The sequence below is a fragment of the Cydia strobilella genome, chromosome Z, assembly GCF_947568885.1.
Source record: "Cydia strobilella chromosome Z, ilCydStro3.1, whole genome shotgun sequence".
In the NCBI taxonomy this organism is placed as follows: domain Eukaryota; kingdom Metazoa; phylum Arthropoda; class Insecta; order Lepidoptera; family Tortricidae; genus Cydia; species Cydia strobilella.
The window spans coordinates 51,600,661-51,738,068 of record NC_086068.1 but is presented as its reverse complement, the minus strand read 5'-3'; the positions used below and the strand labels follow the sequence as shown (position 1 = coordinate 51,738,068).

Sequence of the window (137,408 nt, the reverse complement as noted above, 5' to 3'; positions counted from 1 at the left end):
AAGTATGCGATCGTGCCGAACGTGCCGAACCAGTGACATGGCCAGTGAGATAGCCGATCGATTGGAAACCGAGGAAACACGAGATCAGTCAGTCGATCCCGTTGAATAATGAACATTGCTTTTCGAGTCGACTGGACAAATATGCAAACAGGGGATGTTACTTTTTACTACGGGTAAGGTTTCCAGTAGACAACCCTTCGTTATCAACTTAGAATTCGAAAAGATAGATAGGTAGAATGCCTTTTGGCATTAAGTCCGCCATGTGCACAAATGTACAAACATTTTTCCTTGTTTGTGCAATAAAGTTTAAATAAATAAATAAATAGGTCTTTCGAAAGTAGGGATCTCAAAATTATTTTTGCGACTCGTTTTTGGGAGATTTTTTAGAGTTAACTGTCTCTCTCTGCCATTTAAATGGTTGCCGCGAAAAAAAAATCTAGTCCTTACCTAATTTAGGGTAATAAATTAATAAAATATTGCCTGTTATTTGAAATTTGGCACAGTGTGGCTACATTAGGAAAGAAGAAAAAAAAAACCGTTGCCATTATAAGTTAGTCATAAAAGGTGCTATTAATTCTGTTTAATGTCAAAGTCCTCTGTGGACTGTGCCTATGGTAATATACAAGCAGCACTAGTTGATGTGCACCCGTTTCTAGAACATAATTACGTACTTACATGTTTCCGCAGTTTGAGCACTTGTCGCCTAAGCTTGCACAAGATCCGGAGCTGGCTTCCTTTCTAGCGCTGCCCAAGGCCCTCGATCCCTCTCGACGACCTTAATCGTCTAGGCCTAGGCTAGAGGACAAGTGCAATTAATTCATCTGATGGCTATCTGTAATATCTGTATCCCAGGGGCCCGTTTCTCAAAAGCTTGTAGCTTGTATTACAAGTGGAAGTCCCTTTCTAACAAAAGCTGTCAAAAAGTCATATCCGCTTGTATTACAAGTTACATGCTTTTGAGAAACGGGCCCCAGGCAGGATTTTATGGAGACTGCTGTTGGTTGTTCATGTACACAATGGTTTAGCGACAGATTTAATATATTTTCAAACTAGAAGATGAAATGTTTGTTTTTAGGGTTCCGTACCAAAAGGTACAAAAGGAACCCCTAATGGTGCGACTCTGTCCATCTGTCTGTCTGTCTGCCTGTCACATTGCTAAATATCTCGAGAACTACTGAAGCTATCGATTTGAAATTTGGAACAGTTATGAACAACGCTAACCCAAACACATTGGAAGTGTAATTTTTTTTTATTAATTATGAAAAAAGCCCAATATAAAGAGGGGGCAAAATTTCAGTCTAGTTACTAGGTCGAGTGGTCATTTGAAAGAGCTCGAACTGAACATAACAAAACAATTTTTTATTTGTTTTTCATAGAAATAAAAAATGACTTACGAAGGAAAATGTGAAAAAAATACCCCCGACCCTTAGGTCCAAAGTTTACAAACGAAAAATTATATTTTTTTTACATAATAATAAAATTATCATAAATATTACCGGGAAAATATAATATCACCATCACCTCTATTTTGAAAACTTTTTTTCATTATCATAAAACATTTTCTAATTTAATTTGTAATTTATGTATGTTATACTTGAAATGTCTATGAGATTACACTAAAACACCTTTCAAATAAAACAAAAATTGTTGAAATCTGTTCACATGATAAGGAATTATCCCTGAAAACCAACATACATACAGGCCACGCAAATTAGTTAGCCAATTTGCCGATAGATGGCGCTGTACACAATTACGCTTAGTATACTTCTGGTCAAAAGTCTTTCGTGATTCTATTTACATGAGAAAATTGAAAGTTTGTACGGAACCCACGGTGCGCGAGTTAAACGAACTCGCACTTGACCGGTTTTTTTTTAAATGTGTTAGATGTAAAGAAAACAATATCTTCTTATTTTAACCTAAAGGAACCCAGGATCTTTATTTATTATTATTAGGCAATCTAAACAAATAAAGAGAGCTATTAAGAAAGCGTCTGCTATGGGGAAACTACGTCTTATTGGGATTAGTCCGATGCCTTCACTATGTTTAATCACCTAAGGGCACCTGGTAATGTCACATAATATTCATCATTTCATTCAGGATATTTGTCAATTATAAGATAACTTTGTCAATCATAACCTAGCAATTGTCTAATGTTGCTTTTACATGTTTGATGGATGACGACATTTACCTATTCCCAAAGGTAATTTTCCTGGACGGTTTCACGCTATTAACAAAATATGATATAATCAATCGTTTCAGAAGATCCTTCAATAAGAAATAAGTTTTTGACGAAAAAATAATTTTTGGTACAAGCTTTTATCGCTGACTGTATTTTTCTTTCCACAGGCAACAGGCAACTAATACTCATCCATCCATCCTCTAACTTAGTGCGCGTTGTTTTATCACGGAGTTCCCATGGCCACCTCCTGTCTCCATCATCAGATCAGCTTCATGTCATCAGAATATTGCATTGTCATCCGATTTACATATGTATGTCACCTCTATCGGAAATGGGGAAATCTAACTAACAAACATACCTACATATGTAGGTATACTAACGAAGCAAGTTAAATAAAAGCTTGTAAAAACCTTAAATTGCTTAATAAAATCAATTTATGCGTAAGCCGTACATGGAAATAGCAAGGAAATTATTCATTAAGACTATAGTGGACGACTGCTTCTCTATACAAACGTAGTCCCTATTTTCCTCCTTGGTTATTGACAATATGGAAAATGTTTTTACATGGTTTTTACACAATTTATTGTACATTCTTAATTGCTTCCGTTAATTTTTTTTTATTATTATACATTAGAAGCCAAAAACAAATTCATACATTTTTTATAAAGCACCTAATAATACATACCTACTCGTAGTTATAAAATCGAAAAAATCAAACTTTCATTTTCTCATACATAATACTTGTTTGTACACCACAGAGAATAAGTTCATAGTCAATAAACAAAATTTCTGTTATTTAAACCTACATTCTAAAATTGCTTCTAGTTCTCTGCCATTGTTACAAATTCCGTTTGTGACATATGCCTACTTATGCGTAGGCAATTAGGCATCTACTTGCCTGCTCTCTTGACGAAGTTTGGATATGGTGCAACATTAATTAAAATGACGCGTCAAATTAAACATTGTACGCTCAGAATTTAATAAAGATTTACGAAGCTGTAATTGGTTTATTAAGGCTGGGTTTAGTGTATACCTACCTATTAACAGTTAGGTACCTAATACTTAAGCTGGGAGCCAAAGTTGCAAAATGGTTACATTAATGATTAAAGGAGCGACTGTGGATACTTCTACCACCTATTCTTATTGCTCAGTCGTCACGGCACCGGTGAATTCTTATGCCCACTAGGATGTTTAGGGCCAATGTTCAATAAAAGAAATTAAATTTACCAGATTGCTCATATTGACCTTTTGAGGTTGTACTGCTGAAGACTAATTAAAAAAATTGAAGGCCTGAATGAATTTTTAATGCCAGTCTTATCGGTGAAGGAAAACATCGTGAGGAAACCAGACTAATCCCAATACGGCCTAATTTATCCTCTGGGTTGGAAGGTCAGATGGCAGTCGCTTTCGTAAAAACTAGTGCCTACGCCAATTCTTAGGATTAGTTGCCAAGCGGACTCAGGCTCCCACGAGCCGTGTCAAGAAGCCGGGATAACGCGAAGAAGAAGAGTCGTGCGTGAAAGAGGATCCTCTTGAGCCGGCCTCCTGTTTGATCTCTCCTGAAGGAAAGGTCGCAAGATACCACGGAAATTACTTCATTTATAAGGGATGATTAAAATAAATAATTTAGGCTCCCGTTGATTAAAAGAAGTAATGTATTTTACCATTTCTATTTTTAACAAGCTTGAAATGGGGGAGAGAAGTACCTAATGGGACTGTATTTTTAATGTTGTTTACGAGTAGGAAATTAGATTTCGAAAATTACTAAAGCTTTAATTTTTGAATTAACCTAGTTATATTTAAACCTATGAGCAATAGAGAGAGAGCGCTAAATAAATATCAAGTCGCCATATGTTTGTTAGGCCTAACCGTACTCTGGCGAGTGAATATGTAGGTCATACGGGTCAACTGATTATGGGGCCATCTCCGAAATCGCGAAAAATGCTGCTAAGCATAGATTTTTTAACGAAGTAAATAAACGTTTTATCACACTCGCTCAGTAAATGTGGAATTGCACGCAGGCTTAGCGGGAACTTAGAAAAAGCATTTTCCCTAGGGAATTATGAAGTTTCTAGTATTATAATTAACAGTTTTTTTGTCTTAAAATAGAAAAAGCATTTTCCCTAGGAAGTTATGAAGTTTCTAGTATAAAGGATGACTCACGTTAGACCGGACCGTGTCCGGACCGGAGATTCCGGCGCTTACTTTTCTATGACATGACAGGTGATCACGTGATGCTTTCCATAGAAAACGAAGCGCCGGAAGCTCCGGCCCGGACGCGGCCCGGTCTAACGTGAGTCATCCTTTATAATTAACAGTTTTTTGTCTTTATACTTCATTTTTGTATCGCAAGTGTAATGAAAAACATTGTGTGTAACTCGGGGCGTAATAATATTGCAAAGTCGAGTCTATAACTCTCGTTTGGAATATTTAACTTCCGCCCCATGTTGCACAATGTACTATCAACTTCTTCAAAATACAAAATAGAAACCACTAGAGGTACTTAATAAATAAGTAAACAAACAGTTACACAATAATATTTATTGGCCTTTAAAATCAATAATATGATGAAGGGAAATCAATAAAAAGAAAAACATTTAATACAAAATAGTAACCATGTAATGTGATTATTCAAAAATATGGAAGTCACATAATAATTTAAGCTTTATAAATTCTAATACTTTATACCACCCTAATAGTGGGATTTCTACTGTGGGAACAAGTGTTTGGTATTATTACTATGCTGTTTGTTTCTCTATTAAAATAACTAGTACTTACAAAACATACCTAACAGTACCTATGTAGTTTAATACCTACTTTAGACGAAGACGTATTTTTTAATGTTTTACTTTGAAATGTTGAAATGTTGTCAATAACACCATGTCTAATTAGAAATCATAGGTACCCATAATTATTATCTAAGTATGTATATATCTATATATAGGTAGGCATTTACATCGTCGCCTAGTACCCGTAGTACAAGTTTTGATAATTTGGGGCTCACTTTAGGGCCTAGGTCTAACTGTGTAAGATAATTTATGAATATTTGTTATTATCTACCTTCCGGGTCATGTGAGAATACTCGAGACCCCAGTACTCCGAAACGTAAGTACCTACCCTTTGAAATACTTATTTTGTGTCCCTATTTCCTAGGACAACAATACCTGTCATAGGTCATTAAGGTGGCGTGAATAGAATAACCGAAACCTGACACACACCTATCTATTGCTGTGTGATAGCTGACTAGCTGTAGATAAAATATATGCGCGTCCTCGTATTGTATGAAAAAAAAAACTGGACTATATGTCGTTAATTTTAGGGTTGAAACAATATAGTTATTTGTTGTACAAGGGGTCTAAGTTGTTGTTTAATCCCTCGTGTTAATATTGATATGCGAGCAAGCGAAAAATTCCAAAATTGTGTGGAATGGAACCTTAAGCGTTGCGAGGGCTTCAAGGCACGAGGGATAAACAAATTTTGCTCCCGAGTGAAACATACAAATTTGCACCTCACCAACGCGAGGAAAATACGAATTCAAATGAACGTTATGTTATTTACCATTCAAAATCATCACTTAAAAGTCAATTCTATCATAATAAGCCAACATGAGCAAATAATAGTACATTTCGATGCTAGTGCGGAAAGTTATCGAACGACGTTTTTCAATACGGTTGCGAAAAAATAAGAAAAGCAACAAGTAAGGAATGGAGTTCGAAACTTTTATATTATTAATTCTGTGACATCATTGACATTGACATTATGAAGAGGTGTTTTTCTAGCTTTTATTCGACTAGAATCTAGAATAGATTTTGTTATTATTATTGAACCCCCTTTACTGAACGTTTTTTTTCAAATGCATGTTCTATACAGAAACAATTGTAAATATTAAAACATTTTACTATTATTACCTAAATATCGTTATTTACGATTATTTGTGTATCGTATATTTATAAAAACAATATCGAATGTTGCCTTTGGAAACTTAAAACATTCTTACAGTAAGAAAATACGCCTCTTCTTTGACAGGCGTTCCGTTCCATTCAGACAACTTATTAAGAACGGTTTTTCAACATTAAAAAATAAACGTGTTATAATACTTATAATGATGAAGTGGTAAGTAATAAAATATGAAATATGCATATTTTTCGTATTCTTACATTAACAGTAGGTTTTTATGTTGATTACGACGTTTAAAGGAAACTAATATTAACACTCATCAATTAGTAGTCATGAATTAAACAAAATAAAATTAAAAAAAAATTGGAAAAGTAAAAAGCACTAGTTCGCGAAAACCAACTTTCCGCACGCTAAACAGCCACGAAAAGTAGCACTTTTTGAGCAACTGTATTAAAAAGATATTTGCATCTAATTAGTTAATTACTTTACCACTCTTGTGAATAAAATGCAACTTTTTCATCAGTTTCTGAAATAAGTATCAAGAGAGCCTTTATCAGTTGGTGTGGTGAAATAGTTATTTGTTTTACAAAGCGGCAAAGTCGTTGTTTAACCTCTCGTGCTAATTTTGATACCCGAGCGAACGAAAGATTCCAAAATTGAACCACGACCATAGTGTGGTTCGAAAAGTAGAATATTGAGCGTTGCGAGGGTTTCAAGGAACGAGGGTTAAACAAACTTTGCTCCCGAGTGAAACACAAAAAATTTCACCTTACCAACGCGAGGAAAATACTAACTGTGAAACGTTACATTGCATTCTATATTCTATAATCAGCATCAAAACTAGCGAATCAGACTATAGACAAAAATAGATGTCTCTTTATGTAGAACTTACACTGTAACGTAACGAATACTTTTGAACGCGAACTGTAGAGGTTTATCTCGAGTCGTAAAGGTATTCCAGGATGGAAGATACTTTTGGCGCGTTGTTTCATCCGCTGACTGCACAAAACGAAAAACGTTCTCGAAATGACCACTACTCTAGCTAGGTAATGCAGAAGACTGTTGGCAACGTTAGTTTAAACATCATCGTTAGGTAATAACAAAAATTCACTTTAATGCGTAATAGAGCTTGCATGCATACTCGTAGATATATGTTGCTACATTATGCACTGCTGCTGCTTCAATGGCCCACTGCACCGCCTTCCGTGTAGCCACGAGTTGCGTAACGCGTTGCACTAATAACGCCGCACCCGCTGCTGGCCGCCGCGCCGCCGCGTCGGCTCGCCACCCGCCGCCGCCGCCGCTGGATAGTTGGACACTGCCTATTTTTGCACAACTCAAATATCTGTCTTTTCCGTATAATAAAGTATAATTTGTGTATTACAACTTCATATGCAACACCTTACTCTTTTCAACGTTGGATAGTCTATGGCACTTCCAACTCAAGCATAAGAATTTTATCGATACGGTTTAGTCAATTATAAAAATTTTGAAAATAGAACTTCATACATTTCGATAAAATATTTCTTGTTTAAGGAGACTCGATTCAATGCAAATTAGCCTACTTAAACACGCTGCTGCGTCGCATCTGCTTTGTGATTGGTTGGCCAACGAAAACATTTTAGTTTATATTGTAGTAGAAACAATTGCTTCAAAAGTCAGAAACGCGCATGTGACACCCTTCATATAGCAACATCCATACCCTACGAAAACCGCTTAGCGTTGCTTGTTAGTCTCCAAAGGCTACGGTGGCCAAAATCGAGAAAAAAACTGTTTTAAAATTGAATTTAGCAAGGAGGAGGTACCAGGGTCTCATGAGTTACATGAGGTGTCGTTGACCAACCCGCCGGGGGCGCCGGGCCCGGCGGCCGGGACGCGTACGAGTATGAAGGTATCGCGGGCTGTGGTGGCAGCTCGCGTATCTTAGCTGTATACTCTTGGTTTGTTTACGTATACAATTCTACTAGTTGAAAGTATTATTTTTTTGTCTCGTAGAGAAAGTATTAATATTGGCCAGGAAATGAATGCCCAAAAAAAGGTATAGAGGGAAATGCTTGGAATACAATTTTTGACTTCGTAGCTTTGTTTGGACTAGTTAGGAGGTGAACATATTAAAAGTCCCCGGCCGTAACCCTGGTGCTGGGGAAGAGAGGGGGGTTAGAAGGTTCCATTTTTCGGTTTTTCGATTATATCTCGGAAACTATGCGTCTGAGCGACTTGGCCACTTATACAAAATGAAAAGAGATTTAATTTGTTACAAGTTTTATTCAGTCAAGTTTTTCGATATCTTATATAGTTTTCGAGATATCCGCTCTTGAACGTTTATTTAGGGCTCTCATTTTTATCTTAATTATCTATAGGTACATCAATGAAGCTGCTAGGCCGGGTTTGGTATCGTTTTCGTATAAATCGGGGGTGCTGAATTCATTTTTGGTATGAACATTGACACCATTCCTAAGTAAAAAATAAATAAAAAAATAATGTTTTTTTTAAACTCCTCTTTACGCTTAAACCTTGAAATTTGGTGCAGAGATGGTTTGAGTCCCGGGACAGTACATAGGATAGTTCTTTTAACCAAAACCGGCCCAGCAGCTTCACTGATGTAGATAATCAAGATAAAAATGAGAGCCCAAAATAAACCTTCAAGAACGGATATCTCAAAAACTATACAAGATATCGAAAAACTTGACTTAATAAAACTTGTAACAAATTAAATCTCTTTTCATTTTGTATAAGTGGCCAAGTCGCTCAGACGCGTAGTTTCCGATATAATCAAAAAACCGAAAAATGTAACCTTCAAACCCCCCTCTCCCCCCCAGCACCAAGGTTACGGTCGGGGACTTTTGATATGTTCATCTCCTAACTAGTCAAAACAAGGCTATGAGGTCAAAAATTGTGTTCCTAGCATTTCCCTCTATACCTTCTTATTGCTTGGCCTAATCTAATAGTGATATAATCAAGCTTTTCAATCTCGTACATTAACTTAAGCAAGTCAGCAAGCTTCGTTGCTTAAACACGGTACTCGACTGAAAAGCTCTATTATATCACTGTTGTATAAAATACTATTTCAACACACTTGCTTAAAACGAAGTTTTTATTCCACTGATTTTTGGCTCTAAATCCTAGATATTAAACACGCGTGCTTTTTCAGTATATTATAATAACACTCGTGCTTTTTCATTATATTATCCGACTGAGTTAAGAAGGTAACCGATTGCTAATAATATGCATGGAAACGGAGCCTTCTTAATTTGGTCGTATTTTTTTAAACCAACTAAGTAAGCGGTTTTAGAAGTTCAGAAGTTTTATCTCGCAAAACGTAATTTATAGATTACATTCTCTCGTAAATTACAATAATGAATAAACAAAACATTTGTTCGATTTAGTCTAAATCCATCGCTTATAAATACGAAGATATTAGTTTTTACCATTTTTGATATTGGCTGTTTGTCGATTCCGTTCGCGCCTTTGAGAGATTGCGCTCAGAAAAAATAACGCGCCATTTTCCGTCCTATGTCGTACGACATTGGGATAGTTGGCAGGTGTGAATTCGATGCACTCATGTAGACAGCTCTTTAAAAAAATTAATATATTGACCTATTTACTCGCTTTACTTGTATGAAATTATAATGTTTACGCGCAAAAATATTGATAAATTCCAGCGGTCGATTATGCTTAACGGAATAACCCGTCAAACGGGGCGATTACTGGCTGTGCCGCGGGCGGCTAGCGCTGCCCGACAAAAACCCGCGAGTAATAGGTCCGTCGCTGTATGAACGTCTACCCGCCACTATCGAATGAAAGCTCTGACGACATGTTTGATTGCCGACTTAAAGAGCTGCTATTATCGACATCGCTGTACTCTGCTAAAGAGTACAGTGAAAAATACAAATATTAATATCTTATTTTTGTTTGATATTAAATTGTAAATTTTTGATTTTATATTATCGTATTGTATTGTTTTTTTGACATTTTTTATGACTTTCTGACATTAGATTAACTAGGAAGCCCTAGTATTATATACAACATTGACATTTCATATTTAAATTACTTCAATTCAGAATTTGACTATTTTATTTATAAATTTTATTTCTTTTTGTTCACATTATTGGTTTGTATGATTATCTTATTTTTTGTTTTGTTGCTTATTATTATTATTGGTTTACATTTGACGATCTTTTTGTGAATTTGTGATATTTTTAAGTGAAAATAACATGTAATTTCCAATTAGAAATAAATATATCTATCTATCTAGTTTCGCAAGTTTTTAGTTTAAATATTGACGAAAATTTCCATTTCAAGTTTTGAAAATTAAGAATATGTCGGATCTGGGCCTGGGGTGTCGTCGTCAGTAGGTTCGTGCATGGTGGTAATCACGAAATAAGATCCTATACGTGAAGTTCAAATGTGTATTTTCAAATCACAATCACAATAAAACAACGTGGTGTGTTCGTCGCAGAACTAGCTTAACGTCCGTCACGATTGAAGGCACGATCCAGAATGGCCATCCTTCCTTTCCGCACCGGCTTTTATAGTCCGATCACCACCTGACACCTGACCTGTCACTTTGTTTACCTTGAAGTTAGCCAACCAACTGTTACTAGTTCTGCGTCGACCGCACCCAAGCAAAATGCTTGACGTTTCCGAGAACTGCCAATAGATGGCGTTACAAATCAGTAAACGATGGCGCCGACGTAACCCGTCGTCACCCTGCGACAAATACATAAATTTGACGCAGCGAGAAGTATACTATACAAGATACAAGCAAGAACCGCGAATGTTAGCCTTTTACCATCACAATCGCGTGAAAAGTTCTTAGCGGCATATGAAACCTTTGTACAATGGAAAACCTGTAAAAACGCCCAATTCATATTCATATTCATATATTTATTGATAAAGTAAATTTTATCTCGGAAAACGTGTAGTTACCTGTCCATCAAAATAGGCTGCCTTGAACAAGGGCGATTACTGGGTATCCTGTGCACACCTTCGTAGCACTTTTACTAAGAAGGGAAGACTTTTAGCAAAAACTCAAAAACGGCTAAACCGATCATGTTCGCTATAGTTTTGATTGAAAGTCGTAACTAAGCTTTACTTGCACTTTTTTCATATTTTTTTGGACCCACGGGGGCGGGGGGATGTTAAATTTTTTTCCTTCCATGCGATTACCTATTTTCGAAAATGTTATGTTTATCAAAAATGGATAATGAAGACTTCTATTCGTTTTGTAAGACCTATCCAACGACACTCCACACCACCACACTTTAGGGTTGATGTCAAACAAAATTACCCCCACTAGGGGCTACCCTAAAACAAATTTTTCTTCTTTTTATTGCACGACTTTGTCAGCATGACTGATTTCAGCTTTTTAGCACTAACGACCATGGAGCAAAGCCGCGAACGGACAGACGGACAGACAGACATGATTAAATTGATCAATATACAATAAATTGTGTTAACATATTATCCATAATGTCAATATCCAGGGAGGAAAATGGGGACTACGTTTGTATGGAGAACACTGCGGTCGTCCAATATCCTCTGAAGATGCACAAATGATCTAACCCTTGAGTTAAGTAACTATGTACTTAATTTTCATGATTTTTTGAGAATTGAAATGAACAATGTACTGTTTTGAAATTTCACTTAAATTTGTGGGTTATAAAAGTCTAGCTCTTAGACGTTAAACTTTAGACTTGTTATTTTCCAAGTTCTGGTTGAATTTCTTTCATTATTTTAAACGTCTAGATATTGATTTTAAACAAAACAATATTTTGTCATTTTCGCATATTTATATAGTTTGCAATTGCAAATCGCGAATCACATTGTCAAATACAATTAGTATAAGAATTCTGACCTCTCCGACAAACCTTCAGAACGAGGCGGTTACTTTACATTTATTAGTCGTTCAAAGTTTGGTAGACTACCTAAGGTAGATTCGTAACAAACGAAATTTTCTTAGAAATCCACTACGATTTTAGGTCACAAATCAAATTGGAATAGTCTGTACATGTAAGCACGACACAAGTTAGCGTAGTTCTGGATTTACCTAATTCTCAGAGCATAGATACCTAGTTCTGCGGGAGTATACGTACGACATCCCGAGGTCGAGGCTTGCGCAAATATTTAGATGGTTTTCCTGCTTCGGCTGGATACTGGGCATTGCATAATGCGTGTAATCTGCGGTACCAACGCCGAAGTAATTTTGCCGGTTCACGGGATCGAAATAAATATAACTATCGACCGAGTAGTATCGTAAGTAATCCTAACACCAGCCAGATGATAGCTACTTGACTTAATAACCTTACCAGTTAATAGTGCCTAGATATAAAATCCTTACTGCATTTATTTATTTATTTTTATTATTTTATTTTTACAAGTGTTTGATGGATAATTTGAAATAAATATTCAACTTGAGTTGTAATACGCGACAGGCGTAATGATGTAAGCGGAAAGCTGATAAAAAATACGAAATGCAATGTGAATTCATTCGAGAACGCATAGTTCATAAAACGCAAATAATAATATATTTAGAAGCCTATTGACAAAACCATGCTATGTGCTAAAGTGCTGAGAACGCAGTACGTAGGGGAATACGGGATAATCACGAACAACTAAGGAAGTTTTGGAATAAATCAAAAGATAGTAATTTCTCGGTTAACTGTAATAGCTTCTTCTGAAAGGTAAATTATCGTACTTTTAACTACTACAAACCAATATTAATTTCTCTTTATTTAATCAACTTATATAACAAAAACAAAACCTCTTAGTGTTCGTGTTTACCCGACACTGGTCGGACAATCACGAACACCTAATGGGACAGTTAAGATCGTTCACAATTGACCCAGACCAGCCTAGAAATGGGATCATAAACGACAGATTAGTCAGGATTAAATTTAAATTTTAAAAACGTTCATACCCTGCCCGGCAAAAATATCAACGTCAGTCAAGTGAAGACGATTGCCCGCCTGTACACTTTTTATGGGTTCATTTTAAACAAACGTCAAATGGAGAATTGCTTTTTTAAAATGGAAAATTAAAATCAAATAGAGAATTAATTTTAATGAACAACTTAAAATAGCCGATTTTTGTTTTATATGAGACAATGCCGAACGTTCGTAATTGATCCACTCAATTCGTTCGCGTATACCGTATACCCATACCCACCATGAAGGTAATAAAACAAAAAAATATATAATTTTAGTTTATGTTTGGTCCCGCCGTATGTAATTCTCGTAACTGAATCCTCCACTACTAATAATTTATGCAAATAAATATCGTGTTAGAACTATTGTTACCTACTTTATAAGTTCAAATGTGTTTAATTTATGGGAAAATTGCAACGAAAGTAAGCCAATATTTGAATTCGTTTTTAACTTGAATCCTGTGTGAACTCCGCTAGTCGCTTGGCAGTAGTGATGGCGTGTCATCTCACTAACATAGTAAAACAGCTGCGTTCGCAATTACCCAGCGTTCGTGATTACCCGGCCTAACCCTAGCTACTTACCGACACTAGGTACAAGTAGTTCTACAATAAATATTAAACTCGGTGTAGGGAATTGGGTAACTTTTATTTTATTTAATTAATATTTGTTGTAAATTAAGTACGATGTTATTATCTAACGTTTGTTTATAAAGTATGTGGACAGATTGGTGATTTAATTGCATATTTAGCCTATCGTACAGTACACTGAGAGCGTTATGCAAGGCAATTGCCACATTTCGTTGTACTGAGCCGCAGAAACGAGTTAGTGTAGTTACCTATCCTAGTTGTAGCAAGCGAATTACTGACATACTGGTATTACTACAAGCTGTGAACACAAGCAGTATAGACTGCTTAGACCACTTCGAATGTCCACACCGGCGCCATTAGGTTTTAGATACAACGTTTAACGAGTAGGTACTGATAAGTAGTTTATCCTCTAAATATACCCAGTTGCGCAAAAACCATAGTAACAAACTAATCCGCTTAAAAATATTCGATATGGTGTGCTACTGAATTACTCTTTTACGAAATTATAACTATCCTTACAGTTTTAAAATAATGTGGAAATAAAAACTCAACGGCTTGTTCGCTACCGTCGAGGTATAAAAACTAAATTTGCTTACTCTTCATATATTTTTAGCACAATCGGATTAAGTGTCACCTCGAAATCCTTCCAAAGATATGGAATTTGGTATGTATGTTAATTAAAGGTCTCTTTTTCATGTCCACATGTGTATTTGACATTTGGGGACCTCAAGAATCGCAGCCATCTTGGAAAATGTGTACCATCCTGGAGAAATTTGCGTTTTACTCTTAATAAACTTTCTCTATGAAAATATGGTGTAAGGCAACATTAAAGCTTATTAAATTCTACACAAAAAAGTCCTAGATAACTTTGCGGAAAAAATACATCTTGTTATAGAAAATAATAGCTGAATCCAGATTTACCGCTTATACCCTTTCAGGGGATATTCTCTTAATATGAAACTAGAAGGAATTTGAAATACGTTTTTAGGACTTATAATGTTCGCATACTAAGACCTTTGGTGTAAAAATGCGTCTAGTATGAGAACAGTGAGTACTATAAGAACTGATTGGGAGTGTAAGGAAGTGTAAGAAGAATCTTAAATATTGTTAATTAAGCCCCAATTAATAAGTTCGTTAAAAAGCTCTAATGCTGATGCCAAGCAAAATTTGACCCATAAAACCAAAAAATATTCTAAATGTTACGGACTGGAGCCTCCTACAAGTCTTTAAGTTGTCAAAACTTTCAGAAAATACGTGTTATTATTACTGTTTTTTCTTGCAACAATTGGTATAAAAAATATATTTAAAAAATGTGGGTCTCCCATACAAGGAACTCATTAGGGTCGCTATGTAGGGTATCAATGGCCGCCATCTTGAGCATCTCACTGCCAAGGTCAAGATTTCGATCGGGCAACTGAGAAATTCGGAATCAGCGGGGTCAAATTAGGTTATAAAAACCCAATTGACAAAAAGTTATATGATTTGCCAGTCGACATCGACTTTTTCAAAAATATGATCAGACGTTTATCAGCAAGGATCTGCTTCATACACTACGCTATTTATTCAATTTATAAAATATCATATTTTCTTACAAATCAAATTATGTTTATCTGTTATGATACTTATGAAGTCTATCTACATAATGTGCCTACTATGACCAATTTTATGAGAACTGCGAACGAAATTCGCATCGTACTTGCTTCAATGCTCAGATTAGGTATCCGAGAGTAAAATCAATTCAATACTATAGGTATTATCAATGTTCTTAATTAATTTAATCAGCATATCTTATCTCATAACATAACCCGAACTTACAACTGAATTAAGTACTGAATTTTCACAAAACAAATTGTATGAAATGCACTGCACGTTCCACTGTAAAACCGACCGTTTTTATAAGGGCCTGAAAAACGGCGCACCTGAGCCTTCGTTGGGTACTCACCGCAAATAGACTTGGAACTGTTAAAATAAGGGATTGTGTGTTGCTACGAGATTTACGAAATCCTCAAAATTAAAAATATCTATTCGGAAGCGTAACTAAGGAAAGAGGGTTACTTGAAACGGTGTTTTTCCGTCTTCTTAAGTTTTACATGTGAAACTTTACTGAATACTCATTTAAAGTGACAATCGACATATATAAAGTATACAATCTAAAACCTTGCTAAATCCCCGGGAAGGTACTTACCTAAGTTCAATATTCTGAGTTCCAGCAAGTTGGTTTTTAGGGTTCCGTAGTTAACTAATAACCCTTATAGTTTTTCCATGTCCTATCCGTGCGTCTAGTAACCTATCTATGCATCTCCGCGGCTTAGCTCAGTGATTGTTATAATATTTTTCACATGGCTTGGGTACGGTGACAGATGTGACCTTAAAACGTAAAATTGTGTTGAGGTGACAGCTGTTTCCGTACCCAAGCTATGTGAAAAAGATTATAGTCTGAAATTTGCCGATTTGTCATGCCGACAACAAGTGTTAGGACACTTATAAACAAACTAGAAAATATTTTTTAATGTGCATCCATTGTGCATCCCGTCCACGTAAAGTGGGTTGTTTTTTTTTCACGGTGACCCTGCTCATTAATAGTTATTTTCACCACACCAGCTCGTAAAGGCTCTCTTTATATCTACTTCAAATACTAATGAGAAAGTTACACTTTATATACAAGAGTGGCAAAGTAGTCTGATGCAAATTTTGAATTGGTTTCTCATGTTGGCTGGTATAATTCACTTTTAAGTGATGATTTTTAATGATAAATATTTAATAACGTTCATTTCAATTCGATTTTTAATTTTTGACTGGTAAGTATTTTCCTCGTTTGGTGTGTTATTTTATTTTGTATTTCATTCAGTAGCAAACTTTTGAACCATGAGTACAAAAAATCATGAAAGCAAAACTTAAACCTCACTAAATGAAAATAAAAACAACATGATCGACTGAATGCTGCCACGTTACACCCTTCTGCTTATTATGTCCATAACACAAAAAACCTACGGATGGATAACTAGGGAACCCTTTACTAAGCATGGCCCGACGTCCGACACAGGTCCTTAGTCGGTTTTTAAATTTTACTACCTGATCTAGGCAAATATGGCAGGTATTTAGTGTTCCAAATCAGGTTCATAAAAATAAGTTACAATATTCGGATCTCATGATAAATCATGCTTTTCGTTATCAACATTTTTAGAAATGGCTCTATCTATAACTCATTATATAAAACAAGAATTGAGGGGGTTTTCTATAATAAAATACGGGGAGTCCTGTAGATGGTGTATGAGTGATGCCCTGTCTAATATACAAGCTGTAATGCGGCTACGGGCCGCCGGGAATACTAAGGGCCTGTAATTTGTCTGGTTTCGCCCAATAATGGAGTCACCATCACGCTTCTTTGTTATTCCAGAAGGGTAACACTCCCCGCTAATGAAACTTTTGCGGCGTTCAATTAATTTAATTGCAAATAAAAGGTGACGTGTCTTTCGGGCGCGTATTGTGTAGTGTTTTGGTGACACTAGCACAAATAAAGTTGTTCAAGGAAATAGAGATGAGATGAACTTGCTTAGATTGGGTAATAGTGAAGTAGGTAAATTGTGATGTAGCATAGCTACTTTCATAATTTGCCGTCGGGGGGTCGAGCAGCGGTGGTGGTGGTGGTGGTGGCAGTATCCGCAGGGCTTGCCGCAGCACGCGCACGCTCCGGTCTTAGCACTCGACTCGGCCGCTTTTCGAGAATTCCTTCATCGGCTTTATCTGACATCATACATTGTGTTATCAGCAGACTTTTTCAATATAACGGTTGTCAAAGCCAGTGAAAAACGCAAGTGGTGTTACTTTGAATATACCTCCTGATATTCGAAATATTAGGTCTTCAAAGGTTTGTATACTATGAAAAGTTTTAGTTGTCCATCATAATAGCAGGTACCTATGTAGTGTTATAATAACAACATAGTATTTATATTTGCAGCTTTCTGTAATGATTTTAAACGAATGTTATAACAAAAACGACGATATTGTTTGTGTGTAGATACTGAAGCTCAATGTTTGGACTTTAGAAAGCGTAAAAATGAGTGTGCCTAAATATCATAGAGCCTTATTAGTGTTTAGATGATATTTGTTAATTATTATTTTATTTGGTACAAATTGATGATGCGTTGCTGAAACAATGTAGGTATTATTTACTAATTCTAGTTATTTTGTTATGTAGTAAGAAACTTTTTTATAATTGTGGTAATTTCACGAATCAAAATAATAAAAAGTTACTGCTCACACATTTTACTTAAGACTAATTAATGTTATTAGTATGGTAACCACGTAACCGGTGTTCCAAAACTGGTGATATTTGTACATATATGTAGGTAGGTCAAATTATAATTTAAACTCTTTATCAGCATGATACCTTATATGAAGACTGCATATAAAAATAGGTAATAGGTTCGAAATGAATACCTAACATAGTTAAGTAGGTCAGTTACAAACACCGCGTTTTACAATAGCCCGCGTTCGACAATAACGATATCACAGGTGACAACTGTTTGTTCGGTTACATAACATGTTTCAATTAGGTATATTAACCTAAGCACAGGTTACATAGGGAGCGCTGTTCAAAAATACCGCATTGAATTAGTTAAGTAAGGTGCCTTCAGTTTACCTGTCACAGCGAATCCTAAAGGTACTTAGTTCTTGCAATCATAGCTGAAGTAATAATCGCATCGGAATTCAGGCAACGATATTGCATGCGTCGATTAGTTGCGTAAAATAGTATAAAAGACCGGTTCTGCAGTAACCGCTCCATTTCGATCGACTGACGGAGCAACGCCAGCGCGAGGAAAGTGGAAAAACGTTGAAAACACTTTCCGCTGGTCGCGCATTTAGCTGCGATACTTTCAGCTTTGCTTTAAACAGTGCCATGCCGTCACTTTACTGTTGCAGAGTACATTGTTTCGCTGCCCAGTTGAGTGCGGGTCAGATCGACAATCACTAAATGTTTTGTAGGTCACCTAAAAAGGTATATTAGCGCTAGCGGTACACCCCGAAATTCCTTAAAATGCTGCAAACGGTGTTAAAACTATGAAAATCGGTACGATTGATCTTTAGGCCATTTGAATCAATTTGACCCGTAGCACCAAAAAAATGGAGTTATGACATCTTTTTTTTTGTTTGGCAAAAACCTTTTTTTTTCTTTAGAAACCTACGTGCGTACAAAACTCCATAACATTTCAGTCAGTTTGTTTAAAATTAGAATAAAAATAATTTTCAAAACATACCAAGTTTGGGCTCTTCCAAATGCAATACCGTTCAAAATTTTTTTGAAAATATACTTCAAATAATACCTAATATCCTCATATCTAAAGCAATTTAAAAATATTTAAATTTCGTATTTTTTTTTATATTTTTCATTATTACAAAGTGTGATAATACCCTGTCGAATTACTCAATACGAGTATAATGTCATTCGGGTAAAATAAGAGTATTGAAACTTGGTTTACATGTTCCTTTGGTAATAGACAATTTTTACTACGACATAGATTCCGAGTTATGTGACTTTCTGAAAAAAACGTTATTTATTAATTTTATGCTTTCTTTTTAAACATTTAATTCATAGATTGATGGATCACACTTTGTACTAACCTAAAGGTGCAACTGTCAATAAAACTAAAATGAAATTTGGCTTTACCGAATAATTAGCGTAACTACGACTATACTGCACCTTCATTAATGCTAAATTAACTATGTCGTGGACCATAACCGTCGTTTATCGTGTATCGATAAACGACGGTTATGGTCCAATTTTATGCTTTCTTTTTAAACATTTAATTCATAGATTGATGGATCACACTTTGTACTAACCTAAAGGTGCAACTGTCAATAAAACTAAAATGAAATTTGGCTTTACCGAATAATTAGTGTAACTACGACTATACTGCACCTTCATTAATGCTAAATTAACTGTCGTGGACCATAACCGTCGTTTATCGATACAATATTCGAATAAAGTATTAAGTACAGTATGGGTCCGGTTTGCAAACCCTACCTACTTACTTACAATACTTGACACATTCAGATGTGAACATAAAAAAATTGGCGGAGGGCCGTGGATTTTAAGATTAGTTTAACTCTATAATTGTTAAACATATTGTTAGTTACTTATTGGTAGGTAAACGTCTTGGTCTCAATACTCAATACTTATATCAAGTTAGTAAGTTCCTCAAAAGAGCCATTCAGAAAATTTAAACTCGCTGCGAAATCAATTGTGTTGTTTAGATTTGAAGTGAGGCGTTGTGGCAATGTCCGCAGCTACATTTACGGGACGGTCACTGGTTTCATCATACCTAAGTTACGGGTTAGAGTAGGTGTTGACATTTAAACGACCTATAGAGAATCGAGACGGAGTCATCTTTAACGGAGGCCCGGGGACGACCCGCTTTGTCAACTTTCACCGTTTGTAAATTTTTCCTCCGTGAGAATGCCGAATTGCGTCATTTTATTTTTAGGGTTCCGTAGTAAACAATGAACTTTTATATTTTAATTATATCCGTCTGTTTGTCAGTAGGTACGTCCGTCCGTGTCTTATTATAATTAGAATGGTTTGATTTGTCATGGATTTTAATAAAGTCTAGTTCCCTTACATGTAAAGTGGAAAGGATTTTTTTGCTTAGTGGCGTGGGGTTTTACACTTTTTTTCGTATATAAAGAAGGTACGGAACCCTTCATTATGTATGGTTCGACACGCAGTTTCCCCGTTTTGTTAAAACTAAGTCTAAGGAGATAAAAGATTACGTTTTTTTCTGGCATACACTCGTACTTTTATAGCTTTTACTTTTCAATAGCTGCACAGTTTTTAATTAACAAGAATAAAGTGTCGAATGGTGTGACTGTACAAGGTAGTAGGTAGGTAATGAACGTGCTCGGGCATAGCGTCAGCGGGCCATACTCTACCTCCGGCCCTCGCCAAGTCCGCGCCCTGTTTTACGACTTCCATCCCCACGTTCCACCTAGCTAGCAGCGCAACTAGCGACTAGCGCGAGGCATCATGCAATATCCAACAAATGATTACAACTATCACTTTGAGACATTACAATTTCACGACTGACTTGAGTTTTGCTTTTAATACGTATGTACCTGCCTATGATGCCTATCTGACATTGTTACGGCCCTTTGATAAAATTATACATGCCCGGGGAAATATAGAAAGTTTTAAAGGCGTATGAAATATTTACTTAACAATTTATACCTATTTGCCTACTTTGGTACCTGTTGACGGTCTTTACAAAGTTTGTATTCACGGTCGACAAATGTGAGAGAATATTTATATGCTGTACAAAATTCATGTTATAGTGTAAATTGAGCCCAACGTGTTAGAGGCGTTAGAACCTTAGCTCGTATGACATACATAATTTTATTTCCCTACGGCCTGGGACTGCGAGTTGTCTTTGTGCTCCATTTTCACAATACTAATGATGGATGTGCCGGTCCAAACGCACCGATTTCACGTTTATTTATTCAAGCGGTAATAATGAAGCGCTGTGTTTCTGGCTGTGCCTATTGCGTTGGTTTTATTTCTTAACAGTAGATTAACGCGACTGACGGGTCCGGTATGGGGTAGATTTTGCTTGGTAATGGTTTTATCCGGACGATTGCTGCTCGGACGCTATATGCTGTGCGATGGAGATAACTTTACTAAAGCGCTTGCCAGATTTATGGTCGCGACTTAATTTAGTTAGTAAAATATCCCAAGAATTTAATCATCTCTTCCACCGCCTTTATACTGTCTTGTGTTTAAGTATTAACTATATCTTTATTTAAATTAAATACTTAATCTTTTAACTACGCTTTAAGCCCATTTGTTTATTAACTGTAATTTAAAAAAGGGTTTTTTAAGGTAAAACACTACAACTTTTTGCATAAGCCAGCGCCAGCCCTGTAAAAGTTGAGGTACAGACCTACATACCTGCGCCAAAGAATCATATTTTTATTTCCTTAGGTTTAATATGAACTTACAGTTTTGTCTATGGTACTAGCGAACATGGACTCATAATTTGAACCCATTTACACTTATAAAACTAACTCCAATTTGCGGTTGAATCATTTAGTAGAGACAAAAATATGTATAAGCAAGGTATTAATAAAATTTATATAATTATCTAGTTTATTGACTTCACTCGTGTTTGGAGGAATGATAAGCTCACCGTAGCCACCAAACACTTCTTATACGAGTCGTGCGTAATACTAAGTTCCCTTTTATATGCTTCGGAAACCTGGACCACTTACTCTAAACAAGAGCGCCAGTTGAACGCTTTTCACATGCATTGCCTGAGACATATATTGGGAGTGACCAGCGGTGTCAGCATGGTTGCATTTTTAACACCTGTCACTATGCCTGTCACTTTCGCACTTACATACTTGTTAGAACGTGACAGGCATGGTGACAGGCGATAAAGATGCGACCGTGCCAAGCCCACTGGAAGGATAAGATGACAAATGAAGCTGTTCTTGCAAAGTCAGGCATCACCAGCACTACGGCGATTCTCAAACAAAGGAGACTGCGCTGGCTAGGCCACGTACACTGTATGGATCCAGAAAGGTTAAAAAAAAACCTGTGGGACGCCCGATGTTAAGATTTAGGGACTCTTGCAAGCGCGACATGGAATGCTTTGGCATCGGTACCTGCGGCTAAGAGGAACGTGCTGCATTAAGACCTGAGTGGCGGAGAGACCACTTTTTTATATCAAAATACAAATACACACTGCCACTTACAAATTTCGTTACTACGAGTAAGTACGATTTGATGGTCAGAGATAATGTTAATTTAAATTTAACTCACACTTGCAATCAAAAACATTATTATGAGCTCTCTATAGCAAAATAAAAGAAAAGAAACATTAGATACCTACATTAGTCTGTTTCAGTTTTGTACTACTTAGGTGAAGGCGAAAACTTTCCAAACTGTCTGTAAAGTTAAAAACAGGATAGGGGAAGGAGTCACAAACGTAACAAAGTGAAAAATGCGGAGCTACCCGGTCAATTATTTTGATACTGATAGACCGAACCACGATCCGAGTGCGCCCGACCACAACTGGTTTCGCAGCCAAATTGCACAATCAGAATCGCCATGACGGTGCAAATATGTAGTCATATTTATTTAACTAATTGTCCATGTTAATGTTTAATCTACTCATCATTGTCATGTAGAGTAATTTCATAAAATATATGGACAGGGAATATACTACTAATTCATATAAACCTATATGCCAGAAAATCGGTACCTACCTACTTATTCATCAGCAATGTAGTTACAGCAAGATTTAGTTTACTTAAATTTATTTTCGCATGCCTTCGAACATTTTTTCTCTAAAGTTGCTTTCGTCTGAAGTATTCATTGTGTTAGTACTTATACACATATGTATTGTATAAGCACTAACACAGAGTGGGAGAGCAGTAGTTCAGCCTAAGCAGCTAGTCGGACTAATGTTTTATTCATCCCAATTTTAAGTGCAAAATATCCCTTATAATCTGGCGCCTTCTCTTGGCACCGAATTACCCTAAGGCATATTTACCTACAATTGTAATAATGTGTGTTCTAATGTGTAAAAATAAATTATATATATCATTAGGTAATGAAGTTATTGCTCATACACTTGTATGAATGTAAATGCCAAGTACCCCTTCAATGACAGCCCCACACCCCACACCCCACACTCCACACCCTTGCAGCTTTTCCTAGAACGTTACCTCCTTACCTCACACATTTTCGACACCAGTGCGCGGGTGTAACGTAGGTACCCTGTTTCTGACCCCCTTGCGATAATGAAAATGTGGTTGCGTTATAAGTACAATGGAAACAATTTTTTTTAAGTCATGACATAAAACAATGCAATAATTTAAATGAATTCACAAAAAGGCTAGTGTTATTTACTAAATATACCTTATTACTCTTTGCAGGAATATTACAAGAAATTGTATGACTAATATTGTAATTTTATTTAAATTTGTATAATAATAAATTTCTTAGCTTCCGAATTATCGAATTATTAGTTATACAAATAAAATGTAATCGGTCTACATATAGTCATCACATTCACCGCATATATACAGTCTCTTTTTAATAAGCTGATAGATAATGGTAGATATAGTATAAATCTTCTCAAATGATTTTTACGATTAAGACTCGTAACATCATTTATTTATCAAATACACACATGTCCAAATCAATACATAAAAATACATGTTATAGGTACAAATTGAATATTATCGTAAGCTTACGCTAAATGTATTACTTAGTTTTTCATACCATAAGTGTGGCAGAACATCCATCCATGTAACTCTTTTACTGACTTTTGACAAATTGTACCATCTGTGTAATGTTCTAGCTAAATACATTTATTTTGCTAGAACATTTGCGTTAATCATTATTCTGATTCTAATTAATAGCGAAACGCACAAAACACAACACAATTTTTTTATTATACATTAGTACATTCTTTAATAAAATGTTAAACTTCAAATCATGTTGTTCGTGTAGGCATAGAGATACGTTACCTACAATAGTTAGGTAGACCTACAAATGTAAGGTACGTAGAGTGTAGCTATATATATACATACATAATACTTGCCTGCTAGTACATGGTCTGCGTCTGTTTCGTTTTACTCTGCGCCATTTTTTTCCTAGGCACAGACAAACAGTATCACAAAAGAGTGAAATTCCGTAAGCGAAGCGTATTCTTGTTTAGTACCACGGGACGGGATAATAGTAGGGGAATCGAGTACCCACAACGGCTACCCAGCCGAGTTGTTTTCGCATCGACCACGAATCACAGATTTATCGATCGTTAACGGGACCATTAGATACGCTACCCTTAGATAGAAGCAAAGACCCATGTAACTCCGTATACTTAAGATGAATAAAGTGTAAGGAAAAAACGTGCCTCGGAAATCAGGAAAAAAATATTCTCGCATAGATGGCGCTACCACCTTTGGCCTATTCTCGGCTAGATGGCGTTGACGGTTTTGCTTGTTATTTAACAATTTTAACACATCAGTGAAAGAACATGGTCAAAATCATAAAAAATAAAATAAAACATTTATCCATAGATTGATATTTTTATATAGGTTCATTTTTAGTTAATCTTGTGTCGATTGATGGCAGTAAATTTACTGTGACTACAAAATTAACTATGACAGTAACCCTCTATCCTATAATTATATTCTCTTTGGTAGAAGGTAAGGTACTATATTAGTATGACTATTTATGAGTTAGGATTCAAGTTGGAAAGTAATGTGACAGTGTATACAAATAGGATATCTATTGTTTTGTGGACACACTATATGTATACACACACACACAATAAAACACACACATATTTTATAAATTAATTAAAATAAATTAAATTAAATTCAGAGTAATAAACACGTAATAATACCGACATAATTTCCTGGCGTTGACACATCGCATAAAATGAAATCTGTGCCCGTATTCAGGGCGGAGCGGTGTTTATATTTTAAAAACCGGTCTTCAGTGGCGCTTAATTGTTTGGGCGGCTGCCATAACATTCACTTCAGGTAAAACCTCCCAACTGTAGTATAGTCCGATAATGCAACTATGGGCCACACCACAAGTTCAAAAGGAAATTAAGTATCAATACCGATGTTCCGTTTGGTTTACTCCGAGTTTTTTCTTCCATTTATAAACATACCTTGCCTTAGATTTACAAATACTTAATACAGTAAAAGAAACACCTAAACGAAAAAAAAATTCAGTTAATTTTGGACCATAGTTGGGAGCTTTGGACTATAGTTGGGAGGTTTTAAGTATTTTAGATAGTTTTATTTTACTTGTTTCTTATCCTACGTGTTTAATTAAGGACCTATTTTGAAAAGTTCCGGCCAAAGGATATAATGGAGTACAGACATTTAATATTTTAAATTTGATTATTTTATTAACTTCGGTTTCATAAAACCATGTGTAAAAATTAAATTAACCTATTACGTTAACATTGAAATTTCCTATTTCCTAAATATATTGTACATTCAATAAACGATTTCTTGAATTATTATTAGTATTATTACGTACCTATACAGGGTGACCTTAGCCATTGGACAAACCCTGAAATTCCACGTAGGGTTACTTCTCAGGAATGCTCTAACGTAAATATTTTTTCAATTAGAACAAAAGATAAAAAAGTAATTTTTCAAATAAGTTATTTCCAATAAGAAACAAAAAGAAACAGTTGACAATTTGTTCGAAAATATGGGGCAATGATCACATTTGTCAAAAGTCAGGATAAGATTCTATCCTAGTGTCATCTGTGTCATAAATAAAAAAGATAATCAAAAGGTCGAAGACGGTTTCATACTATTTATGACCTCAGGAGCTACTAACACATACAGACTGCTCCAAAGTAAAAAAAACGCAATTTGTTAATTTCCTTGTAACCGCTACACCGGTTGTTATGATGCTTTGTATACTGGTTCTAAATACCCTAATGCATAATTATGTACACTTCGGCTTTGACCAATGGCTAGGTACACCCTGTATATAATATAATATTATAAGGATCGTATTAGGATTGCACAAGTATTTTTATTTCAATTCTCACAATGGTTAACCAACGAAAAGTAGAAGGCTTCTTTGAATAACAATCAGCGCAACAAAGGATCATTTAAATTTATGATTATGACTTACCCAAAATTTGGCTGATTAGAAAATTGTAGAGCAAGATAATATTATTGCATATCATCTAACAGTCAAACCTAAGTACATCAATCTCATGATGTACCGCTCTTGCTCTCCCTCGTACATAATTCTGAAATTTATAATATTTTTCCTCAAAAATGAACGGCAAAGTCGACGTTGCCGGTTAAAAAGTAGGTCGCGAATTGCGTAGTTTATGGTCAGTCAAAAAATTAAAAAGTTAAAAACATTGCAGTCTCGATTTCGGGACTGCAATGTTGCATACAAATTCCATTATTTGTCGAGTTCCAAACTTTTTAAAAGTTGAAGTGGCCATAAAAAAGTTGCAAATAAACTTTTTTATTTAAAATTTATTAAGGATTATGTCTTACCTTGACATTTCTTTCCTACCTAATACTTTTCTCAAAAATTAAAAAAAATCCGTAAACCGGGACATATTTCATGCTACAAGGGGGGGTTACGTCAGGGGTAGAGGAGGGGACGCTAGTGTGCGTAAAGCACTATTACATAGCCAAAGGTACTACGTTCATTTAATGCTGGCTATAATTTGTTTGTTTTCCCCATAACTTGACCGAATCAATTGTCCATGCAGCGCGTTGTGCGTCGCGCCTCACTCGGCGACTTGTCCTGCTATTGCCTTCACTCCAGTATCTATCTATTGAAATCGTGATATATTTCAATTTACAAGGTTTTGTGTAACTTTGATGTTATTTTGCTAAGAACTAAATTTCGACGCACACACAAACTATAACTAGGATATAGGATATGAAACGGTCACCGCCTCTTATTTATCTATATTTACATTAGAACTACCTACTGCCCGCGACTCAGTCTGAGTGGAATGATGAACATGATTGATAAGTACTACCCTATGTTCTTCCCCGGTCTTCAAACTATGTCCATACAAAACTTCATCTACCAAACTTAAACCGCTTAACCGAATGGTTTAGCGGTTTAAGCTTGAAAAGGTATCAAACCGACAGTTACTTTCGCATTACAATATTAGTAGGGATGTGCATTGTTTTTATCTGTGTATCCATTCAATCCATTTAATCACCATTCGTATTCCATTCGCTTAGCTTGAAATTTAGAAACCCCAACGCATGAAACGCATTCTCTTACCCCTTCTATGTCAATCGTTCAAAGTAAAATAAGTAGGTGCGTTAACATCACCCGTGACTGCGTCACCGTTAATCAAGGCTCCTGGCACAAAGGTGAAGTCAGGGTCCATTATGTACCTATTGGCCATTGTCTTGTGTATTGTGAATATCTTCACAGCGTAGGTAATTTCCATCGCCAACGGTGTCGCACGGTCATTAATTTCAACTAAATAATTGCTTGCTATAAAACATAATTCTCTGTTGAAAGTCTGCTGATCACTAGACGGAGTTGGTAATTATTATTAGGTGAAAGTATGATAGTTGATAAAAACCCTACATAGTAAGTAGGTAGACATGCGAGTAAGCGCCTGTTAAATATTTTTAATCAGTACATACATATCACTTGAACGTTTGCAAAATGTGTGCATCATATACATTTTTGGACTACGTAAATTTGATCACATTTCATCTTTCCGCTCCCAACTCAGATGGCTGCCCATTCGTCATCGTCGAGACTTACATGTACTTTCCCTTCTCTTTAACGCCCTGTTCTCTCCTTCTTCTCCCCCTTATCTCTCGGAGAGATAACATTTTTTAACAGATGGCAGCGGGCACCGGCTCCGTTCCAGTGCAGATCTCTCTCTGTCTATCCCGCCCCACAAGCACCGGTCCTATGACAAGGATGGATGTCAAATTATGGAATTCCTTGCCGTCTTCTCTTCGAAAGTGTCAATCGGTCACATGGCTAAAGGCGAATTTAAAAAGTTATGGCTTTCGGAGGGGAAAGATGATGATGATGATGATCTTTTTAAATGATCTTTTTAAATCAAGAGTGAATAGACATCTTTTAGGTAAGCATGATCCATCCTAGACTGCATCGGCACTTACCATCAGGTGAGATTGCGGTCAAGTGCTTGCCTTTTTGTAATAAAAAAAAAAAAAAAAAAAGAGAGAAGTTCGCATTTGTATAAATGATGCATGTTTTATCCTGTTTTGTTTCTTTTTGTACAATAAAGAGCTTTACTACTACTACTACTACATATCAACTGTAACTGTACATATTAATTGTAACTGCCAAATTTAATGAAATGTTAACAATTAGATGATTCAACTTATCTCCCTAGTTAAATTTTATTATTATAAACGGACGGTAGGAAGATTACAAACTACTTAACCTAACCTATGTTAGATTAACTAACGAGTGTACAATCTAACGGTGCCGTATCATATAACCTTCCCGTAAACGGGTAAATAGGAAACTTGAGTATAATAGATATGTCTTTTCTTCTTCTTGTTTGTCGTTGTGTTGTACTCTTTGCTGCTGACATCAGGCACAGCACAGATGTTGCTTGCCGTACAAATACGAATCGATATGTACATACATACTACTTAAATAGACTAACATAAGTATTAAGTACTGATATTACAGTCAGTAAAACCAAAAAATCCCATTCCCACACGCACCTGATAATATTCCAGTAGAAATCACTCGTATTTCGTAGAAACACGATTATTTCGGGTAATATTAAAAATTCTGTTTCAATGTAAAACCAAAAAATCCCATTCCCACACGCACCTGATAATATTCCAGTAGAAATCACTCGTATTTCGTAGAAACACGATTATTTCGGGTAATATTAAAAATTCTGTTTCAATGTACAAATTTGTATGTCAATTTTATTATCATGCCAAAAGTTATCGCAAGACTTGAAAATCCTCAATTCTACCTACTCAATATGCAGAACCACATGTGTCCATTTTTGAATAGATTTTGAATGTGTTTTTTTTTCTTTTTTCAGTTCATTATCCTCCAAGTACCTGTCCAAGGTCGCAATTGACCGTGAAGTGGATGATGCTCAAATACTGATTCACCAGGATGTGCCTTAAACTTTATCGTGCAACCAGGACAATGATAATCGTGCCGATCCTAGTGCTTGTGAGTGTGGTGGGTGCGAACGTGAACATCACGGAGGTGACCAGCGGACAATCCCGGATGGCGTGGCTCCGGACTCTGATGGACCACCACGACTGGCCGGCGTATGTGGACAAAGAAGGCATCGCCCTGCCTCCACAGTGCAAGGACGACCTCAAGTCCTATTTTGCGGCTTTAAATGATGGCAAAGTGTGGGCTTCTAAAAGTGAGTAATTTACACTTACAAGTAAACTATAAATCGGCTATTCTTGGAAAACTTGCAATGTAATGTGCAGAATATGAGTCCAATATCAGCGCGGCCCATTTGCATAAAATGACGACATTCGTCGCAATATGTATTGCATGAATATTGGCATTATATTTTCCATCTCTGAATATACCCCCATTTTTTCCAAGAAGGTCTGTTTTGTAATAATATACGGAAGCTCGAAGCGAAGGCATTCAGGTGTAATTTTACTGCCTGCCATGCGAAAAATGCGGAACTAAATGTATTCTTCAATTATTTGTAATATTTTCACGGACACTAAATCAAATCGTTTTGAAAATCGCGTTTATAGATTTGTGCTGCCGTAGTGCCGAAATTCGACACTACGGCAGCACAAATCTATAAACGCGACTCAGCGCGATCTTCAACTTCAGTTCTGGGTATGTTGTATCCAAAATGTCCATAAACTGATTAATAATGTTTACTTTTCTGTACACCATCGTTCACACTATTAAATGGCAGAAGGTCTTTCAACAGTCAATTAATAGTGTTAAAGATAGTGCCATATTACAAGCACTTGTTTCAACTAATGTAAAAAAAACCCGGTCAAGTGCGAGTTTGTTTAACTCGTGCACCGAGGGTTCTGTACAAACTTTCAATTTTCTCATGTAAATAGAATCACGAATGACTTGGCCAGAAGTATACTAAGCATAATTGTGTACAGCGCCATCTATCGGCAAATTGGATAACTAATTTGCGCGACCTGCATGTATGTTGGTTTTGCAAGGATACTTAATTCTTTATCATGTGAACCGATTTCAACATTTTTTTATTTATTTGAAAGAAGGTATTTGTAATCCATTTTATCCAGTGTTATCCATTTTCCAACACAAAATGCAAAAAACAAATGCAGATAATATTATGTGTCAAATGTTATCAATCTTGACATGTCATCGTCAATGCATTATAAATAGGTTTATTAGAAGAGATTGTATACCTACATACTAACTTATCTTCACACTGCACTGGTACTTTATTTGTATATGCTAGTAGTATTAGTGGCTACTCAAGCATATTTTATTGTAGGTGTTTATGTGTTTTTACCCTTCATGAAAAGTTAAAAAAAAATTAGAAGAAAAACATTTTTTTTTATAATGACTTGAAGCAGGTTAAAAATATAGTTTTTAGTCTATTTTATTATTGTCAAATATAATTTTATTTGGTTAATCTAACTTAAACAATTTACAAAATATGACATTTTCAATGATACGCTGATTATTTTACATTGTCCTGAATAACTCGAAAACAAAAGAAGATCGAGGACTGACGCATAGAGTGTTCTTAGGACCTGCTAGTGCACCACCTGAAAGAATGAACAAATCCGTCGTTGGGGGCACTTCTTGTTCGCTTAGCCTGCTAGACCCTTTCAAATGCTTATCGTAAAAAAAATAAAAAATCGTACTTGAAAAGTAAGATGCTATAGTGCAAAAACATATCACTTTCTGGACACTTTTTAGAATAACAATGACCCTGTTTCAGAGCATGAGAAATGAAAAAATACTGAATTACTTATCATTTTGATGAATTGGTTTTTTTTGAATGCACGCCTTTTATTACGCTGTGCTTTTACTTTTTCTGAATAATACATAACAAACCTTAGATTCTAAAGAGCATAAGCCAATGTTTATCTACGCGTACACTAAATAGTAATAGAGTCGGCGTAGATTAATTGACTTGTTTTATAATCGCGATATGCGTGTAGCGTTTCTTTGTGGAAGGTTACATAATTGTAATGAAACAAAAACCATGGAAGTCCGCAGCCGGCGAATGAAACGCCGAGCAACTGGGTCAGCTGAAGGATCGGTGCCATCGAACATGCTGACACACGAGTCATTTGTCATATCAAATCTTGTCATAAGCATATCGAGGGAACTGGGTTTCAGATCCGTAGTCTGTGCCCGACTCATCGACTTTACTGTAGATATGCTAGATGAAGACTGCTAGCTGTACAATCGTAACTTACGTATACGGATACATACAAGTTTAAAAGAAGAGAACTGGCGACGCAGCGGCCGTGTTATATTACACGAACCATTTGGAGCCACTTTTGACCCCTACGTAACTCAAAATCTACTCAACATAAACATAAAATTTCGTTCATTTCACAAGACGTGGCTTGACAGGGTCTTGACCCTTAACGTTAACTAGAACACCTTTCATGAATACCGGTTCCTTTAACCGGTTATTAGTAAAGACACAAACATCTAGAAAATCGTGATTTTTCTCTCTAACTTACAGACCTAATATCAAAAACCTAACCCATTTCCAGAAGACCTAGAAAGTTGAAATTGGGTATCCAGCTGGGTAATTGTGTGGTTACGAACCTAAGAAAAAGAAACAGTGTTTTTTACGATTTGTAATATTTTCCCAAAAAAATACTGTTTTTATTTACACACTACACGCTGGTCTATCGAATTTGTAATAGCAATAAAAAAAATAGTTTAGTTAATCACCAAAGACCGATCAATCGGTCATAGACCACAGAGCAACATAGACCTACGTGCATGTGCATAAAGTTCAATTTCAGTTTTGACACTTCGGTGACGTGGCGTCTGGATGACTGCTTTTGTGTTTGACACGGCGTCGAAAAGGTTAATCGCGATACTCGACTAAGAGCTCTAATTATGTAACGATACACAGTGTGGGATTTCACCTAAAAATCGGACATCGCTCAAAGTAATATATAGCATCATGGATATTTAATACAAATATGAAACCCTCACTAGTCAAATCCTTAGTTTTCGAGAAATATTTTTTTTTAAAGTTTGTTTTCAGAAACTTAAAAAAAAAAATAACAGCAAAAATATCCTTTAAGGCAATGTCATAATCCTTCAGAATTAAAAAGTATTTTCATAGAGACATTTAACTAGTTAATTCGCCACTTAGAGACGATCGGTAGGGCAGAAAGAGGAAAACATTGCCCTACCGACCATGTTCAAGTATTATAGGCACCTCGTACGTAGAAACATAAACACAAGAGTTCTCTGTAGACGGTCGTGTTTTGTAAGGTCTTCTTCTTATTTACCTTACTTAAAATCATTTAGTTATTCTATAACTTATATGAGAGTATTTTTGCCCGACTTTGTTTACTGCCTCGAAGAGTGGTTTAGGCAATGGAATCATGCTTTACCAAGTGGCAGTCCTAACATATTTATAATTCTTTAAAATCTAAGTCCATTCTTAAACGTTGTTCACGATAATTATATCGACTAAGAGTCATAAAAAAAATGAGAAAATAAACGTAATAAATAAGACATTATTAACAAAATTCAATATTTCTAAATTACAAATTTAACTACACGAATAAACATTCAAAATATTTTAATGTTAGCGGTAAAAATGTCTACTCAAACACGCGTAGATATTTTTTTTTAATTGTTATGGAGGCAAAGTTGTAAATGTTTCATTCTGTAATTGAGTTTCATTGGATTTATTGTGCGTTGTTGATTTTGTTATTTAATGTGCCAACGAAAATACCGAAGAAAAAATTAAATTCATATTAATTGTAATCGTAGGAGTTGGAATTATCAGTATAAATAACTTGCTACCGCCAAGTCAAAAGTATGGCTTATAGCAATTTTATATTTTATATAAAAATGCCTACAGTTTATCAAAAACAGTTTTTGTGGCATATTTTAAAGAACTGAAAGTAACTATAAAATCGTCAACACTGTGGGAATTATGCTCCATGCTTATGTACCCATGTGAAACATAAAATCAACATGAAAGATAAACTTACTCGTAGTTATGTGGCGAAAACGACAGTTAGACGGATTCAAGGCGAAAAAATCAGATAGGTAAATATAAATATACGGGTAATAACAATACACGACACGTGCAAAATATACGTGTAATAAAGATATACGTGTTAGTTATATTTTGTGTGTAGTTTACTTTTAATTTGTCTATAAATAACACTGATTTCGTGGAGTTTTATTTATTTATTTCATTGCATGTTTGAGAAAAGCACTATACATACCTCGGCGTGAAAAGGGGTTGCCGGCCTTAGGATTACGTTCGTTCCTCTATTCTATTCGGCCAGCAACCCCTTTACTTCACGGCCTCTGTACGAGTAATAATGTACTATTAGTCTATTAATGTAAATAGCCATGAGCCAAGGTTTAGCTTACCGTTTGTCAAATATTAGGAAAGCAAATACTCGAGCGTAGACGTAATACAATATGTAGAAAAGATTCTTATTTTAGAAAAGTGTGAGTGAAAGTAAGAATATTTAGCAAGCATTATGGGTATCATCGATCGTTACAGAGCCACTTATGATTGATTTAAATTGTTGAGTGTAGGTGTAGGGTAATAAAAAGGTATCGTTAAAAACTTCAAATTTTGAAATAAAACTATGAAAACGGATTATATCGCGTATATTGTATTTATAATACATCCCGACGTTCCGAACCCTTTACAGCGTTCGTGGTCAACGGGTGACATCAGTCAGTTGAATTTTATTTCATGAGTAGCTATCGCGGTAACCGAAGACAATAATATCTTCAAATTTTATTTACTGTTAAATATGTGTAAATTTGGTCGTAATATTTTGTAGAAACCTGCTGATGCTTATTAGGACCGCATTCCTTCCTTTAAAATAATATACCAATCAAATATAAAATCATTATTCTATTCGTATCAAATCATTATTAAATATCATAAAGTTAAAAATGAAAATGTATGTCCTATATTATATATACATATTTAGCTTAATGGTCAAGCGCTCGACCTAAAACGTCACGTTATACTTATGATTCGGTCAAATTGTGTTTTTAACCGACTTCCAAATCTCAAAAGAAGAAGGTTATCAATTCGGTTGTATGTTTTTGAAGTAAAACTTCTTTAGGCGCGACTAGAGGGTAAGATTTTTTTTCTGACGGAAGTAACGTTCAGTAGCACTACACTGTTACTTGTCACACGCACAATAGGACACACGTCAAAGTGCCAACATAGCGCTGAACGTCATCGTCAAGTGTTGTCGTCAAAGAAGTTTTACTTCAATCGCGCATAATAAACTTTTTCTTAACCGACTTTTAAATCTCAAAAGGAGGAGGTTATCAATTCGGTTCAAGGGCCTGACGCTCTTTGATAGAGAAAGATAGTCTTATTGCGATTCCTAAAGAGGAAAGAGAAAATAGTGCCATGCTTTGTCCTTATCACCGACCGGGTGGCATCATAGGTAGGAGGCGATGGCGAAATACCGAAATTTATAAGAGTGAAAGAGAAAAAATGCTATGCTGCTCAAATTTTATATGAATATTCTTTATCTTACCCCCGGTAGCTCGGTGGCGCATCTATAACTACTTGTATATACTGTAAATAGAAATGTCTATGATTCGGTTGTACGACCAGTAGATCGCAGTAGCGCAAGCTTTTCGATTCGTCGGAGTGATAACTACCATATGTCTACTTTCCTCATTTTCACTTAAGTTGATATTATTTCTAGCCACGGCCACGACACGACCTGTTATAAGTAGGTGTAAGTACCTACTTACTTACGTGTTGCAGATATACAGTGAGCATGTGCAACGCTTTATGGAACTTGTTCGCTCGGTTGTTAAACGAAATCTCAACTAGTTATAATCTATTTATTTTTTATTTTATTTATTTATTTAAGAAACAAACAGTCTTCTATAGTTATACATAACACTGGAAATTTTCTTAAAGCTAGACTTACAGTTTCCTTAATGAAAATATTTTAACATCATGTTTAATAAAGTTTCTACAGAGTAAAACAGAGCTATTTGTGCAAACAAGAACAAAAACAATAACAACAATAATGAGAAAAAAAAAAGATGCAAGAGTATCAGGGTGTTAACAATTAAATTGTATATAAACTGAATACTAAAAAGGTTTTACTATTCTTATTACTTATTAACGTTCAATACTGAGATTTTTTTCCTAATAGCGCCAAACTAATGATCTGGGTTATTACACTGCATGGATAGTGTTTTAAATCTATTAAGTTTCTCGCAGAAAATATCGAGATTCAGAAATTTTTCGTTGTACAACCTGCATGCCCTTCTAACAAAACAATTTTTCGCGTAAGCAGTCCGACTACGGGGGATGTAAAAGAGGGGTTTTTTCCTGCAAGCGCGTTCACAACGTCGAGGAACTCTGAAGGATAGTGAATGTAATAAAAACGGAGAATCAATAATATTGTTAATAATTTTATAAAGGGTTAAGATATCGGTACGTTCTCGGCGATAACTAAGGGATGTTATATTGTGTGCTCTCATTGTGGTGACGTAATCTGATTTTTTTTTCTAATCCTGTATTGTATTGTCTTAGCAAACTTTTTTTGAACTCTCTCTATCCTATCACTATGTATTTTATACTGTGGGCTCCACACAGCGCTTGCAAATTCCAAACGACTACGAACATAACTGTTAAACAGTACCTTATAAGTTAAAAGTCTCTTAAACGGTTTACCTACGCGTAATATAAATCCTAACTGCTTAAATGCTTTACTTAACATGTCATCAATGTGAGGTACAAAAGTGAGTTTTGAGTCCATTATGACACCGAGGTCTCGAATCTGGTGAACACGACTTAAATTTTTATTACAAAGTTTATAGTCAAAATTAATACTACTCCTTTTTCTGCTAAAACTTATAAAGAAACATTTGTCCGGATTTATGGACAACTTATTATCAATGCAATAAGTCTCAAAAAGATCCAAGTCATCCTGTAAGGCTTTACAATCATCCACATTACGAATGACTCTAAATATCTTTGCATCGTCAGCATATAAAAGTAAGTTTGACTTTTTTATACATGCAGAGATATCATTGATGTAGATGATAAATAATAAAGGCCCCAGATGAGACCCTTGTGGAACACCAGATGTGATAGGCCTGTACTGAGAAGTATATCCACCCACTGCCACAGCCTGCGAACGATTCTCAATGTAAGATTTTATCCATCGGAAAAGGTCACCGTGTATACCGATATGCCAGAGCTTCAGCAGTAAGCGCTCATGACAAACCTTATCGAAGGCCTTGGCAAAATCGGTATACACAGCGTCCACCCGATAGTTATTATCTAGTGCGTCCAATAAGATCTCCGTGTAGGATATCAGATTGGACTCAACACTCCGGCCCTTAAGAAAACCATGTTGGTTTGGAATAATGTGACGACGTATGGCAGTGGATAGATGATCGATCGAGTGGATGATAATCTAGCTAAAAAACTATTGTTTGACTGGTAACCACATATTAAAAATATATAAGATGCATGTCAAAATTACCTACGAGTACATACATTTAAACTACAATTATTTCTGCCCTTGTAATTGTAATTGTAAACCCATGCATACATTTCAATATAAATTGCTTCTTGTAAGTGAAACCCACCGACCGATCATAAATCCTTGGTCACGAACCAAAAGCCGTTGATGTCGAAGCGGCCTCGCTGTAGGAGTTTTTGCATTAATAATTTCATTATTATAAATAATACTGTGTCTATACTACCAGCGATATATGTATTAGTCTAATGTCGCACAAAGGGTATCTTACCTATGTACCTAAATAATGTCCTGTAAACAGATGCTTTATGTTACTTGGCACAAAGGCATGCGACTCATGCGATGGTCAATTGCAAAGAAATTCCTGTATTTAATGTATTAGTTAGTACCTATAAGTTATGGCAAGCCATTATTATTAGAAGTAGCTAAGCCAGCGGTATCGTTTTGGGTCATTTTTTAGGAATGCAAAAGGTACCATGTCTAGCAATACACTAAAAGTTGGTGAGTTGGTTGCTAAATACATCTAAACTATGTTTTACTCGTAAAATTTTACCCATTATTCTTTTAGACTTTATTTTTTAATTGACTTTTAACACTTGCGCATTTACTAAAAATATACTTATCTATTGTTAAGATAAGAAGATTTCTATTGTTAAAATAATTAAGTCTTGGCGTATCATAATTAAGGGAAACAGAACTTAATTACTGCCACTTTGTTATATATAGCGCATATAAACGCCTCGGCGCCATGGATCGGAACCGGTTTTTGGCAAAAACTTCGAAATAACCATATATTTCGAATTATTTTATACTCGAAATGTAGGACTCAGTTGTGTTTTTAGGGAAAGACTTCGTATTATTAGCTTGCCAAATTAGAAATGAAATAAGTAATAAAGAACGAAAAAATACCGTTTTCACTTCTCATGCTCGTAAAGTTCGACTTTAAGTCGTGCGTAGACGACATAAAGTTGCTTATTATGTTCTAGAGCATAAAGTAAAATCATCTATTACGACCCTTATTGACTTAGCAATAAAGTCCATAATCTGCCATACAAACTGCCAGTCCTGCCGGGGCGCCCCCGACCGGCGTGCTACCGACCGGCTACAATATTGGATATTTTCTCGCTGCGCTCGAACCAATAAATTGCCTCGGATAAAAATGGATCGCTATATGCCCTTGTTGTACAATCTACTATTTCGTTCCCATACAAAAGATACCGGTATCCGATCCCCTCGTAGCCGGCCGTCTAAGAAATAGATGTCTCAGGCATTGTCCTACATCACAGGGCCATTTATGTTTGTGTCGGAGGTTATAATAAGATTTTATTTATTTAGTCAACACACATTAATAAGTACAACACATAAAAAAAATCTAAACTTAAAACTAATTATTACTAATTAAACCTAGACGAGCTAAAACTAAAACAATACAAATTAAAAACAAAATATAAAAAATCTCCCTTAAGTCCCCCGCTTCCGGAAAACTCCCCAAAATGCTGGTGGCATTCCCCCTCTGAATCGCCAGGCCCAGCCTCTGCGCAAAGAAGGAAGCCGCCCTATGGTAGCCTGAGACGCCTACTAGTCGAACCGACACCTCTTTAACAAACTTTTTAGTATCGGTTGACCACGGACCGAACGTTTCCACCGCAAGCGCCGCAAAATCGTATTCGTTCGTTAAGAACGCATACTTGCGGCGCTTCAGTGTCTGTGCCTGGTCCGCGGCCTTCCCAGGCTTCCGAGCAGACCCCTCCACGTGGGACGGGGCCAGCGTGTCGACGCAGGTAGCGTCCCATGCCAAGGGGCGACCCAGGCTCCATGGCACGAGAGTGCAGCCGTCAGAAGAAGAGTGTCGTCAGCCGCCGAGAGGCCCGACGGCTCCAACGTCGCGGGAAGACCGGCGGTGCTGAGGGCGCGGCGGATTAAAATATTCAGGGTGGAATGTCTGTAGAAACGACCAGCGCTCATCCTGCAGTGCAGGCCATGCCGTCCTAGAGTGTCCACCGGTTGGGCGCAGCGACTGCACGCATGGGCCTCACAAATTTTCATGCCCAGACGAAGGCAAACCGCGATTTGCAGAGCATTTGGCTCTAACGCAGTGCCAAGATTGCGCGATGGGAGCGCGTTCAGGTTATTAGTAAATATTTATGCAATAATCCTACACACTTCATTTTGAAAACAGTTTGTTACATTAGTTTTGTACTAATAAGGGCGGATTTTTTCTTTGCAAATAATAATAAATAATATTTTTATTAGTGCATACATACAATTAGTAAAAACTATAATCAAGCACAATATCCTAAGCCAGGTCCACAAAAACGAAGGTATTCAAAACATTTTCACGATTTGAAATTTCTCGATATTTTAAACTTGCTTTGTAAACATGTTGCTCGGGTGAGTTACAAAAGCGTACTGACGAAAAAGCAGCCGAGCGCTAGCAACCGGGCGACATTAGTACTTGAGTGGCGCGATAGATGGCGCTGCTAGTTGATACATTCCCTTAATTAGGGCTGAGTTACAAGGGTGTCATCTCATATGTGGTTCAAGCGGGAGGCAAGGACAACTAAATAAACAGTTTATGGTGGCGGTAATTGATGTATTTCTATTCCACCATATTAGCGGACCGTCAATGGCTGGAGTAAATGGAATAAGTGTACTTTGGTAGTACATATTAAATAACCACATACCTACGCACATACATACTACACACACGTTAAATAATATAACTTTTATTACTTCTGACGTTATTGAAGAGTTGGTAGCTTAGCGTTAAGAGCGTGCGACTCTCTATTCGGGAGTCGCTGTTCCCAACTCTGGTTCGTACCAATGAGTTTTTCGGAACTTATGTACGATATATTCTTTGATATTTGGAGACCGGACTATTCCTAATAAGACGTAGTTTTCGTAACGCTTGTGTAAAAACTGATGCCTACGGCAATTCTTAGGATTAGTTGCCAATTTGGAGTCCGGCTCCCATGAGCCGTGACAATAAGTCTTGACAACGCCAGGAAGATGTAATTATTTATCTGATAAACTCGACAAACTTAAACTTTGACTTAGTATTCAAAGAGACAAAACTGATTTCATTTATAAGAGTAAGAGGCATGCTAACATTGCTAAGTGTCATGAATGGGGGGATCTAGGAACCAGGGACCGGCCCGCTATCCCTTATCGGGGTTTTATAAGGGTATTGCATAAGGCTTAACTCACCAGATGCCACCCACGAAACCCTTTGTTTTGGTTTTAAAAACCCTTATATAAATCTACCACATTTGAGTAATCGGTAGCCCAAATACCCTTACAAAACCCTTATCATCCGCTCACCAACACCTTGCATATTGCTTATAAGGGTTAGCCTTATAAAGGGCTTCCCTTTTAGCATATAAGCGTGCTAATTTAAGTCGTCTACCTTGTTCATAAAGCACACATTACTTCGAATCCGAGCGATCGTTGGCGGCGACGGCGGCGTTCTTTGACTAGGCACGTATTTTCTTTCCTTTTCATACACTACCGTAGATATATACTAATCCTGTCTCTTTCACGCAAAGGGAAACCTTTATAAAAAGCGCTTAAAGATAAGGGTAACCCTTATTAAGAGCTAGCCTTATTTTTTGTTAGCTTTTCGGTAAGGGTTAGTCAAAGGTAAGGGTATGAATGGGCTTGCAGTTCAAAAGGGAAAGTCTTTCAATGTGTTAGCCGTGTTAAAGTGTCGCCCATTGAAAGGGTTTTATCGCGGAAAGGGTTGTCCGGTCCCTGCTAGGAACCCTCACATTAACATAACCTAATCTCCAGAAAAGAAAGATTTTGTGGATCATTTGAAGACTACTTAACCTTTTAGCTGATAGGTACGAGTATCCACGAGTATATTTAATAGATTTATAATTTTTAAGCTGCTTACTATTTACTATGCAAGCTTTATATTATATTATTGTGACGTTTTGCGTCGCATGTAGAAGGGTTAGGTAGGTTAGAAAGTAGTAGAAAGATAAAGTTAAAATAAGTTCATCAAGGCCGTGAGTCCTTTTTAACTGAGCCGACACAGATTAACAAAAACTGCGAAACAAATCCTTAGTTAAGGATCACTTCCCTTAGTGGTAGCGCGCAGCACTGGTAATGGCCAGCTTCAGTGTTCCGGATCCGGGACCGATATAGGAAGGAGTTCGACTTCGCTGTTCCGGATCCGGGCCCGCACATGGGAAGGTCCGGAATGCGCTGCAGCGTGCGCCACGGGGATTGGAATTTATTTGGTGGCTTTTCGTGGGAGCTTTAGGTATGTAGCAACCAAGAGCTGGAACATTATTCCCCCTCCAATCAGGAACCTACAAAGTTTAACAAGTTTTAAAACCAAACTTAAAATACTTGTACTTCAACCCCAGCAGTCACAGGAGGCATTACGACATGACACAAGTTGCTTTTAATATAATTTTAATAGAATATAATGTAATATAATTTTAGTCATAGTTACGTATTTTACATATAGCCAAGTCAATAATAATGTATACCTGTTTTTTCTGTCCTTTATACATGGTCACCCAACGCGTCTGTAAATATGTATATAGTTGTTGTTGTAATGAATTTCTTCGCTGTCCCATATTACAATTGTGCGTGTGGTTATATTCTTGTAGCTATCTCGTTATTTATTTTCCTTAATATATGTAATTCCCTTAGTGCACAGTATAAACTCCCAACTATGTAGTTAGGCACGATCACTCCATGGTCAACTGCGGAAACTTTCACCTTAACAAAGTAAACTTCACCACTTTTGTTCTGTTGTATTTGTTTTATCTCTTTTGTTACTTGTAAATTTAAACAATTGAAAGGCAAAAATATATTTTTTAATACAGTTGCTCAAAAAGTGCTACTTTTCGTGGCTGTTTAGCGTGCGGAAAGTTGGTTTTAGCGAACTAGTGCTTTTTACTTTTCCAATTTTTTTAAATTTTTACTTGTTCCAATTCATGACTACTTATTGATGAGTGTTAATATTAGTTTCTTTTAAACGTCGTGATTAACATAAAAACCCACTGTTAATGTAAGAATACAAAAAAAATGCATATTTCATATTTTATTACTTACCTCTTCATCATTATAAGTATTATAACACGTTTATTTTTTAATGTTGAAAAACCGTTCTTAATAAGTTGTCTGAATGGAACGGAACGCCTGTTAAAGAAGAGGCGTATTTTCTTGCTGCAAGAATGTTTTAAGTTTCCAAAGGCATTCGATACATTCAATATTGTTTTTATAAATATACGATACACAAATAATCGTAAATAACGATATTTAGGTAATAATAGTACAATGTTTTAATATTTACAATTGTTTCTGTCTTATTAAACATGCATTTGAAAAAAAACTTTCATTGAAGTGGGTTCAATAATAATAACAAAATCTATTCTAGTCGAATAAAAGCTAGAAAAACACCTCTTCATAATGTCAATGTCAATGATGTCACAGAATGAATAATATAAAAGTTTCAAATTCCATTTCTTGTTTGCTTTTGTTGCTTTTCTTATTTTTTCGCAATTGTATTAAAAAACGTCGTTCGATACACGTGCGGAAATGTCATTCTTCACTCGTCCTGACAACAGTGACAACCTATCATTAAAATTATTGCCAGTGTAAGAAATTAGTTCCAATGAAATTCCGTAACATGGCGCATGATCATATATTTCTGGTCAGGCTTTATCTACTTACGTATTTGAATGATAATAGTTACCTATCATACAAGTACAGGTGTTTTTATATAAGTGGCCTGATATAGGCGGTCCACAGAAAACCGCCTATCTGTGAGGCGGTCACAAACTTGTAGTGCGCTCCATTCAGAGTGACTTCTTATACAAATCGTTCCCGCATCGTGAGTCATAAACCTCTTTTCAGCCCAATGTAATGATAAAACTAAAGCCTGACCGGAGGCATCGATTACGCAGATTACGAGAGAAGGTTGTACCTCCTGAGGTTTTATGCAAACCAAAAATAAAAAAGAAGATGCAATTAGACGATTTTGTCCTATGTGTGATACGTAAGAAAATACATGAATTTTATACGGCAAAAAAGAAGTACCGACTATAAAAATAGTGTAGACACCAAATAAATGGGTTCTGATTTTGATTATGGTGAATAAAAGTATATGTAAGCCAAACGAGTTGCCAATTCACATTGTTCAGACTATACTGAACTGTTGCCATATAAATGACAATAATAGCTTCCTGGTCAGGCTTTACAAATATTAAAAACCATTTCACAAGTGTTAACTTACTATAGTTATTTGTTATACAAGGGTGCAAAGTTGTATTTTACCCGCGAGTGTGGAATTGAAACACGAGCAAGCGAAAGGATTCTATAGTTGAACCACGAGCGAAGCGAGTGGTTCTAAAATAGAATCCTGAGCGTAGCGAGCGGTTTCAACACACGAGAAGTAAAATACATTTGCACCCGTGAGTAACACAAAACTTTTCCCCTCACTATAGCGAGGAAAGTGCAACATCCACAGGCGTTAATCATCTTCATCAATAAAATCACTAATTTTTTTACGATAATACGCTATTATAACAGAAAACTCTGGAAGTTGTGTATTTTTACGTGTCGGAGTCGGCGAGAATTTTTTTGTTGACAATGTTGACATTTCTGACAATGCGTTTTGAAATTGCATCGACTCGTGCGTTCAGAATTACATTCAACATCATTTAAAAAAACTGTTTCTTATGGAATTTAAGGTTTATGACTTAAAATCATTAAATAAAGCTAAATTTGGTATTTTTTATTAGATTAAATCATTTATTTAATGATAATTAATATCGAACGAACCATTATTATGAGCGTTTTACGTTTTGTTATCTGTCAAAAGCTACTTAAACACGCTCCATCCAAGGTCAAATTACTTTCCCCACTAGTGGATAAAATGCGTTTTTCCCCGCTTGTTTTAAAGGATAAAAGACGGCTTTCCGAGCTAGTGAGGGGAAAAATAATTTTGTGAAAATGTTATAATTCTGACAAACCTCATACAAGACCGGTTTCTATAGGAACACTTTCCAATGATATCATGCAAGGTACTCAAACTGGACCAGTTATGTCACCGGTAAGCTTGAATGGGAATATATCATTCATTCATTGCCCGCTATATGCCTAGTTGTATCTTTAGGTAGTTAAATTAATGTAAACAATGTGCTTTTACATTTTCGGGTACCTACTTGAAACATTTATCAGTTAATCAACCAAATAGAAATTTCACTGGAAGGGATAGGGATTAATCGCAAATTTCATTAGTAACGCGTGAAAATGCGATTCGTTCCACTTATGCGCACCATTACAAAGTATCACACAATCTTTAGCTAAATAAGCAAAGCTTTGACCCAGTGTGATGTGATGTGCCCTTGTCGGTAAAGTGGGAGGAATGCCATGCTACGGTCATCACCGTTACCTTACATAGGTTGACTGAATTAAGTATTATTTAACCCTTTAATTCTCAAAATCCAAAACACTGGAAATAACCATGGACCCCGTTATTACACCTAACTTGAATAAATACAACTATATTGTGCAACTATTGTGGCCGATGAGCGTCTGGACTACTCTGGACGCCCTAGGTACCGCTGGAGGGACGAAGTGCAGAAAGACCGCAGCGAACTCGGCGCCGTCGACTGGACAGAAACGGCTTTGGACAGAGTAGCATGGCGGTCTTTGGTGTCGGAGGCCAAGATCCACTTCGGGTCGTTGCCTCTTGCGCCACAGAAGTTAAGTATGTAGTAAGTAGGTAAGTAAGTATTGTGCAGCAAGGAAGTATGAACTCCCGGCCTTCTATTTATATGATTTGTGTCGATTTGAGGGGTTAAATAAATATTTATGAAAGGTTTAATGTAATGAATGATAAGATAAGATAATGAATGACGAATTGCATTATCTGAAATTCCCAATAAATAACAACATATATAAATTGTTCGAATGTTTATCCAAAATTGCTAAAGTACTGCCCCCAGAGTAAAACGAATTCTTTTTGCTGGACTTTGCTTGAAGGTACAACAGTGCATGATATGATGCTATGCTAGAGTAACATACAAAAATCTCCTAAAAATAACCCGTGGAGATTTAAAAAAAAAACCTACCTTGTAAAAATAATACCTACTGGCAAGAACCCATCACTACTTTGAACCAATTTAGCATAATCCAGGCCAACCTTAAATTCATTATTCATGCAGCCGTCGCTAACAGTTTGTTTGACCTGCGCGTACACGACAGTTAAATAAATCTTAACCTGCACCTTCCTCACTAATGTTTGCGTGTACCTATATAAGATCATTAGCATCATTAACCAAACTTACGAGTAAGTATGTGGTAAAAGGTATAGGTAAAACAGGATTGTGGGCTGAGTGAGACTGATTGCCTCTTCGGGGAGATATTTCGCCCAAGTCTGCTATTTGTGAGGGGCGAGTCTTCATCAATCACGCTCGCATCTTGTCACTTGTTACAATATAGTTCTTATTAACGCATCTTCAAGGAATAAGGACTTATATGCTACAAGTCATATCATATAAGGAAAATAGGCAGAAAATAAATTCCTAAAATATATTTTATTGTTACGGATATATAAAAAAAACGTGATTTTTTCTGTATATTCAATACCTACCCATGTATTTAGTAACTAACTAATACCAGTTCACGGGGTTAGCATCTCTTGAACTGAAAATCACATATTTTTAAGTTTTTATGAGTAGATAGTAAGCTAATAACGGCTTCAGCAGAGGAGCTATGAATACCTACTTTCTATCAATAGCACAGTGTAATATATCCGGCAAATGTCGAAATTATGCTATTTGTTTACTTTTAACAATGCCATTTTGGGTTTGTTTGCTTTATGCATAATTTATAAACTGATGCAGCTAAAAGCCATCTCAAACTCCCAGTTTGACTAATCGAATGACTTAAAAACGAAATTGCTTTTTTTATTAACTTAATAATTTATGATTAATTAAACGTTTTACAGTAAATATTTATTTCCTTTTTCTCTTCCGCGACTCATCACCATCTCATACTCAGAATAATAACTAAAGCATAGTAGAAGCCGGGCAAAAATGCTTCGCAAATATGTATACCCGTCCTTTACTTCCTTACGAATTAGATAATGTATCGAAAAGAGATGCGTATATATGCTTGTTATTTCTCATTTACGTACGGTGTCATAAGTTGATCACAAGTTTTGTTAATACCTAGGGATGTAGCGTGTCGATTTATTATATCGATAAATTACGCACTTTTATTTATAAAAAACATGAATTTGGCACATAGATAATAGTAATAAAATATACAAGGCAGTTTACATGTGCTTGATCACTATGTGCCTAGTCATACAGTGCGACATAAAATAGTACTAAAAGAAAAAATAAAAGGTAACAAACCAGATAGGTCACAAGACAATAAATAAGTACCTAACTAAAGAAAGTATGTCGTTAGTATTGTATTAAATAGTAAGTAGTGTTAACTAAACAAAGCTATGAATGTCGATATTATTATTCTAAGGTCGATAAAAACACATACACATCACTATGCGGAAAAACATAACCTTTCATAGTTCGCAGAAAATTCCGAAAATACATGTTAAAATCTATTTAGAATATAATACGGTGATAGTTAGATATACTGCTAATATTGATTTTTATGTTTAGGTTGGGTCTTATAAATTAATATCATCAAAATTTATAGAAACTCGCCGATGAAAGGTTACCCGTTATTCCGAATTTTCTTTACGTGATGTATGTGATTTACATCCTCCGATCACGCAAGCCATTGTGAGATAAGAAACTTGGAACCATAACAAATAATATCTAGGCACGTTTTCCAGGTAATCGTTTACGAATATAAATATTATAATTAAAAATCTGCGAGATGACCGCGAAATATTTCAACTAAAATAATACGACTTATGTAAAGTTGTTACAGTTGACACCTACCTGTCAAATAACGAACATATATTTTTATTTGGATGGATTAAATGACAACCAAAAACAACCATTTGACATTTTCCTCAGTTCATCTTGTGACAATACTGAAAAAAAAACTAAAGAACTTGCGATTGTTGTCTCACTCACTCATAGACAAAAAGTAATAGCGTCTTGTGAATACGATACCTTTTACCAAGCTCTTATTTTTGCCCTGCTTCTATGCTTTAGTTATTATCCTGAGCACATTCTGAGTAAGCTATAATACGTTCTTGGCGTTTGAATGACATGAGCTTGAATTTTTACGCAGTTTGGAACAAAGTGACAAGGTGTCACCTACGCTACGGTTTTGTCGAAACAACATTCTTTGGCCCCAATTTATTTCTTCCGACTTAAAGAGTTTGTATTGGCGCCATTTCTATAATAATATGAATATATTGAACAACCGGGGTATTTTTGTTAACGCGCAGCTAATTAGTAGACAGTAAAATTATCTTTTTATCAGCGTCATCATTCGAATGACCTACGTTAATACGCGTACACTATATTACACTTAAAACGCACCATTAATTAAGTAATCACAAGTACGTGTATCATAATTGATCTGATCACCCGCGAACGCGATGTGGGCCATGCAGTGTCCGACCATGACAGTGGCGGTGTTTACAGCGTTTTTTAATTACTATCGTGTTGTGAAATAGCACGCACAAGACTTGGTTCAAGTCCAATAGAAAAGAAGATTATTATATTTCCAAACGTGTTTAATTTATTTTGGTTTTGGAATCGTCTACAACAAGGTGATGTTACCATATATGAGTTGACCGATTAAAATACGGTATAGGCATATATTCGTAATTTCGTACATAAACCTATAGATAGGGTTAAAGGCTCATCAATATGCTCTCATAATATATATAGGTACCTAATTATTTATAATCAACAACCTTAAAAAACCGACTTCAAAAAGGATAATAAAAAATGATACCTATCCCTTTTATATGTGCGCTAGCAACTGATATGTTTGTCAGAAAAAACGGATAAAAAATTTCATCCTCTCCTCCTAAAATAGAGAAATCGCTTGGAATGAAACTTATAATTTACTTTACCCTGTCTTCTGCCTGAATTATCAATTAATCAGATTACTGGGTACAACAAACAATTGTTTTATCTAACATAATAAAAAAGTTTGTTGGGTTTATTGAGGTAAATAATATAATTTGTAGCGGCAATTATTTTTATATTAATATTATTTTATATATTTTTTTTTCTCTAAGGTTAAGAAACATTGTCCTCTTAGGTAAATGTTGCGCCTGTTATACATATGTGATGATACCAGTGACAGTACTTACATATTAATTGCCGACGTTATTTGCATAATAAAATAAAAATATCGAAACTACCTGAAAACGTGTCGCCCTCAGTCTCTGTTGTCCGTATGTGTGTCTGTCTTCAGTCTCTACCACCTACGTTACTGCATCAAGGAATTCAAGTACTGTCCAGGCGCGAATTCCGTGCACGGCTGAGGAATGTTGGGAGTCATGACAGAGTGATGGTGACTGGTGTTATTTTGTACGTACGGGAGCGACGCACCCCCCCCCCACTTCCTCGACCTCCGAATGCACGGAATTGGCGCGCGGACAGTAACTAGGTATTCTAGTAGGTATTTTATGTATTTTATTTCATTTTCCTGCGGTTTTGTATTTATATAGTAAATTCGTAGTCCTTTTATAACCTTTTATACGAACTAAAATAGTAAAATGAATCGAATGATTAGGACTGTATTTGTATTGTATATTTTTTTTCTTAATAATGCAATATCAGGGTGCATCATCATGCAATATTAGGGCTATTGGCGCATATATCGTTAAAGCTACTAGGCGAAGTATTTTCGAAGTCACACGACGGACATCCTAACAATGCCAAATATTTGCCCGGCTTAAGTAAACATCAACTACTATTGACTGGTATTGCGGCTGTGGGAAAGTCATTATAAAAACATTTTGCCCTTTCTAAAACTAAAACTAGATAGATATTCACGTTAAGTTGAACTTAACTTTAAGCTGAGTCCGTACCACGAGTCACTGACAGTGTCAAAACTAACATATACGCTAACGTCTACGTAATTTACTTTCTATGCATCTTGCTCGCACTAATATCCGAGTACGAGCGAGATGCATAGAAAGTAAGTTACGTTCTCGATAGCGTTTTATGTCAGTGCCAAACTGGTGGTACCCGCACTGGTTTACATATCCAGACTAGACACTATACTATGGGTCATAGGAATGACATTACTAATAGTGACCTTTATAGTTTGGTAATGATATTCCAGAACCTCCCTACATACTTGTCAGTGTTCTACACTACATCATTAGTATCATTACTAGCCGGGGAAATTTATTTCTCAATATTAAATTACAATATAAATTATTTTAAGCTAATCTATATGAATATGTATTATGATCGTGAATTATTTATTATATATATACAAATGTCAATACAGATAAAAATCATCAAATATCAACAATACGTACCAAAATAAATTCATCACAGTCTAATAAATATTGGGAAATAAATATACAATGTCAAATAATAGCATAATTACAGAAAATATGTCAATATGGTTATTATACCTATACATATAGGTATCTCGTAATGATCGTCAAATTAAAGTAGGTAATACAAGGCATTACAATATAAGAATAAAATAACAATTATCATATCACATAAGGCGTAGGGATGTGGCGACCCCATCGCCCGCTGGTTTTACCAGTGCATTCAGTCAACGCAGGGTAGCTTGTGGCGAGCTGTTGGGGAGTAGCGACCCCACGTACTCGAGTGCTCCTGGCGAGTTCTGTTACCCGCAAGGAGGGTGGGTGGTACAGGATTCTCTGCGTCTGGCTTGCCTTGACAGGCCGGCCAGAGTGGAGTCGTTAGAGCTATAAGATCCAGGGGTAAAGTACAAATATGCATAACACGCAAGTTGGCACAGTGCAGTGGCTGTTAACAGCCAATGGGTAGAAAGCGGCGCACACCTCACACTCCTGAGCCGCTCACACCGGTGTTGCCCTTGAGCCATCCTAGATGTCGCTTTTTGTGGGGCCCATTTTGTGTTGTGAGGGCGAGTCACCGTCTGCCGGAAATAAAATTGCATACCGTTTTATTAGGCAGGCGTCCGGTTTTTTAACCCACAGCTCAGCAGCTCAGCACTTAGTCCATCGCTTTTACCCAATAACCTAGTTCATTTTAGATTCCATCAACTCTCAATAGTCCTTACACCCTGGCGGGGCATGACACGGGCAAGGGCAGCATCCGGTCGGTGTACCCCTTACATTTCATTAAAGTGTGAAAAGGGCCTCTACCTTCCACCGGAACACCATTGTTCCGTGATGGGAAAGACATCATATCACATATTAAAATCAATTCATAATATTTAATGTCATTTCCATATTATTTTACAGAATATAATGGATTATCCAATAAAAGGATGTGTGCATTGTGAAGTGCCTTTACTTTTATGTATAATATCTCCGTCCCAACCAAATTAGTCTGCTGTGCAATATATTATTTTCTTCCATTTTTAAATATGAAGCCACTTTTTGTAGCCTCTGTGTCGTGTACTAACTGCAAGAATAAATAAAACGTATAGGTAGTTATTTTATTATTCATTAGCACAATCCTCGTACATCAATTTGGAAAGCTTTTATGCCATTCGTGCATTTCATGGAGATAAAAAAAGCTTTTAACTTTAATATGAGGTCTATTTTCTCATCGCTGATATCGAATTCAAGTTATTTAGGTAACTACGATTTTAATACAATGTGACCACATCTACGATATTTTGGTGTGAATGCGTCTTTAATAGTTATATTTGTTTTACAAGAGGGCAAAGTTGTTGTTTAACCTCTCGTGCTAATATTGATACCCGAGCAAGCGCATGATTCCAAAATTGAACCACGAGCGTAGCGAGTGGTTCGAAAAGGGGAATCTTGAGCGTTGCGAGGGTTTCAAGGCACGAGGGTTTAACAAATTTTGCCACCGAGTGAAACACAACATTTTTCACCACACCAACAAGGAAAATACTAAGTAAAATATCAAACAAAATCAAAGCAAATAAATTTGAAATGAATGTTACTAAATATTTATCATTCAAAATTATCATTTAAATGTCAATTCTACCAGCAAACATAAGGAAACAACTCAAAATTTGCATTAGATTACTCTGCCTCACATGTGAATAAAATGCAACTTTCTTATCAGTTTTTGAACAATCATTACCAGCTGGTGTGGTGAAATAGTTATTTGTTATACAAAATACATTTTTGCACCCGTGTGTAACACGAAACTTTTCACCTCACTATAGCGAGGAAAGTGCAACATGCAAAAAAAAAACTCATAAAAAATAAGACTTTATTTGTACACATTATAATCATCATCAGGTTAATCATAATCATCAATATCATCATCAATATAGTATAACATTATGTAAATTTTTTGTTGACATTGTTGACATTTCTGACGATGTGTTTTGAAATTGCATCGACTCAACTTGTGCGTTCAGAATTATATTCATCATAATTATAAAAAAACAAAACAAATGTTTCTCATGGAATTTTAAGATGTATGACTTAAAATCATTTAACAAAGCTAAATTTGGTATTTTTTTATTAAATTCTCAAACCATTTATCTAATGATAATTAATATCGACTGAACCATTATTATGAGCGTTTTACGTTTTGTTATCTGTCAAAAGCTACTTAAACAAGGTCCAAGGTCAAATTACTTTCCCCACTAGTGGATAAAATGCGTTTTTACCGGCTTGTTTTAAAGGATAAAAGACGGCTTTCCGAGCTAGTGAGGAGAAAATTAATTTTTAATACAACTGCTCAAAAAGTGCTACTTAACGTAGCTGTTTAGCGTGCGGAAAGTTGGTTTTCGCGAACTAGTGCTTTTTACTTTTCCAATTTTTTCAAATTTATACTTGTTCCAATTCATGACTACTTATTGATGAGTGTTAATATTAGTTTCCTTTAAACGTCTTAATCAACATTAAAACCTACTGTTAATGTAAGAATACGAAAAATATACATATTTTATAATTTCATTTCTTACCTCATCACCATTATAACACGTTTATTTTTTAATATTGAATATTGAAAAACCGTTCTTAATAAGTTGTCTGAATGGAACGGAATAGCTGCCGAAACGCCTGTCACTACCTACTAAGAGGCGTTTTAAGTTTCCAAAGTTTTTATTTCTTACTTGTTGTTTTTATAATTTTTTCGCAACTGTATTAAAAAAACGTCGTTCGATACTCGTCCGGAAATGTACTATTTTAAACTACAAAAACATTTTTTTTAACAGGTACTATAATGACATACTTTCCGCACTAGCATCGAAATGTACTATTTGTGTTTGAATGTATATGTTGCAGGCGTTTTGTACAAACGGCGACGTCATTCTATAAACGCGAAGCGGTTTTCCAAATTTCCGAAGGCAATTAGTAAAAAGTCGGCATTATGTAAAATAACATATGGCATTAACGCCGCCGTTTATTATATTGCCGCGGCATTTTGGTCGAATTAGTTCTTTAATTTACCACGCGTGGCGCTGCACATCAAAACTATGAAAAACGCTGGGGTGTCCATCAAATCTGGAGTTCGTCGGACTGTTTCTTTTCAAAAAACATTTCCTTCACAACAATTAGACGTCAAACGTTGGGGTTTCGTTAGGGTGACCGTGGCTTATAAAAACTTAAAATTCACCTAAAACCAAACCTACTTACGCTTTTTCCCCCAAAGTGTAATGTTTTCACGGACGTCACACTAAATCAATAGATAGGTAGGTTAGGTTTGTTAGGTAGCTTCAGATGCCCGAAGGGCAAACCGCCCATAAATAGGTCCGTCTAGAAAATTAAGTTGTGAATTTTAAGTTTTTTTAAGCCACGGTCACCCTAACGAAACCCCAACGTTTGACGTTGACACTAAGCGGAATCCGAAAGCCTGAATTAAATTTTAAAATAAATAAATAAGAAAAACATGAAACTAACACCGGAAAAATAAAATTCATCTTAAAAAAAGTAAAACCGACTTCAAAAATGATAAAATAAAATTTTATCCCGTTATATATATGCGCTAGCAACTGATACGTTTGAAGTCGGTGCCAAGCCAAATTTTAAAAGCGTCAACACCCCGTCAAACCGAATACCAACAGAAAGAAAGAACCAGTATTGGGACCGTGCACGACGACAGCGCCAAACAGCGGTTGCAACTATTGGCCCGTATTTTTAACCGACTTCAAGATTTCAAAGGAGGAGGTTCTCAATTCGGTTGTATGTTTTTTTTTTATGTTTGTTACTCCATAACTCCGTCATTTCTGGACCGATTTTGAAAATTATTTTTTTGATTATAAGTATATACATACAGATTGGTCCCGTTTTTGTCAAAAAGCAGTTCTGATGATGGGATCCATGAGGAATCGAGGGAACTCCTCAAATATTAAAGGCATACATATAGTGATTTTAGTATTTTCATCAACAAATCAAGCACTTACATTTAAAAAGTGTCATTTTATGAAGTGGAACTGCTGATGATGATCAGAACGGAAGTCTTCAATGACGCATAGTTCACGTTTGGCGATTTGTCCTCTTCGTTATGTTTGTTAAGCAAGTTAGGTTTTCAAGAAACATTTTTGTCAAGTTCGAGTTCTGATGATGGGATCCATGAGGAATCGAGGGAACTCCTCAAATGTGAAAGGCATACATATAGTGATTTTTGTATTTTTATCAACAAATCCAGCATTTCCATTTTAAAAAGTGACATTTGATGAAATTGAACTGCTGATGATGATCAAAATGGAACTCTTTAATGACGCATAGTTTACGTTTGGCGATTTGTCCTCTTCTTTATGTTTGTTAAGCAACTTAAGTTTTTAAGACATATTTTTGTCAAGCTCGAGTTCTGATGATGAGACCCACGAGGAACCAAGGGAACTCCTCAAATGTGAACGGCATACATATAGTGATTTTTGTATTTTCATCAACAAATCCAGCATTTACATTTAAAAAAGTGACATTTGATGAAGTGGAACTGCTGATGATGATCAGAATGGAACTCTTTAATGACACATAGTTCACGTTTGGCGATTTGTTTTCTTCCTTATGGACCCAGACCTAAACTTGGACCCGGACTCGGACCCGGACCCGGGTCTGAACATGGACCTTAACTCTGACCCAAACTTGGACCCGGACAGCCGGACACGGACCCGGACTCGGATCCGGACCCAGACCCGGACCCGGAAATGCTACTAGAAAAGTGGGTTAGGTGGGTGGGTGGCTTTTGAACTGCGATTCTCACAGAACAGAACTGCTATCAGAAAAGTAGGTTAGGTTAGGTTAGAGCTATGACCCTTACAGAAACGAAATGCTATCAGAAAAGTAGGTTAGGTTAGGTTAGAACTGCGACCCTTACAAAAACGAAATGCTACTAGAAAAGTGGGTGGTTTTACCTCCTTTTCTACATAATTAGGCAAAAGATGCTGTCTTTTTCATTTCATTGTCTGGAATCTAAGAGTGCACCATCAACAATAAGTGAACTTTCAGCGGCATCCCCCATTGAAGTCGGTTTTTTTTTCTTAAAAATTATGTCACACCTATTAAGCGAGAGGTAAGTAAATAAAATTGTAATAATTTCAGTGAAAACTACCTACTGAACGGATTTTTATGCGGTTTTTACTTATGAATAGTGTGATTCTTGAGGAAGGTTAAGGCGTCTAATTTGGTTAAGGTTTTGTATAGTATATTTGCTAATGAGGTCAGAAAAAAATCACACTAGCTTTAATCGAAACGCTTCTTAATCCGTTTGAGATATAACGTGTTAGGTCTATTAAAGATCCTTATATATTGTTTAAATAATGAACGAGATGATCTCACCCGCTTGCGAGCAAATCCTCCTCCCGCCCCATCAGCGAATGTTCAGAGGGCTTACCGCGAACTACGTTCGACGTGCTGCCTCTGGCGCACTTGTCAATTCGTACGTATGTGTGACAGGGAGGCAACACGTCGCAGGTCGTGCTTCGTGTTTTATAACCCCAGTCTTCTTCTTCCTCGCGTTATCCCGGCATTTTGCCACGGCTCCTGGGAGCCTGGGGTCCGCTTGACAACTAATCCTAAGAATTGACGTAGGCACTAGTTTTTACGAAAGCGACTGCCATCTGACCTTCCAACCCAGAGGGTGAACTAGGCCTTGTTAGGATCAGTCCGGTTTCCTCACGATGTTTTCCTTCACCGAAAAGCGACTGGTAAATATCAAATAATATTTCGTACATAAGTTCCGAAAAACTCATTGGTACGAGCCGGGGTTTGAACCCGCGACCTCCGGATTGAAAGTCGCACGCTCTTACCGCTAGGCCACCAGCGCTTCCCTTCACTTCGCTTCGTTTTATAACCCCAGTAAATAAAGGATAAGGATTTTATGGGCTTATAATAACCCTGTATTTGGTCTGGGGCCTTCATGTTCTAGTAAAATATTGAAAATCAGCAACATTTGGTTTTAGTATACATTATCGCTAATACTTTATTAATATTTAAAGTATAAAACATTTAGACTAAAAAATATATATCTAATCATAGAATCTGGTCACAAAATTTCACGAGAATTGGTTAAGGATTGCGACCTGCAGAGAACATCCATACGAAAGCAAAATGCCCGAGTAATTTAAATAACCGTGTTGTCCTATCAATTTTACGTGCATGCGCATATGCTGCGAAGGCGAGTTGGATGCTGATAAGCAATAATGTGTCAACCCACAAAACTTCAAAAATGAGATTTTTAATGCCATATTGTAGCTGGTACGCTCTACTTCATTTTGCAAAAATGACCTTAGTGATTTGAAATTTATAAATATTCCAAAAGAAGGAAAAAAGGTTAAGACAAATCCGTTAACACGTATTGGCTGTTTTGCATTAATGCGTCTAGTACCTTAACTTATTGCAGTAATGGACAGAACACATACTATAATGTCAATAATGTCTTAAGAAATAATAAGGTTAACTTATTATTGCGGAAATCACATCCCATTAGTTCTGTTTTACCAGAAGCGCTCTGTACGTAAGTGCTGCATAAAATTGTGTTTATAATAAGTAATTTTACGAATTTAGTGCACAAATCTATTAATTGTTGCACTTTTCAAGAGATAAATATTAATGCTAATCGATATAAGGTATTTATAATGCGTAATCACACTAGATTTTAAGGGTTTTATTTTTTAGGTAAGTTTGCCGAAATAAATTAAACAAAATCGCTAAATGCTGTAGTTTTTCTTAGCAATTCATTTTAAATGCCAAGTTCAACAATTTGAATATACGCACATTCGTAAAATAATGTTATTTTTATAATTATAATGATTTTAAATAACTTGCTAGAATTGAATCATTCTTGCAAATCGAAAAACATATCAAAAGCATTATGAGGCTTGATTGATTATTGCAAAATAAAATTTGTATTAAGTTAGTGTTGAACAACAACAAGTTATGTGCTATAACATGTTGATTTTAAGTTCAAAGGCAGTTTTGCACAGTTAGCAAAATTTTGGTTAAGTATAATGACACGTTCTTGAGAAAGTTTCACGTCATCATGCAGTTCGCAATAAACAAAAACCGGCCAAGTGCGAGTCGGACTCGCGTTCCAAGGGTTCCGTACATTACACAAATTAAACAATGTATTTTTTATGTAAAACGTGCGTGAAATGTGTTTAATAAACCCTAAACTTTTTTTTTAATTTTCTCATTTACCCCCTAAAAGTGGCCCCCGTCTTTAAAATTAATTTGTTATGTTACATGTCCGTCTTTGAGTCACAAACTTACATATAAATACCAAATTTCAACTTAATTGGTCCAGTAGTTTTCGAGAAAATAGGCTGTGACAGACGGACAGACAGACAGACAAACGCACGAGTGATCCTATAAGGGTTCCGTTTTTTCCTTTTAAGGTACGGAGCCCTAAAAATGGGATTATTACGATACATTTAAATTTATTCCGAATATTATAATTATAAATCACTACTATTAGTCTTATTTACCCTGACAAATACAACAGTTTGAACTAAATCTTTAATTTTTAGAACAAACACTCAAAAATAACGAAAAAAACTTTAGACGCCATTTTCTCAAAATGGTGTTTATGTGGGTTAACACATTATTGCTTATCAGCATCCAGTTGTCCACGACCTATAGGTATTTGTCAAATATTTTGTGTTTTTTTATTAACAAATGGAAATAGAGTCGGTCTTTATTTTGTTTAAATTTATAAACTATCCACCTAAAGGACGCCGATATTACATTCATATTGGTTTCAGGACCCTTAATGGCATATTTTACTGTACCTTTATGAGCCACAAAAGTTACCAACTGGTTTGTTTTACGCCGCTGGCCAGGGAGGGTTCGAGTTATTTTACTGCAAGCAGGCAGTTTCCGCAATACACTATAGGATACTGTTAGCTCAACCAGCGACGCTCCTAAACTCGCGCCCGAAGTAAATAATATAGCATACACATGACGTTTGAGCGTAGCCACTTAAAAATAGTCTTCACATAAATCGTTTGACGGAAAACGCATGATATTCTATTTCTGATCTTAAAAAGTGAAGTACGGTATTTTTACATATTCAGGGTTGGATTAAGTTGTCCAAGAGGTATATTATCGTTACTTATTTGTATGAGCAGGGGTTCCGCATGGCCTCCTCGTTGTAAAATACACAATACAGAGAAGAATGGACTGGTTTTCAAGGGTAATATACTCGTATATCTCTCTTCCAAGCTATATATCCCACGTAGTGATGGGGTCAGCTTTCCGTATCTTTCGCTTCCACTTCGCCCTATCCCCGACGTCGTCTTCGGATACTTTGCACTCAATCATATCTTTTAGCACTACGTCCTTAAATCTTGTTTTCGGTTTACCTCTGCCTCTTTTACCGGGGATGGAATATCGTAGTGCTAAATTTAAATTTTCTCCTCCTTACGTACGTGACCAAACCATCGCAGCCTACTCTCCTGCATTTTGTCGGCGATGTCACGCACGCCCAGGCTGCCTCGCACGTACTCGTTGCGGATTTTGTTGAGCCCTCACCACACATCCACCTCAGAGCATCTTCAATTCGGGAACTTGAATAAGGGTAATCAATTATATCAAGAAATTAATAAATGTGGGTTATAAATCTGGGAATCGCGGAACACCACGCGTGAACGATCAACCTGCGCGCGGCTCGTCCAAGCTGCCACCCTGACTTAAATAGGACTATTCTATTAGAGAAGCGCGGTCTTTACATCCCTTCTGTGTCGGAGTGGAGGCATGCCCCCACCTCCCGGCCGGCACGTACGTTCATTAATCATTATTGTACGAGAAAAGAACTCATTTCGACTTGAAAGATTATTTTTCAGTAGCTACCTAAACGAGGACTTCCGTTTAACCTGAGTTTTCCAAACAATTTTATCACTTTCTTATTTACAGTAGAGTTGTACCTCTCTCAAGTTCAAGTAAAATCACATTAAGATGAAATCGTTTCCTTATATTTTATTGAATTACTGCAACTCTATTAATAATTAGAACTAAAATAATGTTTTCTCTACACCAGCTCGTAAAGGCTCTTTATTCTTGAAAATCTGATGAATAATTTGCATTTTATCTACAAGAATGGCAAAGTAAGTTGATGGTAATTATGAGCTGTTTCCTCATGTTGACTAGGATGATGTCTCATGTTGATTAAATGATGATTTTGAATAATCCATATTTGATAGCGTTCATTTGATTTGTAATGTTTTACAGTTAGTATTTTCCTCGCGTTGATGTGGTGAAATTTTTTGTTTCGGTCGGTAGCAAAGTTTGTTTAACCGTCCTGCCTTGACACCCAACAACACAATACACAACACACAACTTGTACACAAGATTTCGAATATTGTGGTAGTAAGTAGATATTTTTGTAATCCGACTAAGCAGATGGTCTTCCTTCCGCTTCCCACCGAGACCAATATTTGCATGCTAAAGCAATTTGTTTTAGGATTTGGTTTACTGTCAGTGTATTACTGCCTCCACTCTGCGGCTTAAGTTACATATGTAGGTATGTTCTTGTAAATAGCATCTCACCCTAAACATGAGAAATTCTCATCCGAGAAATATGCAAATATTTATGAATTAGCTATTAAATGTTAAGCCAAACCAATCAGTGAGTAGTCTTAAAAAAACCGACCAAGTGCGAGTCGGACTCGCGCACGAACGTACCATTACGCAAAAAACGGCATAAAAATCACGTTTGTTGTATGGGAGCCCCACTTAAATATTTATTTTATTCTGTTTTTACTATTTGTTCTTATAGCGGCAACAGAAATACGTTACATCATCTGTAAAAATTTAAACTGTCTAGCTAACACGGTTCATGAGATACAGCCTGGTGACGGACAGACGGACAGAAGGACAGACAGACAGAGAAGGACAGCGGAGTCTTAGTAATTTTACCCTTTAGGTAAGGAACCCAAGCGATTATCGAACCCTTTTCTCAAGAATGGTAACAAAATCTTTCATTTGAAAATATTGTTGTATGGCCTACAAAGGCATACAACGTTACAAAAGTGTAGGCCAAATGGATTTTTAATTATTGCAAGGATGTTTATTAGGAGGTTTGATGTAATGTTACTCCCGGCCGACGGCAGCGCTTTTTGCTATGCGAATTTGGCTGACATACGGCCACGTATCTAGATATTCGTGCGGTCATATATCGCATCACCAGATCCAGCACCATTCTCCTAATAGCTTAACAAAAAGAGATAGGTATGTCTCTATAACGTAGAACAATTAGACGGTGACACGTACTTTTAAATGCGAATTGTAGAGATTTATCTCCAGTATTCCAGGGTGGCAAATACTTTTGGTGCGTTGTTTCATCTGCTACTTTTTATGCTGACTGTACTTAAATAATTAACAATTGGAGTAGAAGTGTATAATAATCTATTTTAATGTCAATCGACGTCGGATCTTGACATGAGATAGGTAGAAAAGTAATGAACGTGTGTTCCAGTATACGACGCGTCAGGGCAGTACAACCAGAACGTGATGTTCGGCAACGAGTACTGGCTGGGCTCACTCAGCTCGTGCCGCGACCTGCAGCTCAAGCAATACTACGCGTCCACGCCGCCCTTCGACACCAAGTTCCACATGGTCAGCATCAACGTCACGCTAGACGAGGATCACTTGCCCCAGGTAACTTGTTGATTTCTTATGGCTCCTCTACACAATGGCCCAGTGCTGGACCAGCGAAATGGCCATGCGATGGTTGAGAGCACGTACTAAGGGATGGGTTATGTGTAAATGCGTACGCACCATCGCTGGCCCACTACCTTTGATGTGCGGATGAAAAACCGACACCGTGGCCATCCCATCGCCATCCGACACCACTACCCTCTCTACGTGTAGAGGAGCCATTATGCTTATCCAGGAAAAACATTTTTTGAGCGTTTGTTATAGTTACTTATTTCTTAGGCTTACAATATCATCACGGGTAGCAGGCGGATCTTAATAGAAAAATTATAATTATTTTCAACTCAAGAGGCGTACTTATTCACAAGTAGAGCAGCTCAAGCTTCAAGAATGAAGCTGCAAGAGTCCACAAGGCTAAAGTCGTCGTCAATAGAACTTGTAAATAATGTAAACAGACCATTTTACCTTTATTACTTCGTAATCTCGCTCTTTAAAAGAACATCCATGACCTTATCAACAGTCTATATACTCAATTATTTTATTTATATAAATTTTTAGATAAATTAAATATTAATTATTCATATTTCAGGGAAAATAACCTTCGTAAAAATGTTAGGTTATGGTGTCAAACGCTAACATAATCTGTCATATTTGTTTACATTATTTGCAAGTTCTATCGACGACGACTTTACATGCCATACTAACATTAGGCCAAGCAATAAGAAGGTATAGAGGGAAATGTTAGAAACACAATTTTTGACTTCGTAACCTTGTTTGGACTAGTTAGGAGGTGAACATATCAAAAGTCCCCGGCCGTAACCCTGGTGCCGGGGGCGAGAGGGGGTCTCAAGGCCATTTTCCGATTTTTCACTTATATCTTGGAAACTTTGCGTCTTTGCGACATGACTACTTAAACAAAACGAAAGCTTATTAAATTTGCTACAAGTTTACATTCAGTAAATTTTTTCGATATCTTTAATAGTTTTCGAGATTTTATCTTAATATCTACATCAATGAAGCTACTGGGCCATGTTTGGTATCGTTTTCGTATACATTGGGAGTGCCAAATTCATTTATGATATCATTTACAATTTCTTTTTTCCGAGCGAATTTCATTTCAGTAAACGTACAATAAATACTTAAGCGAAGGACTAAAGCAAATTCAATAGATATTTTACTAGCAGTGCTCTTACAAGGCTTACTATCTAGCCGTGCAACTTGGAGTCGGCTTAAAGCTTTTGTAATCATTATAAATACAAAAGCCTACGAAGCTTACGAAAGCATTGTATGTGCCTTTGGAAGAATTATTTAAGGGCATGCGGTTGCTCTAGGTATAAGGTTATGTAGGTAAATATATTTATAATATAATATATTATTTGCTCACCAAAAAATACGAGCATACATACCTATATACTTATTCTCAATTTGCTTATTAAAACCGCACGTAGTTACTGCAATTAATAAAACCAGCTTCTACGATTTCAGTCGAGCTCTAGGGTCAAGTCAATTACTACACACGGAAAGTGGTTCTCGAGAGCTCCACTTACTCTCGTTAGTTTTGAGTATATTTTAACCAGGCACTAAAATCGTTTAGTTAATTAGGAATACATTACTTTAGTTCATATTTAGTTAATATGTTTTGACATAAATACGTATGATATGCATATTTCAGTTTTTGGTATTGTGCAAAAATATGTATAGGTAACAATAGTAATAATGTTTCATCTGTGATTACTAACCGTGCCCGAGATCATGACCGATTACTAGATTGAATTAGGAGCCGGAAGAGCTGTTCCTGAATAGTAATCCTGTTAAAGTTTACATACATAGGTACCTAACCCAACAAAGTGAGACGCTGCCTACGTTAATGACGGCGCCGAGCCGGGTGTCTTTTTACGACACTGCAACCTGCAACCATTATTTCACCTTTAATAACAATGTCTCCGGTAACAATTTAAACAAGTCATAGGAACATTTTTATCCGACTTTAAAAAGAGGGAGGGCAGAGGGACGAATTCTTGGAGTTTTTTTCTTTATTATATTGAATCCTGGAAAGATTAAGAGCATTTAGTAAAGTTTAACTGCTAATGAAGTTGTTGTGTTGTAGTGAGTAGTTTTATAAAAAAAATGTTTTGGTTAATATAATCATATTTAACGGTAAGGTAGGTAGGTACTTAACTGGAGAATACAACCGTGCAGGTATTTTACAATTTGAAGTATACTTAAACTTTCAGAGCAGAGTGATTCTGGTGGGCGAGTGTCTACCAGCGTCGTGCAATAAGTCGGCCATCCTGGCTATCATGAGCGAGGCGGAGACCGCGGCTAGCGCGCGGGCGGCTGCCGCTGGCCTGCCGTCCTCCGTCAGAACCGTCGGCGTGCGGCCTGTCCCCAGCTCCTACAACGTACTGCACGACACAAAGCTACATATTTTAGGGTAAGAATTAATGAATAAGCAATTGTAATACACATGTTTTTGTGCGGATATTCCTACCTATTTAATTATCTATTAGTACCTGTACCTACCCAGTTACATCCTTGATGCATGAGGCAGGTCGGTAATATTACGGTTGTTAATAACCATTTTTTGCAGAGCTTTTTAGTTATTAAAGAAAATACAATGGAGTTTGACGATAATTTAAAATTATAAGCAAGTAGAAAATAGGGCACGTCGGGTCGCGCAGTTTGCAATGCATTTCTGTCCAGCTCGCTCCAACAGCCCGCGATGGAGGACAGAAATAAAACGATAAATTATGTCGCGTTGTGATTTCTACATAAATCACGGGTTTCATTAATTCTCCGAGAAAACACCCCCAAGATTGGACTGAATAAAATATGATTACAGGCATTCACAATGGATAGTCATTACTAATGGCTCATTAGTGTGGCTGTCGTTTAGTGCAATCCGCGTGGAAATTGAGGAAAATAATTAGGCAAATGTCCTCATTTTAAACATTCACAATCAATTAGAATGTTTTTACAAGACACTACGGACTCGGACCACAATTTCGCCGCAACATGTCAAACATTGCCTAATGGAATATTCTAGTGTTCACAGATTTAATTAATTTACGTAAATAAAGTACCTACGATAAGGGTTTATTATATAGGTACATAGTTATTATACGTTTACTCCTTACCTTTGTAGGATGTCGAAAATTCATGAGTAATCTGAATTAGGAAAATGCGGTTGAGGTTACGAGATAAAAAGAGATTGTATTTTTTGATATACATAAGTACTCCTAGTACAAATATGAAAACCATGGCATTGGGGCCTGTAAAGCGGAAGGGTGTGCGGTGTGGCTGGATATTACGTGCGGAGGAGTCGGAGGCAAGCGAGATAACATTTTGCTTACTCGGATCAGGTATTTGAATTGTACTGATAGGTTACATTCATGTATATCCAACCTTTTAAGTTTGAGGGTTAAATAAAAGCCGAGGTTATAACAACATAATATCATGCTGAATTTACATTGGGTCACTTAATGGTGTCAGCCCGCCAACCTTGTGCCCACTGTATTGGGGATACACTTATATTGGGGAGAGAACTAAAATAAAACTAAAACAACTTTGTTACACAAAATGTCAGTGTTTACATACATTATCTGCTTCTACACATAAGGGGACCCTCTGTAACTTTAACTTTTCAACGCCGACATCGCCGTCTGTAACTTCAACTGTTCATCATTGTTGACTATCGTCACGAAAGTATTCGAAAGTTGTGTGTTTGACACAATGGGCATGACAATTTGACACATACATTACCTACATACAAACCGCGTCGTAAATTATACGTATAAATTTTTATTTGTTTTTATTTTGTAATGAGCCTTATAATTATTTCAGGAAACTCGTCATCTATCAGATCAGTGATTGCCTATTATTTAAACAGTCTCGACTCTGGGTGATTTATTTAAGGTATACCTACTCAGCGGGCATCTCTCAATTTCTGCTTCTGAAAATAAATTAAACTAATCTACGCGCTAAGCCGCCCATGTACCTACCTACTAGCTTTTATAATGTATTTCATCTGCCCCTTTCTCTATTGCAGCACCGTATCCTTTATAGTTTTGTTGCTGATGGTGACGGCTTCTTGCTACGAGGGCTACTTGGAGCGCCGATTCAAACAGAGCACCGACCCGCGCGACCTGGAGCTGGCACAACACGATAACAACAACAAACCGGTACCGCATCATTTTATATTCTTTATATTTCACTGTATCTGCAAATCATAATATTGGCGATTTTTTTTGAGTTTTACACCATGGGGTGATTTTGATCGCTTAGGAGTGGTTACTTTGATCACAAATTTAATGTTAAAATATCATTGAAAGTAAAAAACTTCATCTAAGGTCCCCGATACATTTCTTTTGATATGGTAGGTTAAACTCTAGTAGGTAGTCTAGGTAATTATGACTGTTAAATAAATATTGTTATTGATTTGGTAGATAATTTATCATTATTTCATGATACATCTAAATAAAAATAAATAGGTAAGAGGGCGTTCAAATATTACGTAACGCAATTTTCGAAGATTTTTAATACCAACGCTATACCCAGGACAAGAATGAAGGTTGATGAATGAAAAACCGTTTTTCTAAGCGGACCTTGGCCTCGGTTCCGTAGGCAATGAATGCAGTCGCATAAGCGATTATGTAAATAAAATTGTGTCAATTTCTTAGGTCAGCGACGGCACACATCAAGCCGATGGGAACTCAACCAAAGACAATGAAGACAGAGACCTTCGCCGGGAAACTTGCGGTTAGTACACTGTTTTGCGACTGCAACTCTTACGACAGCTGCCGGCAATTTGCCGTGATGTAATATTATATAATCGGTAGGTATATTGTTCTCTCTACATAATATTGAACATTTACTTTAAACTTGCTATAGGCGAGAGGTTGAATTCAAAAACTTGGTGCTGTTCTTCTCTGGTCGCATATCCCATACGATTCCCGTAAAATTTTGTGAGCATCAGGTTCGATAATTACATGGACTTTTTTGTCGGTTCAGTTTTCTTTTCTACAAAATAGGGGTTAACTACAATAGTTTAGATTAGAATTAAAATATTATAAATGCAAATGTGGTTGGTCTGTCTGTTACCTTTTCATGAAACTTAGGATGTAGATAGCGTATACCCCCAGGAAAGACATAGGTAACTTTATGTACATCCCATGCTAAAAGTATGGAAACATAAACAAAGTAAGTAGGCTTGAAATAGCAAGCGTAACTATGCTTGTTTGCCATCAATGTTATAAAATATGTCAAGGGTATTATTGGAAATCCTGGGGAGGTAAGGTGATTTGTTTATCGTACTTATTCCTTTATAAAAAAAATGTTATTGTTACCTCCCTAGGAGTAATTGGGGCAAAAAACCGTATGACATACGAGGGTTTGTCCGAAAGTTGTCAGCAGCTTCGGCTCTATTCATACGAACTGAATATTATTTATACGATTTTGGGAGGGATATTAATTACTATTAAGGGGCCCACTGACTATCAGTCCGCCGAATTTAAAATACTGAAATGAAACCTTTTAAGCGTTCTCTAAAAATAATTTTACGCCACCTGAATAAGTACTGAAATATACTGAGTATAAACGAATGAGTAGAATAGAACTGGAGCAGCTAACAACTTTCGAATCAACCCTCGTAATGACCATTTAAAAATGCGACAAACGAATGTAGTACATGATACCTATATTTGGTACTTCATACCTATATTTTGTGTCACAATTTGAGTGTATAATGAATTTACGACTGTATAGGAATAATCTTAAGTAAAGCCTCGCTTGCATGTAGTTATTAAGATACTTACAGTTTATAAAAAAAAATTAAGTAAATTACTTGACCTTGACAACTATTTCTGTGTAATCTTTATGAAAATTAAATTATAAAGACAGGATGGAGTATAATGAGTCTGTAGACTTTACATCATTTTACCAATTTTAAATATGGAAAGTCTATGCGAACACTTCACGTGCAGATAAGAGAGGCTTTAGCGAATTTTTCTATCTATAATGGCACCTAAGCTTGAGGCAAAGTACATTGTGATACAAGTGTGTTACGATGGTCATTACACACGAGGCGATATTGTGCGCGCGACCTGAAAGCGAGAGCGCAATAATAAAGCCGATGTGTGTAATGATCAATTCACACGCGTTTCACACGACGATTTTCAATACACTTGCAAGGAAAATAGCGAAATTTACATATTAATCAAATTTAAATAGTTAAAACAGTAAAAGTCCTGCATCTGTCATACTGCCTGCCGCCGCACCCTCGACCCTAGCCCCGTCGGCCGGTCCCTGGTAGGTGGTCGGCGGGGCGCCGGCGCCCTCCAGTCCTTGTTGTAAAAGCTACTCAACCAATTAAGAAGGTCTGTCCGTCTCCATGCATATTTATTAGCAATTACTTACAATCTTAATTCGATCGGATTATCGAACATTACCGCACAAGTGCGATTATGAGCCTAAAAGCTTAATGCGCAGGGACATGGACCGAGGTGCTACTGTCGTTCTCGATGCTGTCGAATGGTCGCGCCATCCTCAGCACGCATCGCCCCACCGACGGAGCGCTCACTTCACTACATGGAATCAGGTACATACTGAACTACTAATTTCAACCTAAATCCAAGCAACCTGCGTGGATTGATTTACTGTGAGGCAAGCATTTCCACTAAATTAATTACTAATAATCAATTTAAATGCCAGAGCATATGATAAATGTAGAAAAAAACATTATACTTCTTAGGCGATATTCTCTATTCATTTATACAGTTGAATCTAACTTGTTTGCTTTATCGTAGGTAAGCATAAAATATGTTTTATCGATTTATGTAATAACTGATTTGCCATACATTTCGGAGAGAAATATGTTGTGGACGCTCGATATATCAACATGTCATGTACAAACTCAGTGTACAAAGACATCCCAATGTTATCTTAACATACGTATTCCAGATTCTTATCGGTGGTATGGGTGATAATGGTACATACTTACCTGACTGTATTCTACATCTCTACGAACAAGACAATGAGAACTATAATAGAACGGAACTTCATGTACCAATCTGTTGGCAACGCTTCCTATTGCGTGGACAGTTTCTTCTTCATAAGGTACGTTTAGTGAAAATAGTTATAAACCGGACACTTACAAGTAAATAACATTGTATCTATCTTAAATTTTTGTTTTTGTTTCCAGTGGCCTACTTGTTACAGTCCTGTTCCTAAGAACCGAAGACAAAAAGGCCGCAAGAAAAGAAGAAGTGAAGCAGCAGAAAGATAAACAGGACATTAACAAAAATATGAACGGTTACACGAATTCCGCTTTATCGGTATCCGTCATAAGCCAGAGTTCGTTCTGTCAGGACTTACTAGAGAAACCTAAAGGAAAGTTATATACGAAGGGAGAATTTTTCAGTCTAATCAAGAATTTTGTGGTTCTGTTTTTGTATCGAGTTGTGCGACTGTCACCAGCGTACGCCTTCGTTATTGGTTTAAACGAGATCACTCTTCGGTATACCAACTCGCACTCAGTGTTTGAGCCGGCACAGTACGACCACGTCACTTGTGACCAGTTCTGGTGGAGAAATCTACTCTACATCAACAACCTGTACTCGCAGCGTGAAATGTGTATGGTTTGGTCCTGGTACATGGCCAATGACACGCAATTTTATGTCGTGGGCATAATATTGCTGTTGATATCAGTGAAGTAAGTAAAAATCAATTAAATCGACAGAAGATTGTTAAAACTAGATTTAATAATTATTGAGACTTTATTTAATGCTTGTTTGAATCCATCAGGCATCCAAAGTTTGCTGTGGGCTTGCTGGGCGTTATTATGGTGAGCTCCTGGGCCACCACCATCTACATCTCCGTGTCGAGCATGTACAAGGCTCGAATACAGGAGCCGTTTGAAATGTTCGACGGGCTGTACGACAAACCCTGGTCCAGAATCGGTCCCTATTTAGTCGGTAAGGCTATAAACTCTTATAAAAACTCCTCACCGAACTCCCAAGTAGGGCGGCGTTGTCCTTATTTGCTGTAATATCCATCGACCTTTCCCAAAAAAAGGAAACGTTTATATATATTGTTAGATTGTAAGTACATTTCAAATATCCCCTTCGTAGGTCAGTGAGCCCGCCCTAAACGCGTTCCACAAAAACCGATGGGCCGGATGAACTATATCGATAACTTCACACGGCTGCCAATCTTTCACTTCACAAAATACGTACCGTAATAGATACCAAGTTACTGTATCATTTCCGTTAGGACTTTTCGGACATTTGGAATACACTTGATGACGCTTTGAGTATACTTATTTCTAAACTTTTTTTTATTAGTGTGGCATTTTTACAGTCTTTAAATAATCAGCCCTAAAGTAGATTATAACACAATGTCTAAATTTCAATAAAGACACGGAGTATAAATATATTGTGTACAATAAAGTGCTTACTACTAATACTACTATTTTATTATTTACTATTATACATGTATGTAAAATGGGCTTGTGGGATGGGTTACATGAATCAAAACTAACCAAACCAATAACTTGAAGGTATGATTGTGGGCTGGTACTTGCACAAGACGAAGTGCCAGGTGAAGATGCCATACTGGCTAGTGGCCGTGGGTTGGCCGGTGTCGCTCACCATCATCGGCAGCCTCATCTTCGGGATGGTGGATGGCTACTTTGAGATCTGGCCGACCGCTTTCTACGTCAGCGTGGGACATACCGGTAACGTGCATACACTATATAAAGGTTTTTTTTAATCATTTCTGCATAATATAAATAATTAAGCTGTTAAAAATAAGTTTGTTGTACTGAGGTTATTCCGCTTTTTTAAATTTACGTTACTAAACTGATGCCGCTATTGTGACCCCGAATATCACCGCTTTATAAAAGTACTTACCGTTTAAAATACCTATCCCTTACTTTAAAAAACCGGAGGAGGAAAAAAAGTGCGTGTCGGACTCGCGTTCCAAGGGTATCACGCAATTTTTAATGTTATTTTTTTGGAAATGAAACGTAAGTGAAACGTCTTGAAAAACCAAAAAACCCGACTGCACACTAAAAAGAGGAAACAAGCCCCACAAGAATATTGTTTAATCAAATGCTAAGACCAAGCTATGGAATACCGTTTAAACAATATAAAATGCACTATGAAATGTGTTCGTAATCGATAGTTAAATAAATAAAAACTTATTCTAAATACTAACTAAATATAATTTATAAATGTTAATGGTAAGTATCGCAGGCGGGGACCAACAGAGGGTTACTTATAGTCATTTTGGTTGTTGGTTGTTAAGTTCACTATTTAGCAGAATGTTACTTAGGTATTTTCGTTGGTGGCGGTCAAGTTGGTCCCCGCCTACGATACTTACCATCAACATTTATAAATTATATTTAGTTAGTATTTAGAATAAGTTTTTTATTTATTTAACTATCGATTACGAACACATTTCATAGTGCATTTTATATTGTTTAAACGGTATTCCATAGCTTGGTCTTAGCATTTGATTAAACAATATTCTTGTGGGGCTTGTTTCCTCTTTTTAGTGTGCAGTCGGGTTTTTTGGTTTTTTATAATATTTTTTTTTATTAATAACTTTTTAGCTGTTTTTATTTAACGAAAATTTCGTAGATTATTATGTAAGTACCATTTGAAAGTTCTACGACGACGACCAGATTCAAGGTGGTTCCTTGCAGTTTATACCTGACGTAGACGATCGACGATGTACCTGACGTAACATGTTCCTGTAGGAATTTCGGGGTAAAATGTATCTTATGATACTCCCGTGATCAAGGCGAATCTAATGATACCTCATACATCAAATTTTTTCAAAGTGAAAGTAAAGTAAATATTATCTCTGTATCCCGAAGGACTTTCGGGATAAAATGTATCCTATGACACTCCCGTGATCAAGACGAATCTAACGATACCTCATACATCAAAATCCATCAAGCCGTTTAGAGTACAGGAGGCCACAAAGAAACAGACATACATACATACATACTTACATACTCTCGAAAAACATTACCCTCCTCCTTTGGCAGTCGGGTAAAAACCCGAAGGGGTCGGATCAAAAACCTGATGTAGAAAGGTTATGGCGCGGTAGCTTACATCTTTACAACTATAATAGCTAGGTATACCTGTGCATAGATTTTATATCGATGTTTAGGAAAGTAGCCATCACTTGGAATTGAATGTACCGCTGTATTGAATGTAAGCTGTAAAAAATTAAAAATATGTGATTTTTACAGATATTTTAAGATTGCTCTTGTTTTAGGGTGTGTGCGAAAATTAATGTATTAAACTGATTTAAAGTAGCTGGGATAGCAAAATCAAATACAGAACAATAAATAGTAAACAGAGCTGCTCAACAAGAGTACAAGTACCTACTCAATCAATAGTACAGAAAAAATATCATTGCGGCTGTGTGCCGAATAAAGCCTAGCCGCAGAAAAATATCATTGCGGCCGTGTGCCGAATAAAGCCTAGCCGCAGTTTTTTTTTTCTTAAGTCCAACTAACGCTTGAACACTGGAGCCTCTCTAGGACGCTTTGGGCCTTCGGCCTTCTTTGATCGCCCTTAGACCTTCACAATTAAGATACTTGGACTTGACCATTATTCTGTGTTTACGAACTAATCTCCCGCAGCTCGGCCCTCGGCCCCACATGTAGGCGTGCCTCTCCCGAACGCTTCGGGAGAGGCACGCCTAATACTCTTCCCTTTTAATATACTTGTGGAATTTTTAGGAAGTATGCACATGGTAATTTGTCCTATTGTTCTATGTTCAAACAGACAAACACAGTTAGTGCTCAAGGACTAACCTCTCTACGCCACGCCTCTTCGGGACGTTTCGACCCTTCGTCCCTAAGCGAATCTTTGCCTTCGGCCTTCGCAATAGTCGTCCTTACCACGTTTCACGTAAACAACTGCGGCTGTGTCCCTGAAACAGCCTAACAACATTTTTGTTCTTAAGTCCGACTCACGCTTGACTGTTGATTTCTAATAGGTTTTCTTGTCATATTTAGGTAAAGAACTATTTTGTGTATTTTTTTCAAAATTTTAGACCTAGTAGTAGTTAGGGGGGGGTAATTTTTTGCCTATTTTCTTGAATACCTAACTTCTAAACTGTTTATTATAAAATTATCAAAATATACAGGTTGACCTTAGCCATTGGACATACCCTAAAATCCCACGTAGGGTTACTTCTCAGGAATGCTGTAACGTAAATTTTTTTTTTATTTAGAACAAAAGATAAAAAAATAAATTTTCAAACAAAAATTAATTACAATGATCGTCAACAAAAAGAAACATACTGTTTATCATTGGCAGTGTTTTTGACAACTTGTTCGAAAATGTGCGGCAATGATGACATTTGTCAAAAGTCAGAATCTTACTAATGTCATAAATAAAAAAGAGAATCAATAAGGTCAAAGAAGGTTTCATACTATTTATTACCTCAGGAGCTATTAACACATACAGGCTGCTCCAAAGTAAAAAATCGTAATTTGTTAATTTCTTCGTAACCGCTACACCGGTTGTTATGATACTTGGTATACTGATTCTAAATAACCTAATGCATATGTACATTTCGGCTTTGTCCAATGGCTAAGGACACCCTGTATATTTGAGATTCTTACAATGAGCTCTCTTACTTGATATGTAACATGACTTAGTTTGTAAAACTTTGTTTTTTCTAATTTTCTCATTTACCCTCCAAAAGTTCCCTCTATGTTTTAAATGCATTTGTCTGTCCGTCTTTGGGTCACAGACTTACATATGTGTACCAAAATTCAACTTAATTGGTCCAGTAGTTTCAGAGCAAATAGGTTGTGACAGATGGACAGACAGACAGACGTACGAGGTTTGACGTTTGAGGTACGGAATCCTAAAAATACTCGTGATTTAAAACATAGTTTCGTATTGTTTGTAACATAGTTTTGTAATTTTTATATTGTTTCCATTTTTTGTATCATGGTGATATACATAAATTATTAAGCTGCAAAAACCGATAAAAATTCGTTTTATGAAAACTCCTATGGGTCGCAGTAGGCACGCATACCATTTTGCCGACCGACAATAGGTTCCAAAGCTCAAAGCGCACAATGCACTAACTAAGAATAGTGTTGGTAAAGACTTGAGTCTTTACAATCTGGCGACTTATTTTTTTAATTGGACTTTTGGACTCCAGTCATTTAGTTGAATCTTCTTTACTTTTATGACGATTTTGTTGATAAATGATTGAATTAAAATGAATTTACTAAGCTGTAGTCAATTTAGAGAACTCAAAATATTTGTAATACATTTTAAAGACGTTGTCTTTAAATAAAAAAGTACTTATTTCAAAAGCCACAATTTTGATTGCAGAAATTGACAAATGAGTCTTTGTTACACATTCGTGCCTCTCTAACACATTGTTCAGTATTCTGCTAAACGACTTGCCGAGAACCATAAAAGGCACTCAAATTTTTATGTATGCCGACGAAGTAACGGCGGTAGTAATCACGACTTCTGGATGGGAGTTGGAGAGAGCACTAAATGACGTAAGGAATCAGCTGCACAAGTGGTTCCGAACAAACGGTTTGGCGTTTAATAAGGAAAAAACGTCCTCCATGACGATCAAACTGAACGGCCACGCCAGCTCACCCCTGAGAGTGTGTGCGGGTGGTGCAGGTGACCTGCACACGTCTCCTCGGGTTTCCGCTGGACAAAGCTCTAACATGGGAAGCGCATATCGACGAGCTGTGCGGCAAGCTAGGGCGCGCGTGTTTCGCGCTGCGGTGGTTTATGGAAGACCTGGGGTGTGAGAGTGCTACTTTGCCACAGTGCACTCGCTCCTAACATACGGCTTGAAACTGTGGGGCCGCGCAGCTGACTGGAAATGCGTGTTCGCCATGCGAAAAAGAGCTGTCCACGCTATGGCCGGCAAAGCAGCCCCCCCCCCCCCCCCCCCGTCGCGGACATCGGACATCCTTCCCATCCCATGTCTGTTTATACAACAGATAACGGTGTTCACGCGAGAAAATATTGCCAGGTTCAAATGTAAATGTGTTAATGACAAGTACAGCCTCCGCAGTAACAAACATGAAAATAAACTGGTGTTGAAACACACCGACTTGCCAAATCAGCGAAATTGACCCATATTTTGGAACCTTGCGTGTACAATCGCTTGCCCGTCACTATTAGAAAAGTAGCTACCACCGCGGCCTTTAAGAATAAATTAAAAATGTGGCTCACGACTCACCTATTTTATAGCTATGAAGTTCTTTAACCTACTTATCATATGAATCACAAGTAGGTAAGTGTTGCGAATTTATTGTATGCTTTGGCTTACGTGAACTAATGTATAAATATGTTAAATCAATAAATGTATGTATAAATTATGTATAATACCAACAATGGTATCTGACTTGTTACTATGTTATTAATAAATTATTTCATTTCATTTCGTTATTTAGTCTCGAGCCCTTTTGAGCCGCGCTAAGTAAGACTTGAAAAACGTCTTGACATGTGAGTTGAGTTAAGTTTTCTAAGAAGAATATTCGAGTTCGTCCAATTTAGACTCATAAAACACGAGTCTTTCCCAACTTTAAGTGGAAACAGTCTTATTATTGCGTAAAATAGCCTTCTTTTTCCGTTCCGTGAGAGAGATGAAAATAGAAAATGTGACCCTTTTTTTAGCAGTGCATGGAATTTTGTTTCTTCTTTCCATGCCTGGTCGCAAAAAACAAAAAAAAAATGTTAAGCTCGAATGTGTATTGTACTTAACTAAGTGGATTTTTCCAGTGGCTTACATGTAACAAAGATTTAAATGAATTCCATTCTGGGTTGCAAACGGCGAGTACCGCACGGTTTTATAAAGGAAGCTGCTAGCAGCAGCCGTCTGCGGTTCACCGCGGAATTGTACTTTAAACAGTTTACTTGACGCAGCTTACAGTGGATTTATCCAACTAATGATAAGGTTTTTGGTATTTAATAAAATCTGGTAAGATAAGAAGTTATAAATATTTGTATGTTTTTACGCAGCGTGGGGCGTGGCGCTAGCCTGGGTGAGCATCGCGTGCTGCTGCGGGTATGGCGGTTTGGTCAACTCGGTGCTGTCGTACCGGGGACTGCTGCCGTTGAGCAGGCTCACCTACTGCGCCTACCTCGTACACCCCACCATCATGATGTACACCTGCTTTCTTCTGGATGGACCCTTCCATTTGCAGAACTCTATGGTGGTCAGTATTTGTAACAATTAGTACAGCGTTAAACAATACTTTGTTATTGTATTCACCTAGCACTTTACTATTATTTATAATTTTTACATAATTAATTGCCGCTTAAAATGTAGGCGAACAAAAATAATGTGGGTACATACTACTCGTAGTAGGTTGGTAAATCAGGTTTTAGGTTACTTTCCGCTTATGTCCCTGCATGTTCCTGCCCTGGCCTGAACACAAATATATGAGATGACAAGCGCGAAAATGGTGGGGATAGGAACTGTGACGTCATAAAGTCGACAGTACAAGGTTTTTTCTTCTTTCTTTTAAACATACCATGCGGGGTACCAAATGAAAGGGCTCTGTGAGTAGATCACAAATATGTAAAATACATATATTAAATAATTTTACGGTTTAGACACACGCTGTAGCAATAACCGACGAATAACATGACATAATTTATGCTGGTGTATACGTATATATTTACTTACCACACAATATATACCTAGGTTTTTGTTTATCCCAATGGTTAACTGGTAAAGAATGCCTTAAGGCGTTAAGTCCGCCATTTGTACTATTCTAATAGTGCAATAAAGTTTTAATTAATTAATTAATATAGTTAGGGAAGGTATACGTAGGAACACAATTCACACCAAAACTTTCTTTCAATAACTCAAAAGTTGTTAGCCCGAGTTAGATGTTTAATATAGGACAAGCCTTTTACCATTTATTTATTTTACTATCCGTAGTATCTGTGCGATCACAGTGAAAACCAACTCGAAAATTGCTCGAAAACGAAAACATGCAAATAAGAGATCAGTTTTGATTCCCGTAGGACGCGGCGGCGGCGGCGACCCGTGAACGTGAAACTGCAACATTACAATCGCCGGGAAAAACTTTTAACACCAAAGTCTTGTTGTTATGCCCTTGGGTTTCATAATTTATCAACACCGCGTCATATCGTAGCTTTGCATTAAAACTATCGGACTACATTCACTTTAATGGCACACACGAGCTCGCTCGCTTCGCATCCCGGTGATAGGATTTTCTCTCAGTCCCAAAGGCTGAGAACGGTTTTCAATAACACGCTGGAATAATTATGTTTTTATGTAGGGAATATTTTCAGAAGCTGAATAGGTGTGCCCAAGGATATAATTTATTTTTGGCCACTCACGTTTTCCAGTTTCAACGAGTATTGAGAATCAGGCATCGCGGGGGCATTAAATCAATCGAAGTCGGCTCCGCTTCCGCAGAGCACTTATACAGCCGAAGCACATCGTTTGTCCAACAACTTAGTTCGTTAAATTGAATATCCACCGGAGTTCATTTTTAGGGTTAAATAAGAACCGCAGAGTATAAGAGCGGATTCAGAATGGAGATTATGGAGATGCGTCCGTATTCATTCATTCAGTTTGACAATATCCGACGGGCATTCAATACGTCCTTCGTGGAGGCTAAATAATAAGGAGCTCACTCGGTGCCAGTTGGCGCTCCACATTTATCCCGCGCACGTCGCGGCAGCGATCCGTCAGAAGGGAAACTTGTATGCTTGTGTCTGTAACGAGATATTTTATTATTTCAGATAATTTCTTACTCGGGGTACGCGGTGATGGCGTTTGTCACGTCGTTCGTGATCTCGCTGGCGTTCGAAGCGCCCGTCGTGCGGCTGCTCAAGATCGTCAGCGGTGGACACCGCAAAAGCAAAAGCCATTAATACGCTTCATCTAGTTGTAATAATATTTAGACGCGGTAAATAGCTAGAATAAGTTAAGCGTTTTGCTTGTCCATATTGGAACGTAACTATGTACTGAGCTATTTGTGGTAGCAGCGTAGGTTTATTTATACATACATTTTTAATCCATGACGTGGTCACCTTACATAATAATAAAGTATGCGGCGGCGTTGCATTGTACAGTGGACTGCAGCCGAACCTGGACTAAATTGATATGCAGGGCACGTGGAGAGCAAGGCTTTGCTAGTCGCAGTGTGCAAATTGGGAATTCGGCCTCTTTAGACCAACCAACGTAGGCGTATCTACACCTCAAAGTATTTATTCAATCTTGAAAGTAGAATTTTAACCAAATACGTAAAATGTACCAAATATACATATAGAATATTCCAAGAAAAGACATTTACTTTTCAATTTATTGTTGGCTTTATAACCTGTTTAAAATTAATGTAAGAAAAAGCTAAAAGAGAGTGGGGTATTGGTAACTGTGATATTATTTATACGAGTAACTACAGAGTAGATATTTCCAACCGTGCTCTCAGTAGGCCGAGCACATGAATTAAAGGGGGACGGGTAGTCTATGTCGCGCGCGGCTAGATACTCTCGCGCCAATCACGTGCTAACCCGGCAGGTGTATAAACATTAGATGGCTTGAAAATGCCAGTGGTTATGTAAAATTTTCTAGTGTTGTTGTAAATTTATGAGGGAAGGAAATAAGGACCGTTTTACTTACCCCGTGAGTCTGTCACTTTTTGCCTGAGTTTTAAAACCAAATATTTCTAAAAAAATATCTTTTTGTGACGTTTTCATATCATTTACGGGCGTTGGATATTCCCACTACCCCACTTTCCCCTACCGTTTCCTAAGCTTGACGTATCTCCTTACAATAGTACCTACCTCATTCATTCATATTCATTATTTACTGAAACTATAGTATAGTTAACTATACATATAAGGTGCTAACAAAGTAGCTACAGATGAGATGGTACTTTACACTAAAACAATTAACTTTAAATAGAAATTAAGATAATTTCTCATATAATTATTTTGTTTTCATTTACCGAATAAAATAAATAAATAATAATTATATCTAAAAAATAATCATCATGTATTTAACTGTTTGTTTGTCTGAAATGTCATTGTCAACGTGTCATTTGATTTATCAACGTGAAATAGGCAGTTAAGCGTTAGGTAAAGAGGTTTTAAAATCTGTTCAATGAGTTCTCATTTAATTATCTCATTAACAGAGTGTTTTTAAGTAGCAAATTTGTTTTCCAATTTTCTCCAAATAACATCATAAAACCTATAATGTTTCGTACTTACTTACATATACTTCAGGAGCCGAGTACTATCAGCTGTAAAGATGTAGCTAATTTGTTAGCACCTTATATACACGGTGTTTCATGACCCACTGAAAACCTAAAAACAGAATCGATAGGAGAATCGATTGCGTTATATTTTAATGGGGGTAATATTTTTATTTCTTTTGATTATTTTACATGCTCAGTTTACAAGTTTGTAATGCAACAATATCAATAACTAGCATTTGACACGTTATTTGTCAATGAGCAACACCCTTAACTGGCCATTGGTAAACCTTATCTCGTTGCAGTAAGGTATGCAAATGGTCAGTTAACAGTGTTTACGATGGTAACTAGCAATTGTTTGATGTGACTAAAACGACGAAGTATCTTGTGTAGAATTACCAGTCGATTAGAATTGTTAAGAAAACTAAACAACGAATATTTTTTTAAATATTTATCGGAATAAAGAATAAATACTCAAGATGTTTAAAATAAAATAAAAACAGTTGGGGTGTCTCAGGTTTTCAGTGGCTCAAGTAACACCGTGTATATATGATAGTTCCTTGACTTAGTTCACTGTACAGACGTCCTTCGTTGAAATGCCAGGTTTTTAAACATTGTATTCTACTTGACAGTACAGTACATACATATTTGGCCCAATGTCATTAAGGCTTTAAATTTAGCAATAAAATATTATTCCCTAAACATTATTATTTTTAGTGTACAGCTTATAAACAACAGATGTATAATTTTAAGTACCTATAATTAAAGCTCCAAATTTATTGTATTAAGATGTAGTTAGTGTACTGAAAGTAACATGTGAAAAACGTTATTATCTAATTAAACTATCGTGAGACACATTAACTTAACTAACTTAGCGGTTTCACTCACGTATTTTTAGTCACTCGCGCGACATGTTTCCAAAAACACGAGCGAATAAAAATACATGAGTGAAACCGCTAAGTTAGTTAAACGTTATTTTATCAATAGATGTTTGATTGATTTATTGATGGGTGAATTGCAATAAAAATAATACGTAGTAAGTAAAGCATAGTTAAGGACCTGTAATTAGTCTTAAGCTAATTGATTCCATTGTGTTACGAAAACTAACTAGGGCAGTGTCACCAATAAATGAACGATTAACATACTCCGAACCCTCTATATAGTTATTATTTAGTATTTTTATAAAAATGTCGGAATAGGCCAGTTTGCGCAGAAGATGAACAATGTGCCCTAACTATGAACAATTTGGTCCTATATTTGAACCAGTATAATTAATAGCGTCCAGTATAAATATGTAAAAAATAAAAAGTATTCGAAAGATACTTAGATTTTCATAGAAACTAACGATTTAAATTGCCTAAATAAAGCAATGTGAGTGAATTTCAAAAAAAGTATACTTTTCAGAATCAGAACGGTCCTCAACATTAAAATATCTGTAAAAACAAAATATTGCACATACAATCATTTAAAACACTTACACGTGTATAGTGTAACTCAAATGCTAACAGGAATTTTACACTTTTACAGTAAAACCTTGCTTTAAGTATCACTACATAGTATAAAACAAAGTCGCTTCCTGCTGTCTGGTTGGATGTCTGTCCATGTATGCTTAGATCTTTAAAACTACGCAACGGATTTTGATGCAGTTTTTTAAATAAATAGAGTGATTCAAGAGGAAGGTTTATATGTATAATACATCAGCATTGCACCCGTGTGAAGCCGGGGCGGGTCGCAAGTATTTTAAATAACATAATCTTGTGTTGAAAATCGGGGACAGATTTCGTTCCTTTGTGTTACCCACATGTGTTACGCGTTTGAAGGAAGAATATGAACGCATGCGTTTATTATTACTTCTTAAAAACTTTCATTCTACGCTGGAGCAATGGCGAGAAAAGGTGTGTTTTATTAATAATTAGTATTTTGTGGCAAAATAAATGAAAATTTGGATAGCAGTTAAAACTGACAAAGATAGATATAACTCCGTAATAGATGGATACAGTCTAAGGAAAAAACGTGCCTCGAAAATCAAGAAAATTTGATTCTCGTTCAGAGGGCGCTACTAGTTTTGATGGCGTTGACGGTTTCGTTTGTTATTTAACAATTTTAACGCATATCAGTAAAAGAACATGGGTCAAAATCATAAAAATAATTAATGCAAATAAAAAAAAACATTTATCTATATTTAAATATTTTTATAAATCTTCATTTTTAGTTTTAAAGTGTGTCGACAGATGGCAGTGAATTTACTGGGGTTACAAAATTTACTATGACAGTACCGCTCTAGTATAAGTTACTCTATGAAACTGATAAGCTAACCGTTTTCTACTACTGTTTTCACATTGTTCTATAGATAAATTTCTTGGCTATCGGCATGGTATTTGCGGATTCCTTAATACGACGCCACTTTTATTTTACACGCGGTGAAAAAGTTTTTGCAGCGTTCCTTTGTGTAACTTTGTGTGACGTAACACAAAAGAAATCACATATATTTTTGTGATTATTCCATTGTGTTACCTACAATTTTTTTGCAAGTCACTCATGTAGTAAAATGTAGTAAAACGGTGTTTTTGGCGCGAAGCATGTACGCGGCGTCCGCGCATGACCGCTTACTTAGAACTGAAATGTAAGCTTCGGGTTTCCAGTTTTTGGTAAATAATACTACTAAGGGTGTAAAGTATGTCAGGATTTAATTATTTCGATTATTAAGTCATCATCTGGGGGTTCATCTTCTAAGGGTGTTCATCTTTAGGGGTCATTACCCTATGTAAATTGTATTGTATTGTATTTATTGTACTTCATTCATACACATATAAGTTTACACACTTTCATGCACGTACCTTAAATAAAAACGGCTTAATTGCAGTAACCCAATGGAATAAATTAATTTCAGTTTAATTACAGGTCTTTAACCACGTAATTCTTGTTGCAATTGACCCTGACCCAGCAATGTGTTTTAGAATCAACGGCATTTGTTACATTTTCACAACATTAAAACAACATTTTACTATAGAAGATGTACTTACACATAAAGTTATTCCATTTTTAGAAAAAATAACATTATTATGTAAAATTAAGGTCGATGGCTACCGACGGTATATTCACATACAGTATGTGGCCTGAATCGAAACGTAACCTGTAGGGTAGGACGGGGACAATTGGAACACGTTATGATTGAAACAAGTAAAATTACAATACCTATGCATGTGTCGCAATACTCAGGCTATGCGGTCAGTCATTCTTAAATCCTGGATCAATAGCGCTCTAGAGCATCGCAGTAGTCTTGAGGAGCCGTTCAAAAATTTCATGGTATAAAGTGAACGACCTGGGGCCCGTTTCTAAAAAGCTTGTAACTTGTAATACAAGCGGAAGTCCCTTTCTAACAAAAGCTGTCAAAAAATGACATCCGCTTGTATTACAAGTTACAATAAGCTTTTGAGAAACGGGCCCCTGTGCTCGCATAGGTTCTTATTCGTTTAATTTTTTTTACTTATGTATTTTGACTACTTGAATTCTTTTGGCGTTTTAGATGGAAATTATGGAATATTTTAATAATAATAAAAAAGAAACTTAATTATTAATTAACTATTAATTATTATTTTAACTGCCATTAAACAGCGATGGAGTGTTGTTTGTAAAGAATGTTGGTCCTCGAAGTAAAACATGTGAAGTGGGGATGGTTGAAACAACGTACTTGGGGACGATTGAAACGTTTCAAACGTCCACGCGTTTTTTGCCAATTTTTGCAAATAGTTGATTATTGATATTTAGACCTCTTTTTTTTTAAATAATACATGCTTTGTGAAAAAGGGAGTGACAGTGATTTTATTATGGTCATGATTGAAACATTGTTATAATTGGAGCTTTTGACTTTTGTATGAAACAAAATTATGTATTTATACTAAAATTCCCTATCGTCATATCCTGTTGTTGCACTAAAACACGTTTGATTAAGCTATATGTATAAGGTAATCACAACAAAGAAGTCTAGATGACATACAGTTTTTTTTGCATTCCTTTCTTTGATCAAAATCTTCAGACGCAGATAAATTATGAAATGTTTGTAAGTTCTTTGCGAACTTTAGTTGATCTCATTGAATACCGTAATAGTTATTTAAAAAAGATTAGAAAATCATTATCTTTCAAATTTTTAAATCATCTTTCATTTTGCCGAATATATTAAGGTGTTTCAAACGTCCCCACATAATGTCTCAATTAACACACCTGTGGGGTCAATTGAACCACTCTTCCACATTCTCTTTAATTCCCTATCATAACGTAATTTTTATTTAAAAACGAAATAAATAACCTTTAACAATACAGGCACATATATACCCTTAAACTGTAAAAATAAAATAGTTACAGGCGGTTAAACGAAAGTGTTTTAAACGTCCCCGTCCTACCCTAACCGACCATGAAACAAAGGCATTACTAAATATACGAACAAATAGAATAGATCTAAGGGATTACATTGTTGCAATGATTTCACAACGTATTTGAGTTTCAAAAAAACTTAATTTTGGCCTTAAGAGTTCCGGCAAGCTCGGCCGAATTTCAGCTTTCCATACAAACGGAGTTTCGTTCTCATTTTAAAACTACGTGTTGGATTGTAATTGAACTTTGCACATACAATGATATGAGGTACTTATATCTAGGTCTGTAATTAGTTTATATAGCTCCAGTTTATAAAACAAACGAAATAGAGCAAAAACAAGTTTTGTATGAAAACCTTAAATTAGCTTTATTATTAATTATGGTATCTGAAGCTACATAAACTAATTACAGACATAGATATTATACCTTATCCTATTGTAAGTACAAAGTTTCAGAGAAAACTAGCTACTCGTTTTAAAATGAGAGCGTACTTACTACGTTTGTGGAGAACCGAGCTTGCCGGGGACCCTTAATGCTCTTATTCAATGCTCGCCGGACTTTCAAGTGGTAAATAAAGTACAGTCATCTTAATAATAGCTGGAAGTTTTAGTGCTTTCTCGCAGAAACAGAGTTTATATGTATCATAAGATAAGTGAGGAAGTACTAAAATATCTGTTAAGACTTAAGTTTTAGATAGTTACCAAGGAAATGTGTTCATTATTTAAATATGCCTTATAGTTAACATAATTCCAATCGAAATAAGACATTTATTGACTCTAACATGATTTGTGTGCGGTATTCAGAACAATAAGTATTACATAAGTTTAAGGTCCATATAATACAGTCAGCAACAAACATATATAGGCACATCTTAAAGGACGAAAGCGCATATAAATTCTTCTTTGACTTAAGTATGAGTGTGTACTCTCTTATCCGGAAATCGTTTTTTCCAGATCGCGATTTTTGCCATTCGCAATTTTTACAATTTTATTTTTTCTTAATAGCTTCCTTTCCCGAAAGCATTTCTAACCATCCGCATATTTTCCCATTAATTTTATTTTCCAGTAGCTTATTTTCCTGTTACGTTTTATAACCATTCGCATATTTTCCCATTAATTTTATTTTTCAGTAAAAAAAATTAAATTTAAACTGTTTATTACATAAGAGGTAAACATTCGTCTTTACTCAGTTACAATCTCTATGTTTTGAGATTATTTTAACTAAGCTTAGCCTTAATTATATGTGTTATTTGTTTTAGTTAGTTAGTGCTTACATGTTATTTTATATTAGTTTTAACTTACATTAGTTAGTGTTAATCAGTGCTTTCTTAAGTGTATTCTTTGCTTTATCAGGATGTTTTTCTAACATTTCTACTACTTGTGTGTTAGTAGCTTATTTTCCTGTTACGTTTTCTAACCATTCGCATATTTTCCCTTTTTTTATATTCCAATAGCTTATTTTCCTGTTAGGTTTTCTAACCATTTGTATAATTTCCCATTTTGATATATTTCATTTGTTTACAATCACGGAAGACAGAAAATAGATAGGCGACGAGCGAAGCGAGGACGAGTGTGTTCGGTGAACTGCGAACAAAACAGTGCGGTAAGAACCGACTTATTTTATTGTACGATACTGATTTACAAAAAGAAGTTATTTTTTAATTAGTGTCTCGTATAATTATAATAAGAATACAATATCTAAATTATGCGAATGGTTCGAAAACGTAACAGGAAAACAAGCTATTGGAAGAGAAAAAAATGGGAAAATATGCGAATGGTTAGAAAACGTAACAGGAAAATAAGATACTGGAAAATAAAATTAATGGGAAAATATGCGAATGGTTAGAAATGCTTTCGGGAAAGGCCGCTATTGAGAAAAAATAAAATGGTAAAAATTGCGAATGCAAAAATCGCGATCTGGAAAAGGATTTCCGGAAGACAGAGTACACATTCGTATTTGTGCAGTGCGTCTATTTTTACTATTTTAAAAATGCGTCCATTAATAAGATTAAAAAAGTTTCATAATGTGCTCAAATACATCCTTAGGTGATCGTAACTAATTTATATGATACTCGCTCCCGAGCATCACAATGGACGTTTTCTTGATTTTATACGAAAAACGGTATTCACAAAAGGATGTTATTAATAACAAGGCATCGCAGTTCTAATTATCTCATAACTAAACTCGCTTTGTGTTTTTTGCCTTTATCAGATAAATATATGAGTTCAAAATAATATCTTTTAAGTTTTATAGGTAGGTAGTAACTTAATTACTCACCAAATTTTTCCCAGTACCTAAAATATTCAATTAACATAATAATACAAATACAACAAACAGAAACAATGCATTTGTAAATAAAGCTCTCACGTTTCGAACTGCCAACATGCAATCAATGATTTGCACAATGATAAAATACATACTGCTCACTCGCCATAGAACTTTGGTAAGTACATCGAAAATACAAATACCTATTTACGGGATTGAGCTGCCGCGAAATCGTCAGTTTTGTGCGAAGTTGCGAACATCGCATTTTTCGTCCAATTAAACTTCTAAAGCGAAGTGGTCAACCTACTTTACAAAGGAATACGCGCAGAGACCACCGTCACTTCCTAAAAAAATCCATGTCACATGCAATGTATCAATTGTGTGATATAGGTAGTATTTAGAGAACAAAAGAAGTATAGATTATTTTTTTGCCATTAAAATTATGTTTTTTTTTATAAAATCAACCGATAGAACCTTAATTTTATTATCTCTATCGAACTATAAACAAACGACAATATGTATATACTAAACTGTATAATATCTATGTGAAAATTATGTTCATCACCTAACAATTTCGGCTTAAGATTGTAGGATAGGAGAATCATTAGCGAGATTGTAAAGAGAGAACCCTTCAGAGCTACGTGAAAATAAATAATCGTTCAGCGCAGGACTGCTTGCTGTAGTAGGGCCACGTACTCGTACGTGGGGTCACGTGAATAGTAAAACTATACTGCCCCACCACGCGTAACAACCGCAACACATTGGGAAAATTGTTTGAACTTGAAATTTATTGCGCGAGAACGGGGCAAACAATTGAACGAAGTTCCGACTGTCATTTACGGGTATTTTGCGGGGTAGTGGCAGGGCTTTTTATTGTACTTAATGCGTACTCAGTTCAACGATACCAAGTTTTACTTTAAATCTTGAAATATAACTGGAGTTATGTATATAAGTATGTAGTTTGTTTTAATATTTGCAGTCGAGCTTAAATAAAAAAGTCCTTGTTGAAAAAAACATATATTTTAGTCTTTATTATTTAATATCAATATTAAATAATCTGACTTCCGTGTGAATATTCATCAAATAAATTTTTAGGGCTCCGTATCCAAAGCGTAAAAAACGGGACCCTATTACTAAGACTTCTCTGTCTGTATGTCCGTCTGTCTGTCTGTTTGTCACCAGGCTGTATATCATGAACCGTGATAGAATTGAAATTTTCACAGATGATGTATTTCTGTTGCCGCTATAACAACAAATACTAAAAAGTACGGAACCCTCGGGGGGTGAGTCCGACTAGCACTTGTTCAGTTTCTTATTACGTAACTTTAGATATGCTATATTGTGTATAGCATAAATCATATTTTCAAAACAAATTAAATAAAACAAGAAAAAATATTGTTGAAGGATAACCTCGCTTCGAAGCGAGCCAAAGTGAACTTACCAGACGGAAATATCTTCCTTTAAACTTTTCCACTTCGTTCATTTTCACATTATTTTACGTTAAGCTGTCATCCGTTTAAAATCAATAAACAATAAACTTTGTTTTCCTATATAAAAAAAATACAGCGGCAAACAATAAGATCTTGAAGGTTTTCACTTTTTTTCTTATTATTTATTAAGATTATAAATGATTTACCAGTGTTGTCCTATAACAATTAATCAAAACTATTTACAATTGGGATCGGAGTAATAATAAAATGCAGCAATTTACCTATACTACCTATAGGTTCAAATAAATGTCAGGGAGCGGAAAGGAATGTGTTGTTACGTTCTGCCTTTCGCGCAAACAGCGCAGAAGACAATCACGGAGCCGTGTGGCTAGACAAAGCAATATCACAGCACAATGATAGCTTTAACCATTATATTATGTCTAAAGTTTTTTTGTGTCCTATCGTTATCTATTGGGATATTCGCTCGCATTGAGATCCATCTATTTTCAAACCCCGGTTTGAGAAGAGCAAAAATGCATTACTGCTAGTGGTTGATTAAATATTGACTCTTCTATCGACATCCATCTTCTATCCATCCATGCAATTTTAGAATGATCGTAATTATAAAATAACAGTGTCAATACTATATAGGTACTTTTCCCATTACTTGCAATTCTTGCAAACCTCTTTCATTTATGCTTATCGACATATAATTAAATATTTGTTTAAAGAGAACGACATGATTCCAGTGTGGGTGTATAGGTATAAAGCCCTACCTTCAGTCCATCATCGTTGAACATTGGCGTAGGCTTATATTAACGGCCGCTTTCGTAAAAGCAAACTTCTGTCATTCAAAAATGCATAGTCGCAGAAAGAGGTTCCCAAGAGATAGGGCGCCACCGCCTGACTCTTCTGTCAAGCGCGCTAGTGATCTTGTGTTAGATATGGACACGGCTAAAAAGACGAATCACATCAAATGATCCGCTTGCTACCTAAAACTTCGGCCCGCTCACCGGACTCGCAAGGCAGTCCAGGGTGTAATGCCTGACTGATCGTGGAGTTTTTGCAGGAGGCTCGTTGGAACGGCAGCAGATCTGTATACATTAAGATTACAGAAGCCGATTATACGAGTAGTGTCTGACATGAGTGTCATACACTGTTTTACTATGGAGTCGAGTGAATGACACTTACGTATTGTTGTGTCATTAATTGGGTCACAACTAGTGTCATACATTGGTTACAGGTATTTTTCAAAGAAAACATGCCTCCAAGATCTTCTATAGATATTATCAAAATGACGTATTCAAGGCGTTAGACGAAGTATCGATAGGGAAGAAGTACTTATTTACGTGCCTATTTAGAATCTAATGATTAAGCTCATATTCTACACACAAGTAGGTAAATCTTAAAATTGTTGGTTTGGTACTGATTAAATTTAATTGTGTTTTTTAAAGTTTATCATCACTAAGTAGGTAAATATATGCAGAGAACTAAACGATCATGTAAACTTGATGCAACTCCTTGTCAAACACTGGGACATTTGACTTTTTTTTCTCATAGTTATATAAGTAATGGGACATTCGAAATTTCGCCAATTTTCCACTGATACAATTTCGGATCTCGAGATAAACCGAAATAATTAATAATCGTTATTACTTTACAATGTGTTGTTTCACTTGTTCCGCTGATATTAAGGAAGGACTGGTTTATAAAGACAGGAGGAAGGAAGGTTTGGTTTGTTGGAAACACGGAGGGCAAACGAGGCCGGGGACGGTCTCCAACTAGATGGAGCGATCAAGTAAAAGGGGCCCCCTCCTCAACCAGCTTTTGCTCGGTGGGCAGAGACGCGATGGACAGGCATCGATGGAGGCAGATCACAAGAACCAGGTGTGGAGCATCCACGTCCACCGATGACCACGATCGTCAGCCATGAGGGAGCGACCACAGAGAGAGGTTTATAAATCTGCATATAACAGTAGTCTGTATGTTTCATAGTTAAATAGTTTTTTGAGTAAATGTCTTAATTACCTCGTAATAGTGAAATTCACAGGGACATTTACCTTGAATATATTTATTATTTAATAATAATTAGAGGGTTATGTAGATAAACTCAAATAACTTAAAAACCAATGAGTTTTGACCACTAGTTGACTGAACATAAATCATTGCAACTTAGCTGTAGAATAACCCCTCTTAAGGAATACGTCAAATTTCAAATCACCATGTGTTTATTATTACTATTATTTAGAAATTTAGCCGACAATAAAATTACCATGTTAGATGAAAATCATGTCACACACACGATAACTTCTGGCATAGTGGTAGCACCGCGAAGAGAGGAAAAAAACCGGCCAAGTGCGAGTCGGACTTGCGTTCCAAGGGTTCCGTACATTACACAATTTGAACAATGTATTTTTTATGTGAAATGTCTAAAAAACCCGTAGGGATCGGATCAAAAACTAAGTAAGTAAGTCCGACTCACGATTGACTGCACATTTCTAATAGGTTTTCCGGTGATCTATAGGTAAAGATCTATTTTGTGTATTTTTTTCAAATGGCAATTTTTTGCCTATTTCCTTGAATAACTTCTAAACTATTTATCATAAAATTATAAAAAAATATTTTTGAGATTCTCACAATGAGCTCTTTCATTTGATATGTAACGCGATATAGTTTGACAAACTTTATTTTTTAATTTTCTCATTTACCCCCCAAAAGTGGCCCCCGTTGGTAAAATTAATTTGTTTACATTATATGTCCATCTTTGGGTCACAAACTTACATATGTGTACTAAATTTCAACTTAATTGGTCCAGTAGTTTCGGAAAAAATAGGCTGTGACAGACGGACGGACGGACAGACAGACAGACGGACAGACAGACAGACGCACGTTCCGTTTTTTTCCAGTCCATATGTAGCAAACTAATATAAAATACTAGCCGAGTGACTACAGTGAAATCGCTCTAATAACAGAAGCGGAGCCAGGATAGAGTCACGTACGATATCGTTTTAAGTTAAGTATATTGGAGCGTAGGAGGGTCCCGCGTGCTAACACAATCTACTCAACTCGGTAACGCCGGGTATAACCTGGTTTAGATTATTTGTTGCCGATTAAACGGTGTCTCCTACTCTAATCACAATACAGGCTGATTAATCAGAAAATAGAAAAGAAGTTTATTAAATTTTACGAATAAGATAAACTGCGTTCTACATATAATAATAAAATAAAAACTTTCCACTCGGGAATCTAATCCAGTCTAAGAATAACTGAAACTAGATTTATTACAGAAACAATAAATAAATATTTTATTGTCAAATATTCTAAAGTCATAAAACGTTATACATTGCCCCGATTGGGATTGCCACGTTGGCTGTGGTAAACCTAAAAATTTCCCAACAAGAAATATTGTTTAATCAAATGCTAAAACCAAGCTATGGAATATCGTTTAAACAATATAAAGTGCACTGTGAAATGTGTTCGTAATCGATAGTTAAATAATTAAAAACTTAATCTGAATACTAACTAAATATAATTTATAAATGTTGATGGTAAGTATCGCAGGCGGGGATCAACAGAGGGTTACTTATAGTCATTTTGGTTGTTGGTTGTTAAGTTCACTATTTAGCAGAATGTTACTTAGGTAGGTATTTTCGTTGGTGGCGGTCAAGTTGGTCCCCGCCTGCGATACTTACCATCAACATTTATAAATTATATTTAGTTAGTATTCAGAATAAGTTTTATTTATTTAACTATCGATTACGAACACATTGCATAGTGCATTTTATATTGTTTAAACGGTATTCCATAGCTTGGTCTTAGCATTTGATTAAACAATATTTCTTATGGGGCTTGTTTTCCTCTTTTTAGTGTGCAGTCGAGTTTTTTGTTTTTTTATAATAATTATTTTTTTATTTATAACTTTTTAGTTGTTTTTATTTAACGAAAATGTTGTAGATTATTATGTAAGTACCATTTGAAAGTTCTACGACTACCAGATTCAAGGTGGTTCCTTGCAGTTTATACCTGACTATCCTAACAAAAAAGAGGGGGCATTTGACCTAGGATCCCGAGTGGTCCCCATACAACCAACTATCAGTGATAATTACTTCATTCCCGCCAATCTGGACTATTGGCACTGAAGTCATTATTGCTGAAAGTTTCAGCTGAAAGAAATTTGTCGTGGGGCCAAACGAGAGCGGGGGCTACGCGAGAGGTGCGCGGGAGTTGCAGAACAAGTTATTTGCTCATTGCTTGCTGATGCTGACGCGTGGGTGGCTTGCGTTTACGAAGAATTAACATGTTCCTGAGGGAATTTCGGGGTAAAATGTATCCTATGATACTCCCGTGATCAAGACGAATCTAATGATATCTCATACATCAAATTCTTTCAGTGAAAGTAAAGAAAATATTATCTCTGTATCCCGTAGGACTTTCGGGATAAAATGTATCCTTTGGCACTCCCGTGATCAAGACGAATCTAACGATACCTCATACATCAAAATCCATCGAGCCGTTTAGGCTACAGGAGGCCACAAAGAAACAGACATACATACATACATACATACTTACTTACACTCGAAAAACATTACCCTCCTCCTTTGGCAGTCGGGTAAAAATAAATAAACCAAGAGCCCATTACTTTCATTCAAAACTTAATTGTAACTAATTAATTCATCTTAAATTTAAATTGTTAATATATTTGTATAAGATGAGCTATACTTTTGTTTAATGTATGTGTGAACTCAAATTTAAGTTCATGGGAAAATTCGTAAGTTTCGTAACCGTAAGTTCGTACCTATTTACTTATGTGACCAATTTTTGTCTTATGATTTTCTCGCAAATGTATAAAAATTCGTTGATGTACGTGCTCAAGTGACATTTTGTACCCGTTGTTAGCCTTTGTGTCATGAAAGACATCTCCGGACTCGTATGCATATCTTGCATCAATATAACAACAACAACAACAATGTACCTACTATTTATTTGTTATCTCCAAAGCTGGGCTGGTGAATTTAAAATACAATTTTAGATTTTTCCCTCACAGTCACGGCCCCATTTGTATTAAAAACTTTGTGTACTCCTAAAGGTCGGTTGCACCAAACCGTCTGTTACCGTTAAAACGTTCGCTAAATTTGATTGTATTGGAAGTTTCATATGCTGTGTGACGTTACTGACATTGATCAGTCCGTCAACTGTCGTGACTGTCGTTGGTGCAAGTGGCCCTAAATTAGGCAACCTTTTGTCTGATCTATGAAAAATGCGACCATCCCCAGAACAAGCCTTGAATGAAATGAAGTTAGTTAGATAAAATCATAAAAGTTTACGGCAAGCCCCGGGCTTAGGAACATTTAGCAAGTCCTAATAACGTTATCAGCACGTATAATAGGTATTCCAATTGTTAGGCGCGATTGTGTCACAGTTGATTTATTACTTATAATTAGTGATGCAACTAATAGTAACTTCTATGAGTATCATTTTCAGTATTTTACGAATACGAAAGTACGAGTAGCTATTTTTGAAGTACATACTTAATATTGCAGTTTTCCTCATTCACCGACATGGCTATATACGAGTACCAAAGAGGATATAATAGGATAGAGCGGTACTGTCGTAGTAAATTTTGTAACCACAGTAAATTTACTGCCATCCATCGACACACTTTAAAACTAAAAATAAAGATTTATAAAAATACGATAAAATGTATTAAAATATGGATAAATGATTTATTTTATTTGCATTAATTATTTTTATGATTTGGCCCATGTTCTTTCACTGATATGCGTAAAAATTGTTAAATAACAAACGACCGTCAACGCCCTCTATACGAGAGTAGGCCAAAGGTAGTGGCGCTATCTGATCGAGAATCAAATTTTCGTGATTTTCTAGGCACGTTTTTTCCTTAGACTGTATCCATCTATTACAGAGTTATATCTATCTTTGCGAGTACTAAACTGAAATAAATGTCATATACTAAGAAAAAGTGACCAAGGCCTCAAGTACCCCAGGCTGGAATCGAACCAGCGTCCTCTGCTATCGCGGCAGGTGCTTGTACCATTCGGCCACCGGGCCACAGCGGTATAGGTCGAATTTTTCCACGTATATTATGCACTTCTTACTGCCAATCAATACATCAGCCTTGCACCCGTGCAAAGCCGGCGCAGGTCGCTAGTAATTTATATAGTAGTGTTTCTACTTGAAATAAAAACAAATTAAAATATTTTCTGAAATAATTTAACATGTTCTAATACTTCTAATAGCATGGCTATATACTAACTGCAAATATTCCTTTTTTATCTATCCCATTGAAATGTTACATTTCACCTTGTATTTAATTATGGGCTGATCTTTTTATATGTTAATAGTGACAAAGTGCCCTTGCCAAATCCAAGCTTGTGACCTTGAACGCCCTCCAGGACAATTTGAAATACTTGAAAACCCATGAAGTATTCATTTAGTCTTGGTTACAAATTCATTTACTTTAAAAGTCACTGCACCTACTTAATCTTTCTGGTTTAACCCATCGGTTGACTGGTAGAGAATGCCTTAAGGCATTAAGTACGCCTTTTATACCTTCATGTATTGAGCAATAAAGCCTAAATAAATAAATAAATAAGTAGTCGGATCTTTTTTATTGTTGAGATTTTTTCCTATTACTCTTAGGTTACGGCAAGTAACTTAAAAATTTTGAGCAAATTAAATTTGCAAATGTCTAATTCCTTATATAGGGTGGGCCAGTGATAATAACTCTTTTCGTAATGATATATGATTATTGATTAAAATGCATTTATCATGGGCCCACCCTATAGTTAGGTCTTGAGATACAGCTTCCCAAAGTAACTTATTTTAGGGTTCCGTACCCAAAGGCTAAAAACGGGATCCCATTACAAGACTCCGCTGTCCGTCCGTCTGTCTGTCTGTCTGTCCATCTGTCAGCAGGCTGTGTCTCATGAACAGACAGATGATGTATTTCTGTTGCCACTATAACAACAAATACTAAAAACAGAATAAAATAAATATTTAAGTGGGGCTCCCATAAAACAAACGTGATTTTTTGCCGTTTCTTTGCGTAATGATACGGAACCCTTAGTGCGCGAGTCCGATTCGCACTTGGCCGGTTTATGTTTTAATATCAGTATGAGAAGAAGGTCTTACTTCAAGAGTAGTGTGCAAAAATTTCCGAAACAAATTTGTTATGTCTTATATGTAATAATGGCCTGGAAATATCACATGGGATTTTTTTTAATGTAGGTACCCTAATGTTAGCTTTTTAGAAACTAAATGATACCTGGAAAAAATGTAATGAACGTCATTAATGTGTAGTGGGGTTTATGTTTTTGATTATTTGGTAAAAGCGAAAAAATCGTAAATTTTTCGGTTTGGCACTGGATATGATTATATGGTAAACGTAATGATAACATCATAACAACATAGGCAATTCATCAGTTTCTCTCTTGTTTTATATAACAAGTTTTACACTTATTCAAATCGAAACAATCGTAAAGTTATCACAAAAGCCTCTTCTTAGATATTTACTTTTAGAGAAAATAGTCATTATAGTACGGCACGTTAATATTTTATAAATGTAATAAGATTGTTAACACCATTTTAATAAAGTGGTAATCGATACATCCAATTAATAATAACAATAACGGCATCAATATCGAACATGCAAAATGAGCCCTAACTTCCGAAGTTACCCCAACGCACTCTGTAAGTACAGACAGACCTAGACAAACACGACTTAACGTAATTAAATAAAATCAATACAATGAAATAAATATCATATACGAAGGAAAAAATGACCAAAGCCTCCAGTGTCCAGCTCTGGACACTGGAGGCTTTGGTCATTTTTTCCTTCGTATATGATATTTATTTCAGTTTATAGTTTAAATAGTAGTGTGTCTACTTGAAAAACCACAAATTAAAATATTTTCATAGAAAATAATTTAATTTGTTCTTAGAGAAAATCAATACAATTACTTGCTAATATGTATCAGAACAAACGTAATAAATATAAAAATCGGACAAGGAGTTCTCGACCTGGCAAAATATCGACGGGTACGAGTAAATACTCAAAACAAAAATAGAAACCTACCAGAAGGTGACACGAAACCATACAGAATCAGCTTTCTGGTTCGGCTAACGACGTACACTACATGTGCGTTCGAACCCGAAGTAGGGGCTCACTGACTATCAGTCCGCCGGACGATATCGAGCTGTCAGTTGTTCGTAACTGCCAATTTTTTGTTCTAACTGACAGGCCGATATCGTCCGGCGGACTGATAGATAATGACAATGACCTAGAAAGTAAGTAAAATCCAAGTATTTGTCTGTTTTAAGCAAAAGGAGTTTTTTGTAAAGGTCCGCATATACTGTCTAGGATAGGAAAAATAGCTTCGGTAACTTGAATATCGTTTTATATTGAGTTTACAGGCACATGTTTCTGGGAAAGGGAGGGAAAGCAACGACGGTGCGGTGCTATATTAGTTGACTCCGCGCTGGCTAACAAAGTGCGCAACGTGGTCAAACTTAATCTAATAAATTACAGCGGCGAAGGTCCCGAAGGCATCGCAACAAGCTCTACACTATCTATAGTATTACATTTATAAATATAACAATAAAATAGGTAATTATTGTCCCGGTTATCCCACCATAGTATGTTTAAATTGGCATTATCGAAATAAAACTATGAAAACGGATTATATCGCAATTCCGGAGATGTCACAATTCCTGAGGCCTGTAAAATGCAATACCCCTCTACAGACTGCAGGAGTGTACAGGCTGGACTGTGAGTGTGGCCTATCATATGTCGGGCAGACGAAACGGAGCATTTCCACTCGGGTGAAGGAACACATAGCTGATGTCAAGCACCGTCGACCTAGGTCTGCTGTCTGTGAGCACTGCCGTGTCAGACGTATCTCTGCTATCTTTAGATAGCAGAGATACGCCTAACCAGTGCAAAATGAAACTAGACACTATGCTTTATATAATACCTAAACAAAATTTCAAAAAATGTCTTTAGTTACTGAGATATTTCATGTTTTAAGATAGACGTTTTCGAATTTTTGGACATTGAGTTATGCGTATCTCTTCTAACTCAAGTTAGAATAATTATGCGTAACTCTTCGCAGTTTTTTTACGGCAAACTAGATATCTACTATCTCGAGTTATCATAGTTTCGCGTAACCACACGCAGGTAGTACGGCGATAGGCGGCTCGCGGTGAGGCGGGGGGCGGAGGGAGCGGCTCGTCGCTCCTTGCCACGTGTATTTGTTTATTTGTGTCGTTTTCAAGCAAAAGGTACCACATTGTCGCTTATCATAAGGACATTCTGACAGGTTTTTCGTATAAAGATACAAGCAATTTTCGTCCTTATGGTAAGCGACAATGTGGTACCTTTTGATTGAAAACGTCACATTTACATTTCATTACGTACGTAATATTGACCCGGTTAAGTTAGCGTTCCGGTGTTTTTTTATGTTGTTTGTTCAAAATATGATAATTTAGTCTTTGAAATGAGTTTTTTACGAAGTAAAGCCTTGTTACGAATGTGTAGTGATAGAAATGTGGCAGAAAACAAAGGTTGTGCGACTAATTATCTTAGCTAATCTCACTTTGTAATCATTGCTGAAAACCCTGTGAAAAACTAAACTATTTCCTTTTTTTTAAATCTTAAGATAACCTACATAGGTACTGAACTGTTTATCGTCGTCCGCTGTCTGTCATGAACTAGTCGTCAACTGGTCTTGTGATTGTCATGTCTAGTTTTGAATTTAAATGTCGGTCGTTCCAAATGTTCCAATATTCTAAATATGTATGTCAGTCAGCCAGTGTCAGTAGAGGCAAAATATTAGTTTAAACATATATTTGGATCGCTGGAGTGTCTTATTTTGAAATACATAGAAACGTATAGTTAATGATTCTGATTCTGAATAATTTTTTTGGAGTAACTGACCTTAATATTTTTACTATATATCTTCTTATACCCACAATAAATTTACACCAAACCTGAACCAAAACCTGAGTTCACCTAGGTACAGCCGGGGTTCATCATCAGCTCTATCTTGGGTACTGCTCTCCCAAGTGCTCATCAAGGCGTGTCGGATGACCAAAACAGCGTTTGCCTACGTTGCACCAAACCTGAGTTCCACTAGGTACTACCAGGGTTCAGCATCAGCTTTATCTTGGGTACTGCTCTCCCAGTTGCTCATTAAGACGTATTAGATGACCAAAACAGCGTGTGCCTATGTTACACCAAACCTGAGTTCCACTAAGTACAGCCGGGGTTCAGCATCAGCTCTATCTTGGGTACTGCTCTCCCAAGTGCTCATCAAGGCGTGTCGGATGACCAAAGCAGCGTTTGTCTACGTTGCACCAAACCTGAGTTCCACTAGGTACAGCCAGGGTTCAGCATCAGCTTTATCTTGGGTACTGCTCCCCCAACTACTCATTAAGACGTGTTGGATGACCAAAACAGCGTGTGCCTATGTTGCACCAAACCTGAGTTCCACTAGGTACAGCCAGGGTTCAGCATCAGCTCAGATCTATGTATACTAAACCTTCTCCAAAATGTAACAAACATTTTTCTGAATACCGCATCAAACTCGGTTCAGCCAAACGCGAGATAATCTCGGACAAACATACGGGTCAAACTGAGAACCTTTTTTTTAAGGCGGTTAAAATTTTTGGAGTAACTGACCTTCTGCCGTTAATTCCGCCTTTTACACTTACTGGGATTAAATATTAAATAAAGTACATACAAACAAACACACACACACACACACACACACACACACACACACACACACACATACATACATACATACATACATACATACATACATACATACATACATACATACATACATACATACATACATACATACATACATGCATACATGCAATACATGCAAACGCTATTAAACATAAGGCTCTTTCCACCATACGATTGATCTACTTTATAACCAATGATGTAAGGACTGATGGAAATCGGGCTCCTTGTATGTAATGTGAGTTAGCACAATATAAAATGGATTATCTTGTGTAGTCTGGTTACGCGTTTTACTAGGAGCACTAATACAACGAACTCTTACAACTTAAGATAAAAGAACTACGCGTGACCACCTCAATATTCCCCATGCCCTGGTTACACGTTTTACTAGAAGTTGATACAATGTAGTCTTCTAACTTTAGATAAACGAAAACCGCAATAAGCCCGCGAGCCGTGGCCACGCGAAATAGTATGAGCGCTCATACAACGAACTCGTCTAACTTTAAGTTAACATAGTTACGCGCAACCACCAAATGTATGAAACAGTGGTTACGCCAAACTATGTTTATGCGTTTATTTCAAAAACTATGTACTTTTACAAAAAAAAAAGTAAATAAATATTATTCTTCACGTCTATTGAAACACAAAACACATATTAAAAATGACTTAACTCAATAAACTCACGAAATATATGAGTTTATTAGTTTTCACGCTCACCAAAAACTTTAAAGTCGATTTACTCAAAACTATGTTTTTTGAGATAGCAGAGATACGTCTGACACGGCAGAGCATGTCATGGATAAAGCCAATCACTCAATCAAGTTTGATAAGCCTCTGGTTCTTGCCAAGGAGAAGCGTTACATACCCAGAATGCTGCGCGAGGCCATTGAGATTAAGAAATATCGAAACTTTAATAGGGAAGATGGCTTTTCTCTACCACCAGCTTGGGATCCTGTAGTCCACCTGATAAAGGAGCAAGCGAGACATAGACTGTGAGACCGTAGTGTTGGATGATGCTGGACATTCTGATGTTTTGAAAAGATGTGTCCCGCCGAGTTTGTTGCCGGTCCCATATTGGGATACCCTCCTACAATTTAGGAGGGAATTAAATCTTCTCGGGTCCGTGGTGTAGGGTTGGAGCCGGCATAGTTTATTTTTATCGCGTATATATATATATCTTTACTTGAAAAATAATTATAGTGTATAACTAGCCTTATGAACCGATTTTGCATGTACAACCAGCCTTAAAGTTTGTAGTCTATGATTGTTCATTATTTTAGTATGTGGGTATTTTTGCATTTTGTAATTTTTCCTCAGTCACCCGTTGACCACGAACGCTGTAAAGAGTTCGAAACGTCGGGATGTATTATAAATTCAATATACGCGATATAATCCGTTTTCATAGTTTTATTTCATGAGTAACTATCGCGGTAACCGAAGACAATATTATGGCATTATCGAGTCACAAGAGATAAAAACTCGGAACTAACTAAAAACATTCTTAATATGAAAACAGAATAATGAGTGGAATAAGAAGACTTACAATCTATTTTAAAACGATTATAAACCTAAAATGTATGTCGTTAAACACCACCTACGCACACTACATTATCCATGATTCATCGTCAGCTGGGGAAGAATATTCATGACTAAAAAAAGGTAACATTCGGATGGTAGGTGCAGTTGCCATTAAGATGTTATAATTAGAAAAATAATAATACAAAAAGTGCTTAAGGTGAACCGGGATAAATGCAACCATGCGATTATTGCGTCTATTTTAGTTATTTTTTAAACAACGTTAATTACAAGGGCTCCTGTCATCTAGTGATAACGTAACATCCGATCGGAGGTCCGATCAATCGTATTCGAGAAATTAATAGAAAACGCAATAATCCCATAGTTGCATTTATCCCGGTTGACCTTTCATGTGCATGAATAATGTTTATCATATGTAGGCTACAACACAGTTGCGGTCTGAAATTCATGGCAGTGAAGTCGTGTTTACCAAATTTTACAGAAATATCAAGCCCAATTTTCAGACAACAGTAAAATGGAATGTGCGCTGATATGTAGGTAAGTATATTGTCATGCGAGTTGTTGTCTCCCTATTAAACAGGTAGGTCCTTATCTAAGAAATAAAATGTCTACTACAAATATGTTGATAGGTACTTATACTTAGGTCGGGTACAGCTCAAGCCTAGAATTTCAGGATTTCAGCACTATCGAAGCCCTGATCAAATATATAATAAGTCTACGTAATTTTACAACGAAAGATTAAAGGATGACTCACGTTAGACCGGGCCGTGTCCGGACCGGAGCTTCCGGCGCTTACTTTTCTATGACATGACAGGTGATCACGTGGTTCTTTCCATAGAAAACGAAGCGCCGGAAGCTCCGGTCCGGACACGGCCCGGTCTAACGTGAGACATCCTTAACGCTCATTTACTTAGTTAATTAATACACATGTTTACCGTGTACATGAACCGTGGAGATCTCAATTTACTTGGAAATATCGAACAAACTAACAATATTAAGCTAGTTATTTATTTGAGAACATAAGGAAAATTAGTAATGCGATAAGAAAAAGGCGCGACAACTTAAACCGCTATTTTCCTCGACCGCAATAGAACTGTTGGTCTGAAAGCACACTGTTACTGATCATCGATTCTATTTTCACGCCCCCAGCCTTCCCGCCGCTTTTACGACGATCCCGACACATATGGGTTACTTTTTGTAGGGCAACTCCAAACTCTCGGTGTTATATGCCGCTGAACCGTTTCACTTGCGTTTAATCCAAGAAATTGTTTACCGGCTTACGAAGTCGTGAATAATTGCCCGCTCCGATTCCCTTAAAGGTGAAAGTATTTTTATGACACTCGTAGTTGTTTTACGATCTTCGAAAAGATCCATAACATTCTATAAAAGCTGGGGGATTACAAAACTGATGATGTCTGCAGGCAAAAACGCCATATTGATAATTAATATATATGTAGTGATGGGCAGCGGTAACATTCCCGCTACCAGTAAGTTTCCATTTGGGAATGTTACTAGTAAGTTACCAATGTTACCAGTAACATTCCCAAAAGCCGGTAACATACGAAACTGATGATAGTGATGACTTATATGACATAAAATAAGGTTCAAAACTTATTTTTTTAGTACAACTTACTCAAAAATATGTCCCATAGTTCTTAATTCGCTGACATAAGAGCAATGGGATCAATTTTATAAATTTGGTATACAGATAGTGAGTACCGGGTACCGGGAAAGGACATAGGATACTTTTTATCCCAGAACTCACTCCTTAAGGGGATGGAAAGGGGAGTTGACATTTGTATGGGGAATCAATAACCGCTGAACCGATTTAGATGAAGTTTGGTATGGAGATAATTTGAGTCCTGAGGAAGGACATAGGATAGATATTCGCGAGCTTGGTTTCCGCAACTCGACGTCTTACTATTGCGCCTATTTTGCGTGAGGGACATAGGATAGGTTTTACCCTAGAAATCAACGCTAAAGGGGGTGAAAAGGAGAGTGGAAATTTGTATGGAACCCAATAAAGTAAATAAAATAAGTAGTTTTAATTCCCGAAGTCATCCTGTTCTCTTCTCCACTCTTCTAACACTCACTCAAAGTGCCGCTGGTAATGTATGATGGAGGCAGCTCAAGACCTGGAACACCTGGAGTGCTCCTGGGTGCAACGGGTCAGGGGTAACAATCGCTCAACGTGCTGCCGGTAGTATACGATGGATAAAGCTCAAGACAATGTGGAGTGCTACTGGGAGCAAAGGGTCAGGGGTAACACTCGCTCAACGTGACGATGGTTATATATGATGCGGAAAGTTCAAGACCTGGAACACCTGGAGTGCTGCTGGGTGCAACGGATCAGGGGTAACACTCGCTCAACGTACCGCTAGTAGTGTATTATGGGAAAAGCTCAAGATCTGGAACACCTGGAGTGCTGCTGGGTACAAAAGGTCAGGGGTAACACTCGCTCAACGTGTCGTTGGTAGTGTATGATGGAGATAGCTCAAGACTTGGAACACCTGGAGTGCTGCTGGATGTACCTGATGAGGGTAAAATTCCTTTAATCTGAAGTTGGTAGAGTATGCTGTAGGCAGGTTAAGTTCTCCAAGACCTGGAACACCTGGAGGTCTGCCAGATGAAGCAGGCGTCTGACCAGAGCTACAGAATCAGGTTGAACTTTCCAAGACGTAGAACACCTGGAGGTGACTTCCCATGGGTCACTCGGTGCCTGCAAGACTTTGGTGACCAAGTTTCTGCTGGAGACGCTGCTGATCTCCCACCAGGGGGCTACCACAAGCTGAATGTTCAGCGGGTAAAATTTAGGCAGTAAAAAGGGGTGAAAGTTTGTATGGGGAAACAATAAATCTAGCTGATTGTTTAAAAATAAGCTACCCAAATTACTAATTCCACGCAGACGAAGTCGCGGGCAAAAGCTAGTATTTTATATGAAACTGTGATCATTATTTATTATCCGTTTACTCTACTACTACTACTACTCTAATTTCAAATTTGATTAATTAATATAAAATCGAAATGTTACCACTTGAAACGTTATACAAAACTAGCTTTTGCCTGCGGCGTCGCCCGCGTGATTTATAAATCTATGTCGTTTTGTCTGATGTACAGGGTGCGGGGGAGGCAGGGGAAGGAGAAAATATGGTTTTATAACGACTTACAAAAGATGGTTCATATGGTTCGTAGGTAGAATACATATATATGTACTTACGATGTTTTTTGCATTTTACTTAGAATGGAAACCTAAACTTATAAGAAGCAAAATCCGTAATGAGTACATTCAAGCAGCAAGTTTCCCGATGACTTACTCCTCCCGCCCCGTCCATCCCGCCGCGCCGCCCGCATTCGCCTAGGTACCGATTGACGATGATCGAGATGGCACCAAATACAAATTTAAAAATCTATTAGGATAACGCGGGTTCCATACCTCAAAAGCAAAAGTAGAACCCTTATAGGATCACGTGTGGCTGTCTGTCGGTCCGTCTGTTACAACCGATTTGCTCCGAAACTACTGGACCGTTTGAATTGCAATTTGGCACAAATACGAGTACTTTCAAGAATTTTCATGAGCACATTATTCAATTTCAAAATCGATGCGATTTTCGTAATTAACGTCCCAAAAAACCATAAAAACGACACCCATATTGATATTTAGACATTTCAACCCCATTGCACCCCAACAGGGGAGATGGTTTTTCACGTCCGTCACGTTGGATTTTAAAATCGTTCTTGTTTTCCTAATTAGCGACCCGATAAACCATAGGAACAATACCCATGTTGATTTTCAGACTTTGTCACCACATTTCCCCCTGTCAGGGGGGAATTTGCAAAAAAACCTGTAACACGTGTTTATTCATTTATCGTTAGGAATACTCCTGTGAAGTTTCGAATATAATAGTCTAACTAATCTTGTTTCCCCATACAAACTTTGAACCCCCATTTAACCCCCTTGGGGGGTGAATTTTGAAAAAATCGTTTCTTAGTGCACCCCTAGACCTTATAAGACACCTACGTGCCAAAATTGGAATCTCTAGAACCAGCGGTTTGGGTTGTGTGTTGATATGTCAGTCAGGCAGTCAGTCAGTCAGTCAGTTTCTTCTTTTATATATTTAGATGTTGATTGGTTTATTCTAATAATTAAACTGATTTATACACATATTTTCTTTTACTTTATACAGTTAAGCATTATTTTAATCATTATTTCCAGATAGTAATGTTCCCAGTAACTTTGGAAAAATACCTGGTAATATTGGGAATGTTACCGGTAACATTGGGAATTTACTCTCTCGGAGATTCCTTGACTGTTTTATGACTGTAAATAATAGCATTATTATTTACTTAAGTATTTAACACGAAAAAAGCATATACAATTCTAATAATTTTTTCAAAGTTACTCAATGTTACCGACCTGGGTAATGTTACTGGTAGCATTACCGGGAATATTCCCACTTTTGAGTAAGTTACTGGTAACGACCCATCACTATATATATGTCACCGTAAAAACCTATTTTTAGTAAAAACTCGTTTTCCGAAAACTAGTTTTCCATACCGCCTCAGTAATAACGCTTTTTCACTAGTTAAAACTAGTTTTCCGTCAGACCTTGGATTTTTCAGTCAAACAAAACTAAGTCCCTCGGTGAAAACTAGTTTTAAATACCTACTCGTAATTATCAAAACATTATTTTATTAAAAACTAGGGCGAAGCGAGGAGGTGTTAGGCCGTGCTCAAACAGCGCCAGAACCGACTTTATAAGTATATTATAATGTTATATATTAAAAAAAAAGATTTTTTTACGTTGTTGTCTAGTAAAAAAACAACCGGACAAGTGCGAGTCGGACTCGCCCACGAGAGTTTCGTACTTTTTAGTATTTGTTGTTGTAGCAGCAACAGAAATACATCATCTGTGAAATTTTTAACTGTCTAGCTATCACGGTTCATGAGATACAGCCTGGTGACAGACAGACGGACAGACGGACAGCGGAGTCTTAGTAATAGGGTCCCGTTTTTACCCTTTGGGTACGGAACCCTTACTAGTTTTCACGGAGGCCGGTAAAGCGATACGGTAAACTACGAGCCAAATCGAGTTACAGTTGTATGATCTGATTCCAATAACCGGTACGATACTGATCTGTCAGTGTCGATAGTGACATTGTATGATCTGATCAGTATCGTATTGGAATCAGATCGTATCGGAATTGGTTGCATTTATTGAGGTTTCCCATTTATCCAGGTCCCAATTAACTAGGTTTCACTGTAACATTAGCCAGTGCTTTAACATTCGCGATTTCGGGGTTGGTCCCATAGTAAAAGTTGCTCAGTATAATCCCAAAACCTCCCTGGCAACGGGAACGCACTTATTTTTTAGCCTTATCTTTTTATTTCAAAATAGTAAAATCATATTACTACTATGTACTTTAAAAAATAAATATCTATGTAGGCACATAAGTATAACATGCATGCATGAGCAAATGGAAATTTTGTACCGACGTAACAAGACATCCGTTACTAGACATGAACCGAGATAAACTAGAGCAGGCTCCAATGAGATGTTCGTTTGCAAAAATAGCGCACCGCAGTTTGACTTCTGATCCTTGTAGTGGGGTTCCTACGCTCCTAGAAACCCGATGTTGCCGGGCTGAAAAGTGGTGCCGTTACCCCCACTAGCCCTTTGAATTTCCCCCTTACAATTCTCATACATTCGCTATCGAAAAAATCCCACCTTTTGCACAAATTGGACTAATTTGAGCATAGCTCTTAGCCTAATTGAACTCAAGGCCAGGCAACAGCCATAATTGTTTGCATCTGTGCTCAAAAAGAGCCCAGAGCAAAGGTAACGTAAAACACGTATCCAGTCCAGTATGACACTTGAAGTATTTCTTCTCGAATCTACTTCGACAGAAATGAGTGCCATTCAACTCTTGTTTAACAATCTACTATTTAATAGCAGTTGCAGTTTAATATAACAGAAAATTATACTGTTATTCAACTTGATGTACTTTTTTATTTTTGAATATATCTGGTTAATTATTTTGACGACCGGTCTGGCCTAGTGGGTAGTGCCCTGCCTGTGAAGCCGATGGTCCTGGGTTCGAATCCCGGTAAGGGCATTTATTTGTGTGATGAGCACAGATATTTGTTCCTGAGTCTTGGGTGTTTTCTATGTATTTATGTATTTATATATTACATATATCGTTGTCTGAGTACCCATAACACAAGCCTTCTTGAGCTTACTGTGGGACTTAGTCAATCTGTGTAAGAATGGCCTATAATATTTATTTATTTATTAATTTAATTATTTTTAACATTATAAAGAGGATATTCACAGTCACTTGTTATGTATTTTGGAATAATCAGAGCAGCTCAAAGTCAACTGTGGATTGTGAAATTTTTGAACGTATGTTATATATTTGTGATCTACTCACAAAGCCCTTTCATTTGGTACCCCACATAGTATGCTTAAAAGAAAAAAGTAAAAAACTTTGTACTGCCGACTTTATGACGTCACAGCAACTACCCCTACCACTTTCGCGCTTGTCGCCTCATATATTTGTGTTCAGAACATCATACTGAATGCACTGATACCAAATATACCCCTGTCTGAAACAACATGAGCGAAAATAGATTTCTAGAAGACAAAAAACCGACCCTTTAGTAACCTTGAACCCTAATATTATGTAAGGGAATTATCGCGGGTACACGAAGTTAAAAATAAATACAGTGGAAAAAATTTATGGGCCCTGGAGGGAAAGTGCCTTAAAACATTAGGTTAGCTATAACGGGGAGTGCTCCGAGGATTTGTTCGGATTAATCCCTGCCGCTTCTTTTCGCCATCGTCCTACGCGACAACATTACCATCCTCACCACTTAGATGGTTGGCAGTCCTCAACTGTACGTTTCTCCAGAAACTTCCGGGTGTCCATGGGCGGCGGTAATCGCTTACCATCAGGTGATCCGTCTGCTCGTTTGCCTCCATCGAACCTACTAAAAATTCCAAACAGTAAGCACTCGCTATTTTATTCTACTAGTCGATACAGTTAATGTTAATGATAACATTTCTCCAAGAAACATTAGATCTTACACTCGTCTGTCGTACAAAATATCCATAAAATCGAATATTTAATACTCAAGAATATTTTTAGACAAGGGAAATTGAAAAAAAAAACATTTAACGCAGTTTTGTTTCGTTTTAAAAATAAAATAATGTTTTCTTTAAGTAAGCTAACTTTCCCTCAAGGGCCCTTTAATTTTTTCCAATCTGTATACAAATTATACTTCATTTGGGACTATAATATGTAAACACGGTTTTGTTTTGAGAGGGGGACCGGACAGCTCCGGAGGTTCTATTTCTGCGGCCGAAATTTTAGTGTAATTAGCAAGATTAATGGCACCGTTAAAGTTGGGGGCTCTTGAGTTTAAGCGAATATATTTCTCATTTTCTCTCAACATTTCATAAAAGCTAAGCCAAGTTCAGGTACTGTGCAGTATCCCGCAAACAGAATGCTCGTGTGAACGTTACTATATTAGCACGTACACTACTAAAACGGGATCCTGCAGAAAACCGTATTCCGCAAAAAACTGGACGTCAGTGGGAAAGAGCTCTAAAGTATACCTACCGACAACAAAATATCTCATTCCAATCCATATTAATATTATAAATGCTGTCTGTCTGTCTGTTTATCTGTCTGTTACCTCTTCACACTTGAACCGCTGAACCGATTTAGTTGAAATACTTGGGAATGGAATGAAATTGAATGGAGTGGAATGAAATGAAATGAAATGAAATGGTATGGAATGGAATGGAATGGAATGGAACGGAACGGAACGGAACGGAACGGAACGGAATGGAACGGAATGGAATGGAATGGAATGGAATGGAATGGAATAGAATACATTTTTACTGTCGACAATTTTGGCTAAATACATACTTAAATTCTAGTAAGTCAATAAAATATTTATAATTTTGGTAACCCAACATAAGACTAGCAGAGAACAATATTTGAAGCCAAGATGTGACTTAATTTGACTAAGTGGGCACAGCGAACAACAAATAGGTACAATTGCCCACACTGTTAACTGTACAACGGTGGGCCTTATGCCTTTTGTAATAACGTCTACCGATGTACAGCTAGAAGTGTTGCTGTTTGTACCTAACTTTGCCGAGAAGAGCTAATTTCGTAGCGTGTACCCACCTCTCCAACTTCAAAGGACTCATGAGTCACTTATTAAGGGACATTACATCGTACCCGGGTTTATTACTGCAAAATAATATGAGGGAGCTTACATTAATTGGAGAAAGAAGATATTAAGACATATGGTGAATCATATCCGATTATAGCAATGTCGGCAACACACAACACAATTTCAACTCGATACACAATATAAAATTTGGAGTTTGTAATGCCATTTAATAATTTACAATCAAGATTTGAAGAGTTCCCTCTGTTTATTTGTATAGCTATTATGCTTCATGTCAAATGATGTAGGCAGGTAGAGCAATTTTAGGGACATTCATGGTGTTATTGACTATTCTAAACCTCTAAAGTTTAGTGCATCTCCTTTACTTCTTCTTTTACAGCCTAATTTGTTCACTGAAATTACTGCGTTCATTCGTCATGCTACGTTGTGCTTTATTGTTTTGTATTCGATGTCATCACACCCCTAAAGACATGTTAGCATGCAATAATAAATAAATATATAATAAATAATTTAGGGACATTCTTACACAAATTGACTTATTGTAAGTCCCATGGCACCCACGGTAAGCTCAATAAGGTTTGTAATGTGGGTACTCAGACAACGATATATCACTACATAGTATATAATTTAAAAAAAACCAACGTCAATGGGGGATGCCGTTGAAAGGTTACTTATTGTTGATGGTGCACTCCAGACAATGAAATGAATAAGAAAAAAAACCGACTACAATGTGGGACGCCGCTGAAAGTTCACTTATTGTTGATGGTGCACACTTAGATTCCAGATAATGTAATGAAAAAGACAGCATATTTTGCCTAATTATGTAGAAAAGGAGGTGAAACAACCCACTTTTCTAGTAACATTTCGTTTTTGTAAGGGTCGCAGTTCTAACCTAACCTAACCTACTTTTCTGATAGCATTTCTTTTCTGTAAGGGTCACAACTCTAACCTAACCTAACCTACTTTTCTGATAGCAGTTCTGTTCTGTGAGAATCGCAGTTCAAAACCCACCCACCAACCTAACCCACTTTTCTAGTAGCATTCCGGGTCCGGATCCGAGTCCGGGTCCGTGTCCGGCTGTCCGGGTCCAAGTTTGGGTCAGAGTTCGATCCGGGTCCATTCTGATCATCATCAGCAGTTCCACTTCATCAAATGTCACTTTTTTTAATGTAAATGCTGGATTTGTTGATGAAAATACAAAAATTACTTTACCTTTCACATTTGAGGAGTTCCATCGGTTCCTCGTGGGACTCATCATCAGAACTCGAGCTTGACAAAAATATGTCTTAAAAACTTAAGTTGCTTAACAAACATAAAGAAGAGGACAAATCGCCAAACGTAAACTATGCGTCATTAAAGAGTTCCATTCTGATCATCATCAGCAGTTCCACTTCATCAAATGTCACTTTTTAATATGTATGTATATACTTCCATTAAAAAAAAGATTTTTTAAAATCGGTCCAGAAATGACCGAGTTATGGAGTAACAAACATTAAAAAAATACCGAATTGAGAACCTCCTCCTTTTGAAATCTTGAAGTCGGTTAAAAACAAAGTCGCTTTCCGCTGTCTGTGTATCCCTATGTATGCTTAGATCTTTAAAACTACGCAACAGATTTTGATGCGGTTTTCACCTATCAATAGAGTAATTCTTGAGGAAGGTTTGAGTGTATAATTTGTAAAGGTTTTGCTTGCGTGAGAAGCCGAGGCGAGTCGCTAGTATAATATAAAAATACTTAAATACATAGAAAACATCCATGACTCGGGAACAAATATGCTCTGTGCTCATCACACAAAAAAATATGCGATATAACCGTAAATCGTCTTGCTCAGAGCTTAAGCTATTTCTATATCAGCTTCATGCTTCGCCACCTATAGGGTAATCTCGCTCGCTACTTCTACTCAACAATAAAACTCAATTATCCTTGAGAATCTCTCGAAAATCACAACAAAGTGCCAATCAAATAAACATGTTAACTATAAGTTACGAGATTTATGAGACCTAGAAATATGCTAAATACATATCTTCAGCCTTAATAAATCAATATCGATGACAAGGCAGAATGTAGAGGTCAACTTGCAAAGTCGCCATCGCATATGTCGGAGCGGCCAAGGTGCTCAAAAATCTGAATAGATAGATTTTTATTGATATTACCAAAAATAGATATAACTCCGTAATAGATGGATACAGTCTAAGGAAAAAACGTGCCTCGAAAATCAAGAAAATTTGATTCTCGTTCAGAGGGCGCTACTAGTTTTGGCCTACAGTCGTATAGATGGCGTTGACGGTTTCGTTTGTTATTTAACAATTTTAACGCATATCAGTGAAAGAACATGGGTCAAAATCATCAAAGTGATTAATGCAAATAAAAAAAATCATTTATCTATATTTAAATACATTTTATCGTATTTTTACAAATCTTCAATTTTAGTTTTAAAGTGTGTCGACAGATGGCAGTGAATTTACTGGGGTTACAAAATTTACTATGACAGTACCGCTCTAGTATAAGTTACTCTATGATATTACCTAATCATACACTGTCAGTACATACTTACACATACACTTTAACGTTTTGATAAAAGAGACTTAGTTAGATATTTTTGAACACGGCTGATTTTGTCAAAATTTGGTTTATATAATAGCTTGTATCTAAGTAATTACCTAAACTAATATGTTTACATGGAATCTGCTTTTATTCGTTACTAGCGACCCGCCCCGGCTTCGCACGGGTAGCTCAACTAATTTACACAAAACCTTTACAAATTATACATATAAACCTTCCTCTTGAATCACTCTATCTATTAAAAAAACGCATCAAAATCCGATTCCTAGTTTTAAAGATCTAAGCATACATAGGGTAGGGACAGACATACATACAGAGCGGAAAGCGACTTTGTTTTATACTATTTATGTAGTAATAACTACTTATGTAGTATAACAATGTAGGTATAAGAACAGTGTAAGAAAATTTCATACCCATTTGTGTAAGTCGTATTTCGTATTACGAATATTATAATTACACCTTTAAAGGTTCAACAACGATCATAAAGCTATATGAAGGTCAAAGTTCGTTTCATATAAATGTCGAAATTATTCAAAGGTGGTGTAAAGGCCCACAATGAATGGTGGTAGGAGTTGAAAACTTAATTAAACTGACTTGATGTAGCGAGTGGGAGTCCACTGCTCTTATTATTTAAAATAATGTACATTTAGATTCATGAAGGAATGCTAAAGTCAAGGGAAAACAGATGTATTCACATATATGTCAACAAGCCAATTCTAATTATTTATTGTAGGCTAAATTAGCTTTTTAAACTGTGTCATGGATACATACATGCTAACATATTTAATGGACAAGTATGGTATTGCTAATTGATATATATTTGATATTTTGAATATTAAGTATGAAAACACAGACGAGCGGACATATATTTTAAAACTTAATTTTGTTAATTATATTAAAACTAAAGTAGCAATGTTTGTAATTTCTATGTGGAATGGATGCATGTATGTAGTCATTACATGGGAAATTATTGAAACTTAGTTTGGTGGAAAGTTCAGATTATGCAGGTTTTGTATGTACTTACCATTTTATTGCTGAAATTCAGTTGATGAAAAACATAGAAAATTGGCATTATTGTGGTCAAACATTGTTGTAACAATTAGAACATATGTTGAAAAGATGATTTTAGCTGTAGTTAAAAGCACAAACTTAGATTACAACACTTAAACATAATGCTAAAATGACTCATTTCTTGTCAGAAATTCAGACAATAAATTCATAGGAAATCGACATTTTAATAGTTAACTGTTCTTCTTGATTCTTTCTGATAATTTAGGTTTTTTTGAATCCGTGTAGAATCATTCGCATAGCAATTTAGTTAGGTAGGTAAGTTTAGGGACCAAAAACCAATAAATACAAAAATAAACTAAAAATTCTATTAAATCGATAATTAAATGCTTTAAAACTTTAATTTGTTGTTTCTTTAGGCAATTTAATCCTACTCTCTTAAAGATTCTTGGTTTCTATAAGGCACAATTATAGGGTCCTAATAATTCCACTACGATCAAAGTCTGGCGATAGTTTAAGGAGACCGCAGAACTTGGAACTACTATCTCCTAGAAATTTATAAAAAGGTTAAGTATCTTTATAATATGGTAAGTATGGGGAAATCTAATGGGGTGTTTGGGGCCGTGATTGTCTAGTTGGTAGGTAGTTTTTTAGGTAGGTAGGTTTGGGGCGCTTTATAACGGTAAGTATAATAAAGGTTAGGTATATGCTTTATAACGACTATCAGCGAATAGTCTTAATTAGACAAATAAATTAATAGAAGGTTGTGCTGATTGGTTCAATGCTAAAAAGTGCGGTTCAATGCGGCCAAGAGCATGTCGGGCCATGCTCAATGTAGGGTTACGTAGGCCCATCCGACACAATAGGCTAAACTAGAGCTATTAGTATAGAAGATTGTTAACAAAGGGATATTAGGGATAAAATGATGCATATGTGCCTAACACCCAATAACTTGGGTGAAAGGCAATCTATTTTTCATATCGAACACTGGGAAAGCAAAAAGACAAGGCAAATTTCATCAGTACAGTAATTTCATCAGTACTTTATTAAAGTAATAGACGTATGGTAACATTTTTTTTTCCTTAGAATTTACCTACTTTTAATCGGAGACTTTGCAAGACTGTGGTCATAATAATCCATAACTAAAAACATTATATTGCAATATTTATGAAAAAACACATATTTAAAGAAACTGCAGCAATGTTAAAGGGATTTCTTAATAGGCCAAGAAATAAATGCCCAAAAAAAGGTATAGAGGAAAATGCTTGGAACACAATTTTTGACTTTGTAGCCTTGTTTGGACTAGTTAGGAGATGAACATATCAAAAGTCCCCGGCCATAACCTTGGTGCTGGGGGAGACACCTTCCAACTATGATTTTTGAGATATAGATATGAGATAAAAACTATATTATATCCTGTCTCGGGACTTAAAACACCTATTTACCAAATTGCAACTAAATCGGTTCACGGTTTAAGCGTGAAGAGGAGAAAAACTGTAATAGATGTCATATAGTGGTGAAGGCCGGCCTTCACCACTGGAGGGCTTCGTCACTTTTTCTTTAATATATGACATCTATTACAGTTTTTCATTTATATATAGTAGTGTGACTACTTTAAAAAAAAAATATTTAATAAAATAATTTGATTTGTTCCCAAACTTGTTCGTGAAGAGGAGTTTAAAAAAAGTTATTTGTTTAAAGTTTATATGTTTTTACTTCGGAAAGGTGTCAATTTTGATACCATAAATGAATTCAGCACCCCCGATTTATACTTAAACGTTTCCAAACCCGGCCTAGCAGCTTTACTGATGTAGATAATCAGGATAAAAATGAGAGCACTAAATAAACCTTCAAGAGCGGATATCTCAAAAACTGTACAAGATATCGAAAAACTTGACTGAATAAAACTTGTAACAAATTAAATCTCTTGTCATTTTGTATAAGTGGCCAAGTCGCTCAGACGCATAGTTTTCGAGATAAATATAATCGAAAAACCGAAAAATGGAACCTTCAAACCCCCCTCTCCCCCCAGCACCAGGGTTACGGCCGGGGACTTTTGATGTGTTAATCTCCTAACTAGTCCAAACAAAGCTACGAAGTTAAAAATTGTGTTCCTAGCATTTCCCTCTATACCTTCTTATTGCTAGGCCTTAAAGTAGGTACTTATAAAAATCAGCGGGATTGCCTCTTACATTTATTTTTTTTACTTTTTCGTTCTAAAACCGCCAATAGTCAACGGGATTGCTCATTCAGCCAATGAAACTGTTTTAGAGAAATTAAATAAGTATAATTAACAATTAAATGATTAACATAAGCATATTTTATTATAAATTTTACTTTATTTACATAAATAATGCCAAATAACAAAAAAGAACCATTTAATGTCGTAATAAACGTCTTTTAGTATTAAGGAGAGACTATGAGACAACTCAAAAAAAAATTAAATATTTGTGGTAACGTGAGATACAAGTAAGTCAGACACTATATGCGAATGTTTCACGGATAAAATTACGATGATAAATAACAACTTATACCACAGCAATATCATCCTCAGTATCACCATATTGTTGTGTAAAATTAGACAAGGTTGACTGCGTCAAGTCAGCCTGTTTTTCTGCCGATGTAACTAAAATTATATGTAAGTACATATTTCAGTAGCCTGCTTTTTTACCGATGTAATTAAAATTATATGTAATACTGATTCTATGCCATTACCAGAGCCTAGCCATACAAATCCGAATAAAAATTGTACATTATTCTCGAAGCGGGGACCAACTCAGGAGTCCGTTTAATCTACGCACTTAGTTTAGTAATACTTGTGAAACCAATATTTATAATTTATATGCTTGTGTGCTTGTCGCTGCCGCTCTGCCGTCGTTTGATGTACGTGCGCAACTGTCATTATGTACACCTAGTTGTCCCGAATGCCTTAATAAAACACATCACGGAACTCGTACATAATAACATACCTTGCGCTAATGCATCAACATGTACTAATTATTTTTTACTCGATAAATCACTACATAGACTAACTTGAAATAGATTATAGCTTAAGTACAGTCAGCATCCAAAGCAACGGATCCGACTACGCGTCAAATAATTTTAAACGACGACGAGAAAAGTATTAGATAGAGGGTGGCAGATACATTTGGCGCATTGTTTCATCCGCTGCTATTGATGCTGACTGTACATCGCTCATATCAGGAATTTAATACTTAAATAAACTTTTAAATGGCTAATTATTACAGTGAAATTTTAAAAATAATCCACATATAATTATGTTTTTAAACTGTCCAGGATTGGGATTTTTGCCATTTAAGATTTAATAAATAGTATAAATACTCGCTAGTCTTACAAATATTTGCCCTAAAAGGGATAAGCTGGGACATAAGTAACTAAACTGACAGCGGCATCAATAATATTTGCTTATCTTATGAAAACAAACGCCGGCGATATCAGGTAAACAACACATGGAATCTAATTTAATAGAGAACCTACTTCTAGTGTAGGTACCGTCAAATGGGGTGAATAGGGTGCGGGGGGAATAGGGACAAGAACCGGGAATAACGTTACCTAATAATTTAAAAGAAGATATGTATCACAAATTATATCTCGCGATTGAAAATAATAGATGGTAATAGAATGACTGGTAAAGCATGAAAGTCGTGATATTGACAAACTATTAGTTTAAAATAAGGTCTGTCAACGAATGGTTGATATGAGCTCCAAAACATCTTTTAAAAGTAATAGGACATTGTGATTGTGATACAAGCGTGCTAAGTTGGTCATTACACACGAGGCGATATTTTGCGCGCTAGCTGTAAGCGAGCGCGCAATAAGAAAGTCGGTGTGACCAGTGTAATGACCAGTGCACACTTGACTCGTTTCATATGTCGTTTTTCAACACACTTGCACACAAAAAAGAAACTTTCATATTATGAATGAATGAATGAATGAAATCGTTTATTCACAATGAACATATGGTAACATAAGATCTTAATTTATATACATTGCTTCCCACTATACATTCAGTCAAGATAGACATGTGAAAATATTTGTCAGTGATATATATATGTCACTCAGTCTGATAAAATTTGAATTAAATACAATTACACGATTAATTACAATTTGGCGCAATTAATCAAATTTTAATTGTTAAAAACTGCCGGCCGGGCTGCGGCTAGCGGTCGGGGGGCGCCGGTGCCCGCCAGTCCGACCCGACCAATTAAAGAAGGCTCCGTTTCCATGCATAGTATTAGTAATCAGTTAATTCTTAACTCAGTCGGATAATATAATGAAAAAGCACGAGTGTTATAATATACTGAAAAAGCACGCGTGTTTAATATTGATTATGAGCCAAAAATCGGTGGAATAAAAACGACGTTTTGAGCAAGTGTGTTGAAAAAGTTTTTTCAACACGCAGTTTATAGACAGCTAGACAGTTTATAAACCTTAACATTAGTGGCCCTCATGAAAAATTCAAATTTGGTCCTATTCACCCCATTTGACTCAATAATATTTGCTTATCTTATGAAACCAAACGCCGGTGATATCAGGTAAACAACACATGAAATCTCATTTAATAGAGAACCTACATCTAGTGTATCTATTTATTGAATAAGTATACTCTATATGTATAATCCTACATAACTTATTATATTTTACATTACCTACATATGTTGCTACATATTTTCAGTTCAGCCTTAGGATTTTACATAACACAGACTATGTGATGGATGAACAGGACACTAGACATTTTGCACGACATGATTACAGTTTGTTGAAGTAGCTAGCACTAGCCCAAGCCCAAGTTACTACTGATTACCATGGTTAGTTAATAATACATATAACATCAATATTAATTTAGTCAGCATTTATATCATGTTAATACTCCTTTGTCACTGGTACGAGTGTGGTAGGAAGGGGACAATTGAAACAGGTTACGATTGAAAATGCGCAAAGCCCTAATTGTCCGATTTTTGATTTGATGATTTATGAACGTTTTTTTACCAAGAGCATTTATATTAAAGATAAGTACTTAATAGATAATATATTTAATATATATAATAGTACTTCAATAATGGCAAACAATATTCTCCGAAAAAGAAATATTTTCGAAATTTAATGTTAATTTAATGAAAATCAAGTATCTACCCAAATTATACTTAGCTTAAATATCACTACATCTTTTAAAACAAAGTCCTCCGCCGCGTTTGTCTGTTTGTATGTATGTTTGATGCAGTTTTTGCCTATCAGTAGATAGAGTGATTCTTGAGGAAGGTTTAGGTGTATAATTTGTTAACCCGTGCGAAGCCGGGGCGGGTCGCTAGTATTTTATGTTCCTAAAATGATCATCATTTATTTATTTAAATTAGATCATAATAAGTAAGTAAGTAATTAAACACTTTATTGTACGAAAAAGAAAGGAATCAAGGTTACATCACATAAAAGTACTACAAAAGCGAACATACCACTAAGAGGGATCTCTTCCAGTTAACCTAAAGAAGTAATTAAAATTTAGACCTAAAGTAATTATATAACATTAAATACTATAAACTACCTATATATAAATAAATATATTTATACAAATACATAAATAAATATAAATATATATGATGACCGCACACATAGTTTCTAGTTTGTGATTGAGATTGGTTTATATTTATACATTTGATTTTCTACTTTACACAAACACATCAATAGTTATTGAAGTTATTTAAAACACGCCGATGTATAAAGTCCTAGGTATATTTCTATTACATACCTACAAAAAGTGCTCGACCGAGGTGTAACGTACCTTAAGGTACAAATATTAAACAGATTCCGGAACACCAAGCTCTCGCGTAGAAAAGAGAACGTACCTATTGGACAAGAAACAATTTACGCTTTTATGAAAGTTTCTGCCAGAGATGTTGTTTTGTGAGGAAATAACTTTAGACGAGCGCATTATTGGTAGAAAAGCTTACGTTATATAATAAATATAATATTTACCGGTAGGTATCGTATGTTTGTTTCGTGCTAGCGCTAGCGTTGAAACAAACAATATATGATAAGATATAGGATATAATATTGTTTTTCTTTATGTTATTCTCGAACTCCCCATCGGCACATAAACCTCCATAAGGTTTTGCCTACGATGGGTCTTGTAATGATCTAAAAAACTGTAATTTGCTTCCTTATTCAATAAATAAAAAAAAAAATACTAATTACTTAGATTTGAAAAAAAAAACATCATTCACGTGAAACAGAAACTTCTACATTTACTTTCGTTGAACGGTGAGCAAGTATTTGACACATTTTTTCCCCCGGTTATGGTTCAATGGGACTCGCGAAACTTTTTTCTTTCAATACTTCTTTCAGCTTGCTAGAGTAGGAGGATAACGTGAACTTCGAGTCAGTGTCAAATGCTCCATTTTAAAACCGGCCAAGTGCGAGTCGGACTCGGGTTCCAAGGGTTCCGTACATTACACAATTTTTAACAATGTATTTTTTTATGTGAAACGTGAGTTTTTTAAAAAAACCGTAGGGGCCGGATAAAAAACGAAATAATTAAGTCCGACTCACGCTTGACTGCACATTTCTAATAGGTTTTCCTGCCATCTATATGCAAAGAACTATTTTGTGTACTTTTTTCAAAATTTTAGACCCAGCAGTTTCGGAGATAAAGGGGGGGGGGGGGGCGGTCATTTATTGGCTATTTTCTTAAATAACTTCTAAACTATTTATTCTAAAATTACAAAAGTATATATATATTTGAGAGATTTTCACAACGAACTCTTTCATTTGATATGTAATATGTAACACGATATAGTAAAAAAAACTTTATTTTTTAATTTTCTCATTTATTCCCTAAAAATGGCCTCCATGTTTAAAATTCATTGTTTACGTTACATGTCCGTCTTTGGGTCACAAACTTACATATGTGTACCAAATTTAAACTTAATTGGTGCAGTAGTTTCGGAGAAAATAGACTGTAACAGACAGACAGACAGACAGCCAGACGCACGAGTGATCCTATAAGGGTTCTGTTTTATTCCCTTTGAGGTACAGAACCCTAAAAACAAAAACAAAAACCTGGGGCCATATTCGCTTATAACGAATGTAGGTAGGTACTTTCGATTAATATTAATTCTTAAGTCATCCTACGTTACAATATATTTTTATATTTGATCATCAGGGGCCTCAGAGGAGCCCTACTTTAACGTGCGTAATACGAAGTTTCGCAGAGTAAAACGTTCCTATTGGAAAAAGTTTTTTATTAGTTTAACAGTAAATATCCGAATTATGCGTCCACCAATTGCAATGGGCTGGGCAATGGACGCTTGCGATATTAGGTAGCCATGAAGTAATAGTAGATTGTGTCACAAGGGAGCAAAATGACATATTTACGGCGAGGGCGTACAATTGAATCCTAAACGAAGCGAAGGATTCTATAATAGAATCCTGAGCGTAGCGAGGGATTCTAACATAGAATCCTGAGCGTAGTGAGGTATTCAAGTGTTAACGCCCAAGGTGAAAATAATGTTGCTACCATGTGAAACATACTGCTTTTCACATCACCTATGAGAAAATGACATACATATATTAGGTTTCAAAACATTATTATTTTTAGCAAAGATCGATACGGACAAAGTTCCAAAAATATGTATACACGACCTTAGTATAGGTACATACTTCTGGCCAGGGGTCGGAAACCGGTATTTGCTCCATACAAAAATACCGGTATTATTACGTTCTTTTTCGTTCTTTTGTTTATAATTTCATTTTTAATGGGACGTTTTAATAATGCAAAATTGTTTCCTAAATACATGATTCAGTCCTACGTAATGAGCATAAAAATATTCAAAATATTGGGCTATTTCGGGGTTTAAAAAAAATACCGGTTCCGAGCCCTGCTTCTGGCACTTTGTCCTTTCAGACGTGACTGTACTGATAAATAAAAAGTACCTATAGCTCATAATTATGTATCTAATATATTTTCAAAGACAGCAGCAAACACAATACAATACAACATACAATACAACATACAACATACATGATACAATGAAAATCAAGTACATTATTTTTGTAGATTTTTCTGGTAACAAAGTAGCTCTTACCCCTTTGAACCAAATCTTCGGAAGAACACTATGAAGACTGATATCACTTATATTTATTGTTATAAAGTTATTGATTTAAACTAAGTATTTACAAATTTATACACAATACAGAACCGCATAATTATGCTTTGTGAAATATTTGTACAAAACTTTTTAAATATAAACTTTTTAAATTGCATAGACAAGTATGGCTGCGTTTAAGGAGACCTAAAATGTCAAAATAAAAATTAAATTATTAAACTAATGTTTTTTTACGTTTCTTTGTAAATATTACGCTTATTAATTAATTTACTTAATTTAAATATGCTATTAATTAATTTAAAATACGCTAATTACATTTATTGTTTACAATTACAACAAAATATTATTTAAGTTAGAAAAATTGTATGCACTTAATCGATTATAAAGAAATTGTAATCGATTATATGCATACTAATTTCATATGTCTTTGTGTCAATATTTCATACTGGCAACAAAATGTCCTTGAACAGAAAAGTGCCACTTTGATCCCTCCTAGCAGGGAAGAAAAGTCCAGTTTCCGAATAGGTGATGTGAAAAAGTATGGGGTTATAGAAACTCGGTCATAAGACTCATAAGTAATTAAAGCCTGGCCAGTAATATATGATCATTGTCAAGAGGGCGCTGTTGTTGTGCATGAATAGGGTGACAGTTCAGTAAAATATGAAAAAATTAGTTCCATTGAAATTCCGCAACATGGCGCGTGATCATATATTCCTGGTCAGGCTTTACGATTGCCATTAAAAATAGTATTTTATACAACCGTGATATAATAGAGAGCTTTTCAGTCGAGTACAGTGTTTAAACAACGAAGCTTGCTGAGTTGCTTAAGTAAGGTATGAGATTGAAAAGCTTGATTATATCACTATTGTATACAATACTTTTACTACGAGACAAAAGAATAATACTTTCAACTAGTAGAATCATATAGGTAAACAAACCAAAAGTATGCAGCTAAGTTACGCGAGCTGCCGCAGCCCGCGATACCTTCATACTCGTACGCACCCCGGCCTCCGGGTCAACGAAACCTCCTCGTAACTCATGAGGCCCTGGTACCTGCTCCGCGCTAAATTCAATTTTAAGGCAGTTTTTTTTCTCGATTTTGGCTACCGTAGCCTATGGAGAGTAACAAGCAACGCTAAGCGGTTTTCGTAGCGTATGGATGTTGCTATGTGAAGGGTATCACATGCGCGTTTCTGACTTATGAAGCAATTGTTTCTACTACAGCATAAAATCAAATGTTTTGTTGGCCAACCAATCACAAAGCAGATGCGACGCAGCAGCGTGTGGCTAATTTGCATTAAATCGAGTCTCCTTAAACAAGAAATATTTTATCGCAATGTATGAAGTTCTATTTTCAAAATTTTTATAATTGACGAAACCGTATCGATATAGTAGTTTATGTGACTGCTACATAATGAAAGATATTAAAACTCGTGTGGGTTTCACACGAGTGATTTAATGCCTAATTATGTACAGTTACATACACTGCTTTATTATTAACTTACATACACATATTATTAACTTTCTATGATATATTCACTAACCTCATATTACAGCCGACATTGGGGCATAGTTGCTCCTTGGCGGAATTCGCGGATATGAGGTGGCGTCTACGAAATATCCTTATCGCACATTTTACACGAAACTTTTGAAAGAATAATTTTAAAAACAACAAAACAAATTATTTTTTAGTTACAAACTAATTAAAAGATAAACTGCACGTCAAATGGCGGCAAAAAAAACTTTTTTCACGCATGTCACGCATCCGTAGTTTTTTTTTTATTCAGAGACAAACTAGTGGGGGTCGATTGCCATATCGTTCGATACCAACTAACAAGCGAGATTTGTCAAAATTGTATGCAATTGACATTTCATTTCGAATAAAACGTCATCTCGGCTGATATTAGAATAGAGGTCAAATCAAATTTCTTTGTTTTTCAGAATGTTCGTGTTCGAATTTTGAATAAAATAATATTATCGAAATCGATTTAGCAATAATAACATTTTCACAAATAAAAAATTTGCTGTACCAAAACAGTTTATCTTAATGTTGGCCATTATTTACGGATTTTGAAGGCATCATAGAGGGTTTATGATGTGTGTGTAGATAAAAATTCTTATGCTTGAGTCGGAAGTGCCATAGACTATCCAACGTTAAAAAGAGTAAGGTTGTAGTGTTGCATATGAAGTTGTAATACACAGAATACACAGATAGTCGACGAGTACAAAAAATTAATTATGAACGTTTGAATACTACACACTACACAACGCTACGTTACCCGTAGGTAAGCAAATTAATACATATACCCCACTAGACAAACTGTGAAGAGAGGTATGGGCACTGCGAATGACATCTCGCTTTGTGTGGTAGGGCACAGGACAGCGGATGTCATTCCAGATCTAGAGCAGAGCCCAACTGGGGAAGTACCTCCACCTTACAGAAAACCGCAGCCAAATAACACTAGACCCTACTCATAGTGTTGTGTTTCTGCCGGTGAGTAAGGTTGCCAGAGCTCAACGATGGAGAGGAGTGTTAGGGTCGGCAACGCGCATGTAACTCCTCTGGAGTTGCAGGCGTACATAGGCTACGGAGACTGCTTAACATCAGGCGGGCCGTATGCTTGTTTGCCACCGACGTAGTATTAAAAAAAACTGTATTTCGTTAGATACCTGCCATCGGCAATTTAAGTCAGGTTTCGATTAGGTACTTAAATACACAATACGATGTATTAAAAATGATGAAGGTTTATAAATACTACGTTGTCAAAATTTTAGTGTGATCAATGTAATTATACAGTAAGTAATCAGGGTAATGTACCCGTATAGTACCATAACACAGGGTGTTTTTTAATTACCGGCAATATTTTGCGAGATGAATATATACCGAACCCGGAATCACGAGAAAAAAATTATCTGTTTCACATCATGTATAAGAAACTAAAATTCCAGTTAAGTAAATAAAAAAAGACGTTCTAAATTGGGTTGGTCAATGGAATTTAATATTATTTAAAATTATGTTGTGTTTATTTTTCGAAAACATCCCAACGTAATTAGCACAAATTACCTATTAATTTGCAAACGCATACCACACATTCCGATCTGATCTAGTTACCGATGAGCACATCCAATGAAATAATTAACAGGCAATGAAATTAGGGGATTGGATCGGAATATCCCAAATTGCAGGATTTCATCTGTAATATATCACGATCAGTGAACAAAAACTCTGTCGCGTCCATAACACAACGCGAGCTACGTCCCTCTCAAGAAAATTCAATTACCCGAAAATTTTCGCTAAATTGATTTCGTAGGGAAAATTTATGACTCTCGTTAGGCTTGCAAACCTATAGCACAAACACAGTTAAGTCAACAAGGATGGCACAGATTTCAGCCGATTGCTTTCAAAGGCACGTCTCAATCAGTTTATTTACTAGACCCAACCAACTTGGACAGATGAGATCGCGACAAGTGATAGGGATAGTGATACTTACTCGTATATAATGTAGTAATAAATAACAGCTAGGAACTAAATAAATAGACAAATATAACTTAAGGCCGTTCCATCGGTTTGCCGCTATCACTGTCACATTTCGCAAGAAAGAACGGGAAAGACCATGCGCGCCAAGTGTCAATTTTGATCGAATTTTGTCGATTTTTGTTTATTTTAAAAACGTTGCCTTACAATATCGAAATTCGAAAGCGGTCAAATTACTATTTAAGTTAAGATTGTTTTTTCTTCTTTTTTTGTTTATAGTGTCACATAATAAATAACCGAGTAAAGTTGGATTAAAAGTCCTAGTTAGAGGTTACTTTGGGAATTAATTGTATCGAGCGAAGTGTCATAATTCGTGTATCGGAAGCTTATAAATTAAAGATAATATAATCAAGAACTACATTTTTTTTTCACGTCTACGAATATCAACGTCTCTTGGAAAAATATGATCATATAAGAGTTTTCGCCTTCTGGCTCAGGAAACCGCCTGCCGCGCCTTAAGGTGCAGTGAGTTCAGTCAGCAGAGTTTTTGAAAAATCGTAGCTCTTTTTACAGTTAATGATTATCAAAAAAATTAATAGAAATTTTGAGGAATTTCTCTAGTAACTTAATTAATTCGAAATCTGATCAAACAACTTTCGCTCGATAAAAAAAAATCACGAACTAAAGGTATCTTACATGTATTTTTGCACTAAATCTATTAACATGAAAATTGTTTCTAAAAATGCGTAATTTTATTTTTGATGGAACTAATTTTCTGTTCGAACTAACAGAAAAAAAAACAATGATATCCGCTATCCCGGGCACGCACTCAGTGGTCCGTTCAGTCAGTGCTCATCGAGCTGCGTTCGGAGAAGGACCTGCGGTGGCAGAATGGTTGTATTTTTATCGCTTGTCCCTATACTTGTCACTTTCACACTTACATACTTATTAGAACGTGACAGGCGATAAAAATGCGACCGTGCTCGGCCCGCTGAAGTCACGGCGCCTTAACAACGACTGTCATATTATTAATAGCTGCCTCTAATTGGTATAGGTACCTCGTAACCTAACAACATCATTATTTTCAAACTAAGTATATCTACGTTTTAACGTCTTTATACACGGAACAGATTATGTCCACGAAAAAAGTGGTCGTGGATGATCTGGTATATCTTTTTACTAAAAGTACATTTTCAAGAAGATTTTTATTTTAATAATTTGTATAAATAATACTATAATATAACAAAAATAAAATCGTATTTTAATGTATGTAGGTAGCCATGAAGTAAAAGTATGGGGTTATAGCAGCGATTGATAATAAAAAATAACTCGGTCATAAGTAATTACGAAAAAGCCAGTTTATTTAGTGAGTTTTCGCCAAATAAATTCCATCATACCTTTCATTGCTTGTACAGCGTTTTTTGACAATCTTCACTCGCTTCCCGCTACAATGTCACAACTGTATTTGTATTTTTACACTGTTTTAGGCAGATTAGAATGTCAATCTTACCAAAAAATACTACTTGAAACTCATTTCTAATTGTGGTAGTTAGGAAGACTTTCTACTCCAAGCATTGAAAGTAGTTTCTATATGAGAGGCATTTTTTCGTCAAAAAGTCAAATTAACCAAAGTTAAAGTTTAACTTAGAACTATCTCAATCTGAATACAATTAGAAAAATTGTTTCTTTTGTGAAAAGAACGTCTTAAGGTATAATCTGGATTATCTAATGAAAAAAAAAAGCTATATACCTATTTTGCAGGAAAAATTGGTAAAGACTGCCAGAAGACGCTGTACAAGAAAACGTTGGTACCATGGGATATACCTATATATTGCTAAAATTCATATATATCATGTTTGTATTTTTTATTTTATTTTTTATTTTATTTTATATGTAGTTTGATATCTACAAATTACGTACAAAACGTGCTGCTTGAAAATTCACATTCATATAAAAGATTTACACTATTATGCATGACCACTTTTCGTGGACAAACTTTACAGAAAAACCGTCAATTTTTTTCCAAGTGACAAAGGCTTCGTTAATCTGCGTATTTTAAAGAAAAAATTATGTTTCTCTTTGTAAAATTCATAAATAGATAGGTAGTTAGTGGTGTATTGAAACGTGGACCTTAATTTTCATACACTAAGGTTTCAGTTTAAGATATACCTTTGGGAAAGATACGGGCTTAAGCAGTATAGGTATCTCCCCCACACAAACACGTCGCTTCTCGCAGTTACGCTAGTTTTCTTTACGACTTTTGTTTTGTTTTCTTACTAACTGAAGTAAAAACGCAAACTCCGCTTGAAGCATCACAAAACTTATCGTTTAGAATTTTTCATTTTTCGATGTGTAGTGTGTAATATAACTAAATAGCTTACTTTTTATTAAACATTAAACAGTCCAGTAAACAAAGCGACCCATTGCAACCGGGATATATTGACGCTCTCTCTCCGTTCGAGTGCATATAAGAATAGCATAGTTCTAATTACACGAAATAATGTAAATACAATTTACCTATGCTGTTTATGGTCTATACACTATAATCTTCGTTGCGGTATCTGATAATCATGACAGTTCGGTGTATGGAGCACAAACGGGTCGTTTAAGGATTTGCCGTGTGTGGCAAGTGGTGTTTTATCGGGAATTCGCAGGCACGTAAATAAATGGTACTTAAATATTTCTCTCCTGACATAATCTGCTGGAATGAATCCATTTTTTTCCCTGTTGTAAACATGGACTGCATAAATACCGTATCGTTAATTATGGGTACATGGTACCACTTAGCCGTTTTTTTCGGTAATATATTTTTATGTAAAAATTACACATGTGTTTAATTAGTGTAAAGAAGTCACAGGAATCTCATAACTGACGAGCGTGGGTGTAACATTCGGTGTGTGGTGAGCAGTAGTCGGACCCTCCGATCCAGGGCATCCAGCTCGGTCTGAGTCTACCTTAGTATACCAAAGGAGTGTATGTGAGTAGGGGCATTACCCAGGCGTTGAAGGCGCGCACTTTGTTGCCGTATTATTATTATTTGTATGTCTTTTCCATATCTCGGAACCATGGGGTCTCGGAACTTTGGGAGGCGTACGTGGGGCTGAAGCCAACAGCGTAGAGGCCCTTTAGAACAATTTAATCTAAAAGCAAGGAATAAACGTGGCGGATACCAACCCCGAAAGCACAATGTGATACATCCGGAGATGGTCCCCGCCAGGTGCAAAGACTATTGCAGTGCAGCACTTTTGTGCTGCGATGGGAACTAAGGTCATGGGCTATTAATTTGAATGTTGGATGGACTGGATAATGGGCTATGGGAGGAGACTAGCGGACACCTGCCGTGACAATCAGTCTCAAAATTGTGTAAGACAGGTGGTGACTCGCCAACTCATTTAGTAGGCCCCACATCGGCCGCACGCACAGTGCGACAATAGGGCAACACTTATTAGGAGCGGCTGTGAGGTTGTCGAGAGTCTGCGGTAGCCAGATCCCGGTATTCCGTTCAGCAGGCCGCCGGCGTTATGACATTTTACACTTCCAACCTGGAGCATAGGTCTCGCTCTTGCGACTCCACTCTAGCCCGCACAGAGGCGAGGGCCAGATGACAGGGCCCTCTGGAATAGGGGTCCGCTTATTATTATTTATTTTCTTACACTAGCAGCTCTTGGAGCTGATGCGTGTATATTGAAGCACTTGTATTTTATTTTGCACTTTTTAAAGTTCTAAAATGTGTATCTAGTCTATTTTTGAAAGTGTTCACTGACGGTGCACTAAACAATTAACAGTTTCTGGTAGAGAGTTCCACACATTTACCACACGATTCGGCAAGAAGTGTTTCCTAGGGTTGCTAGCACACGGGGGTTTGACAAGTTTCATAGAGTGTCCTCTCAAGTTTACATTCTGGCTTGATATGTATGGGAAGCTTTAGATGTAAATAGTAGTACATTACTAAAGAGAGCGGGTAATTAGGGATTGCCGGTCAAGTAGTTATTGCCCGGGTTAGGCCGGTAAGGTTATATAAAAACCTATTGCCGATGCGGGCTCTAGATTAGTTATCTTTAAATTTATTTAATGAAACTAAAAAGTTGTATTTTCCTCGAAGATGGCTGGACCGATTTGTCTTGTATAGGTACTTTGCAGTCTGTTCTATTGTCTCTCTCTTTTGTGGAAAAAATACTTTTGTGTCCGCACCACACAATTTAATCAGATTGTGCGATTGTCCCGTCTGAACTGACCTTTAATTAGAGTTTACATTCTGTGTTACTTTACTATTGCCTACATATTTCTTTAGTAATCACCTTTTCCGGGTATTTAAGTGACGTTCGATGGGTTGAAAGTACCCCGACAAAGCGATGAGTATTCAAAAGTGGAGTAAACACAAAGCATAACTATTTGTTGGTCAATAACATCGAGCGTCACGTCCGTCCGTTCGTGCCAGCCGACCGTAAAATGAGCTTGCTTCTTTCAGTTTCAATATTTCATTGTCTTGCCTGAGCCTGAATCCACGTCACTGTTGGCGTGCTGATAGACTTCGTATTTCACCAAATTTTTTGACTTGTGGTTTTAAATTGGAAACTCTAGGTATTAATAAAAGCCTAACGAGGGTCTTCTTTCACAGGATACTTAAATAAGTACTTATAAATAAAATAAAAATGAAATAAAAATCATTTATTTCGGACCACAGAAATCCATAACAGGTTAGTCGAACATGTACATGCAGGAACTCAAAACTATGTTAGATATAATCAATTACTTACTAGATAATAGATATCTTTATTTCATACGAAGTTATACTCTGCCTAGACTTATAACTGTGCCCTCCCCGTTACTTTGTATACATATTAGTATCTAGTCTATGCTAGCAGTATAATCACAGAAGGTCTTCGAATCATGTGTCTTCTCTTTCCAATGTTATTAACAAGAAACTTCCGCTTGTGTATTACAAGTCACAAGCTCTCATGAAACGAACCATAAATATGACAATATGGTTGTAAATGTTCGAGTTTTCACTATGAAAGTGCAAGTGCTTCGAGGAATCCGTGCCATTTCACAATATTACGTATATTTTTTAAGACACAAAAGTAGCAAAAACGGAACCCTTATAATATTGTCTTTGGTTACCGCGATAGTTACTCATGAAATAAAACTATGAAAACGGATTATATCGCGTATATTGAATTTACAACCCTTATAGTTTCGTCATGTCTGTCTGTCCGTCCATCTGTCTATTTGTATGTAACGTTTTAATCGAAAAGTAAAGACTGTACACGGTGAAACCCGACCATGCATGATCTGGTACATATTTTTTTACCGAATGCACATATTCAAGCCATTAGAATGTCATCTTACCAATATGAAACGACAACTTATGAAAGTTATGAACATTTTATCATTGCAACACTTAAATCTTTTTTTGTGTTACGTACTTCGTACAAATACATGTACTTGCATAGTTTTAATATTTGTGACACGTCCCGAGCACCCAACAGCAAAGTAAGTAAATTGAATCGACAGTGGGAAATTAAAGTTCCGATGCCGGTAACAATTTTATTTTTACGTGAGTCAAGTAATGTTTGCGCCTTCGGAGAAACATTTTAATACAGTACTTAGACTTAGGGTGCTACTATGCTATGGTGCTACAACTACAGTGCTCTTCGCATTTGAAGAACAGTTTCCAGCCAAGCTTGCGCTGCATAGATTGTGTAATGACACGGTGTAAAAGTGTCTCTTTTTCGCTTCGGGGATGTTCGCGGAGGCCAGGGTAGACTGTTTTTACACTATAATGAGGAAACTCTGCACATCCCTGGTGCGCAGAGTGCGGGCTAGTTCCAACAGCATCTTGAAGGCGTTCGCGGATAGGTTTGACTGCCAGTACCTGAATCACTGTCTAATGATTCACGTGCTGGTGTCCATGCCTTGCTAAGGCTCGACCGGGCGTTATTGTTTAGGTTAGGTTTTAAGTTTAATAATTAATAAACTACTTTATTTCACAAAATAGGTACATGGGTAATAGTAATAGTACATTATTGTCGACAGGCGCGGATCCACCGTTGTGGGCACGATGGGCATGCCCACAACCTTAATTGAGTCCCCGAGTAAAATTACGCCGATTTTTCGCACACGCTTTCGCAGAAATTTCAGTACGCAGAGAAGTAAGCATAATATTGATACGCGGATTTACTTTTCATAGAATGATCGTTTTCCGTCACGATTACCCGAGTACCATTGGTCGAAACACCAGTAAGTGATCATGTGGTATTCATTAGAAATTCTTGCATGTTAATATCAGCTGGCCACAGTCCTAATTATTTGCAAGAATAAAGATTATTTACTAACAGGGGCAATTATTTTTAGCTTGTGGGAGTTATGGGTCTTATAAATCTTAAACATTCACAAATATTAGTACAATTTCCTAAAATAATGCCAGCTTAATTTACAGCTGTAGGAGTTTTTTTTAGCGTAGTTAGCGTAGCGTTCAGTTTTATATTTATCTATGTATAAAAAGTGTTATCTATGACTCAATGAATCAATGTTGTAAGTAATGCAATTGCTAAATTACTAATTTAACTGTAAAATTTTCACCACACCAGCTGGTAAAGGCTGATTGTTCAAAAAGTGATGAGAAAGTTAAATTAAATTAACAAGTTTGGGAACAAATCAAATTATTTTATTAAATATTTTGATTTGTGTTTTTTTAAGTAGTCACACTACTATATATAAATTAAAAATTGTAATAGATGTCATATGGTGGTGGTGGTGTCAGTGGTGAAGGCCGGATCCGGCCTTCACCACTGGAGGGCTTGGTCACTTTTTCTTTAATATATGACATCTATTACAATTTTTAAATTAAATTAATTAATATATAATAAGATGCAAATTTTGTGTTGTTTCTTTATGTTAGCTGGTAGAATTGACTTTTAAATGATGATTTAGTTAGAATGATAAATATTTGGATTTTGGATTTGATTTTGTTTGATATCTTACAGTAAATATTTTCTACGGGCTGGTGTGGTGAAATATTTTGTAACCCTCGCAACGCTCAAGATTCCATTTTTTGTTACTCTAACTCTAGTAATTATAAGGTATTCAAAATTCATTTAAAACTGAAAAAATGTGGTGTATATTAAACACGTCAAAGCATGTACTACTGTTAGAAATTTATCTTAGATATTTTTTTATAAGTTAGGCAATTATTAATTTAAAAAAAATCTTGAACTTACGTCTTTTTCGTAAACTAAAACTATGTATAAAAAATATTTTTACGCCAATTATTTTAACATTTTATTAATTTACAACAAAGCCAAAATTTCGAGAAAAATGTGTTAATTAATAATTGCCCAACAACAGTAACATTCTTTAACATGTTTATAATACACCATAGTTTTTTTTAATTTTTTAATTTATAAATAGATTTAGATTCAGATTGATTTATTTCATAATATTAAATTACATTATAAATTATTTTAAGCTAATCTATACGAATTTAATAAGTACCTTTAGGAATGTTTTTTCATTTATTAAATATTAATAGTTTATGATATATTGGCAAAAAACAAAATACTTACCATCCATACATGCAACATTGCATACATTTAATATGATAAATGCGAAAGTCTGTCTGTCTGTGTGTTACTTCTTCACACATAAACAGCTGAACCGATTTAGTTGAAATTTAGCATAGAGATAGTTTGAGTTCCGGGGAAGGACATAGGATAGTTTTTATCCCGAAAATAATCCCTTAAGAGGGTGAAAAGCGGGGTGGAATCATGGTGGAATTGAGATAATTAATTAGTTGTCTGATAATTTGTGTGCATATTATGCTCAAATTGAATGATTGCTACAAGACTTTCTCCAGGCGCTAAACTTACTATAGCTGCTGTTACTGATTCCACGCAGACGAAGTCGCGGGCAAAAACTAGTAATATTATAAATTCGAAAGTCTGTCTGTCTGTGCTCTTCACGCTTAAACCGCTGAACCGAATTAGGTGAAATTTGGTATAGAGATAATAATATGGGGAAGGACATATATAGGGTAGTTTTTATGAAAATCGATAAAATGCAGATTTGATAAAAAAAACACTTACTTAACGAAATCTTTAATAAAAAAAAAGCATAAAATCTTACAATAATTGTTCTTCTAATTAACACAGAAGCGAATTGAACGGTAAAACTAGCAAATGTCGTCTAAAAGTTAGATGGTTGGCGAAATGTTGTCTGTGAATCGATAATCTGCGAAACATTGGTAGGGGAATCATTAGGGGGGTACCCAACACATGTGACGTCACACTTATACGGTCTATTGAGATCGGGATCATCGTTCAAGAGTCATGATTGTTCATGAGCGAGTTCGTATTCTGACTGTTACTTGCCGATTTTCGTGTGGCTGTGACCACAACCTTTTTTGGGGGCTGGATCCGCGCCTGATTGTCGAGGATCGGAAGTAGCTACTTGCTGGCTGAGGATTCGTTTTAAACGGACGACCTTAGGAGTCCGTTTAATTGAATCCGAAGCCAGCAAGTAGCCTTCCAGCCGAGTCATATATAGTGCTTTTCTCAAAAATGGTGCAATAAATACAAATATAATAGAAATATTTTACAGAAGCAACGTTCTTATGTATATATTTTAACAGAAAAAAGTAATAAGATTTGAACCCTCCTACACCACCTACAATTACCCTCCCCTCCCTCCTTCCCCTCCCACAATATACCCGGATACCCTCCTACAATTTAGGAGGGTATTAAATCTTCTCGGGTCCGTGGTGTAGGGTTGGAGCCGGCGTAGTTTTTATCGCGTATATATATATATATATATATCTTTACTTGAAAATAATTGTAGTGTATAACTAGCCTTATGAACCGATTTTGCATGTACAACCAGCCTTAAAGTTTATAGTCTATGATTGTTCATTATTTTTAGTATGTGGGTATTTTTGCACTTTGTAATTTTTCCTCAGTCACCCGTTGACCACGAACGCTGTAAAGGGTTCGAAACGTCGGGATGTATTATAAATTCAATATACGCGATATAATCCGTTTTCATAGTTTTATTTCATGAGTAATAAGATTTGCTTTGTCGCCGATTTATTTTTTTAATTAAAAATAGAAGTGTATTTTGCTGCTGAAAATACGCCAACCTATTTGAGACACCTAAATAGTCGCGGTACCAACATTATAATAATAAGTACTGATCATCTGATTGGCTGTTTAATGGACCTATGTCTTCATTTGATATGGCCACTTCAACTTTTAAAAAGTTTGGAACTACAAATAATGGAATTTGTATGTAACATTGCAGTCCCGAAATCGAGACTGCAATGTTTTAACTTTTTAATTTTTTGACTGACCATAAACAACGCACTTCGCGACCTACTTTTTAACCGGCAACGTCGACTTTGCCGTCTATTTTTGAGAAAAACGAATTAAAAACCAAACTTATTTACTAAACCTAAATATAAATATAAACTAAATGTGTATAAAACTACCTACTGTAACCCGTCCCGGGCTGTCCCCGACGCAAAGGTGCCCATCACGCCATGCGTTGCCGCGTTGAACTGCGATGGACAGGCTTTGCATCAGGAAAAACCCGGAGTGGGGGTCAAGACTTCTATCAAACAGGCGACGACCCAGCTCCCGGAGGAAGGACGTACCCTCGGCGCACCAGCATCCCGAAGTCTCGACAGCAAGGGGGACAAATAAATACCCGCTTAACGCCGAGTATTTATCTTTTTAAAGGGACGCCGCGTGCTCAGCAGCCGCTCCTGCCGTCTGCATTGTGCGGCTAAGATGCGAGGCGGCAAAAGTACTGACGCATATGTGGCGTCCCATAGTAAGCACTTACCTCTTTCCCACGGCATTCGGGTCAAGCCGTCAGGCCTATTGCCGTCAGATCGTCTGAGGCCTGGCGGCTCAAGCATGCAGGGGATATTAGCTGACACTAAGGGTCTCATTAAGAGCATGGTGCCGTGGGAACCTACCAGCGCAACGGCAGCAGCTCAAGGCATGGTGGCCGCTGCTCTCCACAAAGGAGCCGCAGATGCATTGGTGGGGTTGACAAACATCACATCCGAGGCGGAAAGCAACGGCCACACGCAACGAGTCGCTGTCTAGTAAGGTGCCTAAGTTTGGGGAGGGAAGAGCGTGTAGCCAGGCTCCAGATTCAGGCCTGGAGGCAGCGATAAGCCTGGCTCTGTCAGAACCATTTAATTAATTAATTAAATTATAATGTTAATTTTAATTTTAATTTTAACTGTAATAATTTAATGTAAATAAATGAATTTATTTATTTATTTATAAAGGTCAAACATATTAAAATATGATAGCACTTCCATACTTTGCCACGTCAAAGTCGGTGCATAGACTGCAGAGTTATTGTAGTAGAGCCTAGGTTATTAGTAGGTACATGCAGGTACGTAAGTTATGGATCCGACTACTTTAGCATAAATAATACTTATACTCGACCTTATTGCCACACTGCCATACTATTATATACTTTAAATGTAGCAGAAGTAAAATCGCTGAGACGAAAGTGTGATTTCATAACACGCCAATGTGTGTAGCGTTTAGTTTAACACGAGGGCGAGTAATGTATGGTTCAAGGGTACCTAATGATTCTCCGACAATTTTTTTGCAGATTATCGATTCGAAGACAACGATTCGCCGAACATCGTTTCGCAGTGATTTATTTGTAGATATAACTTTTGGTCGACTAACGTTACGTAGACTCTTGGTCCACATAGGTACCGTTCAGTTCGCTTCTGTGTAAATTAGCAGAACTATTATTGGAAGAATTTCATTTGGCAGAGTAATCTTTTTGTTTCTATTAGTAACGTTTAGTCGAAAAACTAAAGTTTCACATTTTCACTTAACCTACAACTCATTTCTACCAACCAACAAGAAGAAAGACCTCAGAATCGGCATCAAATTACTTTGCCAATCTTGTGGATTAAATGCATTTTTATAATCAATACTAATTTTTGAACAATAAAGATAACATTTACGAGCTGGTGTGTTGAGAATAAAAAGGTATAGACTAACAGATTGCTGGCTTAGTGGCTTATACAGATGATGATTTACATAAATTATAAAAATGATTACATATATGCTTTTTTTATGTATCCTCTTGTTAGTTGACTACCTAAGAATAACACTAGTATAGAATACCATGATTGCTTTTAGTTTACGTTTTAATCGATTTTTTAACCTTAATATTATGAACAAAAGTATAGGTATTGTATACCTATGCAATATTAGGTTTTAATTTTATGGTCATTTTGTTACTGAAAATAAGTACAAACGTATTATTACTAAAAGTTGATGTGTAGGTTAGTCTAGTCAAGTCCTAGTCTAGCCATAAATAAGAGAGAAAGGTCTGCTAATCAATATTTATATCTAATGATCACTCGACCTATTTTAGTAGGTTAAGTAAGCGCCTTGAGTATGCACTTTTGTCTCAGACAATGACGCTTGGCACGATTGTTCCTTAGGTCAAACAAAGCTATTTGGCCTGGTAGCCACCAGATCGTACCGTGCATACCCCCCAAAAAGGGAGGAGATACATTGTCCAATTTTTTATTTAGTGCACATCGCCACACTGTGATTGTAACAGCCAAAATTGTCACAAAAAATTACATTACATTTAAATTTTTTGTACAAAAATCACTTTTTTGAATGGAAAGGTGTAATAATTATTTCAAAAATGAATTCCTCGTCCCTAAATTATACGAAAATGATATATTACTTTCCCTAGTTGCTAAGAGCAGGAAGAAATATAGCATAGATTGGATCTGAGGAGTCGACCCCTCTAGGGCTCTTTTTGGGGGGGTAGGCACGGTACGATCTCGTGACTACCGGGCCAAATCAGCTTCTACGAAAAGTAAATTTGCGTATCAATGCTCTGCTTATTGATTACACTTGCAAACGATTATTATGCGTAATGACATTCTGTCAATCGTTACTCTGCCAAAGTGCGAAACGTTGTCGGCGAAACGGCTTTTTAGGTATTTCGTGCATTAGTTAAATAGGTATAACAACTTTAGGTGTTACGTACATTAGGTATATTAGCTTTAGTTATTGTCGTTCAATAGGTAAATCGAGTTTAGGGCTCTCGTCTATTAGGTATATCGACTTCTGGTATTAAGTGGATTAGGTATATCGAATTTAGGTGTTTGGTTCGTTAGGTATAACAGCTGTAAGTAATTCGTGCATTCGGTATATCAGCTTTAGGTGTTTCGAGCAATAGGTATATCAGCTTTAGGTAATTCGTGCATTAGGTATATCAACATTAGGTATTTCGTGTATTAGGTAAATCGGCTTTAGGTATTTCGAGCATTAAGTGTGTCAATTTTAGGTAAATCGACTATAGTTAATCAGAGCTTAGGTAAAACAATATTAGGTGATTCGACATTAGGTAACAAAATTTTCAGTATTTTGATATGTAACCCTTAAATGCATTAGACGTTCTCCTAGCTAAAAGAACTACTGCAAACTTAATTATAATGGTAATGAGTTACCGGATGTACCTACTTCGAACACAATAAACTCTGAAGAAACACCAAGCAACTTCGCAAAACTTGACGAGTGGGTTTTATGGTTAGGAAGTGGCATTTAAATGGCACCGAACTACGAGATTGATTTTATTGTACCTACAAAGAGTTGAATTAGTCCGTTCCGTAACGAGGTCCATTGTCCGTCTATGTACTTGTCCAATTTAGGAGGTAATTAATGCTGAGAATACAATCTTCCGACGTGCTTTGATTTTTAAGATCAGTATAAGGATTGCAATGCAACTTATAAAATGTTATACTCAATAATATTTCTGCTCTGTGTAACTATACTTGCCTCAAAACTAAGTGGCGAGTCAGGTCATAATGCCATCTCTATCACTCTTGGTTGGTCTTAACAAGGGCCCTCCGGCCCTCCACACCTCAAATCCGGCCCTCCACACCTCAAAATCGCTTCTTATCTCTTGTACACATTATAAATGTAAACTGGTGTGTAAATTTCAACTTTCTAGCTTTTGTGGTTTCGCCTCCGCGTTGATGAGTCACTAAGTCAGTCAGGACACGTGCATTTATATATATATAGATATATATTAATGAAAGAATGGGTGCATATCGATATCATTGTACAGTCAGTCGATAAGCGGGCGAGGTGGTCAAAATAATATTAGCACAACTTAATACCTAGTTATAGTCAATTTAGGAGCGGTACATGAGAATTGTAAATACTTATTAAGATTTGCGGTGAACGACAACCATTGATTCCTAGTTAAAAGAACACGCACTTAAATAATTGCAGGAAAAGGATTGCATAGTTCTAGTAATATTTATACTTGGTACTAAGTCTGTCCTAGTACGAGCATTCCACAGTTTTGCGGGCAGTACCTGTGGCAGTAGATATTCGAACATTCCCGTCCGCATGGAATGCTCATCATAAGTCACTACATACTTATTTAAACAACAAGTAGAAACTTACAAGTTATTCCTCATTACCTACCTACTGGGGCCCGTTTCTCAAAAGCTTGTAACTTGTAATACAAGCGGATGTCACTTTTTGACAGTTTTTGTTAGAAAGAGACTTCCACTTGTATTACATTACAAGTTACAAGTTTTAGAGAAACGGGCCCCTGGTAACCAGGTATTTACGTTGACATTTCCTTATTTTATCCTGACTCTGGGTTATTTTAATATTTCATTTTAATTAGTACATTAACTTAGTATGTATAAGGGATCTCTTCCAGTGTGTTGAGAGTTTAGAATACATTCGGATTGCGACTGCAGCAGCGGTCCTGTTACACTGCTTCATCGTTGCTGGTACAGAGTTATTAGCAGCGGAACATGGTCGACGTCACTGTCAATTTCCCTGATAAATTGCATTGCTAACGTTGCCGTATTGCTGTCATTATTAAAACGTTCAATCTATCATTCTTTACCAATTGTAATGATAATGAATGACAGATTGAACGTTGAATGATACTGTAACATTAAAGATGCATCAGCAACACTGCTGCACGCTCAGAATGAATACATCAGAATGTAACCTTTCGTAATAGGTAATATTAATTTTCTATTGATTGTACAATTATATTAAAAGAGTACAATGCGGTTTGGATAGGTAGTGACTTTGTGCATTATGAATTCCTCGTCATAGTTAAAGTTGCACAAACTTGGTGCTTCAATCCTTTTTTTCTTTTACATTTTTTTCTTTTACGAGAGAGACTTTTTGTGAGAGATTAAATATTATAAAGGTCTTTGAACGTGAGTTAACTTATTACTTACCTCTACATATTTTACGACTATTACGAGGTTGATATGTAGACATTAGGTATGTAAGTACCTAGTATTTCTTAACTTCATTGTGTTTTAGTCTTTTTGTTTCAATATGTACCGCGGGATTTATTTTAAGTCGTATATCTATTAGGTCATAAATGTCATAATTCCGTGCACTGAAATCACTCACAATCACAAAGTGCATGACTCAGACATAGTTTCCTAAGTTGTTACCTAAATAATTCAAAGCAAGCCAACAACTATGCAAGTTGAACATGTCCGCTACGCAGCGCAGGCACCAATCCACATTCTAGCTCTGCTCAGGGGAGTACATCAACCACTACCCTCCCTCCCCCAGACCCCCACCTTCCTTAGAGAAATGACATTGTAGTACCTTAGACGGCCCAGTAGGAGAGCAAATACACATAGATGTAGGAAATACTTTATATTTGTTACAAACATAATTAATAATTTAAAATAAGTATAAATAATAGGATATTTTAAGCACATAGTAACTTAATAAGTACCACGAACTAGTTGTTTTCTCAATTAACGCTAACGACGAGGAAGATGCAAGTTATTAGTTTTCCTCGTTATGCTTGTCCGTAATGTCCGTGCTATGGAAATACCCATACTTCATTCTCAGTATAGGGAAATATTTTTTTTATTTTTGCCGGACATTGTTGAGGTCATAAAAGTTGCACTGTTTTCTTTTTTTAGGGCTCTGTAGCCATAATGGCAAAAACGGAACTCGTTTGTTTAGTTTCTTTATTTCCGTCTATCCGCCTGTCCCTCCTCCGTCTGTCTGGTACAGACATTTTAGGTACTTGAAAAGTTTAAGGTATATTTTGATAAAATTTGGAATGTAAGTAGTTGAAATTTATAAGCCGTTACTTAATTTAAAAGTAAACATTCAGCAACTAAATATATTTGAAAAGGACACTCCATAAGTAACAAAAAGTTGTTTTAATAAAGTATCTAACCCCAAAGGTCACATTTCAACATGGAATATGATTACCTGGCCAAGAAGACATCTCTCTAAAGTGTTAATTAAGATTTAGCGAGGAAAATATGACACGATAGTTTCGAAAGAAAATGTATATTTTTAATTTTAAGAACATTAGTGAATTGCATTCGTGATAACAGAACGTGACACATCGTCTTTGGTGAGCCTAATATTGAAACACCGGCAAAACATTTTGAAACAAAATTGCCGATCAAGATAATATTGTACCTACCTATTGTTAGTAAAATTTTATATCGCTGACATGCAATAAAAACATTTACAACCAGTTTTTGCTTGAAATTAAATAATTCTTCCATTTAAATAATTTCACGGTTTAGACTCACTTGTTTTAGTCACTCGCGCGACATGTGAAATTATTTAATGTTAGTATGTCTCACAACAGTTTAAATTCGATTAAATCTTCCATTATTACGCTGTTTTCGGTAGAAAACTGGGTTAGTTCCAAATTAATAGTACATTGTGAAACTTGGGGCGAAAGTTAAATATCGCAAACGAGAGTATACCTATAGTTAAATCGCGACAGCTTGCCGGAGCGATTTATAGACTCGAGTTTGCAATATTATTACGCCCCGGGTTACACACAATGTTTTTCATCACACTTGCAATACATAAATGAAGTACAAAGACAAAAAACTGTTTATTACAATACTAGAAACTTCATAACTCCCTAGGGAGTACGCTTTTTCTATAGTTCCCGCTAAGCCTGCGTGCAATTCCACATTTACTGAGCGAGCGTGATGAAAAGTTATTAAACCCGATCACACGTAAGTATTTTTATATTGAAAGTAACCTTTTGACAATATCGTTTTAAGCAAAGCTTCAAAGTAAACCGTGCTCCTAACAAGACAGGGAGTCCGATTATGATTTAACAATTTGTTACGGGTTTGATCTTATTTTGATCTTACCTTGAAGATCGCTTACGCTGATTGGTCATGCACCAATTAAAACCATAACAAATTGTTAAATTATAATCAACCTCAAGTTTACCTACGCATTGAAAACGTCAAAACTTTCGCGGATTGATATCACACTGATGCCGATCCGCACGCCGTACCGGTGTATGAGCGAGACAGAGAGCTATGTACATCATGAGTGATGACAATCCGCGTCCAATGAAGACCGCCTTAGTTTTACTTCGGAAAGTAT

At 36.3% G+C, this 137,408-nt stretch overlaps 1 protein-coding gene and 1 long non-coding RNA gene across 2 annotated transcripts; both read left to right on the top strand.

Moving 5' to 3' along the window:
• Positions 1-29,157: 29,157 nt before the first annotated feature.
• Positions 29,158-76,223, top strand: LOC134753983 (nose resistant to fluoxetine protein 6-like). The gene is made up of 12 exons (XM_063690027.1): positions 29,158-29,509; positions 59,804-59,985; positions 62,217-62,416; positions 64,031-64,163; positions 64,662-64,740; positions 66,469-66,577; positions 66,940-67,095; positions 67,181-67,690; positions 67,783-67,952; positions 68,537-68,713; positions 74,013-74,209; positions 75,774-76,223. Exons 1-12 carry the CDS (start codon positions 29,248-29,250, stop codon positions 75,903-75,905), a joined length of 2,307 nt encoding a protein of 768 aa, XP_063546097.1. The 5' UTR covers positions 29,158-29,247; the 3' UTR covers positions 75,906-76,223.
• Positions 76,224-88,839: 12,616 nt separating this feature from the next.
• LOC134754685 (uncharacterized) lies at positions 88,840-89,903 on the top strand. Its single transcript, XR_010128962.1, has 3 exons — positions 88,840-88,960; positions 89,168-89,272; positions 89,819-89,903. It is a non-coding gene; the product is annotated as an uncharacterized LOC134754685 (long non-coding RNA).
• Positions 89,904-137,408: the final 47,505 nt, after the last annotated feature.

Excerpts from the sequence above, each read along its gene's own strand:
- LOC134753983 (XM_063690027.1), top strand. The coding sequence starts at position 29,248 with ATGTGCCTTAAACTTTATCGTGCAACCAGGACAATGATAATCGTGCCG. Across the intron at positions 59,986-62,216 it reads ACGAGGATCACTTGCCCCAG|AGCAGAGTGATTCTGGTGGG; the intron begins GTAACTTGTTGA and ends TTAAACTTTCAG. Across the intron at positions 62,417-64,030 it reads ACAAAGCTACATATTTTAGG|CACCGTATCCTTTATAGTTT; the intron begins GTAAGAATTAAT and ends TCTCTATTGCAG.